This window comes from Moschus berezovskii, chromosome 15, assembly GCF_049115385.1.
Source record: "Moschus berezovskii isolate FMDL1 chromosome 15, NW_MosBer_1.0, whole genome shotgun sequence".
NCBI classification, from domain to species: domain Eukaryota; kingdom Metazoa; phylum Chordata; class Mammalia; order Artiodactyla; family Moschidae; genus Moschus; species Moschus berezovskii.
Window position 1 is genome coordinate 20,732,267 of NC_142474.1, and position 107,994 is coordinate 20,840,260.

Genomic DNA, 107,994 nt, shown 5'->3' on the forward strand with positions numbered 1-107,994 from the left:
CAGGGCCTGGGTTCAATTCCTGGTCAGGTAACTAAGATCCAACAAGCTAGGAGCACAGGCAAAAAAAGAAGAAAAGTAAAACAATAGATTTTTTAGGATTCATACATATACATTAACACGGCGTGATTATAGCAAATCATCTCTGGATGTGGGACTGTGATAAGGGAGGGAGTGCTTATCACAGGTGGTTTGATTATGTTCTATTCTTTAAACTGGGTGCTATTTACATGATTATTTTCTTATTCTTTAAATTTTTTTTTTTTAATTTTCAAAATTTTCATCGCTGTGCTTTTTTCTCTGGTTGTAATGAGCCCAGGCTACTCTCTCTAATTGTGGTGGCTTCTCTTTGCTGAGCACAGGCTTTAGGGTGTGGGAACTTCAGTAGTTGCAGCATGTGAGCTCAGAGGTTGCGGCTCTTGGGCTCTGGAGCACAGGTTCAATAGTTGTGGTGCAGGGGTTTAGTTGCTCTGCTGCATGTGGGATCTTCCTGGACCAGGGATCAAACCTGAGTCTCCTGAATCTTCCTGCATTGGCAGGTGGATTCTTTACCACTGAACCACCTGGGATGTCCTTGTTTTCTTTTTCTTTACACATTAGCTAGATGTCTCCATTATTTTAAATATTTAATTAATTTTTAGTTTATTTATTTTTAGTTTTTGGCCACACTGTCTGACTTGGGGGTTTTAATTCCCTGATCAGGGATTGAACAGCTTTTAGCAGCGAGAGAGCAGAGTCCTAACCACTGGACCACCAAGGAATTCCCCTAAATATTTTAATTTTTTAAAATGTGTATGTATATATTTTAGTTTGGGTGATGGGCTCTTTGTTGCTGCGCTCAGGGACTTCTCTTGTTGCAGAGTCCAGGCTCTAGAGTGCAGGGGCTCAGTAGTTGTAGCATGCAGGCTTAGTTGCCCTGCAGCATGTGAGATCTTAGGTCCCCCACCAGGGATCAAACCTGGGTCCTCTGCATTGGAAGGCAGATTCTTAACCACTGGACCACTAGGGAAGTCCCCCCCTAAATATTTTAAATACTTAATAAAAATAAAGGGTAACTCCATAAAGCAAACCATGTTAGTTCTCTACTAAAACCCTCCAGTGCCTGACAGCTTGGAGTAACTCTGGATGCCTTCCTTGCCTCATGGGGTCTGCATTATCTGGCTCCTGTGACCTCTCAGCACTTTCTCCCTTGGCCATTAAACTACAACCACCCAAAGAAGCCAAGGTCTTTCATATCTCAGGGCCTTTGCACAGGCTGTTTCCTCTCAGCACTATTGGCTCCTTGTTAACTTTTACATCTTAGTTTGAATATACCTCTTCCCTTGACTACTCTCCAATAGATTCTCCTTGCTGTTTTCCATCATTGTGCCCTGTTAGTTTTTTTCAGGTATGCATCAGTTTTGGGAGTTATATGACTTGTTTTCTTGCCTAATAAGGGCTTCCCAGGTGGCGCTAGTGGTAAAGAACCTGCCTGCCAATGCAGGAGACCTAAGAATGCCAGGTTTGATCGCTGGGTCTGGAAGATCCCCTGGAGGACGGCATTGCAATCCACTCCAGTATTCTTGCCTGGAGAATCCCCATGGAGAAGCTTGGTGGGCTACAGTCTATGGGGTCGCAAACAATCAGACACGACCGAAGTGACTTTGCAGCACTATGTTTGCTTAATAAAGATTCCCCCACTAGACTGTAGATTCCATTATGGCAGGGACTATATACATCTTGTTCATGGTCTATGACCAGCACCTCACTGGCTCAAAGTAGAGATTTAATAAATATTTTTTGAGTGAATAAATTAAAAAACCAGTGCCTGGCTCAGAGTAGAGACTTAATAATATTTTTGAATGAGTGAATAAATGACCTGATTAGGAGTCAGAATCTTAGCCATTGGACTACCAGGGAAGCCCCATTAAGATTTTTGGATGCTAACATTCCTTTACTTTAAATTCCACAAGCCTACAATTTGAATTCCCTAAACATTCTGAGGAGAAGGCAATGGCAAGCCACTCCAGTACTCTTGCCTGGAAAATCCCATGGACGGAGAAGCCTGGTGGGCTGCAGTCCACGGGGTCGCTAAGAGTCGGACACGACTAAGCGACTTCACTTTCACTTTTCACTTTCATACATTGGAGCAGGAAATGGCAACCCACTCCAGTGTTCTTGCCTGGAGAATCCCAGGAACGGGAGAGCCTGGTGGGCTTCCGTCTATGGGGTCGCACAGAGTTGGACATGACTGAAGCGACTTAGTAGCAGCAGTAGCAGCAGCAGCAAACATTCTGCGAGTCTGATTTTAACTTGGATCTTAGGGTAGCCTAGAAATGGCCAAAACTTTGGAATCAGAAATAACTTGGTTCATATCCAGGCTCTCTCATTTATTAGCTGTATGATCTTGGACAAATTGCTTTCTGTCTCTGAGCCTTGGCCTGTAGAATGGAGATGACAGTGCCTGCCTCACAAGGTGCAAGAAGATTAAGACGTGGTGTATAAGGGCAGCACTTGGTTTGATTTCTATCCCACAAGATACCACAGTTTTAGATTTTGGAAACCTCCCACCCTCTTTGGATCCCAGAGATCCAAATGTCTCCCTGGGTGCAGTATGGTGTCATAGCAAGCTCTGGTGCCAGACTTGCTGGGCTTAGTACTTCCTGTCGCTGAACCTCGGTTTCCTCATCTGTCTATTGGGGATAATAACAGGACCTATGATTTTCTTGAAGGTTAAATGAGATGATCCACAGAAAGCACGCTGGTCATGTAAACTCTCGTTATTACAGCCTTCACTGGGTCTGGGAGGCCAGGAGTGTAGGAATCTCTGCTATTGGCCTAGGGGCCGAAGCACAGAGGCCTCCTTGTCTGGATGAGGGCCTGAGGTTCTTGGTCCAAAAGCCTGAGCCTGTAGGACTTTCTATGGGGATTCGAGACTGGTGAACTGATCTGCTCCTCTCCTTCCTTTCCCCGTCCTTTTCTCTTATCTCTTGGGAGTGAACTGGTTTCCCTTGGGAGCTCTGCCCTGGGGTTTGGTGAGGAGCCAGTCTTGCCTGTATGTGTCTGGAAGGTCAATTTCTGAACCACAGCAGAGTGGCACCAGCTGACACAGTGGAGGGGTAGTGTATTCCTCCAGCTATAGCACTGCTGCGAGTGGACTGACGGGGGCACAGCTGATTGGCATTGCCCGTACTGCGTGATCATGGAGACACACACACACACACACACATTCTGTCTCTCTCACAGATACACAGAAAAAATACATGGACACAACTGTACACACATGCATATACATGCACACACATCACTGTTTTCTCTGTCTTTACATCCTCCTTCCTTCTCTGCTAGCCTCCTTTTATTCTACACACATCACCCCTCTCCTTTCTCCTTTCTCTTTATAACCATAGAAAACAGTCCCCCAGGGGAGGAACTCTTTCTCACCAAGTTTGTCTGGGGCTCATTAAGTCTTTTTTAAGCAGGGCAGTACGTGGGGTGACTTTTAAGGATCTGGCTTTAGGATTTGGTCCTGGGAAAGGAATCTCATCTCTCCTCTGGTTTCTTGCCTCCTGCCTGATTCCACTTCCCTCCCCGGCAACTCCCCCTCCTTCTTCAGAATGAAGCTTTCAAAAGCCGAATAAAATGCTGTTCTCTTTTATCATTGTTTAGCCTCAATTTTCTCAGGTTCCTCTACAATCTTGAAGCACAACCATATTTTAAAAATATCAATGCATATATATACATATATATAAAATATGATCCCACAGGAATGTGGGATCTTAGTTCCATGATCATAAATATGTGTGTATATAGTGTTAAATTTCTATCTTCCTCCCATTCTTCCTTCCTTTCTTTCTCACTTTGTCTCTTTCTTCTATATATTGGGTTGGCCAAAAAGTTCATTTGGGTTTTATCCAATATTTATTTATGTCAGTTCAGTTCAGTTCAGTCGCTCAGTTGTGTCCGACTCTCCGCGACCCTATGAATCACAGCACGCCAGGCCTCCCTGTCCATCACCAACTCCCGGAGTTCACTCAGACTCATGTCCACAGAGTCGGTGATGCCATCCAGCCATCTCATTCTCGGTCGTCCCCTTCTCTGACCCTAGGTTTTCTTTGTTTTACTTGTGTCTATGGTGTTTTGACGGAGAAGGCAATGGCAAGCTACTCCAGTACTCTTGCCTAGAAAATCCCATGGACGGAGGAGCCTGGTAGGCTGCAGTCCGTGGGGTCACTACGAGTCAGACATGACTGAGTGACTTCACTTTCACTTTTCACTTTCACACATTGGAGAAGGAAATGGCAACCCACTCCAGTGTTCTTGCCTGGAGAATCCCAGAGACGGGGGAGCCTGGTGGGCTTCCGTCTATGGGGTCACACAGAGTCGGACACGACTGAAGTGACTTAGCAGCAGCAGCAGCATGGTGTTTTGATACTTATCACTCTAAATTAAAGCTATTTGATTGATGCCTGTTTCCCAAGATTATTATGACTCACTTTTTTGTTTGTTTTTTGTTTTGTTTGTTGTCTGCCCCTCGAGGAATATGGGATCTTAGTTCCATGATCAAGGATTGAACCTGTGTTCCCTGCTGTGGGAGCATGGAGTCTTCACTACAGGACCACCAGGGAAGTCTGATAACTCATATTTTTGAATGCTAATTATATAGTACAGGAACTATGTTAAGTGGTTTATGAATATTATTTTATGTATTCCTCACAATAATCCCAGGTAGAGTAATTTTAATATTCCTATTTCATAGATTATGAAATGGAAGCTTATATGTTAAAAAAGTCACCCAGGACCACAGAGCTGGAAAGTGGCACAGTGTTATATGTCAATTATATCTCAATAAAAATAGGAAGAAAAGACACAATAGGGATTTGAACACGCAAAATCAGAATCCAAAGCTCCTGCTCTTAAGCACCATGAGATCCTCCCCTCCACACAGTGGACTGTATGTCCTGTGAGGTGAGGCGCTGGCTATCTTGTTTACAACTACTTACTTATACACCGACCACTGTGTCTGGCATAGATTGGATAGTTGATAGGCATTATTGATTGAACGAATGAACTGTGAAATCATCCTTTGCTGCTACGTGGGTTGCAGAAAGGAGTAGGGAGGATATGAGCTTGGAAGCCAGACAGACCCAAGGTTTGCATAGAGAACTGTTCTTACTAGTGCTGTGCCTCAATTTTCTCACCTATAAAATGGGGATAATATACAGACTGAGCAGAATTCATGTGAAGTTTAAATGACAATGTATATTAATCAGCCAGCTCATGTACCTATGTATAGCAAACTGAACAAATGACATCTATTTTTATATGTACATGCGCATATAATGCATCTGCATTATGCATGTAGCCTTAGTAGGTTTTCAGTGGTATAGAGCCACTCCCCTATTGTTGGATACTTGGGTTCATCCCTAGTTATTTACAAACAGATGTTTGATGAAGACAACTTGTATAAGTACCTGTTTTCTTTCTTTCTTTATTGGAGTAATCATACAATGTTGTGTTAGTTTCTGCTGTACAATAAAGTGAACTAGTGATGTGTGTGTGTGCATATATATATATCTCTCTCCTCTTCCTCTTGAACCTCCGTCCCCTCCCCACCCCTCTAGGTCATCACAGAGCACTGAGCTGAGCTCCCTGTGCTATACAGCTGCTTCCCACTAGCTCTCAGTTTCATACATGGTAGGAGAAGGCAATGGCACCCCACTCCAGTACTCTTGCCTGGAAAATCCCATGGACGGAGAAGCCTGGTAGGCTGCAGTCCATGGGGTCGCTAAGAGTAGGACATGACTGAGCAACTTCACTTTTACTTTTCACTTTCATGCATTGGAGAAGGAAATGGCAGCCCACTCCAGTGTTCTTGCCTGGAGAATCCCAGGGACAGGGGAGACTGGTGGGCTTCCGTCTATGGGGTCGCACAGAGTCGGACACGACTGAAGCAACTTAGCAGCAGCAGCAGTGTATATATGTCAATGCTGCTCTCCCAGTCCAGCTCACCCCCTCCTTCCTCTCATGCCTGGTGTCCTCATGTCTCTTCTCTATGTCTGGGTCTCTATTCCTGCCCTGAAAACAGGCTCCTCTGTACCACTGCACCTGTTTTCTTGTGAGCTTTTTTTCCCTTCCCCTTGATGGTATCTTATGTGGAAGATTCTACTTGCAGGGAATCTATATACTGATGAGGCCCTATTTATTGTCCAACAGCATCCCACATAGGAGTGGAAGATGGAAAAAAGGAGCAGATACGAAGGATGGTTGAGGTATGTGAGACAGTGTGTTTTTTCTGGTAATGATCACACCTCATCTGTCTAGTGCCCAGGCACTTGTGTGAGACAAGACTTGATTTGAATCCCAGCTCTGCCCTACTCACAAATGTGTGAACTGGGCCAATTAGATCTTCTGAATTAAAATTTTCCTTTCGGTATAATGGGAGTATTCTTAACTGTAGCTACTTCATGAGGCTACTGTAAAACTAAGAAAACACATGAAAATGCTCAGATCTAGGCCTGGGCAATTCAATAAATAAATAAAAGTAGATTCAGTAAAAGTAAGGATTCAATCAGTAAAAGTGATTATATTGATTGCATAAGATTCACAGAGTAAAATATTTTTTCCCACTGATTTAATCCTGACGGTCCCTGTGAGGTAGGGGTTATTAGGACCCCCATTTCACAGATGAGGTAATTGAGGCCTAGAGAACTGTAGTGCCAGGACCAAGGTCGATATGGAGCTCACAGTTTCTGAACAGGGTTAAAAACCAGGTCTCCAGAGGTTCAGACCCAGAAGCCCCACCTTCCAGCCTTCTTCCCTCACACCAGGAGTTCTGGGCTCTTCTCTGACCAGTGTGGAATTCAGGCTTTTCTGTATTCGACTGTGCAGAACAGGGCGTTAATCTCTTCAATTCCTTTCCAATTTTGACGTGGGGACTGTTACCCCTTCCCCAGTCCCTCAACAGCCAGCATCGCGCTTATCCTAGAGGGCGGGGCCTGTCAGCGTTAGACACCACACCCCACACTAAGCCATGCCCACAGACCAAAGTTCCTGCCCCACAATCGGAAACCCGCAAATGTCCTCCTGCACTAGCCGTTCGCCTGCGAAGTCCCTTGCAGCTCGATGTCAAGTGCACCTCTTACACTCAAGCCCTGTCCTTGCAGTCCGGCGCTCCGCCATACGCAGCCCCACCTCAAAGCCCAAAACCTCGCACCACGATCCATGGTTCTCTTTTTCTCGTGATCCCATGGCTGTGAGCTACGACCTCGGCCCTCGACAGCTTCGCCCGGCTGTCTCCTGCACAGGATCTTTGGGTCCAGCCCGAGACACGAAGCCGGGCCCCAAGAGCCCCGCCCACCCCACTTCACTCTCTCATTGCCTTAACTTTGGGTCCCGTTCGGTGACCCTTATGTCCCCATGCCCATGTTGTAGTCTCTCAGTCGTGTCCGACTCTTTGAGACTCCATGGACTGCAGCAGGCCAGGCTTCGCTGTCCATCACCATCTCCCAGATTTTGCTCAGACTCATGTCCATCGAGTCGGTGATGCCATCCAAGCATCTCATCTGTCGTCCCCTCTCATCCTGCCCTCAATCTTTCCCAGCATCAGTGTCTTTTCTAATGAGCCGGGTCTTCACATCGGGTGGCCAAAGTATTGGAGCTCCAGCTTCAGCATCAGTCCTTCCAATGAATATTCAGGGTTGATTTCCTTTAGGACTGACTGGTTTCATCTCCTTGCTATCCAAGGGATTGTCAAGAGTCTTTTCCAGCACCACAGTTCGAATGCATCAATTCTTCGGCGCTCAGCCTTCTTTATGGTCCAACTCTCACATCTGTACGTGATGACTGGAAAAACCATAGCTTTGACTATATGGACCTTATATGGACTTATATGGACCTTATAGCTTTTACTATATGGGCAAAGTAATGTAGTCTCACAGTACATCCTCTGGCTCTTGCAGCCCGCCACAGCCCCTTCTAGCTTGCCGGTGGCCACGCCCCTCGCTGCTAGCCACACCCACATGCAGCCCCGCCCGCCGAGGCTCCACCCCCAGCGGCCTGGGGTAGGGTGGAGGCTGGCCCAGCTGGGCCCCCGCTGCCCTCAGCTTTGGGCGCTGGGTCGGAGCGGGCCGGGCACTGCAGGGGAGGGCGAGCGCGGCGGCCCGGGGGCTCGGAGACGAAGATGGCGTCAAGCAGGCGCGCCCAGCGCACCGGGCTGCTGGAACTGCGCGCCGGGGCAGGCTCGGGGGCTGAAGGCGAGCGGTGGCAGCGGGTGCTGCTCCGTCTAGACGAGGACGCGCTGACTGTGAGCCCCGCCGACGGCGAGCCCGGACCGGAGCCCGGTGCCCAGCGGGAGCCGGAGCCCGCGCAGCTCAACGGCGCCGCCGAGCCGGGCGCCGCGTCCCCGCCGCTGCCGGAGGCGCTGCTGCTCCAGCCGCGCCGCGTGACGGTGCGCAAGGCCGACGCCGGCGGGCTGGGTATCAGCATCAAAGGTGGGCGCGGAGGCACCGAGGGCACGGGTCTTGGTGTCTGTGGGACGCTAAGGCGCAGGGATCGCGGGGGCTGGCAGCGTATTGAGGACTGGAGTTGGTGGACTTCTGTCCGGGTAACGGCGTCTGGGAGGACAGAACCGAGGGCACCAGAGCACCAAGGTCGGAGAGGGCTTTGAGGGCTCAGTCAGAAGGCACAGGTGTGGACGGCTTTGGGGGCACACCAAGGACAATTGGGTGGGGAGTTGTGTGCCGAGGCAAAGAGGTCTGAGACTGATTGCCTCTCAGGAGTTGCATGGGAATCAAGGACAAGAGGGACCCCAGGAGAGCAGAGGATAGAAGGGAGACTGAGGCCTCGGGTGCTACTAGGGAAAGGAGGAGGAAGTCTTCAAGATACAGTCAAAGTAGAAGGGAAGGAGGGGTAAGGTCTGGAGTAGGAAGCATGGTTGGGGTGGAGACTAGGTGGAAGTGCCAACTGGGCTGGGCTCACAGACAGGAGACCGGAAAGGACCTGGAAATCTGAGCACCTAGGAAACCTGTATATGTAGGTGAAGAGTCCTAATTGTCCACCATCACAGAATTGAGATGAGGTGTCAGTCCCTAGTACTGACAGCTTTCTTTAAGGTGCAACCCAGACTGAAGTCCAGAATCACCTGTGTGAACTTGTGTGGTAAGATCCCATGGACTGTAGCTTGGTAGGCTCCTCTGTCCATGGGGTTCTCCAGGCGAAGATACTGGGTTGCCATTTCCTCCTGCAGGGGATATTCCTGACTCAGGGATAAAACCCACGTCTCTCATGTCTGCTGCATTGGCAAGTGGGTTCTTTACCGCTAGTGCCACTTGGGAAGCCCTTTCCCGTCGCTGGACCTGAGTTTCTTCAACTATATAATGAAAGTAACGATAGAATTGGGATGTTTCTATGAAAATAGGAGTCCAAAATTCTCACTCTGCCAACACATAATAGGTGTCTAGATAGTTATTGCTGTTAGATGAGAGGAAAAATGAAGGTCAGGAAAGACTCCCAAAGTAACTAACCTGGTGCTGAAAAGTCTGCACACCCCAGCCTCTGAGTTCACCATTCCTTCCTGAGGGGGTGGGGATGGTGGTGACTTGGCTACCGCTGTGTGCCGAGTGCTATGCCCAGTACTCTAGGCTCAGGATCCACTTCATCCTGGCAACAAGTACTAAAAGATAGAAAGTATAATCTTCATTTAGCAGGTGAGGAAACTGAAACTTGGAAAAGTAAAATGATTTTCCTAGGATCACACAGTCAGTGAGTGACAGAGCTGGGATTTGAACCTCAGTTATCAAGCCACTAAAGAGTGTTCAAAAAAAAAAAGAGTGTTCAGAGAAGTTGATTTTTCCCCAGGGAAGGGCAAACTTCCATACAACCAACCAAAGGGATCTAAAAGGGGGTAATGAGAAAGCCGGGGAGTGGACACCTATTTTTCCCTCAGACACCAGCGTGGGATAGGGCAACAGATCAATGCAGAAATTGCACTATGTGTTAAAGCAGGAAGGAACTTAATGTTCATATAGCGTTCCATTTTGCAGATAGACTGAGTCTTGGAGAGGAAGAGGACTTTTCAAGGTCACATAAAGTTACTCCCAAGCTTCATACTCCCAGGTGGGGGTAAAGGGACTGTTAGGAGGTGTCAGAGGGAATACCAGCTCCATTCAATTCTTTATGTTTGGAGACTGGACTCCTGTTGCTGTGTTGACCTTTCCTTTAGGGTCCAGCCCAGCCCAAAGCATCAAGGAATGGCCATGGATTCAAACTGACCTGAAGTCCCTAGTTTCAGGTGGAAGAAGGCAGATAGATACTGGGTTGGTCAAAAAGTTCATTTGGGGTTTTCTGTATCATCTTATAGAAAAACTCGAATGAACATTTTGGCCAACTCAATTTAAATAGAAACTCCTTTCTTTAATAGGCTTCAAGCTCTGTGCACTGCAGTGAGCAAACTGCTGGGCCTATGTGGGGGTCCAGAGAGGCATTCCAGTCCTACTTCTGCCACCAGTCTGTTGAGTGACCTTGAAATTATGACCTTCCTTCCCACTTGTTCCTCATCTTTGAGGATGGAGCAATAGTGTGGTATCTGAGGGCCTGACTTGCAACCTACCAGAGCGTTAAGAGTGTTGGTTCTGGAGCCAGGAAACCTAGGTTCAGATATTGTCTTTGCCACTAATTAGCTGGGTGACCTTGGACAAGGGGTTTCTCTCCACACTTCAACCTTCCCAATAGGAATCTGAGCATGCTTGTGTGATTGGGTGTTGTGAAGATGCAATGAGACAAGATTGAAAGCATTTAACATGGTGCTTGGCACTTGGTATGTGGAACTAATGTGAACTGTTATCATTGTTTATTATTTTCAAAGGACATTCAAGAGTTTATAAATAAAACAATATGGTAAAATGTATTAATATTTGATTTTTTTTGTCTTTTTGCATCAGAGATGCGATTCAGATAGCCTTTTGAAATCTCTAGACTTTAAAGCCCTGGTTTCTAGCCTGAGACCTAGGTTTTGAAGCTCTTAGTTTTGTGGCCCTAGCAGTAACTGACTTCTATCTTTATTCTCGATTAGAGGTTATCAGTGGGTTCCCCCATTATGGGAAACTCACTTAAAATAAAAAACAAGAAGTTATTGAAGCATCTTGTAAGTTCTTCAAACACCGGTGACCACCCAAAGCACTTAACCAAAAGATCCTTTATAACATTATAGATTTAGAAAATGCCTTTTAGGTATCATTAGTGCCCCAAACTTCTAAGGCTCTTTTCTGAGATTCTCTTTGCCCTGCACTGCCGCTTTCCCAGTACTGGGCTGACCACGGTGGGAGACCTTCAGAAATAAATTTGCCTTGTTGTGACTCACAAGTGTTGGAGTATCTGCCTCAGTTTCTCCCTCTTTCTGTGCTTGTCCAGGGGGCCGAGAGAACAAGATGCCTATTCTCATCTCCAAGATCTTCAAGGGCCTGGCAGCTGACCAGACGGAGGCCCTCTTCGTGGGAGATGCCATCCTGTCTGTGAATGGGGAGGACCTTTCCTCTGCCACCCATGACGAGGCGGTGCAAATCCTGAAGAAGACAGGCAAAGAGGTGGTGCTGGAGGGTAAGCACTGGGGACCCCAGGGGTATTCAGTTCTTCCCTACAACCCCCCCAGGCCTCAAGCAGTGGGGTCTGGGAGGTGGGCAGGGTTGAAAACAGAAACAGAGCTTGGAGACCTGCCTTGAGACATTGGTGTGGTGGGGATAAAGTTGCTTCAGAGCCAGACAGATCTGGACTTTATTTCCTCTCTCCCACTCCCTAGCTGTTTGACCTTGGTGAGTCACTTCATTTCCCTGAGCCTTAGTTTTCTCATCTGTAGGGCAGGGATATAACTTCTGCCTTGCTGGGTTTGTGGGACTAGGATGAAAGGTCCATGGTAGGAGCTGCCACTCGGTGAGTGACACAAGGGAAGAAACGGGTGGGGACTGGGCAAGGGGAGACTTAGAATCTTGCCTGAGAAACCAGGGGAGCTCTCAACTCTGAATCCTCCTATCACCCAGGGACCCTAGAACCCTGTGACCTATCCTGCCTTGGGAGGGTACTTGGCTTTTATGTAGCAGGACATTGGCTACTTCTACTAGGATCCAAGAGGAATATGTTTTGGAGGGGAGGGAAACTTAGTGGCTCCCTGCCACTCTCCCCTCACTGTGTGGTCTTAGGTGAGACCTTTGCTTTCTCCCAGCCTCAGTTTCCCGTCACTTGTTATAGTCTCTTGCTGGGGTGGTCCTGCTTCTGCCTTTTGCCATCTCTGTCAGGAGGTTTCTGCTTTGCTCAGCCCATTTGTCAAATTCTACTCTGTCAGTTCCGGAAGCCATGGGGGCCCAAGGAATGTGTCTTTGGCTCCTGGCCCAGAACAGGCACAGGGAGGCGGCGGGGGCTGATGGAGAATGCCATGGCCAGCGAAGCTGCTGCACTGAGCCCCAGGCCCAGGTCCTGATAGGTTGCTAAAGAGGTCTCCAAGAGGCTATAGAAACCAACAGGCTCTGGATGCCTGGGTGATCTTTGGCATTCTTATGGCCCTGACCTCGATTCTCTCTCATTTTATTTTATTTTTACATTTTATCATTTATTTAAATGTACTGTGTGTCTATTCAAATGCTGCTGTTGCATTTTTAAATATACACTTAAAGCTGACTCTGCAGGATTGATCCCTGAAAGCTTAAAGATATCAATCATATTTTAACAGCAAAGTTAAATAACGAGATCACACATAAAGGAGATGGATATAGGAGACTTTCTTTCCACATGCCTCATCACTTTGATATTTATAGCCAGTAATGCAGTTTGAAATAGTTGAAATTTATCAAAATGTCATATTTTGGTTGACTTGAAAAGCTCTTTTAGTCTCTGCTGTTTGAAAATTTAGTTCATAGACGGTAAAATTTCTACCATAGACACATTTCTAATCCATACTGAGGTCCCCCTCCCCTCCTCATCTTTAGGTAGAGAATGTCTTTCTGGGTTCTTAGTGTGGATCATTCTGAGAAGGTAGTGTCTTTGAGTGTTAGACATTTGAAGCATTTCCTGGTATCGGGACGGATACCCAAGCCTCTGTCTACCTCATTCACTCCACTCCTTTGTCATTAAAGCCAAGATACCTTTCCAGAGACCTACCATGTACCCAGTGTGCAGAGCATTGGGGTAGAAGGTAAACTGGACCCAGGGCCTGCCTAAAAGAGCCCATTATTGAATGGGGGGACAAAATATGAACACTATCTAAAATTGGGACGCCAGAGGATGAGATGGTTGGATGGCATCACCGACTTGATGGACATGAATTTGAGCAAGCTCTGGGAGTTGGTGATGGACAGGGAAGCCTGGTGTGCTGCAGTCCATGGGGTCGAAAGAATCCATGGAGTTCATGGACATGACTGAGCAACGGAACTGATTCCACACAAGCCATTTTAAAATCAGCATCTACAATCCTGTCTGCTCTGTAATTAATCTGGCCTTGGGCAAGACCCTCATCTTCTTTGGGCCTCAGATCTCGAATCTGCTGGGGTTAAGCTAGATCAGAGATGTCCAATAGCTTTCATTCTGAGTGTCAGTTTCCTTGGTGGCTCCTGGGAGTTCCATATTTGGAAACATTGGGAGGTCTTATCTGAACTCAGCAGAAAGGAGCTGGAATTGATTTGCAATGTTTAGTGCAGATAGAGAAGGAAAGAGATATACTTACATACCATCCCAGGACTGAGGGTCTCCAGCACTTGTGTTCTCTAAAGCTTTTCATTGGGCAAGATCTTTCCTTAGCAAGCCCTGCTGCAGGCTGCTGGGTGGAGCCTGGCCTGCCTCTTGCCCAGCATAGGATTTGGCACATAGTAGGCTGGAGAAGGGGATGTCTACCCACTCCTGTTTTCTTGCCTGGAGAATTTCACAGACAGAGGAGCCTGGCAGGCTACAGTCCATGAGGTTGCAAAGAGTCAGACTAACATTTTCACTTTTTCTGTTAGTAACTCCTCTCCTGTCCCATCATATTTACATAGAATTGGTATTATTTCCTGCTTAAATATTTGGTAGCAGTTTCCAGGGAAGTTACCCTTATAGAAAAGTCTTTTTTTTTTTTTTTTGCCACACTTTACAACATATGAGATCTTAGTTCCCTGACCAGAGATCAAACCCAGGCCCCCTGCAGTGGAAGTGCAGAGTCCTGACCACTGGATTGCCAGGAAAGTCACGATTTTAATGTCTTTAAACAATTTAGATGATCTATGTTTTCCATGAATGTGTTTTGGTAGTTTATGTCTTACAAGGAATTTGTCCATTTCATTTAAGCTGCCAAATTTCTTGGCATAAAGTTGTTTATAATTTTCACGTATTTTTCCTTCCTTTTGGATGAAAGCGCTCTCCTGCTTTCTCTTTCTCTCCTCCTCCCTTTATACTGCTCTACTCAGTGGTTTCAAGGAGATTCTGTCTCATGGAGCAGATAGCTAAGCAAACCTACTGGATCACCATCTTGTCATGGGTGCTGAGATGGAGTCTGCCTAGAGGTCAGAGGAAGCAGTGGTCTCCTCTCTCTAAGTGGTCAGGAAAGACTTCCTGGAGGAGGGATGCTGGCACCCTATGAAAAATAAGCAGAGGTGGGAATGGGGTAGAGAGGGCATTCCAGGAATGTAAGTTGTCCGAGCAAAAGGGAAGGGTGAAATGACTTGACTTACCTGGGGAACTGCCTGGGAAGTAATTCAGCTTTATCTGAGCTTAGGTGTGAGGAAGTGGGTGGAGAAAGAGGAGGCTATTCAGATTGACAGATCCTGCAGGGCCTTGAGTGCCAGAATAAAGGAATTTGGAGGGAAATAGCTATTTCATGGGTTTTTCAGCAGGGGCTCACATTATCAGCTTTGGGCTTTACAGCATCCACCCAGTTTGGAAGGAGGCAACAATAGATGCAGAATGGCAGCAAGGAGGGACTTCCCTGGCAGTCCAGTGGTTAAAAATCCACCTTCCAATGCAGGGGATGTGGGTTCAATCCCTGGTCAGGGAATTAAGATCCCACATGCCTGGAGCAACTGAACCTGTGCGCAGCAACTACTGAGCCTGCGTGCTGCAACAACAGAGTCTGCGCACCGGAATGAAAGCTCCGTCATGATGCAGTGAAGATTCAGTGGGCCCCAACTAAGATCTGAGGCAGCCAAATAAATAAATAAATATTAAAAGAAGAAAAGAATGGCAGCAAGGAGGCTGGGGCCATGAGCAGAAGGGAGATCATGATGGTTTGACCTAAGCAGGCTTGGATAAAAGAAGAGTCTCGAGGTTGTGGGGCTTCCCAACTGGCTCAGCATTAAAGAAACCACCTGTGAATGCAGAAGCCTCAGGAGGCTGAGGCTTTGATCCTTGGGTTGGGAAGGTCCCCTGGATGAGGGCATGGCAACCCACTCCAGTATTCTTGCCTAGAGAATCCCATGGATAGAGGAGCCTGGCAGGCTGCAGTCCATAGGGTTGCAAAGAGACGGACATGACTGAGCATGCACACATGCATTTGATGTTGTAGCTTTCTTGTTGCTGCTGCTGCTGCTGCTAAGTCACTTCAGTCGTGTCCGACTCTGTGTGACCCCATAGACGGAAGCCCACCAGGCTCCCCCGTCCCTGGGATTCTCCAGGCAAGAACACTGGAGTGGGTTGCCATTTAGTTTTTTTTTTTCCCCCAGCTTTTTCTTAGTTGAAGTCTGTCTCAGCTGCTCTCCAGTAGGCTTGTAGAAGAAGATAATTCCACCCAAGGCAGCAAAGGGCTGGAGGCGAGAACTGGGGTCAAGAATCTTTGAATTGCACGGGTGATCTGAAGAGCCTGGAAGATGTTAGGAAGCTAAGATGCTGGGTTGTGGCTGGTCCTTGAGACTTGGGGGAGTTTGTGGAGAACAGGCAGCTGCCCCAGTCCAGCTGCCTAGGTTCGTCCCCAGCACCCTATCAGTGATCACACTTTTCAGAACTTCCCCACCCTCATCCCACTTCTTAAGGCCACCTCCAAGGAGCTAAGGGCTTCCCTGATAGCTCAGTTGGTAAAGAGCCTGCAATGCAGGAGACCTGGGTTCGATTCCTGGGTCGGGAAGATCTGCTGGAGAAGGGATAGGCTACCCACTCCAGTATTCTTGGGCTTCCCTTGTGGCTCAGCTGGTAAAGAATCTGCCCGCGATGTGGGAGACCTGGGTTTGACCCCTGGGTTGGGAAGATCCCCTGGAGAAGGGAAAGGCTACCCACTCCAGTATTCTGGCCTGGAGAATTCCATGGACTGTATAGTCCATGGGGTCGCAAAGAGTCAGACACAACTGAGTGACTTTCACTTTCACTTTCCAAGGAGCCATGGCTTATCCTTTGGATGTGAACTTGGCAGGGTAGCAGGGCATCTTTCCTGAGGTCTGGGGTTTGGTGGGTACAGAGCTCCCTGAGAACATCCTAGAAGGAAAGCTGTCACTGGCAAACTGCTGTTGCCAGCCAGAACCCTATATCCCCGGCCTAAGGGACTCAGCAACCCCAGCTTGCCTTCTGGACCTTTTCTTCTGTGAGGTCAGGATTTTGCACAAGTGTCTTGAGCCTATTCTCAGTTACGGGGATGTGTTTTTGACCAGAGTCTGGGCCCAAGCTGGCAGCCAGTACTCCTCTGTCTGCTTCTTAGAGAGGCCCATTGTGTGCAGGGATCTGGAGCCAGGCGCTTGGAGACTGTGCCTGGGGGAAAAGGGAGGATGGTCAAATGCCTCCACTCCCTCCATAGCCCGCCAGCAAGGCTGGCAACAGGGAGCCTTTGATGCATTAAAAAATAATGCTAAAGGACAAAAATGAATAAAGTCAATTTTAGTACTTTGTGCAAAGAAGAGAAGGTTCACCTCACATAAAGATCAGGCTTTTAAAAGATACAGGCAGAGAATAGTGTGTACATAAAAATACAAAGAATAGTAGGAATTGCTATAATCCCCATTATACAGACAAAGTCACCAAGATTTGTTAAAGATAAGTAACTTCCTTCAAGTCATACAACTAATAAATTGGCAGACTCGGAATTCAGATCTAAGGACTTCCCTGGCATCCTGGTAGTTAAGACTCTTTGCTTTCATTGCAACGGGCAGGGGTTCAATCCCTGATCAGGGAACTAAAATCCTGCATGCTATGCGGTACAACAACAACAACAAAAAAGAATTCAAACCTAGGTTTCTCTGATTGCAGAGGCCACTGTTGACCCTGCCTCATGGTAGTTTGCAAGATTAAGAAATAATCCATGTTATGTGCCGAGGCCAGTGTGCATAAGTAGGCACTCATTTATGTTTATTTTCTTTGCTGTTTATAAGGATGAGACAATGCACTTGAAGTTTATGGCACAGTGTCTTCCACACGATAAGCATTTGATCAATGTCAACCTTTGTCATCATCGTATCAGCAGCAGCAATTTTTGTTTTCTCCAGCAAACTTGAAGGTCTCTGAGGGCAGGAATCATGTGTAGTTTGTCTCAGATCCCCAGGCCTGGCGCCAAGCCTAGATGCCGGTGAGTTTGGGGGAAGTGATCCCTAGGAGGGGACATCTCTGATTCTACTTTGCCTTTAATCTCCTCAATTGCTGTTGACGTTCCTAAATGTTTAAAAGGGGGTTCCAGGCTCATGCTAGGTTGGACTGACTCCTGAGAGTTTCCGTTATGAGTCTTCAGAACTCCAAGACCAGGTCCCTGCCAGCCCGTCCTCTGACAGACGGGTACTGCCACATATCCTGCCTGAAATTTGGCTCCATATATCACCGCTGTCAAAAGTGGGATGTTGTTAACCGATGCAGCTAATCTGAGGTCACCCTGTTCAGTTTCGGTGAGTGTAGCTGTGCCTGAGAGGTGCCGGAGGGACTCTTGTCCTGGGAACAGAGGTGTGAATGGAGCCCTTGTCCAGTCCCCGCCATGACTGCAAAGACCTGTTGTTCTAATCATTGTTCTCAAGAAAACATTAATTTGGCACACATACATGGCTTAGGGCCATATGATTCCCCACAGACAAAATTTGGCTTAATCCAGCTCTGGCCTGTTCCTTGGATCTTTGATTAAAATGCTTGTGGGACTCTGGGGGCAGGTTTTGGCCTCCATTAGCAATATGAGCTGGTTGCTGATGGTAGCAGAGGGAATTCTAACAGTAATGATAAGAATGTTAATAATAGTGATGGTATGTCTGCTGTTTATTGAGCACCTACAGTGTCCTGGATACTGTGCTAAATGCCTTCTGTAAGTATCTCACTGGAGCCTCAAAACTACCCCTATGATTCAAGGTACATCATTCATCTCATTGTATAAATAAGAATATTGAAACTTGTAGAGGTGAAGCTACTTGCCCAAAGTTACACAGAGGCAGAGATGGAATTTGAAGTTAGATCTGTCAGATGTCAAAACCCATGTTCTTCTATATTTATACTGTACTGCAAGCCATGTCATCTATGTGAGACTCAGTTTATTCAATTTATTCAACTGGTAAATAGAACAGTTTAACAATGGATCAGTCTCCTTGAATTGGTGTGGTTAAGTGATGATGTGTTAGTGAGATTTGAGCTTTCATGCTTGGTATATAGTAGGTGCTCAATAAGTGCTTCTTTCTCTCACTACTAAGATCCTAGTAGGCTTCTTGAGTTGATGAGGGCCTTGTCTTTGAATCCTGGCTAAGATGGTTTGGAATGTGGTGTATTTTTGAAAAATAGAATTTTTAAAATGTCAAAAATATTATACACTTAAATTAAAAAATGGAGAAGGAAATGGCAACTCACTCCAGTATTCTTGCCTGGTGAATTCCATGGAACAAGGAGCCTGGCAGGTTACAGTAAAGAGTCGGACATGACTGAGTGACTAAGCACAAATAAAAAAACCCCAGGAAAGTGCAAAGCAATTGTCTTCTCATAGATTAATGTTACCCATGGCTAATATTTTCACACACTTCCAGAGAGAAGTTTCCATATTTGTTTTTATCATTGAGCAAGTTGAGGACCTCTTTCCAACTCAGCTCATGTAGCTCTGTTTCATTCTCTTTAATGGTTGCACAATATCCCATTATTGGGATTCAGACATTCATTTAACCAATATATACTGAGCCCCTGTTTTATGCCAAGACTCAGTGTAGGCACTGGGGATAAAGCTGTGAACAGGACTGAGTGATCTGCCAAGGAACTCACTTCTTGTATTTAGCAAGACCATATTTAAGGAATTCATGTTGTTTCTAGCTTCTTGCACCATAGACAATGGTGTCACGACCCCTTTGTGCACCTGTGAACATTTATCTGAAGAGGATTCCTGGAAAGGGTACTGCAAGTTCAAAGTGTTCGTGTGCCTTTAGGATCTTGATAGAGGTGCCCCTTATACTGCACATATAGGGCTTCCCAGGTGGTGCTAGTGGTAAAGAATCTGCCTGCCAATGCAGGAGACATAAGAGATGGGGGTTTGAGCCCTGGGTTGGGAAGATCCCCTGGGGGAGGGCATGGCAACCCAGTCCAGTATTCTTGCCTGGAGAATCCCATGGATAGAGGAGCCTAGCAGGCTACAGCCTATAGGGTCGCAAAGAGTTGGACACGACTGCACAAGGGTGTGGAGGATGAGATTTTATGCCCCAGAGTGTTGCCCCAGGCAACCCAGGCAGCTCTGCTGCAGGTCCTGCCAATGACTGGGAACTATTTATAGTCCAGCCTTGCTGGACTAACAGGACCTCAAAGGTCATCCCTTCCCAAGAGATGTCACAACATCCTGAGTGGACAGGTGGGCAGCCTGGACTAGAATCCTCAGAATGCCGTACTCAGAGAGCTGGCATATCAGTGCCAACTATATAGGCAGGCAAACTGAGGCTCAGAGAGACCTCGGGACTTGCCAAGGCCAGAATGCAAGTGACAGGATCTGGATTGAAATCCTTGTCTGTCACCTGTGTTCATCTCCTTATACTGTCATACTAAGAACAGCAGCAGAAATAATAACCAACCACCTTACGATTTGTTGAAGACCTGTTCTGTGCCAGGCAGGGCAAAGTGCTTTACAAGTGTTGGATCTCAGTATGCTAGGAGGTAGATATATTTTACTCTCATTTTAAAGATGCAGAAATAAAGGCTTACAGAAGTCAAGTCACCTCTTCAAAGTCAGAGAACCGGGAAGTTAAACACAAGCCTGCATCACTTGAGAGCCCAATTCAGTGTCTCTAGCCTGGGAAGCCTCAGGATTGTCAATATTCATTTATTTAATGTATTTCTTAATTACCTGGATATGTCAGGTACTATTCTAGGTGCTGGGGATATCCTAGTAAATAAAGAAAACAGGCCCCTGCCCTTGTGGAACCTACATTTTGTACTGAGGAGAGAGGCTGTTGACAGTAAGCAAGTAGATAGATCATGTATTTTCAGGCAGGGGCAAGTAAGTGACCACCCACTGAACAGACAAGGAACAGTCTGAGCTTAGAGGTCAGACTTGAGCCAAGACTCAAAACCAAGACATTCAGTCATACACCTTTATTGAGCACCAGGATATGCACTGGGTATGCTGTGTTGAGCAAGAAGGGATTTATCCCCTTCTCTCTGCAACACATAGGTTCCCTCCCAATTGTCCTGGGCCAGGCAAAGTGTTCTGCCTTGTCTCTGTCCCTTGTGTTTCTTTACTTTTTTTTTTTTTGGCCATGTCATGTGTCTTGCGGGATCTCAGTTCCCTGACCAGGGATTGAACCCGAGCCACAGAAGTGAAAGCCCAGAAATGGCAACCCACGCCAGTATTCTTGCCTGGAGAATCCCAGGGATGGGGGAGCTGGTAGGCTGCCGTCTATGGGGTCTCACAGAGTCGGACACGACTGAAGCTACTTAGCAGCAGCAGCAGGCTACCATGGAACTCCCAGTTCCTTGTGTTTCTTGTGGAATCTGTTCCTGGCTCCTCGGGGTCACTGCTGGCTTCTCTCCTTGGCAGAGTTGGGAATCGGGGCCTCTGGAAAGGGCAGGGTGTCCTGTGTGTGTCTGCTTCTGCTTCCCTGAGGAGGAAGGGCCCAAGTATCACTGTTTACCAGGTTCCTGGGCCAGAGGTTTGGCTGGAGAGGGTGTGGACACCAACTGGGTCTATACTTGGAGGCTCAGAGAATCCTGGCCACAGGGCCACTTTCTTGCCCTCAGCTCTCCGGGCCACTGCCTTTGGGCAGCCCCGCCCTGCTTGGTCGGGTGACTCAGGCAGAAATCAGAGGCAGGGAGGAGACCTCAGAGCTGGGCTATTTACGGCCACACTCCAGGGCCTTCAGGACCCCACCCCCACCCTGGGACAGGCCGGTTGGTTTGTGAAATGCCAGCCCTGTTTCAGACATCAGCTGGTGTGCTGTCCATTTATAGTGTGTTCCTGTGGGCAAGGAGAAGGAGGACCCAGTTCCAGGATGGCCTGAGCGAGCAAGGCTCCTAGCAGTTTCTCTGGTTTCAAAACTGACAAATGTCCATTTGCTGAGCACATAGCGTCAGAGATCCCTGCTGAATTCCAGGGATAACAGGGACCAGTCAGTCAAGGTCCCTGCCCTCCCAGTGCTCTCAGCCTGGAGAAGGACACAGATTCCCACATGGACATATAGGGAAGTGGGGTCTAGGAACCTGCAGAGGTGGTGGGTGTGCAGGATCTAGTGGGCATCTGGGAAGGTTTTCTTGAGGGGCAGTGTCTGGGCTGAGCTGGGACCTCCTGGGCAACTTCTCGTTGAATGAACTTTTTCTGTCCTGGCATTCATTTCTCCATTCACAGAACACTGACTCAGAGTTCAAATCAAACCCCATTTGTGTCTTCTTTGTGTGTGTGTGTGTGTTGCTCAGTTGTGTCTGACTCTTTGTGACCCCATGGACTGTAGCCTGCCAGACTCCTCAGTCCATGGAATTCTCCAGACAAGAATCCTGGAGTGGGTTGCCATTCCCTCCTCCAGGGAATCTTCCCGACCCAGGGATCGGATCTGGGTCTCCTGCAGGCAGATTGTTTAGCATGTGAGCCAGCAGGGAAGCCCCTTCTGTTCTCTAGGAGCTCCCAGTTTGGTGAGAAAGAAAGCCCCAGCACACAGAAGCACAGCAGAGTTCTAAGGAGTGTGGGCAGAACCTGTGTCAAGTGTTTTACATCGTATCATTTAATTCTACTGTCTCTCTAAGGTATTCATTGTTATTCAGATTGAGGGCCAGGGAGGTGAATTACCTTGTCCAGGGGCTTCCCTGGTGGCTCAGTGGTAAAGAATCCACCTGCTAATGCAGGAGACATGGGTTCAGTCCCTGGGTTGGGAAGATCCCTTGGAGGAGGAAATGGCAATTCACTCCAGTATTCTTGCCTGTGAAATCCCACGGACAGAGGAGCCTGGTGGGCTACAGTCCATGGGGTCACAGAAGAGTCAGACTCGACTTAGCGACTAAACAACAACAACAGTGGCCACACAGCTAGACAGAGCTGGAATTCAAGTCTGAGAGTACCTGTCCCCTAACCATGTACTAAGGTCATTCTGTGCAGGGGAAGCTACATTTTCAAAGGTGTTTGGAAGCTCCTACTCTGAGAGCTCTGAGCAGGTCAGTATGATTGGATTAGAGGGCTAGATGTGGCTGGAGGTGAAGCCAGCAAGGTAGGTAGGGCTCAGGTCCTGGAAAACCTTGAAGTTGGATGAAGAGTGCAGGGAGCCAGAGCATGGCTTTGAGCAGGGGAGGGGCGTAGCTAAATATATAAGGGAGATATATCAGTTGCACCCTGAGTGGGGGTGGGGGATGGGCGGGTGCTGCATTAGTTAGGATGCTTTTGTCTGCAAGTAACAGGAACCCCATTCAAAGAGGCTTAAATGTTGAAGAAAATAGGTTTTCTTCCAGAATACCTAAAGTCAGCATGGCTCCAAGGTGGATTAACTTAAGGCCTTGCATTCCTCAATGTGTGGACCCCAGTCCTGTGGTCAAAGTGACTATCATTGCTTTAGAACAAACTCCCTGCTTTCCAGCAACTTCTAAAGGCTGGAGGAGAGGAAGGGAAAGGAGTATATTTTCCCTCACAGCTCATTGGACAGAATTGTATTATCTGCCCCTTTCTCGGCCAATCACAAGAAGGGTGGAATAATCATGATTAGCTTTAACCAATTAAGATTTTCCCTCTGGCTGTGGAGAAGCCCAGCCTTTAGGGCTCAGAGTTCTGTTGCTGCTGCTGCTGCTAAGTCGCTTCAGTCGTGTCCGACTCTGTGCGACCCCATACACGGCAGCCCACCAGGCTCCGCCGTCCTTGGGATTCTCCAGGCAAGAACACTGGAGTGGGTTGCCATTTCCTTCTCCTGTTAGCAAGGAGGAAAAAAAGTAGGGTTTTTTAAAAATGGTTTTACTGACAGAGAGACTGTGATGTGTCCCACCTCTGTCGCCCCTTGAGACATACTCTTGGGTAAGTCATTGCTGTAATGGCGAGGATGAGTCACTTTTAGCCTTTAGTTCTCAGTCTTTGAACCTAGGCTTAGTTCTTTCAAAAAAACTCTGCTCTTGTTTTCAACATAACTTCTTTTCCAACACCGTCCCTCACTTTCACCCTTGTTTACCTTGGATCCTATCTGAGCAGTCTCTTGTGACAGAAATAACTACTTATCTGGTTCTTCCAGGGAGCTGGGCCAAGAACTTCTTCCCTCTACTTCCTGGTCTGTCCACTCACAACCAGAGAATACTGACTGGGCGTTGACTGCAGGCATCAGATGGCCAACAAACCAGATGGCCGTGGAGGTAGAGGTGGCTGAGAAGAGAGGAAGAGAGGCTGTCCCAGGGCCAGCAGGCATAGGCATTCTTCAGTAGGACAGCTGAGGGGACAGCCTGACTGGGAGAAGAAAGACCAGTGCTTGGGCAAGATATTAAAATATATATATATATATATCTGTACCAGTTCTTACTTGCAGCATGTGGGATCTAGTTCCCTGACCAGGATCAAACCCAGGCACCCTGCATTAGGAGTGCAGAATCTTAACCCCTGGACCACTAGGGAAGTCCCTTGGGCAAGACTTTCAACCATCTTGACATATACACTCTCCTCCTAGTAGCTCATTTCAGAGACAAGGAGACTGCTGCTCATCAGAATTGGGGACAGTCCAGATGCTGGGTCAGATGTGGTGGACATCCTGGTTGCCTGCCTTTCAACCATTTCCCCTTCTTCCATGCTACCAGAGCCTGATTTAATTGGTGGGAATATGCTCAGCCCCAGGAGGAGGCAATGGCAACCCACTCCAGAACTTTTGCCTGGAAAATCCCATGGACCGAGGAGCCTAGTGGGCTTCAGCCCATGGGGTCGCGAAGAGTCGGACATGACTGAGCGACTTAACTTTTTCACTTTTCACTTTCACGCACTGGAGAAGGAAATGGCAACCCACTCCAGTGTTCTTGCCTGGAGAATCCCGGGGACGGTGGAGCCTGGTGGGCTGCCGTCTATGGGGTTGCACAGAGTCAGACATGACTGAAGCGACTTAGCAGCAGCCTCAGCATGCTCAGGGCTTCCCTGGTGACTCAGACAGTAAAGAATCTGTCTGCAGTGTGGGAGACATGGGTTCAATCCCTGGCTTGCGAAGATCCCCTGGAGAAGGGAATGGCTACCCACTCCAGTATTCTGGCCTGGAGAATTCTGGTCACAGAGGAGCCTGGCAGGCTACAGTCCATGGGGTTGCAAACAGTCACTCATGGCTGAGTGACTTTCACTTTAATGTTCAGTCAGCCCCAGAGGCTGACTTGTGATTGGTCTAAATCAATCATGACTACTCCTTCTTACTAATGATTGTGCTAGAAGTTGGCATGCCAGTCCAGTTGGGCCAGTGAAATATAAGGTTTCATGGAAGTATTTACCTCTTTGATAAGAGAGGAGGAGATGGCTGGATGGCATCACCGACTCGATGGACATGAGTTTGAGTGTATTCCGGGGGTTGGTGATGGACAGGGAGGCCTGGCGTGCTGTGATTCATGGGGTCGCAAAGAGTCAGACACGACTGAGCGATTGAACTGAACTGAACTGAACTGATGAGTTGACAGTCCTTTTTCTGCCTATCTCCTTCCTTTCTGGTTTTGTCATGTAAGGAATCATCGGCTTGACTCTGTTGCAGCCATCCTGTGGTCATGAGGGGAAGGCCAGGAGGATGGTAGGGATGCCTGTCCGGGATCCAATGTCATTGAGTGACTGAACCAACCCTGAAATTGCTTTCCTTTAGACTTGTTGTCACATGAAATCATAAATATCTTTCTTGCTTAAGGCACTAGTATCACATATTCTATTTTTTGTAGCCAAACCCACCCAATTGATAGAGTAAGAGGGACCAAAATATTTTATTATCAATCAGCTTTAATTGATTGGTAATGGCTACCATGGACTTACCATGGCTCAGGGGTAAGGAATCCACCTGCCAGTGCCAGAGACGTAGGTTGGGTCCCTGAGTTGGAAGGATTCCCTGGAGAAGGAAATAGCAACCCACTCCAGGATTCTTGCCTGGGAAATACCATAGACAGAGGAGCCTGGCAGGCTGCAGTCCATGGGTTTGCAAAGAGTCAGACTGAAGGACTAAGTACAGGCACAAATATAATAGAAGCTCCTTGCTTTCTTAGGTAGCAGGTCAAGTCTGATATGGCATCTCCAGAGTCTCAGAATCCATTTACTTCTGTCTTATTGGTCAGCCTTTTGGAATGTGGCTCATGTTCTCCTGGTCAAGATGGTGTTCTACCAGGCTGTGTTTCAGCCAGCTCAACCCTGTGAGGGGAAAAGGCAGGGAAAGGAAGGGTGTGCCCCCTTTTTCAATGGGCAGGACTTGGTAGCCTAACACATCTCTTTTGTTCTCATCCTTTGGCCAGACTTGGTCACATGGGCACTTATAGCTGCAAGGGAACCTGGAAATTGGAGTCTTTAGTTGAAGGGTTATCACTATTTTGGAGGAAAATTGGCAGCCTCCACCACAGGACTACCTCATGCAGACCCTCCTTTTAGCAGATGAGAAGACTGAAGAGAGAGAGGCAAACAGGGGGACAGTGGCAGAGCAGTTCTGTCTCCTGACTCCTGTCTTGGTGCTTGCTCACTGCCGTGTTGCAGTTATTGCCCATTCTCTTTAAGCAGTCATTTTGAAACTCTAAACACTTAAACTTACGGGGTTAGAACTTAGTCATGTGGCCATACCTAGCTGCAAAGGAGGCTGTGAAATGTAGTCCAGCAGGTGGCCATGGGTCTATGAATAAGAAAGGTGAAAGGATGAATGTTGGCCTGCATCCAGAAGTTTCTACCATGCAGCCCTGTCAGATACTTTAGCCTAGAGTAGGATAGTGATGTGAAAGTGTGTGTGTTAGTTGCTTAGTTGTATCCGACTCTTTGTGACCCAGTGGACTGCAGCCCATCAGACTCCTCTGTCCACAGAATTCTCCAGGCAGGAATATTGGAGTTGAAAAAAAAACAAAAGAATACTGGAATTGATAGCCATTCCCTTCTCCAGAGGATCTTCTTGACCCAAGGATCCAACCTAGGTCTCCTGCATTGCAGGCTGATTCTTTATCATCTGAACCACCAGGAAAGGGAAGTGGACATAAATTAAAATTTAATGAATTAGAGACAGTTGTTACATGTGCTACATGGAAGCCCACGTCATGGTGGTAACTGCTGACCTCTCCCCTAACCAGTCAAGTACATGAAAGAGGTCTCACCATATTTCAAGAACTCTGCCAGCGGGACCTCGGTTGGCTGGGACTCGCCTCCTGCCTCACCCCTTCAGCGGCAGCCTTCCTCCCCTGCCCCCCCACCCCGGGACCTCCGTGATGCCAAACACTTGTCCTTGAAGATGGCATATGTCTCAAGGAGGTGCACCCCTACAGACCCAGAGACCAGGTAAGCCTAGCATAGGGGGCGACTCAGACAGATGTGCCCTCATGTTAGGTGGTGGGGCCAAAGGAAAGATCCCTTGTGTTGCAAGTGACAAGCACAATGCCCGAACGTAGTGAGTGCTTAAGAAATGTTTGTTGAATGGAGATAAGAGTGAAGTTATGGGGATGATGGTGTGCTTTTCTTCTTTCTTCTTCCTCTGGGTAGTTCATATCTGAGGAGGAACTTGGTCTGCAGAGGAGTCCTGGATTCCAGTCTTGGTTCTCCTTGAACTAGGCCCTTTTCCTTACTAACCTTTAGATTCTCCCTTATGAAAGAAGGATATCAGACTCAGTGATCCCCTCAAGTCTCTTCCAACTCTGCCGAGGTTACAAGATACCTGGTAACTTTCACTCAGGGCCATGAAAGGTTACCATCGCTCACATCTGAGCAGCCCTTAACATTGATGATAAGATTGATACTAGCCAGCATTATTGAGTACTTATCATGCACAATTGAATTTAACTCTCACAGCAGCCCTATGAGCAAAGTCCTGTTGTTTCACCCCGCTATTAAAGATAAGGACAGAGGGAGAAAATAACCTGCCCAAGATCACACAGCCAGGAAGGGAAATGCCTCATTCCAGGTAGCCCTATCAGCTTCAGAAGCTACCTGAGTGATGACAGTGGTGAATGCAGTCCGTGTTGATCAAATGAGGTGTGCAGTATTGGGGTGGGGTAGAAGGCCTGTGCTCTGGGTGCTAATTACAGCTGAGGTTTAATGCCCAGTCAATGCCCAAATTGGCCAGGGGGGTCTGATTAATGTTCAGCGTTCAGACCTCCTATCCCTACTTGATGCCCTAGCCCCAGCCTCCCCCGTGAGGCAAGAACTAGTGATTCACAGGTCACTTACAGGTGCTCCACTTGGGGGCCTATTGTGTTGGGTGAAGGTGAGGTGATGTCAGTCCTTCCTGCGACTCATAGAACTTTAGGTTAGTTGTGGTTCCCAGCCTGATCCCAGATGTCACCTGAAGCGTGTGTGTACCTGTGTTTCTATGTGTGTGTACGTGTGGATGGCATGTAAGTGTTTGTGTGTACATGTGAGCATTTGCACAGGCAGGGATTCAGTTCTGTGCATATGTGTTTGTGTGTATTTGTGTTACTATCCATATGTGTATATGCATGTATGTACATGTGCTTGACCTGTGCACACATGTGTAACTTGAATATAACTGGGGTTCCATATCAGCACAATATCCCAGTCAAAGGAACACCATTCGGTAACCAACGCATAATGAAAAATGTTTTGAACTTTTACTTAGTGTTAAGATTACACTGGTGTGCAAGCATCAGAAACCCCGACAAGCAATGGCTTAATAAATGAGGAGTTAATTTTCCACATGTTTAAAAAGAAGTCCAAGACTTCCCTGGTGGCACTGTGGATAAGAATACATCTGCCAAAGCAGGAGATGTGGGGACCTGGGTTCCATCCCTGGTCCAGGAGAATTCTACATGCTGTGGAGCAACTAAGCCTATGTACTGCAGCTAGTGAGTCCAGGTACTGCAACTACTGAAGCCCATGTGCCTAGAGCCTGTGCTCCGCAACAAGAAGCCACCGCTACGAGAAACCTGAGCCCCACAACAAACAGTAGCGCCTGTTTGCCGCAGTTAGAGAAAACCAGTGCAAAGCAATGAAGACCCAGTACAGCCAAAAATACATATATACACACATAAAAAAGAAATCCAGCAGTCAGCTATTTAGGCTGCTATTGATGGTCAAGAATACCCTCAAGGCATCAGGTTTCCAGGTTCTTCTGCCATCTTTTACAATTTTTATTAAAAAAAGTTTTCTTGGCTGCACTATGAAGCTTATGGTATCCTAGTTCCCAGACCAGGCATTGAACCCAGGCTCTTGGCAGTGAAAGCATGGAGTCCTAATGGCTGGTCTGGTAGGGAATTCCCCTCCTGCCGTTTTTAGTATGGATTTTCTTCTTCTTGGAAATAGCTTGGTAGCTGCACCTCTAAGCATGTGTCCATATTCTAGACAGGAAGAAGGCAAAAGACAAAGGAATTGTTCCCCTGTTATTTTGTTCTATTGCTGCATAAACAGCCATCCTAAAATTTAGTGGCTTAGAAGATAGCAGTTGAATATTTTTCACAATTCTGTAATCTGGGCTGGCTTAGCCAGGCAGTTCTTCTGTTCCTTGTGCCATCTGCAGGGGCTACAAATCCAAGACAGCTGCTTCACCTGTGTGCCTGCTTCCTCAGCAGGGGTGGTTGAACAGCTGGCGGCTGGCTAAGCATTCCTCTTTTTGTAGGGTTTTGCCACGTGAATAGCTTGTTTTCCCTCTCAGCATAGGTGACCTTGGGGTAGTTGGATTTCGTGATGGCTTAGGAATGCCAAAATGGCACTTCTGCCACATTTTGTTTGTCAAACCAAGTCAGAAGGTCAAGGAGAGGAGAAATAAGCTTTGCCTCTTGCTGAGGGAGGTACACTGTGCATATAGGGACAGATGAATTTGGTGGAGGCCATCTTTGGAAACTAACTGCCACAGCTAGGAGCGCTCCAGTTGGGAAGGGACACCCTCCCCAAAGACTTCTCATTCTATTTCATCAGTCAGAATTGGGTCGATGGCCAGTGCTAACCGCAGGGGAGATCTGTAGTGGAGGAAGGCAGAGGTGAAGGGATTGGAATGGATACGTGTGAGTCATTCTCCAGTTTCTGCCCCGCTTCACTGGTTACGGAAATGCCAAAGGGGAGTGAATCTTTAAAGCCCCACAGAACATTTGAAGGTACTTTCCCTGCCACTGACTCCTCTTGGACCTCCTTGAGACCTTCCCCTTACACTTGCCTATGTGGCTTTTTGTCTCCCCACCCTTTCCCTTCACCATACCCTGGCTTTTTCTTTTCTTTTTTAACCATACAGTGTGCCTTGTAGTGGGGCTTCCCTGGTGGCTCAGTGGTAAAGAATTGACCTGCCGATGCAGGAGACACAGGCTCGATCTCTGGGTTGGGAAGATCCCCTGGAGTAGGAAATGGCAACCCACTCCAGTATTCTTGCCTGGAAAATTCCACGGACAGAGGAGCCTGGCTGGCTACAGTCCATGGGGTCTCAAAGAGTCAGACATGACCCAGCGACTAACACTACTACTACACTTTTGAGTGTGTGTATTTGTGTGTATATGCCTGTATGTGTATGTGTGTTGGAGAGAGAGATATAGTCCCTTATCCCAAGATAAGATAAGATAGATAAACCCCATGAGGCCCAACAACTGTGGCTGAGCCCTGCAGTGAGAGTCGCTCCTGATTCTCTCATGGGCATCCCCTGTGGTTTCCTCTGGTTTTGTGGGAGATGGTCCCTTGGCTCAGGTTTCAGGGTTGGGCACCTGTCCAGTGGACGGGACTCCCTCTACCTCACTTGTGCCTGCAGGTATCTGGAGATCTGCTCGGCCGATGGCCGGGACACTCTCTTCCTGAGGGCCAAGGATGAGGCTAGCGCCAAGTCCTGGGCGGCTGCCATCCAAGCCCAGGTCAACACTCTGACGCTCCGGGTCAAGGATGAGCTGCAGGCGCTGCTGTCGGCCACCAGCACAGCCGGGAGTCAGGACATCAAACGGATCGGCTGGCTGACTGAGCAGGTTCTTGCCGGGCCCCGGGAACCCCTCCACCCCTCTCTTCCCCTCTCCCAGAGGTGACCCCAATCCCATTTCCCCTCACTGCCTCATCCTGCCCTGGCCCTCTCACCTCTCTTCTCCCCTCCCCATCCCCCCTCACTGCTGCCTTGCCTCCTGCAGCTGCCCAGCGGAGGCATGGCACCCACCTTGGCCCTGCTGACCGAAAAGGAGCTGCTCCTCTACAGCTGTCTCCCCCAGACCCGTGAGGCCTTGAGCCGGCCGGCACGTACTGCCCCCCTTATCACCACCAGGTAGGTATCAGTGGGTAGGGCAGGACTGTGTGTCCCACTCAGAGCTTGGGTAGGGGGCGCGATGCTCTAGATGGACCTCAGAAGCTGGGGACTCCAGCCCCATTCTACGCTGAGTTATTCCCCAGGTAGTCTGCTGAAGCGAGTCTCTGCCCAGTCTGGGCCTTGGTTTCCTCATCTGTAAAATGGGGACTCGAAACAGAAGGATATGAGGTCCTATCAGTCACTCACTGACACCTGCTCTGTCCAACCTGGTGCTGCCTGGTTCAGTCCCCAGAGGTCTCGGTCCTCAGGGAGGACCCAGCCTGGTGAGGAGACTGGCCTGGGAACCGCCTTGACAATGCAGAGTGTAGGAACCACTTAACTCTACCTGGCCTGCAGGTGGGGGTGGGGAAAGGCTTCAGGTAGAAGATGACATTTGAGCTGGACTTTGGCAGATGGGTGGAAATTTGCTATTTAAGGAAGGGTGGAAAAGCATCTTACACAGAAGGAACAATATAGTCAAAGGGCAAGGAGCATGAAGAGCTCTCACAGGTTCATGGAGCTCTCTGTAACCAGGGTGTAGACTCTGTCTGGGAAGTGGAGAGAAATAAGGCAGGGAGTTGGCAGGCCCTGATCTTGCAGAGCTTCTGTTGCCTGGATAAGGACTGTTAGCTTTATCTTAAGAGCTGTGGCAGCAGAGTGAGAAGAGTTTTAACCTGAGAGCAAGGTGTCTCATCGGGTCCTGTTTTGAAAAGGATCTGTGTGGCTGTCATGCGGAAAATATACTGGAGGAGGGGGATGGGAGCAGTTATGCTGGAGAGACAGTGGAGGTGGGGAGAGGCAGCAGATGGAGAAGAAAGGCCGCATTTGCATTGGAAAACACATGGTGGTAAAATTAACCAGGCTTCGTGCTTGCCAGATGGGGAGGGTGAGGGAGGTGTCCTGATGAATGGATGAACGGGAGTTTTGGAGCTGGTGTCTGGGTGGGCAGTAGGAGTGGGGGTGGGAGTGCAAAGGGAGGAGGTTGGATCAAGATGTTGAGTCCAGAGTGTCGGTGGGGGGTGGGTAGGTAGGGAGCTTGGGTAGGAAACTTGGGAACTTGTGAGTCTGTTGCTTAGGGCTGCCAAGTAGGAGACTGGGCATCAGAAACAGCTCCAAGGGGGAACTGAAGCTACAAGAGAAATCATGTGGAGTGAGGACCAAAGAGGGCGAAGGTGTAGAACTCTGGGGTCTGCTGCCCATAGAGGGGCAGGGAACTGCCCAAGGTTACACAGCACGTGGGAGTCGAGCTGAGAGGCGTGGGCCCTTGTTGCTCGTGTCTCCTCACTCTCGGCTGTGTTCCGGCACACGTGTCAGGAGGCTGCTGCCTACTAGGGATGAACAGGTCATGAACGTTCTACCTAATCAAGTGATTCACTGATTCAGGCCACAGAATCTAAGCATCTACTTTGTGCCAGGCATTGTTTTAGTTTCTGGGACTATAGCGGTGAACAAGCTAGACAAACATTTGTACCCTACATGATATTCTAGAGAAAAAGGCAATCAAAAGCCAACTGAAACAGGAAAAAGTAAGTATAATTTCTGGTACCATGAAGAAAAGTGTGGCTAGTGAGTGATAGGGGAAAGTGCTGTTTTATTTTTATTTTTTGGCTGTGTGGCATGTGGGATCTTAGTTCCCTAACCAGGGATCAAACCTTGGCCCCCTGAGGTGGAAGCGCAGAATCTTAACCACTGGACCTCCAGGGAAGTCCTGAGGTGTCATTTTAGGCAGAGAAGTCAGGGAAAGCTTCTCAGAGGAGATGGCATTTGAGCAAAGGTCTGAAGGAAGTAACGGAGAAAGCAATGCAGATAAGCAGGGAAAAGTATGCTGGGCAGAGGGAACAGAGTGAGGCAGGAGTGTGCTTGGCGTGTTTGAAGACGCTAGAGTGGCTGGAGCTGAGGGGGCCAGGAGGAGGGGGCAGGAGATGGTCTCCCTTGACTCCATCAGTGACCGTCTGGATGTCCTGTCCCCCCATTGGGTGGAAAAGGAGTCTCAGGGTCCCTTCCCTGGTCACTGCCCCCTTGGCCCAGAACTACTTCCCTGCTGCCTGAGGCCTCATGCTTAGCCCTCTGCCCCCTGCCCCCTGCCCCCAGGCTGGTGCACTCAGGCCCCTCCAAGGGCTCGGTGCCCTACGACGCAGAGCTCTCTTTTGCCCTGCGCACGGGCACGCGCCACGGTGTGGACACTCACCTGTTCAGCGTGGAGTCACCGCAGGAGCTGGCTGCCTGGACCCGCCAGCTGGTGGATGGCTGTCACCGGGCCGCTGAGGGTGTGCAGGAGGTGTCGACAGGTGGGCTGGGTGGATCTGGGAGTGCCTTTCTGGTAATGAGCCGCTTGTCCCCAGGGGCATTCAAGTTTCCTTCTTTAGGATGCTTCAGGAGGGGGATCAAGAGTGGGATTTGGGGTCTCTGAGGGCCCTCTGTTTTGGATGTACAGGTGTCCTGGAAGGTAGTGAGACTCGTTTCCAAGGGGTTTTCTTGTCCTGGCTTTGTGATTCCGCTGGTGAGGATATGACAGGTGGCACTTGGGGTAGGGTTGCCAGAAAAAATACAGGACACTCACTTGGATTTGAATTTCTGGTAAACAGCAAATAATTGTTTAATTGAAGGAGGTCCAAATTACCCATTGCTTATCTGAAATTCACATTTAACTGGGCAAGATGTCTGTAGGCACCTAAGGTCTCCAAAGGCCAGGCTTGGTGGGTCTACCTTCACAGGGAGTGGGCCTCCTGTCCAAGGCAGAGTTGAAGATTCCCCTTTCCTCCTTTGGTGCTGCTGGCTGTGGGTCTGGAAGTGGGGTATAGGTTTTCTGCCCACTCATCCTTCTGTGTTTTAGAGTGTGGGTGACTCTCTACAGGGTGGGGGTACAAATGGCATGTCAGACAGTGAGCTTCCCACCCCTGGTAGCATTCAAGCCCCACTTTTGGAGCTGCCAGTGGGGCCTGGAGGGAGGGCTTGCGGTCTCTGAGGTGTCGCTGTGCCCGTGCCCACGCCCTCCCCACAGCCTGCACGTGGAACGGCCGTGCCTGCAGCCTCTCTGTGCATATTGACAACGGCTTCACACTGTGGGCGGCGGAGCCAGGTGCGGCCCGAGCCGTGCTGCTGCGTCAGCCCTTTGAGAAGCTGCAGATGTCCTCGGACGACGGTGCCAGTCTCCTATTCCTGGACTTCGGGGGCGCTGAAGGCGAGATTGTGAGTGGAGGGGGTTGAGGGGTGATGCTCTCCTGGAGGCCAGGCTGGGTGGGCTCCTGACCCTTCTCTCTGTTCACCCTGTAGCAGCTGGACCTGCATTCGTGCCCCAAAACCATGGTGTTCATCATCCACTCCTTCCTCTCGGCCAAGGTCACCCGTCTGGGGCTCTTAGCCTAGAGGTGGTCAGATGCATTAGCCCTGAAGAGGGAGTGTCCACCGCATGGCCTGACCTGGCCTTCCGCTGATTGCCTGCTTGCTGCTGGGCTGAGGGAAGGGAGAGGAGAAGATCAAGAAGGCAGAGACCCAGCTCAGGACACAGCGGATCCCACCAGTGATGGGGGAGTGTCCCTGCAGCTCCCCCCACCCCCAACAGTGCCTTTTGTGGAGAGATATTTTGTGTACACAGAAGCCATTCCAAGCCTAGTATGTGCCCCTGTGGGGATCCTGACCCCAGCTAACAACTGCTGGCCCTCCTAGACCTAAAATGTCCCCAGAGGCCGCACCTGAAGCTGGAGCTCCCTGGGGCACACGGCAAGAGACAGAGAAGCCTTTCATTCATGTCTCCCCTCAGCTCCACCACCTTGAGGCATCAGGTTGTTCTCTAAAGCCTCTCTCTCCTCCTTACTCTTGGATAAATAAACAGCCTGTGAGCACACAGGCAGTCTGGCCCAGTGTCTGTGGTTTGTGCCTTGGCCTGTGGGTCCTGTGGTGGCTCTTGTAGTCCCAAGATGGACCAGACCGAAGACTCGAGTCCCTTTCCTTAGAGAAGAGCAGACCTTTAACCATAGGGTGAAAAAAGAGTCTATTTGTTATCTACTATTGCAGAACAGAGTACCCCCAAATTTAGCAGCTTGAAACAATGAACATTTATTATCTTTCAAGTTCGGTGAGTTAGAAATTTGAAAGGGGCTAAGCTGGATTGTTTCTGTCTCAGGATCTTTCATGAGGTTATCGTCAAGGTGTCAGGTGTACTCATCTGAAGGCTTGACTGGGGTCAGAGTGTTTGTTTTCAATATTTCTAACTCATGGGTGTTGGCAGCGAGCCCTCGTTCCTCACCATGGTCACCTCATTATGACAGTGTGGCTGGCTTCCCCCAGAGGGAGTGACGCAGAAGAGAGGACCAAGAGGACCCTACTGTGCCTCTTATCCCTAGTCTTGGGTGTCACATACTGTCATTTTTGCTCTATTCTATTCACTGGAAGTGAGTAACTAATCCCAGCCCACTCTCAAGGGGAGAGGAACTAGGCTCTACCTCTTGAAAAAAGGAATGTCAAAGAATTTGTGGACCTATTTCAAAACCATCATTGAGTGCCTCTGGCCTGTTTCCTGCAGAAGAGAGGATGCTTGGCGTGTGCTTCTTGGAATGTTTCTTTGGAAGCTGTACCAGGCAGCTGGCTGCATATGAGCCTTACTTGCTTGCATTGTCCAGAAAACCACCATGACAACAGTAATTGTGGCATACATTCAGAGAGTGCTTGCTATCTGCTCAGCACTGTGCATGCATTTCCTAATGGGGTCCTCACCACATACCTATGTGGTAAGCACAACAATCTCCATTTTACAGGTAAGAAAACAGGCTCAGAGGGGATAGACACTTGCCCAAAGTCACACAGTTATGAAATTCTGAGCTTGGATTCAAACGATGTCTTTCTGACTTCTGACCTCTTGTTCACCTTAGAAACTTTCTGGTCCTGCACTGTCCACTAGAAATATAATGCAAGCCACATATGTAATTACTAATTTTCCAGTAGCCACCTTTTAAAAAGTAAGGAAAAAATAGATGAAAATAATTTTAATAATATGTTTTATTTAACCTAATAGAGCCAAACTGTTAGAACTTCAGTACATAATGTACAGATTCATTAATGACATGTTTTATATTCTTTTTCTCATAGTAAGCCTTTGAAGTCTGTGTATTTTATACCTACATCTCTATTCAGACATCAAATTTTCATTAGAAACCTTTGATTGGTATTTTCATAAAATTTACAGTTGAAAAAATTAGATTCATATAATCAATTTATTTCCAAATATACTAAAGTTTTCCAATAACTTAATCGTGTATTGGTATTTAAAATTAATCAGAATGGAATTAAGTTCAGTTTCTCACTCACACTACCTGCATATCACATGCTCAGTAGTCATATGTGGTTAGTAGTTACTGTATTAGACTAAGTAGTTCTAACTGAGCACCCACATGAGGGAACTGAGGCCCAAATGAGGAAATTGAGGCCTACATGAATTCATGTAACAATCCAGAACCAGAGCTGGTCCTAGAAACCTGGGGAAATGCAGGTAAGCAGAGATATTCCAGCTTTGCCCACCTCAATCTGCCCACTGTCAATCCACTGTTTATTCAAGAAATATATAGTGCACACCTAGTCTGTGCTAATCCTTGGGGCCGGGAGCTGCTTTGCTGGGAGCAAGACTGATAGGTCCCCATGTGCAGGGGAAAGAAATTCAGCAGAAGCTCTCACAATCAAATGTGTGACTCTGATTGGGTAGACACATGGAAGTATCAGAGAGGCCAGCAGGGACCTGACCTGCTCTGAGGGTGAGGGCAGGTTTCTCTAAGGAGGAGTCCTGAAGCTGATGTGCATCTGAAGGAGCATGCTAAAAATCAGACAACCCCAATCTCTGTTGCCCTAGAAACAGGCATTTATTTTCATGCTTCTGGGGCTGCATTTTGACTGCAGTTTGACTATTAGAAGCTGGGCTTGGCTGGGTGGCTTTGGTCCAGGCTATGAGTTGGGCTCAGGTCTACTCTCTGTTTTCCTTTCTGGACCCCAGGATGAATGAGCGTCAACTCCCGGGGCAGTATGAGACAGTATGAAATTTGTTATGCATGCATGCATGCGTAGTCACTCTTTGCGATCCTACGGACTGTAGCCTGCCAGGCTTCTCTGTCCATGGGATTCTCCAGGCAAGAATACTGGAGTGAGTTGCCATACTCTCCTCCTGGGGATCTTCCCAACCCAGGGACTGAACCCATGTCTCCTGCATTGGCAGGTGAATTCTTTACCACTGAGCCACCTGGGAAGCCCCTGAAATTTACTGTGGTATGTTTCCAACTTCTAAAATCTGGGTTTGTTTTTTCCTCACTGCCCCCAGACACCACACTGGCCCAGGGCTCCACAATCCCTGGACACCCGCCACAGCTCCTAAATGATCTACTTATTTGTCTCCCCACACTCCTTCCCTCAGTGCAGCATATTTTCCACACAGCAGCCACTTTATATGCAAGGAAAGTGAAAGTCAGCAGGGATGACTAACTTGGCCATGGCTATCATAAGCATTGGAGCCTTAATATGAACTCAGCCAGTCTGACTTTGAACTAGTCAGTCAATAATAGGGTTTTGGATCAGACTGGCCTGTGGGTGGATTCCAGTTCTGCCATATACTAGTTGTGTGAGCTTCAGCACATGACTACCTATTTGTATTTTCAGTTTTCTCACCTTAAAAATGGACCAATAATAGCCTCATAGACTTCTAATCAGGTATCAAAGAGATTAGTTGTAACAGGTTGTCAGGGCCCCCAGATTCTTAGTAATTCAGAGTGGCTGGAGCCATTGTCTGCATCATATAGTCAGAGGGCTTTCTCCCAAACCACAGCCTCTCCATTTACATATGTAGGAGTATACTTCCACCATGGCTGCTAGTATATAACTACCCCTTTGGGTGAAATCATTCTGAGATCTGTGTTTTACTGTTTCCTAGATCTCTGCAACAGAATTAAGACCCAGATGCCCATTTCAGTAACTGGCTTGGTAACACATTCTTTATTGGATGTCTCCCCTTCTCTGTCTCATTTTCTGACTACTTTATCAATGTCTTCTGAGACCACCTGCATGCACTCAAGTCCTTTTTTCAAGGTCTGCTTCTGGGGAACTCAAACTAATACATAAAGCAGTCATTTATTCCTTCAACGAGTATTTATTAAGCCATACAGTGAGTCAGACTCTGTGCTAGATCCTGGGGATATTGCAGTGAACAAGACAAATTGTGTTCCTGCTCTCAGGGAGCTGAAGGTCTAGGAATTAGGCAGTGGTATCATGAACTCCTTATTGCGAAGTTCAGACTTAAATTGAAGAAAGTAGGGAAAACCACTAGACCATTCAGATATGACCTCAATCAAATCCCTTATGATTATACAGTGGAAGTGAGAAATAGATTTAAGGGACTAGATCTGATTGATAGAGTGCCTGATGAACTCTGGACGGAGGTTCGTGACATTGTACAGGAGACAGGGACCAAGACCATCCCCATGGAAAAGAAATGCAAAAGAGCGAAATGGCTGTCTGAGGAGGCCTTACAAATAGCTGTAAAAAGAAGAGAGGCGAAAAGCAAAGGAGAAAAGGAAAGATATAAGCATCTGAATGCAGAGTTCCAAAGAATAGCAAGGAGAGATAAGAAAGCCTTCCTCAGTGATCAATGCAAAGAAATAGAGGAAAACAACAGAATAGGAAAAACAAGAGACCTCTTCAAGAAAATTAGAGATTCCAAGGGAACTTTTCATGCAAAGATGGGCTCGATAAAGGACAGAAATGGTATGGACCTAACAGAAGCAGAAGATATTAAGAAGAGGTGGCAGGAATACACAGAAGAACTGTACAGAAAAGATCTTCACGACCAAGATAGTCACAATAACGTGATCACTGACCTAGAGCCAGACATCTTGGAATGTGAAGTCAAGTGGGCCTTAGAAAGCATCACTAGGAACAAAGCTAGTGGAGGTGATGGAATTCCAGTTGAGCTATTTCAAGTCTTGAAAGATGATGCTGTGAAAGTGCTGCACTCAATATGCCAGCAGATTTGGAAAACTCAGCAGTGGCCACAGGACTGGAAGAGGTCAGTCTTCATTCCAGTCCCAAAGAAAGGGAATGCCAAAGAATGCTCAAACTACCGCACAATTGCACTCATCTCACACGCTAGTAAAGTCATGCTCAAAATTCTCCAAGCCAGGCTTCAGCAGTATGTAAACCGTGAACTCCCAGATGTTCAAGCAGGTTTTAGAAAAGGCAGAGGCACCAGAGATCAAATTGCCAACATCCGCTGGATCATGGAGAAAGCAAGAGAGTTTCAGAAAAATATCTATTTCTGCTTCATTGACTATGCCAAAGCCTTTGACTGTGTGGATCACAATAAACTGTGGAACATTCTGAAAGAGATGGGAATCCCAGACCACCTGACCTGCCTCTTGAGAAACCTGTATGCAGGTCAGGAAGCAACAGTTAGAACCAGTCATGGAACAACAGACTGGTTCCAAATAGGAAAAGGTGTACGTCAAGGTTGTATATTGTCACCTTGCTTATTTAACTTATATGCAGAGTACATCATGAGGAACGCTGGGCTGGAAGAAGCACAAGCTGGAATCAAGATTGCTGGGAGAAATATCAATAACCTCAGATATGCAGATGACACCACCCTTATGGCAGAAAGTGAAGAGGAACTCAAAAGCCTCTTGATGAAAGTGAAAGAGGAGAGTGAAAAGGTTGGCTTGAAGCTCAACATTCAGAAAACAAAGATCATGGCATCTGGTCCCATCACTTCATGGGAAATAGATGGAAAAACAGTGGAAACAGTGTCAGACTTTGTTTTTTTGGGCTCCAAAATCACTGCAGATGCTGATTGCAGCCATGAAATTAAAAGACGCTTGCTCCTTGGAAGGAAAGTTATGACCAACCTTGATAGTATATTAAAAAGCAGAGACATTACTTTGCCGACCAAGGTCCGTCTAGTCAAGGCAATGGTTTTTCCCGTGGTCATGTATGGATGTGAGAGTTGGACTGTGAAGAAAGCTGATCGCCGAAGAATCGATGCTTTTGAACTGTGGTGTTGGAGAAGACTCTTGAGAGTCCCTTATACTGCAAGGAGATCCAACCAGTCCATTCTAAAGGAGATCAATCCTGGATGTTCATTGGAGGGACTGATGCTAAAGCTGAAACTCCAGTACTTTGGCCACCTCATGAGACGAGTTGACTCACTGGAAAAGACTCTGATGCTGGGAAAGGTTGGGGGCGGGAGGAGAAGGGGACGACGGAGAATGAGATGGCTGGATGGCATCACCGATTCTGTGGACATGAGTTTGAGTGAACTCCGGGAGTTGGTGATGGACAGGGAGGCCTGGCGTGCTGTGATTCATGGGGTCGCGGAGAGTCGGACACGACTGAGCGACTGAACTGAACTGAACTGAAGATGCTAAAGCTGAAACTGCAATACTTTGGCCACCTCATGCGACGAGTTGAGTCCCTGGAAAAGACTCTGATGCTGGGAAAGGTTGGGGGCGGGAGGAGAAGGGGACAACAGAGAATGAGATGGCTGGATGGCATCACCGACTCTGTGGACATGAGTTTGGGCGAACTCCGGGAGTTGGTGATGGACAGGGAGGCCTGGCGTGCTGTGATTCATGGGGTCGCAGAGAGTCGGACACGACTGAGTGACTGAACTGAACTGAACTGACTGAAGTAAGCAAATAATGCAATCATTATGGATAGTGACAAGTATTGTGAAGAAAATAATGTGATTAAAAAAAAAGAAAATGATGTGATAGTAATGGGAGCATTTTAAATGGGATGGTCAGAAAGGGCCTCTCTGGAGAGCCGATATTTAAACTGAGACATGAAGGATGAGAAGGCACCAGGCTTGAAACAATCCGGGGGAACATTCCAGAAAGAAGCTAGTTAAATACAAAAGCTCTGAGATAAATGGGTGTTTGGGGTATTGAAGAAGCAATATAAAATTATGTAGCTGAAGTGTATTCAACTAGAGAGATCATGCTAGGAAAAGAAATAAATAAATGGATTGGAGAAGTAAAAGAAAGCAGTAGCTAGATCATACAGGTCCTAGGACACAGTAGGAAATTTGGATTTTATTGTAAAGGCAATGACAAGCCACCAGGAATTTTCAGCAGAGGAGTGATGTGATCTGACTTTTCTTTTTTTTTCCTGCGGGGCTGGGCAGCTTTTGGGATCTTAGTTCCCTACCGGGGATCCAGATCAAACTCTATCCCATCGCAGTGGAAGGGCAGAGCCTGAATTCCTGTGACCTCAGGAAAAAAACAAATATATTCCCCTAGGCTCTGTGTGGGAGATAAGTCTGTAGGAGACTAGGTTAAAGGCAGAGGCAAGGAGACCAGTCAGGCTATTGCAGCCGTTTCTGATGAGATAATGGTTGCCTGAGATAGAGTTGCAGCAGGGGTAGAACGGGATAATAGAAAGTGACAGATTTGAGACATTTTGGAGTTAGAGCTGACAGACCTTTCTGACTGTGGAGACTGAGGGGGAAGAAACAAAAATGAGTTTCTCTTACTGCAACTGGGAGGATGCTTGGGTCTGAGATGGGCAAGACTGGGCAGACACAGGTTTTGGGTGAGGATATGTGTGTGTAGAAATGATGAATTCTGTATTAATTTAGAGGCGGTCGATAGGTACCCAAAAGGGAGGTGCCCCAGAGACAGTGGAACTCTGGGTCTTTGACTCCAGCAGGGGCGGCAAGAGGGGGTGGTCTATGCTGAAAAAGTGAATTGCGAAGTCTTTATAGCGCAGCGCTGTCCAACAGAAACAGAAAGCGAGCCACGTAAATAATTAAAAATTTCTCAGTAGCCACAGTAAAACAAACAAACAAACAAAAAAAAACCAGAAAAAAAATGGAAAAAGAAACAGTTGAAACTAACTTAATATACTTACTTAGCCCAATAGGTCCTAAATATTATCTCAGCACCCAATCAATATAAAAATTATCGATGAGACAGTTGGCCTTCTTTATTCGACATTCAGTGTGTGTTTTACACTTAGAACATAGTTAAGTCGCACTCGCTACGTTTCAAGCACTCCGTTGCCACATTCTGGTTAGGGGTTACTACTCGGTTCAGGGTAGCAGTGGAGGATTTTCAAGGCCAGAAGCTTAGGCCCACCCCGGACACTATAGACCGACGCACTTCTGCCGGACGGAATACCCTGGACCGAAATTGCAGCGGAACGGAAGTTGCGTGTATGCGCGCGCAGCCGCGGACGACGAGCCGGGAATTTGCCGGTCGAGAGGACAATCCGCGGCTGGAAGCTGGGTCGTCGGGCTGCGGAAGGTGAGCGGCGCGCGTTTAAGGTGGCCTGCGCCCTCGCCTGTGGCCCATGACTGGGGCTAGAGGGACCACGGTAAATGCACAGTGTCCAAGGGGAGAGTGGGTCGGTGGTTATGGCGGGGACCCTTGAGTCAGACTCTGGGTATTCTCACCCTAGCTCCGCTGCCTATTCGTTTGTGACCTTGGACAAGTCACCCCTCTTCCCCTTGAACCTTAGCTTTGTCACCTGTGAAAAAGTGGGGATGATAGAACCTTCCTCAGAGTTGCTGTGAAGATCAAATACGGTAATCAGTGGAAAGCGCCTAGCACCGCCTTTCACGTTGTAATCATCCAGTAAAAGGTTTGGGATGCTTTATTGTTTACTTATGTTGACAAGAGGCTACTGAAATCGTTGACATCGTTTTTCTCAACTACAGATTAATGTAGCGCCGCGCAGAGGCGCCTACATTGTGCTCTGTAAGTATTTTATTTGTATTACCACATTTCATCCTCACAACAGACATGGAGATAGGTGCTGTAATAGGTACTGTTATTCCCATTTACATGTGAGGAAATGGACGGTCCCAAAACTTTGATTCCAGGTGCCCGAAGTTACCTGGTGAAGCAGCAGTTGGGTCAGACTCTGACTCTTAAGATCTTAATCACAGTGTTCTATATTCACCATCAGGGAAGTGGCCTTGCTGCAGTCCATCGTATCTCAAAGAGTTGGACACTGAATAACAACAACATTATACACCAACAAAGGAGGTGTGGGTTGCAAAAGTGCAGTTACTGAAGACTTACTGTATGCCAAGTTAGGTTTTGATATCATTAATTCTCAGCTCTTTGAGAGGTAGGTATTACTTTTTCCTTATTTAACAGAGGTGGAATTGGTGACTCAGATAGGTATTTGACTTGCCCAGGGTCACACAAGTAAGGGGCAGAAACAGGTGACTTTAAAGCTCACACTGAAAGTCTGCTGTTCTCTGTCACTTGAAAAGAGGTTGGCATTGCTCTTAAGTGCTGGTAGCATGTACATTAGGTGATCAGATTGGAGAATTAACCAGCCCCGTCTGTCTCATTTTACATGTATAGCACCTGCTGTGTTACTAGAAAGGGAGATATACTAAGTATGTAGAAATGAATGAGATTTGTTTCCTGCTTTCAGGGACCTCCGGCTTATAAGGGATAAGCAGCAATTAACAGCAAGGTGTGATGAGTCTTGTGATAGTTAGAAGTCTTTGGGAACCCAGAGGAGGACCTCTAGACTTGGCGGTGGTGGCCTGAAAAGGCTTCCAAGAGGAAGTAAACTGAAAGTAGTGTAGGAGTTGGTTAAGTCAGTTGAGATAAGATGTACCATCCAGGGAAGACAACACATGTAAAAGCCTAGAAGCTAGTGAAGATCAGTTATAAAGATGTCTGGTATGGGTGGAGTGAGGTAGTCAGGCTGGAGATGTGGGGTCCATTAAGACTATGTGGTCCATTAAGACTAAGTCTCCATCTTTTTTATTAATACTTTGAGTCACTTAGATTCTTTCTTGGGAGGCACCCACTGTTTCTCACTCATTCTCGAGGTACTGTGTACATTTACAAATATGTACCTAAATTTTCACGCTTTCTTTCCTACACAGATCTGTGGATGGCCTACTTTATCTAGTATAGCACTTTGCTTCCCTGCTTTTGTCATTCAGCCTCACTTTCTAACAGTTGCATCTTATTCCATTGTATGGATGTGGTATGACTTATTTAACAGTCCCCTATTGATGATGTTTAGATCTTTTCCATTTCTTTGCTGTTAGAAACACTGCTGCATCAAGTATCCTTAGGTATAGGTTATTTTGTATACGCAAGGGTCTATCTGTAGGATCAATACCTAGGAATGGAACTACTTGGTCAAAAGGTTTGTGTGTGTGTTTTCTTAATTTTTATTGGAATATAATTGATTTACAATGTTGTGTTAGTTTCAGGTGTAGAGCAAAGTGAATCAGTTATACATGTACATATATCCTCTCTTTTTAAAGTTCTTTTCCCATACAGATCATTACAGAGTATTGAGTGGAGTTCCCTGTGCTAGACAGTAGGTCCTTATTAATTATCTAGGATTTGTGTGTTTGTGATTTTGATGGAAAGTGGCAAAATGGTCACTGTAAAGGTTGTGCCATTTTCTATCCCCCCCAGCCATGTTTGAGAGGGTCTGGGTGGGAAGTTTGAAGGCAGTAATGTGCAACTCTTGGAGGGTAGGAGTCACTGATCAGGCCTATGGTGCCCCCATGTTAGATACTTTCTTTTGAAGGAAGATGGAGGAAGATGCCTCAGGAAGTAGTTTTCACAGTGTGGGCAGGCAGTGTTTCAGGGTGGTTAGGGGCACAGCCTTTGTGTTAATTGTTGTCGTTGTTCAGTGGCCCATTCGTGTCAGACTCTTTGCGACCACATGGACTACAGCATGCCACGCCTCCCTATCCCTCACATCTCCCGGAGTTTGCCCAAGTTCATGTTCATTGCATTGGTGATGCCATCCAGCCATCTCATCCTCTGACACCCTTTTCTCCTTCTTCCCTCAGTCTTTCCCAGCATCAGAGACTTTTTCCAATGAGTTGTCTGTTCGCATCAGATGACCAAAGTACTGGAGCTTCAGCTTCAGCTTTATGTTAATTCAGACCTTTATTTGGATCCCCACCCTGCTGCTTACTGGCTGTGGGAGCTTAGGTAAGTCCTTCACCCTCTCTGTGTCTATTTCCTCCTCTCTGAATGGGGATAATAATAGTGTCTGTTGCCTATGTTACTCAAGATTGCTGTAAAGATTAAAGAATTAATACACTTAAAGTCCTTGGAACTGTTCCTTGCTCAAGGTGCTACTTTGTTATTTTGTCAGGGCTTCTCATTTCATCTCTGTCACTCCTCTGTTTTGAAAATAGACTGCCTGGATTTGCATCTCATCTCTAGCACTTTTTGTGATATTTGGCAAGTTGCCTCAGTTTTCCATCTTTAAAATATTATTAAGGGGACAGTATTAATAAGAGTATGTTCTTGGGTTTTTATGAAAATTAAATGTATTAATATATTTCAAATGCTTAGAGCAGCGCCCTGTGTATCATGCTCAATAAATTTTGGTGATGTCTGTCATTCTCTTGCAGACTGTGGGCTCCTTTAGTGCCATGCGTCCGTTACAGTGTGTTCTCCGAGCCCAGAGGTGTCTGAGGCGGGGGCCCTTGGCCTCTGTGTCCTGGTTGCTGCTCAGGACCTGCAGGGCACACAGCAGTGTCCCCAGCTCTGCGTGTCCCAGGCCAGAGAGGCAGCAGGAGGATGGAGTTTGGAAGGATTTCAGCTCCAGGCTGGCCACTGGGCCCACTTTTCAGGATTTTTTAAGAAGTGCTTCAGTTCCTCCAGAGAAACCATCTTCTCCAGAAGTGGAGGACCCACCCCCGTATCTCACAGTGGATGAACTTTCAGGAAGGCAGAGAAAAGGTTGGTTTAACTTGACTTCTCTTTGGGCTTCCTGCTTTACTCCCTTTTAGTGCTCATGGCCTGATTCTTAACAAATCTTTTATAGACTTGGCTTTGGAGATAACAGGGTTAACTCAGTAGAAGGTTAACCCTCAAGCCACTCCAGTACTCTTGCCTAGAAAATCCCATGGACAGAGGAGCCTGGTAGGCTGAAGTCCATGGGGTCGCTACAAGTCAGACATGACTGAGCGACTTCACTTTCACTTTTCACTTTCACACATGGAGAAGGAAATGGCAACCCACTCCAGTGTTCTTGCCTGGAGAAGCCCAGGGATGGGGGAGCCTGGTGGGCTGCCGTCTATGGGGTCGCACAGAGTCGGACACGACTGAGGTGACTTAGCAGCAGCAACAGCAGCAGCAGCAGCAGAAGGTTAACAGAGTAGAAAGGCTGCTAAGTTATGGAATCATCAGCCTCTACCAAGCAGCAATAATATGAAGAAACTTAACAGTTCTGACACACGCAACTTGCGGTTGGAAGTCCTGGGGATTCCTCTCTTTGGTTACCTTTGGAAACCCTGCAGTCTCTGTTCTGAGTTTTAGATCATCCTAAGTTACAAGGCAGGTTTCGCAGTTGGTGCTATAGAAAATCATTATGCTTAGGCAGAGGTTTTCTTAGAAACATAATGCTCTCAGTTAAAATGTGTTAAAATTTGAAAAGACATTAAGAGACAACCAGACCTCTCCCCTTTTGCACTGTTTCAAAAAAATGCTTCCATTTGTACTTCTTAATGATTTGGTCACAGTCATATGGTGCAAATTATTTGTAATATGCTATTTTCATTTAACATTCTTCCAAATACCAGTCTTCATAATTAAAAATTGTTGCAAAATATCACAGGCTGTACCATGATGTTTCCCAATTGTTGGGACATTAGGTTGTTTCAAAAATTTTTATATTATAGACAACACTATTAAAAGTGCCTTTGTGTGTATACACACGCAGATACACATATTCACACATACAGAGATAGCTGTGCTTCAGAATTTTTTTTCTAGAGTAAATATCTGTACATTGAATTGGTAAATCGAGGAGCCTGTATACCTCATGACTTCTCAGATTTTTGTAGTCCTTTAAAATTTGTTATTCCCTTCTGTCTCTCCCTGGCATAAGTTTGGTGTTTTCTCTTTTTAGACAAAGAAGGGAGCCAAGGACCGTTTAGAAAAATTCCTGATTGTTTGTTTTTTTAAAAAATTGCTGCTATTTTCTGTTGGTTTTCATGTGATTGTCCTTCAGCTCTTAACTCCATTTAGAATTTATTTGGGTTTGTGGATTAAAGTGTGTTAGTGGGATAGGGGTTGAGAGGGATTTAATTTGAAGGGGTTTGCTCGGGTGTGAAATTGATGTTCTTAAAACTTTGTGCAGATGTGTTTTATGTCATGTTAGCCATGCTTACTTTCATTTAAGATGTTTGGAGTTATTGTAGGAAGTTGCCTCATTTTTATTTTGTGGCTTTATTGACCCTCTAGCCACTGCTGTTATCTCTAGAGGCTGGAGTACCTCATTCTGTATAACTATATTTCCTGAGTCTTAAGAGCATGTTTTCCCCACTTTTAAATGATCTGACTTATAGTTGGTGTGTGTATATAGTGAAGTATTTCTTTTGTTCTGAAAGGCTTCAATATTAATAATTTGGGGGTACATCTTGGCAATTAATGGTGTCTCTGAATCGAGGCATCAGGGGACTTAAGCGACTAACCAGGTGCCTCAGGTGTTTCTGGGGCATTTGGGGAGGCAACCTTTTGAGACATGTGGTCCCTTTTTGTCTTCTTACCTGTGGAATTGCCCTCTCATTGCAGTCTACCTTGAGACCTATGGCTGCCAGATGAATGTGAATGACACAGAGATAGCCTGGTCCATCTTACAGAAGAGTGGCTACCTGCGGACCAATAACCTTCAGGAGGTATACACACTTCCCTCTTTCCATATTTCCTGGGCCTGGGTGAGATTCTGCATTTGTGCTAGTTCTTAGGTGGAGTTTCAGGAACAGGCTGTGGCCTTGTGAGAGTGAGTTCCCTTGAGGGAAGTGTGGAGTATGGGACTGAAGTGTACTTTTGTTGCAGTTATTTTTGAAACTTTTGTGGTGGTTACCTTCAGGCAAGGAACTAGGTTGAAAATGGGCTGTGAGGAGAAGGCAAATGGGGAGTTAGTGTTTAATGCCTACTGGTTTTAGTTGGGGAAGGTGAAATAGTTCTGGAGGTTGATGGTGTTGATGGTTGAACAACAGTGTGAGTGTACATAATGCTACTGAACTGTATACTTAAAAATGGTTAAAATGGTAAACTTTATGTTTTGTGTGTTTCACCACAATCTGGGGGGGACAAAGGACTGTGGGCAATGATTCTACAAGGCTGATTTCAAAGATCATGATTTTCCTCTTTTTCCTTGCTCTCTACCCAGGCTGATGTGATTCTCCTTGTCACATGTTCTATCAGGTGGGAATTTATTCTTTACCTAGAGAGTGAATGAATCTTATATAAAATGCCAGAGCCAGCAGTGCCAGGGTGACCCAACCCATGGAGATGAGTCAGCAGGTTTTCAGTTTTCCAAGTGAATATAGTGCTGATAGAATGGTCGGCATTTGCTGAGCGTATACCTTGCATCAGGTCCTGTGCTGAGCACTATGTGTGCACTGACTGATTCTCGTAACAACCCTATGAGGTAGGTGCTATTATCAAACTCATTTTATCGATGAGGAAACCGAGAGTGTGCTGAGTTGCCCGACATTTCTTGGGGTTTTTCTTGCACACATTTACGCTGTACCTCACGTCACAAGGGCTAGGTCCAGTCAGTGGCTAGGGACAGAGTTCTGACAGAGATGGGTGGCATCCATCACAAGTGAACATACCCTGTTTATTACTTTGTTTCTGTGTACATGGCATGTTAGTGTTGTTTCCTCAGCTGGCTGTGTTGTCAGTCAATCCAGCATTTTTGTTCTGAGGGTCTTTGTTGCAGGACATTGAACTAGGTGCTTTGGGAGATTCAGAAATGAACCTTTCTCCATGGAACCCGACTTTAGGGAGGTTAGTCTGATATGGGAACTAAGACAGATACACAAATAGCTCTAACATCTGGCAGAAAACACTAGGTAAAAAAATCAAACAGTAAAAAGGAGAAATTGCTGAGTACAGGGAAAAGAATAGTTAAAGTGATAGGAGAACAAACTCTCCAACCGAGAGTTTGGAAAGTCTTTGTGAAATAGGTTGTTTTTGAGTTTGGCTTAAAGGCTCATCAGGATTTGCAGATGTGTAGGGAGGACTCATTTTAGGAATGGTTTTGGCTGTACCATTTGTGAAATGTTAGTTTCTGACCAGGGATCAAACCTGTGCCCTTGGCAGTGAGAGCTTGGAGTCCTAACCCCTGGACCTCCAGGGAATTCCCATTCTTCCCATTGTCATGCTCTTTTAGGTTGCTCTGTAGATTATTTTCAGGTTCAGGTCTACCTTTTTTGATCTCTGTAGGGAGAAGGCTGAACAGACCATCTGGAATCGTTTACATCAACTCAAATCCCTGAAGTCCAAACGGCTCCGCTCCCGAGTGCCTCTGAGGATTGGGATTCTAGGTATCTGGTAATTTGCAGGTTTTTTGAGACTTGGGCACCATGTCGCTTTATATGCTAGGGTTTCTCTTAGATGCTGGATTCTCAGTTTTGTACATCCCATTCAGCCCTTGTACTTAATGTCAGAAGCTGTAGAATTAAATGAGATGAAGCTCATAAAAGGACTTTTCTTAGTGCCTTGAAAGTAACAGGTACTCAGAAAGAGATCTATCCTCCCTTGTGGCTTGTGGTAGCACAGAGTAATGGATAGGAGAGAGTTTGGAGTCTGAAGGGACAGTTTGAATTTATTAGGTAGGTATCTTTCATCTTGACTCCTAAAACATGCCCAAGTGAAGATCCAGCTATGCACTGACCAGTATGATAGCCACTAGTCACATGTGGTCATTTAAATTTAATTACAGTTAGATAATATTAAAATGCACTTCTTCAGTCCCAATAGCCACATATTGACTGCTTATTAGCCACACTTGACTAGTAGCTGCCAGTTTGAACAGTATGGATAAAGCACATTTCCTTCATCTTAGAAAGTTCTATTGGGAAGCTCTGATCTAGAGAGCTGGGAGGTATATTTCAAAAATAAATATTCTGTACCTTCATGGTCCCAGAATTTAGTCAATGTATTTAACCTTAAAAATAGATCGTGTCCATTGTGGAATAGTTAAGTCCTCTTGATGATGGATTGAAACAAAGGTTGGAGCTTATTCCTTTACACAGATTAATGTACTAAGTGATGCAGAAAGATGGACGGATTAGCTAGGATGTTTTCTTCCATTTCAATTCCTTCATTATAGAAGCCCCTATATATATATATCTGTTTGGAGTGTTAGAAATCTCCAAAATAGTTTTTGTTTTTTAAATTGTAGTAAAAGTATATGTAACATGAAGTTTACCTTTTGAAGCTCTTCCAGAGGCACAGTTAGTTCATTGGTATATAGTATATTCACATGGTTGTGCAAACATTCAGTTCAGTTCAGTTCAGTCGCTCAGTCGTGTCCGACTCTTTGCGATCCCATGAATCACAGCACTCCAGGCCTCCCTGTCCATCACCAACTCCTGGAGTTCACTCAAACTCATGTCCATCAAGTTGGTGAGGCCATCCAGCCATCTCATTCTCTATCGTCCCCTTTTCCTCCTGCCCCCAATCCCTCCCAGCATCAGAGTCTTTTCCAGTGAGTCAACTTTTTGCATGCGGTGGCCAAAGTATTGGAGCTTCAACTTTATCATCAGTCCTTCCAATGAACAACCAGGATTGATCTCCTTTAGAATGGACTGGTTGGATCTCCTTGCAGTGCAAGGGACTCTCAAGAGTCTTCTCCAGCACCACAGTTCAAAAGCATCAATTCCTTGGCGCTCAGCTTTCTTCACAGTTCAACTCTCACATCCATACACGACCACTGGAAAAACCATAGCCTTGACTAGACGGACCTTGGTTGGCAAAGTAATGTCTCTGCTTTTTAATATGCTATCTAGGTTGGTCATAACTTTCCTTCCAAGGAGTAAGTGTCTTTTAATTTCCTGGCTGCAATCAGCATCTGCAGTGATTTTGGAGCCCCAAAAAATAAAGTCTGACACTGTTTCTACTGTTTCCCCATCTATTTCCCATGAAGTGATGGGACCAGATGCCATGATCTTAGTTTTCTGAATGTTGAGCTTCAAGCCAACTTTTTCACTCTCCTCTTTCACTTTCATCAAGAGTCTTTTTAGTTCCTCTTCACTTTCTGCCATGAGGGTGGTGTCATCTGCATATCTGAGGTTATTGATATTTCTCCCGGCAATCTTGATTCCAGCTTGTGCTCCTTCCAGCCCAGCGTTCCTCATGATGTACTCTGCATATAAGTTGAATAAGCAGGGTGACAATATACAACCTTGACGTACTCCTTTTCCTATTTGGAACCAGTCTGTTGTTCCATGTACAGTTCTGACTGTTGCTTCTTGACCTGCATACAGGTTTCTCAAGAGGCAGGTCAGGTGGTCTGGTATTCCCGTCTCTTTCAGAATTTTCCACAGTTTGTTGTGATCCACACAGTCAAAGGCTTTGGCATAGTCAGTGATGCAGAAATAGATGTTTTTCTGGAACTCTCTTGCTTTTTCTATGATCCAGCGGATGTTGGCAATTTGATCTCTGGTTCCTCTGCCTTTTCTAAAACCTGCTTGAACATCTGGAAGTTCACGGTTCATGTATTGTGAAGCCTGGCTTGGAGAATTTTGAGCATGACTTTACTAATGTGTGAGATAAGTGCAATTGTGCGGTAGTTTGAGCATTCTTTGGCATTGCCTTTCTTTGGGATTGGAATGAAGATTGACCTTTTCCAGTCCTGTGGCCACTGCTGAGTTTTCCAAATTTGCTGGCATATTGAGTGCAGCACTTTCACAGCATCATCTTTCAGGATTTGAAATAGCTCAACTGGAATTCCATCACCTCCATTAGCTTTGTTCGTGGTGATGCTTCCTAAGGCCCACTCGACTTCACATTCCAAGATGTCTGGCTCTAGGTCAGTGATCACACAATCGTGATTATCTTGGTCGTGAAGATCTTTTTTGTACAGTTCTTCTGTGTATTCTTGCCACCTCTTCTTAATATCTTGTGCAAACATTACCACCATCCATTTCCAGAACTTCTGCTTCTTCCCAGGTTGAAACTCCATACCAGTTAGGTAATGACTCTCCATTCCTCCCTCAGTTCAGTCGCTGGCAACTACCATTGTACTCTCTGCCTTGATGAATTTTACTGCTGTGGGTACTTCATATGAATGGAAGCATATGGTGTTTTTGTAACTGGCTTATTTAGCACAGTGTCCTCAAGGTTCATCCAGGTGGTAGTGTGTATCAGAATTTCCTTCCTTTTTAAGGCTGAATAATATTCCATTGGATGTATGTATGACATCTGTTTACATCTTCTTTCACTCTTTGGCTATTGTGAATGATGTTGCTATAAACATGATTGTACAATCAAGTATTATTCTTAAATGTTTTTAAAGGGTATTTTTAAGAAAATGGACTTTTAAATTCTACAGTTTTACTAATAGCAATGGTTTTCTTGGTTATGGAAGATACCAGCAGAGATGGATAGCTCATTTCTTACAGGTTTTGATACGTATTATGGGCGATAGGAGGGCTTCCCAGGTGGGTAAAGCACTCGCCTACCAATGTAGGAGATGCACGAGGTACGGGTTCAATCCGTGGGTTGGGAAGATTCCCTGGAGGAGGGCATCACAACCCACTCTAGTATTCTTGCCTGGAGAATCCCATGGACAGAGGAGCTTGGTGGGCTACAGTCCATGGGGTCACAGAGTTGAACACGACTGAGTGAATGAGCACACACATGCACATGGGCAACAAGAAAGAAAAAGAGTGTACGGGCAGTTATATATAGGTACATTTTATTTAAAAAAATAAGTTTTTGACACAAAATAGTTTTTATTTGTAGTACCACGTAATTTTCAATTGAAAAAAGAGATGGTTCATTTTTAGAAATGTTTTTGGATGGTGGTTTAATTTTTGTCAGGCATGTTATTGAATCGCTGTAGAGCCCTTTTCCTGATTTTCTCATATAGAAATATGCAGGTTCCAGAGGTATAGCGTGTTGGACAAATTTAAGGGTTGATGCTAAATTCCTAGAGAAGTTTCTGTGCTTTCATCTTTGATCCGCCTGGAGAAAATGTATACTGGAAAGAGGTCGTGAGACCAGATGAATTTGGGAACGGATCTCAGCTTATTTCTTTTCCCTCCCAGGCTGCATGGCTGAGAGACTGAAGGAGGAGATCCTTAACAGGGAGAAAATGGTGGATATTTTGGCTGGCCCAGATGCCTATAGGGACCTTCCTCGATTGCTGGCTGTTGCTGAGTCAGGCCAGCAAGCTGCCAATGTGCTGCTGTCTCTGGATGAGACCTATGCTGATGTCATGCCAGTCCAGACGAGCCCCAGTGCTGCCTCTGCCTTCGTGTGAGTCACTGACCAAGAGATGTGGAGTCAGCGTCTCTTTCCTTACTTTTAAAGTAACATCTTACCTTTATTACATAAAAAAAATAATGCACATAGTAAAAAAACCTAAAGACAAAAAATGGTATAGTAAGACTCCCTCAGAACTCTCATCCTCAGTCTCCTAGCCTAACTCTGAGGCAGCCATGTTTGTAGTTCCTTATATAATCCTTTCAGAAGTATTCTTTGTACATGCATTCATATATATAATATGGACTCTTTTCTACCCTCCCTTCTCTTACTTTTTTCACTTAAGAAAATGTCTTGGGCTTATCTGATCTTTTTTTCCCTCCCTTGATCTTTTAACTTAAAAAGATCTGATGGCAAAATAGTTCATATTTGTTGAAGAATATGTGGAAAGAAAAACATAGAGAAGTGAGTAAGAATTACTTACATGTTTTACCATCTATTGATAAACACTATTATCATTTTGGTATAAATCATTCTATTCTTTCCTCTGTTTGCGTGTATATGCTTTGTATGTGTTTATTCGTAAAAATTGGCTCTTGATATACTTGGTTTTATACCTTTTCTTATTTAAAATGGTGAATATTTGTTATATCATGAAATTTTCTGTAACAGATTGGCGAATAGGCTTCTAGCCTGTTCTTGTAAAATAAAGTTTTATTGTAATACAGTCATGTTCATTTGTTTACATATTGTCTGTGACTGCTTTTGCCACTACAGTATTAGTATGGTTTATAAAACCTAAAATATTTACTATCTGGATTTTTTACAGAAAAAGCTTGTCAACCTCTCATTTTAATGGCTATCCAATACTCTGTTGTTGGAATGCTTAATAAAAAAATTAATAGCTAATATTTATTTGAGTTCTTCAGTGAGCATTTTTAATACATATTTATCCATAATTGTTTCCCTAAGGTAAATTGATGGACAGGGAGGCCTGGCGTGCTGTGATTCATGGGGTCGCAGAGAGTCGGACATGACTGAGCGACTGAACTGAACTGAACCGAAGATAAATTGAGGCTTTCATATATAGGATGCAAATGAAAGAGAGTGATGTAGCTTAGATACTTAGCATTTGGATTAGGAATGAGTGAGAGATGCAGAACCTTACATTTTAAATCCAGGGTCTCTACTCGTTATGTACTCTTTGATAATATTTATTTTTTTCTGGTCTGGAATTAAAGAATTCAAAAATATGTAAATATGAACAGTAGAAAGTCAAAATGTGCAAGATCTCTACCCCATTCCTTCACTTCTGTGGTTCCTTGGGGTTGCCACCAGTTACAGTTTGGTTTACATACTGTGATTACCAGATAATAATTTTTTTTTGGCCATGTTGTGTGGCTTGTGGGATCTCAGTTCCCTGAGCAGGGATTGAACCCAGGCCATGGCAATGAAAGCCTGTCATCCTAACCACTAGGCCACCATGGAACTCCCAATTAATAGTTTCTAAAGATAAAAATGTCTGCTTTATTGCTTCTTAGATCTCAGATTGGTCCCGTGTGAGCATTTTGCCAAGAGAATTCAGAGCTAAAGTATAAATGCCAAGGGAGCTGTGCCCTTCTTGGGTTGGACCAGATCGTCCTGCTCCTTTACTGAGTTCTGGTGCTTTCCTCCCCAGGTCTATCATGCGAGGCTGTGACAACATGTGCAGCTACTGCATTGTTCCTTTCACACGTGGCCGGGAGAGGAGTCGGCCTATTGCCTCCATTCTGGAGGAAGTGAGGAAGCTTTCCGAGCAGGTGAGAGAGTCTCTGGCCCTTCTGACTGTGTTTGTTGGAAGATGAGGACACCTTTTCTGTAGTTTTACAGTCTGGGCTGTCTCTCAGCTGTACATATTTAGAACCGTACCTGGCCAGAAAGAAATTCCTGGGTATATATTTTGGGTATACACACAAAGTATAGGCAGATCCACAGAGAGGTTTCTTAGGAGGGAGTACAGTAGAATGGAGAGAGCATGAATGAGGTGATGATGAATTACTGAATCTGGGCAAATAGTTTATGGGAGTTTTTTATACCATCTCAGTTTTTCTTTAAGGTTGAAATTATGTCAAAATAAGATAATAAAAAATAGTCTTTATAGCAACCGTTTTGCTTTTACTTTCTGAAATTTTACAGTGCAGATTTTCAAACACAGACAAGTTGAAAGATTAATAAACATGATTATTGACATTTTGTCATATGTTCTTTATCTATCTGTGTAGATGTATAAATATATTTTTTTCTGAACCATTTGAGAGTAAGTGGTAGTCATTAGGCCATTTTGCCTTGCATCTGTCAGTATGCATCTTCTCAGAAAGAAGAATTTTCCCTTCATAACCATAATACTGTTACCATAAGTAGGAAACAATTAACTAATATTTTCTAATATGTAGCCCATGTTCAAAATATCTTAATTATCCAAAAATGTCTTATTACTATTCTATTTTTAAGCCAAGATCCCTTTAAGATTTGTATAGTTTCATTTGATTGTATGTAATATTTCTTCAGTCTCTCTTAACCTAAAATAGTCCTTTCACTTTTTTGTTTTTTGTCTTAAATGATGCATGAGACATATCTCCATTTGTGTGATTGCTTTCTCATGTTGTTATTTAAAATATTCCCCTGAATTGTGATAAACTGAAAGTTAGGTGTAAAAGCTTGATTGGATTTAGACTAAATATTTTTGGCAAGAATACTGCATAGATAATGACTATATAACATTCAAAGGACAGGATGGTATCATAATTTGATTTTTGGTGTTATAAATTAGCTGTTATTTTTGAATATTGAGTTTGCATCCAGCTTTTTTGCTATTTTTAAAAATGTTTTGAAGATTTTTACATACGGTTTTATCCTGAAGTTCAGTTCTTTGGACATGATGCCCATGATGAAATTATTGAGTTAAAGAGGGAGTATATTTATGGATGACTCTTGGCACGTTTAACTAATTTTAGTTGGAGATTTGGCATAACGCTGCCAAACAAGTTTTAAAATTGCTTCCAATATATTTATTTTTCCTTTTTCAGGGGCTGAAAGAAGTGACACTCCTTGGTCAGAATGTTAATAGTTTTCGGGACAATTCAGAGGTCCAGTTCAACAATGCAGTGTCCACCAACCTCAGCCGTGGCTTTTCCACCAACTATAAAGCCAAGCAAGGAGGCCTTCGTTTTGCTCACCTTCTGGATCAGGTGTCCAGAATAGATCCTGAAATGAGGATTCGTTTCACCTCTCCCCACCCCAAGGACTTTCCTGATGAGGTGAGTATTGACAGTTTACTGTGCCAGATTGACACCAGTATCCTTAAGCATGCCAAAGGCTGGAGCCAGTAGGGTGTGGCAGTGGCATCTGTCCTCAGAGGGTCAGGGGATCCTGAGATGTGTTACTGTATTGCCCTCTGAATCTACCCCTTATGGAAAGATTTGAAGTCTACTAAGGTGGAGGAAGGTGGAGGATTGATACTGAGACCATCAGTGGACCATGAGGGCTGTGCAGAGAGAGATTTTATTACAAGATGGTGTGGGAAGGACAGCTAGGGAGGCAATGTGATGCAGCAGAAAACAGTTTAGACTTTGGCCTCAGGCAGAGCTGAGTTCAGTCCATTGTTCTTCCACTGCTTTACCAGTTCAGTTCAGTTGCTCAGTCTTGTCTGACTCTTTGCAACCCTATGGACGCCAGCACGCCGGGCTTTCCTGCCTGTCACCAACTCTTTACCAGTAGAGGTGACGTTTTCAACTTGTCATCTTCATTTGTAAAATGGTTAATAATCACAGCCTGCTTTGGGTTGTTGGGAAAGTTTTTTGTTTTGGTGAAATGTCTGTCTTTTGGCCCCATCCTTACTTTTTCTCCCTCTGAAATATTTGTCTTATTGCGTTGTGAACGTTTTTTATGTACTCTTGGTATAAATCATGTGTCAGTAAATTTTTTCAAGTATTTTCTCCTAGTTTTAGTTTCTTGATGGTATCTTTTAAAGTGGCTAATTAGTTTATAAGCTAGGTGAGACAAATGCTGTTTTTCCTTTCTGGACTGTTGGCACTGTCCCTGTATAGCCTCATGACCTGAATCTGACCTCTGCTTGCTTTCTTCACTCTTTTTTTTTTTTTCCTCTTCACTCTTTAAAAGTAGAGAGATACCATCAGGTGAAATGTCTGGGACAGACAGAACATGGCTTGAGCAAAAGTAAAGAATTTGGGTGGTTTATGTAGTTGGTTTTGTCAGCCTGTTAATTTTTAAAAATTAATCTTGGTGGAGAAACAGTGGGAGTAGTATTCCTTTCTGCAAGATTCTTTGGTGAGACTTTGATGACCTTTAATGTGTTCTATTTGACCAGGTTCTGCAACTGATTCATGAGAGGGACAACATCTGTAAACAGATCCACCTGCCAGCCCAGAGTGGAAGCAGCCGTGTATTGGAGGCCATGCGGAGGGGGTCAGATTTGCTTGGGCAGGGGCGTTCCATACCAGTCCATGTTTAAGGACCAAGCAGTGTCTAAGAACCTAGGATAGTGTGTGGCACATAGTAGCTTCTCAATAAAGATTTATTACATGAGTAAGCTGATGGACTTTATAACTTGCTTTGTTCATTCTATAAGTATAGACTGAGGATTGGATCACTCATTTGTTTAGCATGTGTCTTATTAAGCACGTACTGTGTGTCACACTGAGATTTTTAATCTTTATAGCTTTTATGTGTTTACTTACTTTGGAAATAGTATAGCAAAGATAAGACTGAAAGGAGAAAGTGACAGATGACACACTGTGTAGAACTAGTGATTTACCTTATATTCCACATTGGCAAAGAATCTTAGAGATATTAAGTATTAATTTGTTTTCTTTTCTTAGTTAAATAAAAATGGCTATTTAAAATTACGTTCTTGAATTAAAATTTTATAGGCTCTGGATTAGGTTACAGTACAGGATTTGGATCTGAAGGGCTCTTTAGGATATTTTAACTTACTCTTGTACTGTCCTGTGTGAATGTAAAGTGATTATGTCAGGTAATTCATAGTGTTATCTTCTTACAACATTCATTTAAAGAAGATTGGTTCATTTGAGCTTTTTCTTTTTGTTTTTTTATTGCAGGTATTCAAGAGAAGCTTATGTGGAATTAATTCAGCATATCAGAGAGTCTATCCCAGGTACATTTAAGAAACATATTTTGCTGGGCATGTTACTTTACCAGTGACCCCAGTCTTTTTGGTTAGATACAGGCAACACTTGAGGTAGTACATGGTGTCACCTTCAGCACTCTTTTACTGTTCTTCATTTCTTTCTTTCTCTTCTTTCTGACCAAATACCTTGGTCTTGCTAGAAATACTGAGAGTTGTGGATTAGCTTGTGGCCTCAAACTGAAGAGATTCCTTTTCTAGAGTCTTTATGTTTCTGAACATATGAGAGAGACCCTGTTTCTGCTCATTAGCAGCAACGTTATGGTCTCAATTAGTTCTGATTTGGGAGCAATTGATCTTTTTTTTTTTAACTTCTGTTTTGTATTGGGGTATAGCCAGTTAACAGTGTTGTGGTAGTTTCTGGTGAACAGCGAAGGATTCAGCCGTATGTGTATATATATCCATTCTCCCTCGAACCCAGTCCATCCAGGTTGCCAATAACATTAAGCAGAGTTCTATGTGCTATACAGTAGGTCCTTGTTGGATATCCATTTTACTCTGTAGTTTTTTAGATTTGTTGACAGTGTCTACATTGTTTTACAAATTTCTAATTAATGTTCTGCACCAAAACTTCCATTTGGATGGGTCAGGATAGTGTGGAGGTTCTCTGGGCTGCAGTTTCCCTTTTCTGTAATGTGGAACTAATAGTACTCGCCTTATTGGATCGTTGGGATAATTAAAGTGTGTTAGAATGTTGTGTTTAATTTCAAAAGTATATGTTTGTATGAGGTACTCAGACATTCTGCATGATAGATCACATGCTGGGCCACAAAGCAAACCTCAGTAAATTTAAGAAAATTGAAATCATATCAAGCATCTTTTTCAGTCACAACTCTATGAAATTAGAAATCAGCTATAAGAAAAAAATTAAAAAACCCAAACATGTGGAGGCTAAACAATATGTTACTAAACAACCAGTAGATCGCCAAAGAAATCAAAGAGGAAGTCAGAAAATTCCTAGAGACAAATGAAAATGAAAACATGATGATCCAAAATCTGTGGGATGCAGCAAAAGCAATTCTAAGAGGGAAGTTTGTAGCAATACAGTCTTACCTCAAGAAATAAGAAAAACCTCAACGAAATAACCTAACCTTATACCAAAAACAGCTAGAGGAAGAAGAACAAACAAAACCCAAAGTTAGGAGGAAAGAACTCAAAGATCAGAGCAGAAATAAATGAAATAGAGACAAAACAATAGAAAGGACCAATGAAACTAAAAGCTGGTTCTTTGAAAAGATAAACAAAATTGATAAACCTTTAACTAGACTTATCAAGGAAAAAAGGGAAAGAGCTCATTAAAAAAAAATTAGAAATGAAAACGGAGAAGTTAAGCTGACACCACAGAGATAGAAAGGATCATAAGAAATTTCTTTAAGCAACTGTATACCAATAAAATGGACAGCCTAGAAGAAATGGACACATTCTTAGAAAGGTAAAATCTTCCAAGACTGAACCAGAAAGAAATAAAATGTGAACAGACCATTCATAAATAGTGAAATTGAACTGAAATTAAAAAACTTCCAACAACGTCCAGGACCAGATGGCTTCACAGATGAATTTTATCACACATTTAAGAGAAGAATTAACACCTATCCTTCTGAAGCTAGTGCAAAAATTGCAGAGGAAGGAATGTGCCCAAACTCATTCTATGAGGCTGCCATCACCCTGATATCAAAACCAGAGAAGATTAGACACCACCAGAAAAGAAAGTTATAGGCCAGTATCACTGACAAACACAGATGCAGAAGTCATCAATAAAATAAGAGCAAACTGAATCCAGTAATACACTGAAAGGATCATATACCATGATCAAATGGGATTTATCCCAGGGATGCAAGGATTTTTCAGTATCTGCAAATCAGTGTGAAACACCACACAAATTGAAGAGTAAAAACCGTATTATGTCAATAGATGTGAAAAAAAGCTTTTGGCAAAATTGAAACAACTATTATGATAAAAACTCTCCAGAAAGTGGGCATAGAGAACCTACCTCAACATAACAAAGGCCATATATGACAAACCCAGAACTAACATCATACTCAAGAGTGAAAAGCTGAAAGCATTTCCTCTAAGATCAGGAACAAAACACTTTTATTCGACATAGTTTTGAAAGTCCTAGCCATGGCAATCAGAGATGGAAAGAAAATAAATCCAAATTGGAAAAGAAGTGAAACTGTCACTGTTTGCAGTTGACATGATACTATATATGAAAATCCTAAAGATGGTGCCAGAAAACTACTAAAGCTCATCAGTGAATTTGGTGAAGTTGCAGGATACAGAGTTAATATACAGAAATCTCTTGCATTTCTGTCCACTAAGAACAAAAAGATCAGAAAGAGAAATTAAAGAAACAGTTTCATTTACCACTGTATCAAAAAGAGGATAATACCTCGGAATAATCCTGTGTAAGGAGGCGAAAGATCTGTACTCTGAAAACTACAAAACATTGATGAAATAAATTGAAGTGATACCAACAGTTGGAAAGATACACCATGTTCTTAGAGTGGAAGAATAGTATTGTCAAAACAACTGTACTACAGATTCAGTGCAATCCTTATCAAAAGTGCAATCTCTATCAAATTACCAATGACATTTTTCACAGAACTAGAACAAATAGTTTTAAAATTTATCTGGACAAAGAAAGACCCCGAATAGCCAAAGCAATCCTGAGAAAGAAAAACAGAGCTGGAAGAATCAGGCTTCCTGGCTTTAGACTATACTACACAGCTACAGGCATCAAAACAGTATGGTACTGGCACAAAAACAAATAATAGATCAGTGGAACAGAACAGAAAACTCCAAAATAGACCCACATATACCTTTCATCAGTTAATGTATGACAAAGAAGGCAAGAATATACAGTGGAGAAAAGACAACTTCTTCAATAAATGGTTCTGGGAATACTGGACAACTATATGTTCAGTCACTCAGTTGTGTCCGACTCTTTGCGACCCCATGAATCACAGCACGCCAGGCCTCCCTGTCCATAACCAACTCCCGGAGTTCACTCAAACTCATGTCCATCGAGTTGGTGATGCCATCCAGTCATCTCATTCTCTGTCATCCCCTTCTCCTCCCACCCCCAATCCCTCCTAGCATCAGACTCTTTCCCAGTGAGTCAGCTCTTCGCATGAGGTGGCCAGAGTATTGAAGTTTCAGCTTTAGCATCAGTCCTTCCAATGAACACCCAGGATTGATCTCCTTTAGAATGGACTGGTTGGATCTCCTTGCAGTGCAAGGGACTCTCAAGAGTCTTCTCCAGCACCACAGTTCAAAAGCATCAATTCTTCGGCGATCAGCTTTCTTCACAGTCCAACTCTCATATCCATACATGACCACGGGAAAAACCATAGCCTTGACTAGACGGACCTTGGTTGGCAAAGTTATGTCTCTGCTTTTTAATATGCTATCTAGGTTGGTCATAACTTTCCTTCCAAAGAGTAAGTGTCTTTTAATTTCCTGGGTGCAATCAGCATCTGCAGTGATTTTGGAGCCCAAAAAAATAAAGTCTGACACTGTTTCCCCATCTATTTCCCATGAAGTGATGGGACCAGATGCCATGATCTTCGTTTTCTGAATGTTGAGCTTCAAGCCAAACTTTTCACTCTCCTCTTTCACTTTCCTCAAGAGGCTTTTTAGTTCCTCTTCACTTTCTGCCATAGGGTGGTGTCATCTGCATATCTGAGGTTATTGATATTTCTCCTGGCAATCTTGATTCCAGCTTGTGCTTCTTCCAGCGCATTAGGTTAGTATAAACGTGAATTTTAAATGATAACTAGGCTCAGACATATCTTTATTAGGAACCATTACAGTCAACACATTCTTGCCAGCAAGATGTTTCTTTATTCCTATAACATAAAAATCCAGGCTTTAGGATTCGATGAACTCTTGGAAAGCATTTTCTGCCTCCTGTTGGTTTTGGAAATGTTTTCTCTGCAAAAAGTTGTCAAGATGCTTGAAGAAGTGGTAGTTGGTTGGCAAAAGGTCACATGAATATGGCAGATTAGGCAAAACTTTGTAGCACAGCTTTTGAAGTGTTAGTTGTCTCACATGCAGTTAGGTTTTCTTGTGGAGAATTGGGCCCATTCTGTTGACCAACACTGGCTGTAGGCATTGCAGTTTTTGGTGCATCTCATCGATTTGCTGAGCATACTTCTCAGATGTAATGATTTTGCTGGGGTTCAGAAAGCTGTAGTGAATCAGACTGGCTTCAGACCACCAGTGACCATGACTTATTGGTGCAAGTTTGGCTTTCGGAAGTGCTTTGGAGCTTCCCTTTGATCCAGCCACTGATCATCTCTTGTTGTATATGATCCACTTTTTGTCACACATCACAATCTGATCAAGAAATGGTTCATCATTGTTGTGTAGAATAAGAGAAGACAACACTTCAGAACAATGTTTTTTTAATTTCAGGTCAGCTCATGAAGCACCCACCTATCAAACTTTTTTATCTTTCCAATTTGCTTCAAATGCCGAATAACCGTAGATTGGTCAGTGTTGAGTTCCTCAACAGCTTCTCATGAAGTTGTAAGAGGATCAACTTCAATGATTACTCTCAGTTGTTGTTGTCAACTTCTGATAGCCGGCCACTATGCTCCTCATCTTCAAGGCTCTAATATCCTCCGCAAAACTCCGTAAACCACCACTCCTTTGTACATTTGTTGGCAGTCCCTGGGCCAGATGTGCTGTTGATGTTGTGTTTTCTCTGCTGCTTTATGAGCTGTTTTGAACTCAAATAAGAAAATTGCTCGAATTTTTTTGTCTAACATCATTTCCATAGCCTAAAATAAATATAAAATAAACAGCAAGTAATAAGTCATTAGCCCAAAAAACATAAAGCAAGAAATGCACATTAGAATTATATGTAACATCCACATTTATATAGAATGTATTCATGTCAGATGACAAATTCAAAAACTGCAGTTGCTTTTGCACCAACCTAATATAAAAGAATGAAATTAGAACATTCTCTGACACCATACACAAAAAAATAAACTAAAAATGGATTAAAGATCTAAATGTAGGACCAGATACTATAAAACTCTTAGAGGAAAACATAGGCAGAACACTCTGTGATATAAATCGCAACAATATCTTTTTTTTTTTTGCATACTGCTTGGCTTGTGTGATCTTAGTTTCCCAATCAGGGGTTGAACTTGGGCTATGGCAGTGAAAGCACTAAGTTCTAACCACTGCACTACCACGGAAGTCCCACAGCACTACCTTTTTGGCTCTTACCTCCTAGAGTAATGAAAATAAAAAATAAATGAGATCTAGTTAAACTTAAAAGCCTTTGCACAGCAAAGGAAACCGTTAACAAAACAAAAAGGCAACCCACAGGATGGAAGAAAATATTTGCAAATGAAGTGGCCAAGAGGGGATTGATCTCCAAAATGGACAAACAGCTTGTGCAGCTCAGTATCAAAAAAGAAACAACCTAGTCAGAAAATGGGCAGAACACATAAATAGACATTTCTCCAAAGAAGATATACAAATGGCCAGAAAGCACATAAAAAGATGCTCAGACATCACTAATTATTAGAGAAATTCAGAGGGAAACTACAATGAAGTATCACCTTATACCAGTCAGAATGGCCATCATCAAAAAGTCTTCAAACAGTAAATGTTGGAGACTGTGGAGAAGAGGGAACCTTCCTAGACTGTGGATGGGAATGGAAATTGGTGTAGCTACTACGGAGAACAGTATGGAGGCTCCTTAAAAAACTAGGTATAGAACTATCATATGATCCAGCAATCCCACTTGTGAGCATATATCTGGAAGAAAACAATTCGAAAAGATAAGTGCATCCCAGTGTTCATTGCAGCACTATTTTACAATAGTCATGATATGGAAGCATCCTAAATGTCTCATTCCTCAGAAGAGGAATGGGTGAAGATGTGGTGTATATGTGTGTGTGTGTGTGTGTGCATATATATGTGTATATATATATATCACATATGCATATATATGTGCACACACACTGCGGAATATTACTCAGCCATAAAAAGAATGAAATAATGCCATTTGCAGCAACATGGATAGTCTGAGAGATTACCATACTCAAGTAAGTCAGACAAAGACAAATATATGATATCGCTTATATGTGGAATCTAAAAAGGTGATACAAATGAACTCATGAAACAGAAACAGACTCACAGACTTTGAAAACAAACTTACGTTTACCAAAGAGGAAAAGTGGTGGGGAGGGTTAAACTAGGAGTTTAGGATTAACATATACACACTGCTATATATAAAACAGACATGAATAAGGAACCACTGTATAGCACAGTGATCTCAATATTCTATAAATAACCTATATCAAAAACAATCTGAACAAGAGTAGATATATATGTGTGTATAATTGAATCACTTTGCTGTACACCTAAAACTAACAACATTGTAAATCAGCTAGACCCCAATGTAAAATAAAAGATTAAAAAAAAGGTAAAAGCAGGACAGATTTGAAAATATGGACTTCTATCCTACTGTGTCCCTGTCCCTCAGTCCAATGTTTGAAGTGAAAAATACCTTTTCTAGTATGAAGCTGAGGGGAATGTAGACTGAGAAGCCAGGCTTTGGCATGGGAATCTTGTCAGTGAGCAGGCGTGTCCCTCCTTGCTCTGTATTGATTGTTCTGTTTCACTTGCACATGGATTAAATAGCTCCTGGGAAGGCTGTGGTGGCTCAGAGGTTAAAGCGTCTGCCTCCAATGCGGGAGACCCGGGTTCGATCCCTGGGTCGGGAAGATCCCCTGGGGAAGGAAACGGTAACCCACTCCAGTATTCTTGCCTGGAGAATCCCATGGACGGAAAAGCCTGGTAGGCTACAATCCACGGGGTCGCAAAGAGTCGGACACGACTGAGCGACGGAACAGAACAGAACAGGGAAGGCTGTGTAGTTACTAGCCCTCCCTCTGAAATCTCCAAGTGCCAACAGCCTCTCTTGAAGGTAAGCAGCAGTGACATGCTGTCATTTGTTGTGTGTCACAGGTGTGAGCCTCAGCAGTGATTTCATTGCTGGCTTTTGTGGTGAGACGGAGGAAGATCACCTTCAGACAGTGTCTTTGCTTCGGGAAGTTCAGTACAACATAGGCTTCCTCTTTGCCTATAGCATGAGACAGGTGAGTCCTGGCCTGGGGGGAAGAGCTCCTTCTAATTAATTCTGAGACATCATTCCTGACCAGTTTCTGATTGATTGTGAACAGCTGGAGGAAAAGAAAGTGACAGCAAGGCTTTTCTTGAGAAACCACAGGGATCTTAACCATTCATTATTTTTTTCTAATAAATCTATGTACTGTTTTTACACAGTTCAGCAATTTGAGATGAAAAACAACTTCTTCTGCTAGTATTGCTCTTTAGTAGACTATTTTAAAAAATTAATTGGTTAATTCATTTTTGGTTGTGCTGGGTCTTTGTTGCTGCATGGGCTTTTCTGTAGTTGTGGCGAGCAGGGTCTACCCTCTAGTTGCTGTGCACGGGCTTCTTGCTGTATAGCATGGACTCTAGAGTGTTTGGGCTTCAGTAGTTGCAGCTCCTGGGTTCCAGAGCACAGGCTCAGTAGTTGTGACACATGAGCCTAGTTGTCTCGTGTCATGTGGGATCTTTTGGATCAGTGATTGAACCTGTGTCTCTTGTATTGGCAGGCAGATTCTTTATCATTGAGTCCACCCTTTATTAGAATATTTAAAGTTATTGTTTAGAACTTGAAAGTGCAAGGAGGGACACCGTTCTCTTTAAAAGAAACTGCAGATCCTTTACTAACATGCAGAAATACTTTTTTGGCCTACAGATGTGATTTGTTTTATAGAAGCTCCTCGTTGCCCTCCCAGCCATCAAAAAAATATTTGTTAGTATTTATGTATTTGGTTGTGTTAGGTCTTGGTTGGGGCACATGGGATCTTTGTTGTGAAACATGAACTTTCTAGTTGTGGCTCACATGCTCAGTAGTTGTGGCACTCAAGCTTAGTTGCTCTGCGGTGTGTGGCATCTTAGTTCTCTGACCAGGGATTGAACCCATGCATTGCAGGGAGGATTCTTAACCACTGGACCACCAGGGAAGTCTCATCCTCAGCCATTTTTAATTTCCATTTTTCTAGGCCAAGTGAACCCACTGATGTGTGCTTTAGAGTTTCTCTTATAACACCATCACCAGGAAAGCAAAGCAGAAGGAGATGAGAAAGAAAAGGGCGAGTAATGCATATTTCTTGCAGAGAGGAATAGTCTTGGTTGCCTGCTATTTTCTTGATATCAGGAATGAATTGCTTGGGTCACTTACCATCTTTCCAGTCACCTCAGGGGTCACTTGCTTTGTGTTTGGACTGGAGACTGAGGGATTTCCATGGCCAGGGAAAAGCTGTCTGATGAATGATTGATCCAAGAATGTCACTCAACTGTCTCTCATCAACCAAGCTAATTCACATCTTTTAAAGCCCACTGCCTAGCGTTCTGTAGACAGTGTAAGTGAGTGAGTGTGTATTGATGTCACTGACAGAATTGTTTTAGGGATAAAGCATTGGAGGAGCTGTTGGCTTCCGATTTGCTTCATTTCTGTGGAAGCCACAAATATGCAAGAGAAATTTCTCTTTCATTCTAGAGCTGGAAATGAGTTTTCAGTGTGTGGTAGAAGCATGTCCTACAGGCATTGCTTATGAATGTTGATTTAGGAATCTATTTAGTAATTCCTATTTTAGAGTGAAAGTCATAGAGACTTCATCAAGTAGCATAGTGGGTAAGAACAAGCAGTCAAATTGTGTCTCTCCCATTTAATAGCTATGTGACCTTGGGAAAAGTCTTTGCTTTCTTCATCTGTGAAAGGGAATAACATTAATACCAATCTTATCAGATGATTTTGAAGTAATATATTAGCTAAATTATATATAAAGCACTTAAAATAGCGCTATATAGTAGTTGAGTGCACAATAGAGGTAGATTATTATTGTTAATAATAAGACAGAATAGCGTAAGCCCTGTGAAAGAATTCTGTTTTAGAATTCTCTACCCGTTCTTCATTTCCCTCTGGATTTAGTAGTTCTCTTAGAGGATTAGAGTTAGGCAGATTGGTTTGAACGTCCAGACTCTGGTGTATAGACTTTCCTCTTTTGTTTAGTTACTTGGCTCTCCAACTCTATTACGAGCTTGTGTTAAAGATATGTATAAACGTGTGTGTGTATATATTTAAAGATGTATGTACACTATGATTTTGGATGATTTAAAAGTTTTTCAAGGATAAATTTTATTTTTTGACTAGGTAATACATGTGCATGGTATAGAATTCAAAAGATCAAAATAGTGTGCAGTGCAAAGTAGTTGTTTTTTCTTCCTAGATTGCCTGGTTTTTCAGTTCCTTCCCTGAAGGCAACTGCTCTTAGCAACTTATTATTCCAGGGATATTTCATGTATTTATAAGTATATTTATATGTATTCTTTCTGTGTCAAACTTGCTATACATGATGATCTGTACCTTTGCATATTTCTGTTCAGAGTATATTTTGGAGAGTAATCATATCTATATATACAGAGCTGTCTCATACTTTTTCACAGCTGTGTAATATTCCATTGTGTAGATAAACCATAATTTATTTCACAGGTTACTTATTGATAAACATTTACTTGCTTTGCGTCTTGTGTCTTTATAAAACTGCTGCTCAGAAACCTGGTACGTGAATTTTTAATATATGTGTGCTATAGAAGTATCAATAACAATTTCGAGTCTATGATTTTCATGTGCTAAATTTAGAGTTTAACCCTTATGAAAATGTAACTCTGTTGCACAGTTACCTTTTTCTCTTAGAAGGCCTCTGAACTAGAGAACTGTTGTGGTGTGGCTTGAGTTTCGTACATGTGTCTGTAAATTGCAGATTGGATGAACATGTCTGCCTTAAAAATGGATTCTACAAGTCCTTGGTGACCTCCATCTCTCTTTTTTCAAATAGAAGACACGAGCATATCACAGGCTGAAGGATGATATTCCAGAAGAGGTAAAATTAAGGCGTTTGGAGGAACTTATCACTGTCTTCCGAGAAGAAGCAACAAAAGCCAACAAATCCTTTGTGGGTTGTACCCAACTGGTGCTGGTGGAGGGGGTGAGGCTGTGTGTATATGTGTATTTTTTGTTTGTTTGTCTTTTTGTTTTTTAGAGCACAGTATATCTCCCTTTATTTAGATCTTTTATTTTAGCAGTTTTTGAAGTTTTCAGCATGTAGGTCCTGTACATGTTTTGTTAGGTTTATACCTTTTTTTTTTTTTTTTTAGCTATTGTAATTGCTATTGTATTTTTCATTTTGGGTGTCCATGTGTTCACTGTTAGTATGTAGAAATAATTTATTTTAAAAAAATTGATTTTTATATCGTAGCCCATGATCTTGCTGAACTCAGTAGTCCTAGGAGTTTTCTGGGTAGGTTCCTTGGGATTTTCTTAGCAAGTTATCATATTATTGGTTTTTTGTTTCTTCCTGTTGTTCCAGGTTCTTTCTTTTATTGTTTGCTTTTTGCTTAGAGAACTTCCTTTAGACAGACGTTCTGGTAGTAGATTCTCTTTGTTTTCCTTCATCTTAGAATGTTGATTTCTTCTTCATTCCTGAAGGATATTTTTGTATTTAGTGGAAGGATTGGGGAAAATTTTTTCTGTTGCATCTGTCTGGAAGCAGTGTTGTGTGTATTTTGAGAACCAATTTTATTGTCTGTTTTCAGTCCTTTAAAAAAAATCACACTATCTTAGAAATATATTGCGTTTCAGAAAGTTTGGGCTTCTGTAGTCTTCCATGGTCAAGCTTGGGAATCTAGCCATCATTTCGAGCACTAAATAGTTAGGATAAGGGGTGTTCGGAAACCTGACCTTCTGTGAAGCTGCATGTTTTAGCTCTTGAAGAGAAGGGGAAGGAGAGAGGCAGCACCCTTTCTGTGGCTCCTCACAAATCCTGAGTTGAGAAAGTCCTGCTCCATGCCTTAGGATATGGCAGCTTCAGAGTCACTGATTGCTTAGTATTTGTGTTTGTTAGGACTCTCCAGTAATGAGTAACTGTAGAAAAATTTTTCAAGCCAAAAGTAATTCTGCTTTGTGTAAGACTTCAGGAGTAGATTGTGGAGCTCAAGGGTAAGAATACTGCCAGGTGTCTGGAGGGGACCGTACCTGATCTGGGAAGCTCTTGAGGCTCAGACTTTCTTCTCTCCTCCTCAGGTCAGCTTTTCCTGATTTTCATCTGTGTGGCAGAACAGCAGCCCTATAGTTCCTGTGTTTCATGGTATATAGTTCCAGCTATTCACAGACCAATGTTGTGTTTTTCAACTCTAATTCAAATTTCCAGAAGAGGAAGTCTGATCCGCTCAGCTTGGGCTAGGAATCTTCCTATGGTCTGGTCCAGCAATTGCTGTTGGTTGATGATACTGAGCTGGTGAAATATCCCCAAAGTGTTTGCCTTGATAAGTGCTTTGCTATTTAGGGTATCAGCTATGATTCTGAAGATCTCCATACATGAATGCATCTATTAGCAGTCTTCATTTTGTCCAGTAGGAATTAGATCTTACTGTATCCCCAGCTCTCCTCATATAAGATCTGGTGCAGAATAGTGTACTTGCCTTTTGATTGAATGAATAAGTACTCAGAGGTTACTGATCTTTGTCCATGACTTCATTGGCCCCACAGAGAACACATGGTAATTATTTCAACCAAAACAAGTTTTTGTGTTTTTTTGTCTTTATTTATAATTAAATGAAATTTAATTTTATTTAATTAATTAATTTGGCTGTGTGGGGACTCAGTTAGGATCTTCAGTCTTTGTTCTGGCATGCAGGGTCTTTTTTTGTGGCATGCGAGATTTTTAGTTGCAGCACAAGGAATCTTTGATCTTTGTTGTGACATGTGAACTCTTAGTTGCAGCATATGGGATCTAGTTCCCTGACCAGGGATCGAAGCTGGATCCCCTGCATTGGAAGTGCAGAGTCTTAGCTACTGGACCACCAGGAAAGTCCCAACAGTAGTTTCTTATTATTTTCAAATATCTAGCCAATGTTCAAGTTTCCCTCTTTGTCTTATAAATATTCGTAGTTGGTTTGTTCAAATCATGGAACATGAATGCTGTCTCTTTTAAAAAATTTATTGTAAAGCCATCACAAACCTTGCAGAAAAGTAGCAGTATAGTACAAAGAACTTTTTTCTTTGAGGCATTTGAGAATAAGTTGCTCTGATGCCCCCAACTCCCCAAACATTAAAGTGTTTATTTTGTGCAAACGGGAGCATTCTTCTAAATAACTATAGTACAACTATCAGAGTCAGAAAATTAAGCTTGTTAGATTGTTACCATCCAGTCCTTCAGTTCAGTTCAGTTCAGTCGCTCAGTCGTGTCCGACTCTTTGCGACCCCATGAATCACAGCACGCCAGGCCTCCCTGTCCTTCACTGTCCTTTGAGTCGGTGATGCCATCCAGCCATCTCATTCTCTGTCGTCCCCTTCTCCTCCCACCCCCAATCCTTCCCCTTCCAGTGAGTCAACTCTTTGCATGAGGTGGCCAAAGTATTGGAGTTTCAGCTTTAGCATCTGTCCTTCCAATGAACACCCAGGACTGATCTCCTTTAGAATGGACCGGTTGGATCTCTTTGCAGTCCAAGGGACTCTCAAGAGTCTTCTCCAGTACCACAGTTCAAAAGCATCAATTCTTCTGTGATCAGTTTTCTTCACAGTCCAACTCTCGACCCCACTTAAGTTTCTCCACTTATCTAAGAACTGTCGTTTATAAGAAAAAGATTCAGTTCAATATCACATGTTGTGTTGTCATTTTATCACTTTTTAGAAATTTAATGTGTTTTGGCATGGCTTTGTGTTTTGTTTAGGATATATTGAGATTACATAATTTGTGGGTTTATACTTTTCATCAGATTTGAAAAATTTTCATTTATTACTCTTCAGATATTTTTCTGTACCCCTCTTGTTTTCTGCCATTCCCTCCCCTTTCTTCTCTCCTCCAGTCACCCATATGTCCAACCACTTGATATTGTATTATAGGTCACTAAGGCTGTTCAGGCTTTTTTTTCCTGCCTTTTTTTTTTTTTTAGTATCTATTCTTCACTTTGAATAATTCAGTTTCTATTATTCTGTTTTCAGTTTTATTATTCTTTGACAATGTGTCATTTGCTATTATGTATTGAATTAAAACATTCAGATGTTGTATATTTAATCTGTATGAGTTACATTTGGTTTTTTTAAAAACATCTAGTATTTCTCTCCTGTGTTCTTGTTTTCTTTTGAAACTTAGTATTTGAACTTAATTATAATAGCTGGTTTAATATCTTTGTGATAATCCCATCATTGCCATCATTTCTAGGTCTGCTTCATTGACTTTTCTTGATTATGAGTCACATTTTTCTGCTTCTGGGCATATCTAGTGATATTTGATTGGATATTGGACATTGTATTGTTGGACATTATTTTTGAATGTCTGGGATTTGTGTTGGGCTTTGTTTTAATAAGCAGTTTCATTACTTGTGATTTTGTTTGATCCTTTTAAGGTTTGTTTTTAATCTTTGCTAGAAAAGTTTTTTTATTCTAGGAAAAGTTTGGCCTTAGTGTTAGGTGTGGCTGTAGATTCTAGAGTTGCTGCTCTGTGTCCCAAGGAATCAATGAGGACTATTTGTTGGTAGATGAAATGATTCCCAGCCCAGTGTGAGATCTGGGAGCTAAACAGTTCTCAGCTAACCAGTTCTTTGTCTGACTTCATGGAATTTCATCCCCTCTTCTCTAGAACTTTCTTTACAATTTCTAGCTATTGCAGGTTCCCTGGACTTTGATCCATTTTTCCTCGGTTCAGAGAGAACCACCATGTTCTGCCGGAGGTCGCCCTCCCAGCTTTGTGTTTTCTGGTCTGGCCCGTGTCTTCTGGTGGAATGCAGGGGTGATTCTCTCCATTTGTTTTCCTTCTCTTGGGGACCGTAGTTTTGCACAGTCTGTTGTCCAATATCAGAAAATAGGTTTTCCATATATTTTGTCCAATTTCTTGGTTATTTAAGGCCTGAGGATGAATTTTGTTCTTGTCACTTCCTCATGACTTGGAAGAGAAAGGCTTGTGTATGTTCTGGGAATTAATACCCAGAACTGTGTACTGCATACTGATTTTATTATTCTCCTGGCCCAGTTGTTTACATGTTATAATGGAGGCTCTGAGTTCCAGTCTCCTATTCATTGAGACATGTAACCTAGGCCAGACAACCCGAGAACATTCCCGAGTGATTGCTATGAGACTCTGTGAAGTGAGAGTCATTTTACCAAATAGATCACCCATATGCCGTTGGCATCAAGCCTGTTGGAGGTTCACTCCTGTGAAAGGTAATTCTGTAAGCAAAGACTCATTGATTGAGTCATTTATTATATTGACATATTGTCAGCAAAACTTTATTGAGTTTCTGTCATGTGCCATTTGCTGACCTTGTTGGTAAAGCAGCAGTGAAGCACTTAGTCTCAGGTGATTCGTTGGTTAAGTGCTCTGTGGCTCAGATCCTTGGGGATCTGAGACAGACCAAGAACTGATGACTGACAAATTCGTTACCTCTCTCTCCTCTGTTCTTTTGCAGCCCAGTAAACGCTCTGCTGCAGACCTGTGTGGCCGGAATGATGGAAACCTTAAGGTGATCTTTCCTGACGTAGAGATGGAGGATGTCACTGACTCTGGGCTCAGGGTGCGAGCTCAGCCTGGGGACTATGTGCTGGTGAAGGTAAGGAGTTCTTTTTGTGCTTTTGACTTGCCCTCTGAAATGGGAGTTGGATTGGATAATTTGAGGGAATGAAGTTTTTTTTCCTGGAGAAATTCTTTCCGTTCTGTTCCATTGCTCAGTCGTGTCCGACTCTATGCGACCCCGTGGACTGTAGCCTACCAGGCTTCTCCGTCCATGGGATTCTCCAGGCAAGAATACTGGAGTGGGTTACCGTTTCCTTCTCCAGGGGATCTTCCCGACCCAGGGATCGAACCCGGGTCTCCAGCATTGGAGGCAGACGCTTTAACCTCTGAGCCACCAGGGAAGCCCCAGTGCAAGGGCACTTGAATTAAATTTTAGACTACTCCTAACTAGGCCTTCTGTTTTTATTCTCTTCTCTCCTGCCCTGAAAGGATTATTTCTGGGAATTTAGTGAGGTTGCAATAACAGTAACAAGTAGTTTTCTGCTGGAGAGAGGCCAGGAAGAGTAAGTTCTTATGTGAGTTGATAGTTCTCTGTGGCAGAGATAAGCATTCCCTCGAGGTCTCTGATGCCCCAGACATTCCTAACTTACAGGTTTCCTGCATCCCTTCCCTGGACTATAGGTCTAGTTGAATGGCTGTGGGATTTTTTCCTTTTTTCCTCTCATTTCACTGAAGATATCCCCCCTTCCTGAGTTTCTTCTCTCTTCTTTTCCTTCTCATACTGCCACAGGTCTGCCACTGCCATCTTCCCTTTTTTTCCTCATGTCCACTTTGCCCCAGTGCCAGGGGCTGGCAGGACATGTACTGGTGAGGCGGGCAGGGGCACGAGTACTTTTCCAACACTGATCTCTGAAGCATCTGCAAAAGGGAGAGGTGGCAAGAGGGTGACTCTCCTACTGGTGTTGCTCAGAGTTACATTCTCTGCCCTGTTCCTTGGTGCCGCTCCCTCTACTCTTCCGTCCTTGTTACTCCACCTCCCACTTGAATCATAGGAGCCGTGGTTCATGGTATGCGGCAGACGGAGTCTCATTTCCTTGGTGTGTAACTTTTGTGGATTGGCCTTGAACTTTTACCAGCATTCAGAACTTTTCTGTTCTGTCCATCTGACAAAAGCAGTGATTTGGCAGGTTGGGGACTCTGATCTCATTCCTTTCTGGCCTTGTTCGGACAGGGGATTGTCTTACTTTCAGCATTGCCTAGAGGTTTCCTCAGTGGAGGAATTCCTACTAGGTAGCAACCTGATTGATGTGGAAACAGTCTCTCATAGGCTTTTCCGTTCTTTCTTTTTGACACTGTCTTATTTTCTTCTTCGTCTTGTGAATTTTTGCTTCTTTGATTTTCAGTTGCTTTTTCATACCTCTTCCTATTCTCTTACTACTATAGATAAAGGTTACTTGATAAAAGGGATGAGGTTAGTGGGTTGGGTTATAATGTTAGTAGATATTCTTCTGTAAAGTGGAAAAATTCCATTTGTCAAGAAAGAAAGGTGATACTTGGGACTCTTTTGTTGTTGTTCCAAAGTGATATAATAAACCCGACAAGTAAGATTTAGTGGAGGGAGCAAAATAAAGGAGAAACTGTGGAACCAGGGATCTGTTGGCTGTTTCTGTCACTCGTATCTGCTGATCTTATCTTTCTCCGCTTAGAGTCTCTGGGCTTTACTAGAACCATTTCCTCATAAATTCTGTTTTCTTGTTGCCCTTTCCTCTGTGGTGCTTATTTGGCTAGACTCCAAGCTTGGTGAAAATGATTATCTATCTGCCTACTTTGTGCCTGCGTGAAAACAGCTGAATATTGTTGGGGAAAAGCGCCCAGTTAATCTGTATGACATAGATTAGGTCCGATGATGGTGACTGAAAACTCAGAATACACTGGCTTAAATAAGCAGAAGTTCTCTTTCTCATGAAAGTCTAGATATATGGAAGGTCCAGGACTGGTGCTTGTGATGGCTCCATGATCACCAAGGGTCTTGACTGCTTCTGTCTTTTGCTCTTCTCTGTGTGACCTCCATTCTCAAGGTCATCTTATGATTCAAGATGGCTGTTGCAGCAGTGTTGCAGCAACCATGTCCATATCCTAGCTTGTAGGAAGCAGGAAGAAGAGAGGTGTCCTTTTAAGACACTTTGCAGAAGATTCGCACAAAGGCTGCAAAGAAGTTGAGAAGTATGGTCTTCGTTCTGAATGACCACGTGCCCAGTTAAAAATTGGGAATTCTGTTACCGAGGAGGAAGAGAACTGTTGGGGGACAAGAAACAGTCTCTTCACAGAAACCAGCTGCACTCAGTTCATATTTATGCCATAAAGTTCAAACTGAATGCTCAGCGTGGTCCTGAAATCCTAATTTTACAGTATTTTCCCAATAAATTGGCTTTTCCACTCTTTGTTCTCCCTAAATCTTCACTCATGTCTTTAAATCCTAGTCTCAGCTGATGTCTTGGTCTCATCTGGTATAGAGAAAATAGATGCAGCCGCGTGACATCTCGCCGTCTCGTCGTTTGCACGCGCTCACGCGCACCTCCGCCTGTCCCTGCTGTCTGCTCACGTGGGCTGTGTAGGAGGTGTCCGCATCTTCTGTCACACTGCTGCTTGTGCTTTTTGCGTCCATCCCTTCACATCCTCTCCAGATTTGCATTTTTCTTCCTTCTCTCTTGCGTCCTCAACCTAATGTGGCCAAAATAGAATGAATTCTTCCCACTTTTCCTGCAGTTTTCTTCTTTTGAAGTCTCTTCCGTCTCAGCAAATAGCACCACTCAGTTGCTGAAACCAAATATACAGGAATCACCCTAGATATTTATTTTCTTGTACTCCCCATCAGTAGTTCATCTGTTTCAGCTCTACCTGTGCAATGTATCTTGGATCTCTTTCTTTCTCTAAGCCATCCTCCTGGTTAGCTTAGATTAGAGCAGCCTTTTCACAGGTTTTCTGTTTTTGTATTTGGAAAGTGAATTATTTTATTGAAGCTTATCATAAATGTAGAAAATTGCTCAAAAGTGTACTTACTACTTGATTAATCATCACAAGTGACCCTACCCGTGTGACTGCCGCCTGAATCAAAAACAGTATTTTCAGAACCTCCAAAACCCCCCTCATGTTCCTACCATACTCTTCTTCCCTCCATCCTAATTTTTAATACCATAGTTCAGCTTTGCTTGTTTTTGATATAAAATTGAATCATACAGTGTAGATTTTTGATAACATAGATATTGTGCATTTCATCTATGATAATATTTATCCATATAATATGAATATACCACAATTTATATATTGTACTTTTGATGGCCATTTTGGTTGTTTCCAGTTTGGAGCTATTACGAATAGAGCTGCTATGTGTGCATTTCTATAGGGTATATGGTTTGAAATTGCTGGGAAACTGGGTATATATAATAGAAAGAGCAAAAATGATGATGCTGTTCTGCACTCCCACCAACAGTACCTGAGTATTTCAGAGGCTTCGTATTCCTGCTTTCATTCTTGCCCTCCTCTGGTCTTCCTGCCCCATAACAGTCAGTTTGATCTTTCTAAATCAGATCACTCACTCATTTGCTTAAGCCCTCCAGTGGTTTCTCATTGGAGCTGCAGGGTGTCCAAGGCCTTTCCAACCTCATGTCCTCTGTCCTCTTTTTATTCTCTTTCCTCTAGTCTTAGTGGCCTCTTTTTTTTTTGCCTCTCAGACTTTGTTCTGGTGTTAGGGACTTTGAAAATGCTGTGTCACTTAGGAGGGTCTTGATTTTTGCCTGGCTGCCTTCTTTTAAACCTTCCAAGTTCCCTTAAATGTCACCTCCTTGAAAAGCTCACTGATGCTGAAAGCAACTTCCCTCTGCCTTGCTCTTGTCACTGTTTACACTAGCCCATTTTACCTTCATCAGTTTAGTTCAGTCACTCAGTTGTATCTGACTCTTTGTGACCCCATAGACTGCATTTCGTGAGGCATCCCTGTCCATCACTAACCCCCGGAGTTTACTCAGGCTCATGTCCATTGAGTCAGTGACGGCATCCAACCATCTCATCCTCTGTCTTCCCCTTCTCCTCCCACCTTCAGTCTTTCCCAGCATCAGGGTCTTTTCAATTGAGTCAGCTCTTCGCATGAGGTGGCCAAAATATTGGAGTTTTAGCTTCAGCATCCGTCCTTCCAGTGAACACCCAGGACTGATCTCCTTTAGGATGGACTGGTTGGATCTCCTTGAAGTCTAAGACTCTCAAGAGTCTTCTCCAACACCACAGTTCAAAAGCATCAGTTCTTCGGCGTTCAGCTTTCTTTATAGTCCAACACTCACATCCATACATGACCACTGGAAAAACCGTAACCTTGACTAGATGGACCTTTGTTGGCAAAGTAACGTCTCTGCTTTTTAATATGCTATCTAGGTTGGTCATAACTTTTCTCCCAAGGAGTAAGTGTCTTTTAATTTCACGGCTGCAGTCACCATCTGCAGTGATTTTGGAGCCCCCCAAAATAAAAGTCTGCTACTCTTTCCACTGTTTCTTCATCTATTTGCCATAAAGTGATGGGACCGGAAGCCATGATCTTTGTTTTCTGAATGTTGAGTGTTAAGCCAACTTTTTCACTCTCCTCTTTCACTTTCATCAAGAGGCTCTTTAGCTCTTCTTCGCTTTCTGCCATATAGGTGGTGTCATCTGGATATCTGAGGTTATTGATATTTTTCCTGGCAATCTTGATTCCAGCTTGTACTTCATCCAGCCCAGCATTTCTCATGATGTACTCTGCATATAAGTCAAATAAGCAGGGTGACAGTATACAGCCTTGACTACTCCTTTTCCTATTTGGAACCAGTCTTTTGTTCCATGTCCAGTTCTAACTGTTGCTTCCTGACCTGCATACAGATTTCTCAAGAGGTAGGTCAGGTGGTCTGGTATTCCCATCTCTCAGAATTTTCCACAGTTTATTGTGATCCACACAGTCATAAAGGCTTTGGCATAGTCAGTAAAGCAGAAATAGATGTTTTTCTGGAACTCCCTTGTGTTTTCAGTGATCCAGCGGATGTTGGCAATTTGATCTCTGGTTCCTCTTCCTCTGGTTCCTTTTCTAAATCCAACTTGAACATCTGAAAGTTCATGGTTCATATGCTGCTGAAGCCTAGCTTGAAGGATTTTGAGCATTACCTTGCTAGCATGTGAAATGAGTGCAATTGTACAGTAGTTTGAACATTCCTTGGCATTGCGTGTCTTTCGGATTGGAATGAAAACTGACCTTTTCCAGTTCTGTGGCCATTACTGAGTTTTCCAAATTTGCTGGCATTTGAGTGCAGCACTTTTTAACAGCATCATTTTTTAGGATTTGAAATAGCTCAACTGGAATTCTATCACGTACACTAGCTTTGTTCGTAGTAATATATCTTGACACATTAAATGTCTTAGGAAGGTATTTGACTGGTACAACCTGGATCACAGCTACCTCTGGGGTTGGGAGGGCAGCGTCTGTGGTCGGCTTCCCAGGTGGCACTAATGGTAAAGAACCCGCCTGCCAATGCAGGAGATGCAAGAGACTCAGGTTTGATCCCTGGGTCTGGAAGATCCCCTGGAGGAGGACATCACAACCCACTCCAGTATTCTTGCCTGGAGAAGTCCAAGGATAGAGGACCCTGGCAGTCCATAGGGTCACAGAGTCAGACACGACTGAAGTGACTTAGCACGCACGCATGTCTGTTAGGCAGCTTGTACATGAACGTTATGGTTGCCTCTGGGGAAGACCATCTCGCAAGAGAAAAGGGAGTAGTGGCTGTTTGGGCCTGACCTAGTTTGGACTTCTTAAATTATATACATTAGTATTGTATCAGACATCTCTGGGGGCATAGAGGAACCGTGCAGTCTCCAGATGCTGACCTGTCATCTCCCATTAGATTCCATTTGGTGGCCTCTCCTTTGGACCATTCACATTAAGTCCCTGTAGTTCAGTCCCAGTTACCTTGCCTTCTTCTGATTGGTTTTCTTTCAGATCACCTCAGCCAGTTCTCAGACACTTAAAGGACATGTACTTCGCAAGACCACTCTGAAGGACTCCACAGCACATTGCTGACCTGAGTGGTTGGTGTCAGTCCTTTCTGGCAGGAAGAGAAATATGACTGGTCACTAATGAAAGACGAAGCATTGGAGCCAAGCTTTAAGTGGTGAAGCAACTTTCTATGAAACGGAAAATGCATTTCTTTGCTGCTTTGTGAACAGCTTTTACAGTCATTAAATTTACCTAAAGTAGTTCATTTTTGTCTACTTTTACTTCATTTTTGCATTGGTGAGTGTCTCTGAGATTTTCCCTAGTTTCCCAACCCAGTTTCTATTGTGGACTGTAAGACTTCTCTGGTTTTCTCTCATGTACCCTAGGAATAGGAGACTATAGGGGCAGGGAAGGTGGAGAGAACCATTTGCTTAGGAAAAATTGCTCTAGATCTTTCTAACATTTTGGTTTGATAACATTGACTCAGCTACCTATCTCCTCACTTTATTTTACCTGAGAAATTCCCTCATGCACCCTTTTTTTTTTTAAGCTTGTCAGATTATTCTTTGCCTTCAGGGGTTTCCCTGGTGGCTCAGAGGATAAAGCATCTGCCTGCAATGTGGGAGACCTGGGTTCAATCCCTGAGTCGGGAAGATCCCCTGGAGAAGGAAATGGCAACCCACTCCAGTATTTTTGCCTGGAGATTTCCATGGACGGAGGAGCCTGGTAGGCTGCAGTCCACAGGGTCGCAAAGAGTCAGACATGACTGAGCGACTTTACTTTCACTGACAGCGTTTGGAGTTTAGAAAACATCATTACCTTCTGGTAGACTCTGAGGAGTCATTCTTGGCTCCTTAATCGCCAAGATTATGTCATTCTGTGGGGATCATGTGAAAAAATCCAAAAGATTGTGGTATAGAATATTTGGAATCAGAAGGACTTTGGTTTAAGTTCCCACTCCATTGCTTCAGAGTTGTGTGAACTTGAGTAGTTATTTTATTATTTATCTGTGCCTTGATTTTCTCATGTGACATGGGATAATAACACAATGCTTATCTCATCTGGAGTTCAGTGAGATTGTACTTGTGAGGAACTTAGCACTGTCTGTGGAACACAGTAAAATCTTAACAGATGAAGAGTGATCATTGAAAAATTTTGCTTCTAAAACACACTGTGTATATTAGGATATGCCGAGGCTTTTATTGTGTGTATGGCTATGATCTCCTTTTTACCCCTTCCCACTGACCTGCGTGGCAACCTTTGGGAATCCCAGGCTGGGAACCTCTTCCACACCAGTTGGCATGGCTTGAGAGGGTTAATTTCTGTCCTCAAGATCCATCTTCTGGGACTTCCCTGGTGGTCCAGTGGCTAAGACTCCGAGCTCCCATTGCAGGGGGCCCAGGTTCGATCCCTGGTCTGGGAACTAGATCCCACATGCCACAATGAAGGTTGAAGATCCTGCACGCTGCAACTAAGACTTGTCACAGACAAATAAAAATAAATAAATATTTTTAAAAAACCCATCTTCTATTCAAGAAATATTTGTTATGGCTCTTCACCTCAGTTCTTTATTCAGAAGACATGAATTGGAAATTTTATTTTACTTTTTATGAAAAAGTAAATCATACGTGTGGTAAATAATTCGAACAATGCAACAGGTGTCTGTAATTGGTCAGTTTCCTGCCTTTTACTTTTTTCCTGGATCAGAAAAGGCCAGCATTTGGGACTTCTCTGGTCCAGTGGGTAATACTCTGCAGTCACAATGCAGAAGGCCTGTATTTGGTCTCTGGTTGGGGAACTAGATCGTGCATGCATGCTGTAACTAAGAAGTCTCACATGGCACAACTAAGACTCAGTACAGCCAAAATAAAAAATAAACAGACAAATAATCATTAAAGAATGGTGCCTAATGTATAGTAGGTGAAAGTGAGAAGTGAAAGTGTTAGTTGCTCAATCGTGTCCACCTCTTTGCGACCCCATGGACTATAGCCCACCAGGCTCCTCTGTCCATGCAGTTTTGCAGGCAAGAATACTGGAGTGGGTTGCCTTTTCCTGCTTCAGGGTATCTTCCTTACCCAAGGATTGCACCTGTGTCTCTTGCATCTCCTGAGGTGAATTCTTTACCACTATGTCACCTGGGAAGCCCTTAATGGTTGCTTTGAGAATTATAATATCTTAATTTATTAACAGCCCAATTAATATTAATTTAGTTTCAATAGGATTCAAAAACATTGAAGGGTACCATTCCATCCCTTTTTGTTGTTATTGTTCTAAAATACATCTTAATGCATGGTGTACCGCTTAACATAGATTTATAATTCTTGTTTTACTTAATTCAATTCTGAATCATACAGGGTAAAGAAAGAGGAGTTACTGTTGATTTTTCAGACACTCGCATTTGCACTCAGATTTAAATAAAGAAAAATTAGGTTCCTCCTCTTAATGGGAAGTGGCTGGGTTCCTAGAGTATGTGGGATATCACGTCTTGGTGCCGTCTTTGGAATATAGTCTGCCATAGATCTCAAGGCAAGAGAAAGAGTTTGGTGATGAGCTGGGAAAGTTGAAAAAAACTGGGAGCTTAGTGTAGATGAAATATTGTCAGGGAGGGACAGACTGGTCTAATATGAGATGGGAATGGTTGGCTTTAGGTGCATTGTCCAGAACCTTTGAGGCCCGATGGGTTTTATTTAAGTACAGTGGGGAGGCGTTGGATGGTTTTTAATTTTCTAAATTTTTAAATATTTTTGACTTTCAGAGAAGCTTCAAAGTGAGTTCATAGAGCATTCTCCTAAGTCATCACACAGCATAGTGTTCATTTGTCCAAGAGCTAGGAAATTAATACTGGCACACTGCTATTCACTAAAAGCAAAACTTCATTCAGATTTCATCAGCTTCTCCGCTAATGAATGTACCTTTCTGTTCCAGTATCCAGGATGCCACATTGCAGTTAGTCGTCCTGTCTCCTTAGTCTCTTGTGACTTGTGAAACTTACTCAGTCTCCCCTTGTTTTTCGTGACTGACGCTTCTGAAGAGTTCAGTTCAGTTCAGTCGTCAGTCGTGTCCGACTCTCCGCAACCCCATGAATCACAGCACGCCAGGCCTCCCCGTCCATCACCAACTCCCGGAGAGTATGAGTCACAAATTCTGTTTGGATTTTTCTGCTATTTTCTTATGATTAGTACCTTTATTATCAAATCATACCAGAGTGTACATGATATAAACATCGTTGTTGAAGTTAATCTTTTATCACCTACTAGATGGTGGGGATTAAGCCTAAACTCCAAAGCAGGGGGTTATTTACATGTGTTATTTGGAATTCTATAGGGAAAATGCCTCTTACCCCCAATTTATGTATTTATTCCATCATTTATGTCAGAATGGACTCATGGGTGTTTATATTTTGGTTTATACTCTGATTTTTATTTAATTTTGCTCAAATGGATCCCAGTTTGGGCATTGGGAGCTCTTTCAGGTTGACTCTTGTGCCCTTTTATTTTTCTTGGTTTTTGTTAATGCTTTGTTTCATGTTTTTAAATAAACTTTAAATTTTAAAATAGTTTTACAGAATTACTGCAAAAATGGTGCAGAGAGTTTCTCTATACACTGTACCCAGTTTTCCCTATTCGAATATTTTATTATGGTTCATTTGTTACAATTAATAAATCAGTCCGTTCCGTTCCGTCGCTCTGTCGTGTCCGACTCTTTGCGACCCTGTGGACTGTAGCCTACCAGGCTTCTCCGTCCATGGGATTCTCCAGGCAAGAATACTGGAGTGGGTTACCGTTTCCTTCTCCAGGGGATCTTCCCGACCCAGGGAACGAACCCGGGTCTCCAGCATTGGAGGCAGACGCTTTAACCTCGGAGCCACCAGGGAAGCCCAATAAATCAGTAGTGATGCATTATTTACTGAAGGCCATACTTTATTCAGATAGCTTCAATTTTTCCCTAATCTCTTTTTATTTTTCCAGAATCCCATCTTGGAGGCCACATTACAATCATGTCTCTTTAGGCTCCTCTTGACCCAGACTTGTAATTTTGATGACATTGATAGTTTTGAGGGGAACTGGTCAGATATTTTGCAGTGTTCCTGTGTTGGGATTTGTTACATTTTTCTCATGTTTAGATTGGAATTACATGTTTTGGGAAGGAAGATTGTGAAGGTAAAACACCATTCTCATTCCATCATAAGGGTACAGACTATTAATGTGATTTATCACTGTTTATACTAACCTTGATCATTTGGCTTCAGGTCGTGTTTGTCAGATTTTTTCATTGTACAGTTGCTGTTTTTTCCCCTTTCCATACTGTGCTCTTTGGAGAAAAGTCACTATGCGCAGCTGAACCTTAGTGAATGGAAGTTATGGCCTACCTCCTCAAGGGTGCAGCAGCTGTGGAAATCATTTTGGCTTCTTCTACACAGGAGATTTGCCTGTTTGCACCTGTATATTTACTGAATCATTTATTTATATTAGTGTAGGCTGCTCGATATTTATTTTATTCTATGGGTTATAATCCAGTTGTTCAGTCACTAGGTCATGTCTGACTCTGTGACCCCATGGACTGCAGCAGGCCAGGCTCCTCTGTCCTCCACTATCTCTCAGAGTTTGCTCAGATTCATGTCCATTGAGTTGGTGATGCTCTCTAACCATCTTATCCTCTGCTTCCCCCTTCTCCTTTTGCCTTCAGTCTTTCCTAGCCTCAGGGTCTTTTCCAGTGAGTTGGCTCTTCACATCAGGTGGCCAAAGTATCAGAGCTTCAGCCTCAGCACCCCTTCTAATGAATATTCAGGATTGATAATCCAATACTCCTTTATATATTTCATTGGCCAAATTGTTTCAGCTCTGGAAGCTCTTTCTCTTGGCCCTCTATCCCCTTGACACACTTCCGCCTTTGTACGAGTACCTTCTTCCTTGCATCTGAGCTGTTCTGGGTCATTTTTTATGTTTCGTTTCTAGTCCTAGAATTAACCATTTCTCCAAGGGGATTGATTAGGTTCCTTTGATAAAGAATGGTATAGAAATCAACATTTGGGTACTAGATATACTTGTTGCTAATGTGATTTGGAAGGTTTCTTTTATATTTATTAAAATTTTTTTCATGTGTACCTTTTTTTTAAGTCTTTATTGAATTCGTTACAATATTGCTTCTGTTTTATGTTTTGGTTTTTTGGCTGTGTGGCATGTGGGAGCTTAGCTCTTCGACCAGGGATCAAACCCTCACCTTCTGCATTGGGAGGTGAAGTCTTAACCATTGGATCACAAGGGAAGTCCCATTTTTTGTTTTTTGAATGGAAGTGGAATTCACATAACATAAAATTAACGAAGTTAAAGGAGACTGTTTAGTGGCACAATGTTGTTCAACTACAACCTCTCTCTGGTTCCAAACCATTACTCCAGAATAGAACCCCATACCCATTTTGAGTGTGATTGGGTCTTTGTCTTGTGCGGTGCTGTCTCTTGCTGTAAGGCGCGCCCAGCCTCTGGCCTTGCTTCCCTTTCTGATGTTTTGTGTCTACAACCTGAGCTGTTTTGGTTCCAGAGCACATAGTTGTGCAAGACACTGGCATAGGGCAGAGTCTCTGCCTGGTATAGAGCTCATAGTTGTGTTTCTCATTATCCCTGTTGTGTGTTTTTCTGGGTTTCTCTGCATTTACTGACCTAACATTGATTGGCTTTCCTCTCACAGCCACTTGGCCTGGCCTGTAGTCCCTGAGCTGGGATCTAGATTCTTTGCTGCCCTGTTTATGGTATTATCGGACTCTTATCTGCTCTGTTCCATCCAGCTTTTAGCATTTGGACTGTACCCTTCAGTTTTTAACATGTGATGATGGGGAATTTGGATCCTAGCCCCTGTGTGATTTTCATGTTGGGCCAATGGGCAGAAGAGAATGTTTGGCGTTTGGGGAGGGGAGCCCTGAGCTATGGGAAGAAGAGTCTTAATCATTGTCAGGATTGTTCCCTAGAGCACTCTGTAAAGTAATCCTGAGTTTTGTGGCCTCATCACTCATATTACTAATTTTATGTCCCCAGTAAGAAGTGCTTTTACTAGTCATAAACACACATTGGAACTCCTATTTGTAAGAATTAAAGACATGTCATTTTTTTTTTTTTTTCTGCATGAAAACAGGTTATTTATTGGTGAGATAATTAGAAAAGTCTCCCCTGTCCCTGGATTCCTGCCTTTCTTACACTTGTTAATTCAGGGTATTGTTGGTGAAATTCCAAAGCATAGCTGGACATGTTGAGAACACTAATTCTACTTAATTCCTTAGTCAAAACGATCTTTTCCACAGTGTTTCATAGAGAGGGATTACAGAGTGTCTTTGCTTTCATTCTGAAACATTCCCTTGCTTCCGGTGCTGGGTTTAGTTTGTGGCTTGAAAATCATTCTGTGGGGAGACAAAAGACAGCTAGTTATACTCTTCAATACATAAGCTGGTGCAGGCATAGGCTGAGCCAGCCAGTGTACTCCATCCCCCTGACCACAGCACTAGCTTTAAGGATGGGGATGTAGAACAGTTCAGGCCAATGGGAGCCCCAGATGTTACTTCTGGATGACTTTTGTTTGTTATTCCAGAAACGGAGTGAAGTTCCTGGTAGTGAGGGACCCCCGAGTGCAGAGCCAAAATAGAGCCCACCCCAAAGCATTTAGAGTCAAGAGGTGGATTCTGGTGTCACATTTGAGCCACTGCTGAAGTTAGCAGCATCCTTGGATGTGCAGGACCAATAATTCTGTGTTGTTGTTTGAACCAGTTTTGGTTGAGCTTCCTGTCACTTGCAGCTGAAACACAATTGGCGTTCATCTGATCCAGTCCCTTAACTCGGGCAGAAAGGGGGAGGCTGAGTGATATGTCCAGACCCCTTATAGTTACAGAGCATAAGAGTAGGGGGTTGAAAGCTAACATTGAGGCAAGTGCTGATTTTATCAGACTCTACACCCTAGTAATTGATTTGGTCCCAGATTCATGGACTTTGGGGGATTAAGTAAAAATTGGAATGTGAGACTTCTGAAATTTGAGCCAACATGGAAGAAATTAATGTTTTCCCAGTCAGATGGCATACTCATTAAACATGTTTATCAAGAATGCAACATTGTAAGGGTGATGGAGATTCTAAACTTCTTTACTGTCTCATATATCTTCTCTAGTTCCACCCCTCTTTCACTGTTTTCCCGGTGGCAAATTTACATAAAAGTTCCATCCTTTTACTGTTTTTCAGAAAGCAAGTTCTCTTTTCAGTTTTCTCTAAGTGTGAGGTCAGATAGATGGGAAGAAGGGGAATCTGAGTCAGGGTGGTAAAGAACGAGAGGCTTCACAGTCATAGGGCGACAGTGTGGATGAATCAGGCGTACGTAGTGGGGATGCGGGGCTCCCCGGTGGCCCAGGGGTAAAGTGCCTGCCTGCCAGTGCAGAAGACATGGGTTCGAACCCTGGCTTGGAAAGATCTGTTGGAGGAGGAAATGGCAACACATTCCAGTATTCTTGCCTGGAAAACCCCATGGACGGAGGAGCTTGGTGGGCTGCAGTCCATGGGGTTGCAAAGAGTTGGACATGACTTGGCGTGCATGCATGCTTTTCCAGTCTCAGGGTTAGAACTCACATGGTAACTAAAGGGACAGTAGGCAATGAATCTGCTTAGGAAAGACTAGGGAGACTGGATGGAGCTGGCGAGGCAGCCCAGACAGACTTTGATGCCAGGGCCCACTGGCCTTATTCGTTACTCTGAAGACTGAAGAGCAGAGTGGACTTCAATGTGTAAGGAAAATGTTGATATTCCTTTCTCTTACCGATTTAAGCACTTGAAGCTTGGCACTGTTTAGAGAATTTGGGATTGCTCCTAGTGGAATATTCCATTGATTTACATTTCCTGAAAAAAAGAAGGCACATCTTATGATGTGAGTTGACAGAATCAATGGCTAGGCTGGGTTGTTTTAGCCACAGTCAACTGGAGAATGTCTCTGAGCAGAGTGTGGCTCTAGGAGAAATCTCTCCCCCGTCCCTTCAACAGAGGGATCTGAGTTAAGACACAGTTTCTCCCAGTCTTTTGTGTGTGTGAGGGTGAGTTCTCAAGGATCCTAGAGCTAACTGGAAATCTGATGAGTATAATTGATACCAAGAGATACGCTGGTATGTCTGCCCTCTTTCTCTTAAGAAACCAGAAAAATTAAGCCTCACTCTTTTGATTTCATTTGCAGTACATCAACCCCTCTAGAGTTCATCATTAATATGCATAGATGGCATTTTGTGTCCTTTCTCTTGATGATCATCAGGGTTATGAACTCATACTCCTAAATTTCTCAAACTCTATTATCTATATGACTAGGCGACGTGGTCCATGTTTCTTTCCTCTAAGTGGCGTAATGCTGTTGTGAAGACACCTAGTGGGCTGGATTTCATTTGGACCGGGAGAAGAGACAGTTTGATTTGGTTTTCATGTTTTGCCATCTCAAAATGCTGCAGTCCTTATCTGATAATAAAAATGTGCTCTTCAGTCCCACAGTGACCAGATGATACTCTGCTTGCTGCTGCCGCACAGGCTGCAGTGTGCTGTCCCGTCCCTACCTATCAGTGACACTAACTTCTCTGGTGTTCATGTTACTAGTTCCACATACCGATGACAGCAGGTAGAAGCCTCTTCAGAACTCCAAGTAGCACGTCTCTTCCTTCATCCTCCTGAAAGAGTTGGGTGGAGTGTTTCTGTTAGTACACCTGCTAGCCTCCCAGCTAGTCCTCACATGGCGGAAAGTGGTCTTGGGTTCCTCTGGACATGTGGACTTTTTTTTTTTCTGGTACTTGACAAGGCTATGTGGGGAGGTGGATCTCAATCTATCCCTCAGGCCTCTAATTCTTTGAGGATTTTCAAAGGCCCTTCAAGTAGGTTTTTGATGCCTTGGGTGGTTCCTTGGCCAGTGTTTATTGGCCTCCTGTCATGTTCCAGACATTGCTGTAGGTACTGAGATACATCTGTGTGCCCTCAGGTCAAATGCTATTTCAGTATTTTGGGAGGATGGACGGTATTTTTTTGGATCTGTTCTGAGTCCTTCCTGGATCTGGTGCTTTCCCTTCTTTTGCATTCCCCTCAAAGGCCTATGATTCCATGCCGCCTACCCTTTGCACAGTCTATTTCCTCTAATTTTGCTCTCCGGTAAACTCCTGCTCCTTCTTCAGGGCTGAGTTCAGGCATCATTTTCTCAGTGAACCCATGGTCTGCCTACCAGTTCATGCTTTCTGCCCTCTGTCTTTTTCATGGTCAGTTGATAGCTATTGCACCAGTGTCTATTCCCTGTCAGGTGGGTAGTTACATGAGGTCAGGGTTCACGCCATCTGTGATCCTTCCCTTGCACAGAGCTTGGCCTAACACATAGCTGCCCAGTACAGATAAGATGAAGCAGCCCGGGCTTACACTGATTCCCAGAGTCTTCCTCTCAGCTGACATCCCCCTGTCTCAGGGCTGACACCTTGGACATAGACATAAGGCTGTTTGCCTCTGGGTTGTGTGCCTCCAGCCAGTGTGTGGTTACTAGACTCTTAATGAGGGGGCTTAATTTATATATGGTTTTAATCTGTCCCTATCCTCCTGCTTAAACTAGAGAGTCACTCCTGGAATCTGGGACCTCACCATTGTTTCATGTTACAGATTTAGGGTCAGTCATGTAGTGATGCTCACTAAATGTTTGTTGAATGAAAGTATAATTATGTGTGTGTGTAAGACCAAATGTCATAAAGGCGGGGATAGTGAGATGCCCTGGTGAGCCAAGGCGTAATTAGAATCCACATCATCTTTTCTTCCTTTCTGTGGACCCCCAAGACTTCCTGGTATATCAGAATCACCCGACACTAAAAGAGCACAGATTCTAGGCCTCCTTTAGGTCACTGACTGAGGTCATTGAATGAGCTTGGGAAGCTGGGTGTTAAGAGCTTCCCAGAGAGAGACTAGGTTTGGAACCTGCAGTCCTGCTCCACGTTGCGTCTGTGATCCAATCTGCATGACTTTTTTTTTTTTTTTTTTCCAGAGTCCTGTTTTACTGAGTGCCTGGCTTGAAAATAATTTCTCACCTCTCATAGATAAATATTTTGAAAAATCAAATTGACTTACAGCCTCAGGGGGTGTCACGCTGTGTATAGCCCTGTCAGGAAAGAAAATAGAAGGAAAAATTATTTTCAAATAACAATTATTAACCAGTTCTAAAGTAGAGTTTAGGTGTTAGCTCAGTTGCTTCTTGAAGTCACTTATAAAATGTTATAATAAATACAGAGGAGAAAGAGCAGATTTAAGGTGCATAACAGCATGTGAGTAAAACTTCCTTCTGATTTCCCTGTAATGATCCAAGTATTTCTCAAAGGCCTTGTCCATTATTCTTTGCATGTGATTTGAATTGGGTTCTTTTTTTTTTTCTTAATTGGACGATAATTGCTTTACAATATTGTGTTGGCTTCTGCCATACAAGAGCATGAATCAGTCATAAGTGTACATACGTCCCCTCCCTCTTGAGCCACACCCACCCTCGCCCCGTCCCACCCCTCTAGGCTGTCACAGAGCACCGGGCTGAGCTCCCTGTGCCTGTGCAGTAGTTTCTGAATTGGTTTCTTGATACCGCCTCCTGTGCTGATGCACGGCAAGAGGAGTTTGCAGTTATAGACCATACCTCTCAATCCTGATGGTTGTTTTGATATTGCTGTTTGAAATCTCACTTGCATGGGAGATGATGACATTCTGCATGAATATAAAACAAACGTAAGTTGAAAAATACCTTCATCAGGCTACTCAGCAAACGTGTCATGTGATATGACCAACAAGGTGACAGGTGAGGCCTGGAGTGGAGACGACCAGGTCTTCGGAGACAACCTATCAGCCTGGTTGGTCTCCTCCTCCTAGGGACACCCAGACACTCTGACCCCCAGAGTTTTGCTACTAGTTCCCCCTGCAGAGCACGCTCCTTTCCACGGGACCTCTGCTGCTGCTCGTTCCTCCCCACAGCTCGTTCCCGACTTGTTACTCAGCACTCACCGTCTGCCCCGTGGCTATCTTCTCACCATTGTTTGCCACAGCGACCCAGTAGGTGGCGTTGATTTTGTTGTTTGGCAGGTGGTTGTAAATGATTTTGGTGATCGCCCCGTCCAGGTTGTTTATCTGTGGTAAAGAAGTCATCGTTTATAGAGTGTGGAGAAGGAAGAAGGGCTGCAGGATGTTGCATGGTGAGATAGCCATGCATTGATCGATTCCATTATTCAGATATGTATGGATCCTGTGGTATGCATTGGTCACCTTGCTGGGTGCTGCCACAGCTGATATGACCACACAGACACCATCTCATTCCAGACATCTCCCTTTATCTCATTTCCTTTCTCGAAAAGACAGTGGGGCCCATGACACAGAAACACGTTTCTATTACTCCTCATCCAGTTTAGAGCCCATTTCTTTCTGTGCTCTTGTAGCAGATAGCTCTGCACTTGATGGTTTTGGGGAGACTCTGTTAAGGAAGCATTGAAATAGAGCCTGGCTTAGAGAGTACTGAAGATTATGATTTTGTTGTAACTACCTGCCTTCTACCACTTTCTGGGCACGAAGCAAGTGAATACCTCCTATGTAGATAAACCCACTCCCTTGCACATGCTGTGAGTGTTGGTTAAGTTGCTTTCCTCACTTTGGTCACCTCTAAAATGGGGAGAAGCAGCTCTGCCTCCCAGAGCTCCGGCTCCCCCTGTGCCCCTGCTGTCTCTTTTCCCCTAGTGCATTATATACAAGACCCAATTAGACGACCATTAATGGAAAATGTGTATCCCATAGCATTTCCTCATCTTTATCTCTGGAAGAACATTCCAGAACCCACTTGGGATTTCTACCTTCTCACACTTAGAGGTTGATAGGCTAGACTTAAGTAAAGAGGAGGGTGGAAGGGCCATGTGGATGAGGCTCACCTTGACAGAGCTCTCCTTGGCACTTTTAGTGACGATCTCCCTGAGCATCATTCGGGACAAAATCACGGCAGTGTTGACATTTTTAGGGTCTGGAGGAAGGCGCCTTCCAGGCACAGGGGATTTATTTTGATTAAAGTAGGCCTAGAGAGAGAACAAGAGAAACATCCCTGTTATCATGTGAGACTGCCATCAATTTCAGGGTCTTCGAAGGCCCGTCTGTGATGCTGAGGAGTGAGGTGGCCCCATGTGAGGCCCACAGTGGACGAGCATGAAGACAAAGCACAATTGACCTCCCTGCCCCCTTGTTGCGGGACTGTAGGGGAGTCGTGCAAGAGAGGAGCCCCTTAGGGAGGAGGAAGCACTGCCGTCTCCAGCTGATTAGCCCTGAAACAGTGCTCCTCGGTCCCCCAGACCTCCGATTTTCCAAGAGAAGCTACATGTCTTCATTTCCCAGTGAATTCCTCCATTTAAATGTTGCCTCAGGTAATATGTGTGTGTGTATGCATGTTTGTGGAGACGGCAATGGCACCCCACTCCAGTACTCTTGCCTGGAAAATCCCATGGACGGAGGAGCCTGGTAGGCTGCAGTCCATGGGGTCGCTACGAGTCGGACATGACTGAGCGACTTCACTTTCACTTTTCACTTTCATGCATTAGAGAAGGAAATGGCAACCCACTCCAGTGTTCTTGCCTGGAGGATCCCAGGAATGGCGGAGCCTGGTGGACTGCCATCTATGGGGTTGCTCAGAGTCGGACATGACTGAAGCGACTTAGCAGCAGCAGCAGCATGCATGTTTGTACCTAACTCACAGTTCCCCCCATCTTACAATGACTATCTTGTCAAGTACACTCAAGGCTCATCTTATCTATGGGATTCTGGCCTCCTTTGAATGATTCCTCTTCCTCTCACATATATTGTGTCCTCTGTTTATAAAATGCAAACTGCACATGGCAGGAAATTTGACAAGTCCAGAGAAGTATGAAGAAGGGAAAAGAGATTTTGAGTGGATATCACTAATATTTCACCTTATTTTCTTTCTTTGCCTGTACATAATATCACTTGTACTTTGCTTTAAAAAATTAACCGTACTTTCATACTTTGTAAACATTTCTAATAATCTCATAGTTAGCTTAGTTATTTCCTTCTAGTTCATTTCCAGTTTTTTTTTCCCTCTTGTCATTAATACTTGTATTTCTTTGTGCTTAAATATATCTGCACCTGGGATGTCTATACAGATGGATTCCCACGAGTAAAGTGGGCCCCAAACCTTGCTTTTCTTCAGTACTCCTCATGGCCTGGTTTTCCATTTCCTGGGTGGTTGAGAGGGTAGGTGGGAGAGTCTACACTTTTTCTTTCCTTAAATATACTCTGTTGAATGTCTAACTGCTGCTGGGTACATCCTACTGGTCAAGAAAAAGTTGTCATCATTGGGTATGCATCTCAGGCTCTGTGCATTAGAAGTACGTGGTAGGGAAAACATGGCTGGCCCCTGTAGCAGGCACTCAGCTGTTATGGTCGAAGCCTGGAGATCGCCCCAGGGTGAAGATCTGGGGATCAGAGGAGGGAGTCATGATTTGGAGTTTATTTGGTGAGTTCAGGGATGTCTCCAGCCCGCTTACAGAACCCATCATAAGCACAAAGAACACTTACACAGTAGAGGATTGAAAGACCTTCTGCAGAAATCCTGGAACTTTTAACTTGGTACTTGAACAAGCCAGTAGCTGCAGGTGAGAGCAAAAGAGAGCTTGTAGAGACACTTGCAGTCCCCTGGAAGTTGTGCCCTGGACGTCTCCCTCTCCCTAGGTCCTAGGCAGAAACCTGCTGCCTCACTAGCTTTTCCATGTGTGTCTAGGAGGAGACTATAGAGGGGAAGGTGATGTGACAACACAACTAAAAGAGTCTTGCTGCCCAGGCCCCGTATTTCGTCTGCTCTGGGTCATGGGAAATGTCAACAGGCTCCTGCTTGGACTGTCTTGGCAACTGCCATCCTACTGCGTCCTGTTATCTTGGTCTCCTGGATGTCAGGAGACGTGAGAGGGATTTTCCGCTTCCCAGCCTCCTTGGTGTGAGGGTGCTCCTTGCTCAGACTCACACCCCTGGGACTGGGGAGCTTCCAGAGACTCCAGAGGGGCTTTGTGTCCTGCTGTGTCCTGGAGAATGGGTCACTGTGGTTCAGCGAAGCTGCTGCTGAGTTGCCACATCTTCAGGCTGGGTGCTTGGGGATGCAGCTTACAGCTCCATCCTCTCCTATCACCTATAGGATCCCAAAGGAGCCTGGGCCACCTCCCCGCATTGACCTGGTCAGCCCTCGGGGGAGGGTGGGGGTCTGGTGTTTGTACTCACAGTTCTTGCATTCGTTGACATCACTGAGCTCAATGCCACATGATTTTGATCCTTCAATCTGTTAAAGGGCCCATCTGTTAGCTTTGCCAAGGGAGTGCAGCAGTCCTGTCCTCCTGTCCCCTTCCCTCAGTCCTCCTCTTCTCCCTGTCCTGTTTCCTGCTTTCCTTTTTGCCAGAACTCATCCTCCCCTACCCCTGCCCCAACCTGGAACATTATCCTATCCAATTACTGGGGTATTTTGGGCTGGGGGTGGGGGAGGGGATGCTTCCGTAGAAACGGGACCCTTGAGGCCTGATGTCCCTCCAGCACCACACTGTATCTGAGGTAAGGGCCTCTTCCTGTGTCCCCCAGCAACATAGAACTCTGAGGCAGTGCCCTCCCCTGTCCCATGACTTACTTTCTCGTTCATAGTTACTGTCAGCAATTGAGAAATGGTATCATCCAAGGGCAGAGGCAGAGGCAGAGGCAAAACACCTGTGACCCTGGGGAAGATACATGTGGAGAACATGTATCACACGTGTATACCTGTGTGATCCTTAACATTTCTGGTTTTGCCCAAACATCCATTGATGAATCAATGGCAGTGATGTCCTGCTATTTAATTTGTTCCCTAAGCCCTTTTATCTTCAGCTTTAGTCACTCAGGAAAATGGAAGGATACCTGAGAAAACTACCAAAACCAGAGAGCTGACCCATCAATCTCACATGGAGGAATTTATCCTTCAGATACCACAACCCTGGTAAACAGACTTGTCTGGGACCTTATTCACCAGTTGAGTACAAAAGTTAGTAGCTGGGAAGAAGGCAACTATTCCTTGATAAGGATCTGTTAAGTAAGTGATAGTGTATCTTCATAATGGAGTACTAGGCAGCCATAAAATATGAAGAAGCGATTTATCTTCTGATGTGACCAATTCGAAGCAATTTTTAAAAATATCAACAGAGACCAGAAAAGTGTATATAATAAACCAGCCCGTTTCTCTGTGTGTATACATACACACGTTGCATATGCAAATAATATCTCTGAAAGCCAGTGAAAAGATTGGGTCCATTGGTTGCTTCCAGGAAGGATAATTAGCTGGTGTATATGGGTGGGAGGGAGAATTGCACTGTATGGCTTTTTGAATCATTTGAATTTTCATCTAGGTGAATGGATTGCTTATGCAGGAAAACAGAACTGAGTACGAAAGTATGCTTAGCAAAGAGAACACAGGCAGAGAGAAGGCTGTGCTCAGACCCAGTGGGCCATTTGCAAGCAGAGGCCCTTCTGTGGGCCTCCTCTATGGATGGTTCAAACCACTGGGTTGGCTGAGCTGGTCTGTAAGCATGGTACCAGCAAGGATATTCTGACATAATAGGCTGCTTGATCCAGAAAATGAGAAAAAATGGTCTCACGTACACGTCAGCTATCTGCAGGTTGACTTTCTTGACTTCGATGTTCTTTCCCTGGACTAGGAGGCTGACACATTGCGTGTTGTTGGTGGAAATTCCGATTTGCAGAGTTACATCTGCATGCACTTGAAATCCCAGTATGCTGACTACAGGTCCTGCTAGGCTGTGGAGAACAAGATGCAAGTGAACCCAGGTCCCATTGCAAGATGTCACTCAGCCAAAGCAATAGGCATTTTGGGAATCACCAGGTTATTTGAGTGAGGGTAAGTTTGGTGCTTTCCAATAAGTATGCCCCGTGGTTGGCCAGTCTCCTGTACATAGAATTCAGAGCTTGGCTCAAAGGAGGTATTCAATAAACATTGTCAAAATCACCCTCCTAACCAGTCTTCAAGGGTCTTTTCTTGTTGGGTGGCACCAGTCTGGCTTGTAACAAGATGCCCATTACAAGTTCACTTTTGTGCCAGCACTCCAAGCTGTCCATTGTGTGGGTGATCACATAGGAAAAGCCCACCATTTACCAGAGCCTGGTCTTCTTTGAGTCATATATTTTGGAGAAGATAGATGGTTCTCCCTGACACTAACTAGTGGTCACAGATACGGACTCTGGAAACAGAACACCTGGGCTCAAATCCAGTCACTGCCATCGTTTGGTTGAGGGACTTTGAGCAAGGTTTATAACTGGTTTTGCTAGTTTAAACTGGTTTTCTAATCTAGAAACAGGACTGCTTTCCTGATGAGGTTGTCACGAGGCCTCATGACTTCAGAGTGCCTCAGTTAAGGGCCTGGCTGGAGCTCAATCAGTGATAGGTATCAGGCATATGAATGTATTAGTTCAAGAAGTCTCCTCCCCAGCGTGGATTCCCTTTCCACTCTCTCACATCTTCCTGGGTGCCCTGGGCCTCCTCTGTTAACCTGTCCCTCCCCTAAGTGAGTTGACATCCACTGAAGACAGGGACCGCCTGCCTTTAGTCTTCCCTCTGCCCAGCACAGCATCTGGTACAGAGTAGCAGTTATTAACTACTCATTAGGTGGATGAGTGAATATGTGTATGCATGCGTGTTTAAATCTCTCGTTTCCTGAGGACATTTTAATCATCTCTGTTTCCCCTCAACTTCCTATCACAGTGTTTGTAGAGTGAGCTGACTCTCCTTGGGGAGTCAAGATTATTTGGAAGGCATATTTCCCCTAAGACCAGTGTACATGTTGATATGAAATGAGTTCTCCATGGTTTCTCTCTTCATTGCTCATCTATCAAATTATGCAGATTTCACATGGAGATCTGGATTTCTGGCTTTTTTTTTAGTACTGTTTGAGAGTGGGGCTCCATGGTGTTTTGTTGCCACCTTGCTTCTCGGGGCTGGAGGAGAGAGGCAGCTGGGCCTGGTGCCCCTTTTGCTCCATCCTCAACCATCCTGCCTTATTCTTTGTTGTCTCTGCTTGGCTCTTGGACACTAGATCTTAAGTCACTAGTCCAGGCTGTTCCCAGTTGACTGATTTGGAAATAGGCTCACCCTTTTCCACCTATGAAGGCAGTAGTCACGGCGTGGACAAGGATCTCGTTGCCTGTCATGGTTGACGTCATGTTCTCCACAGTCACTTTTTCAACCTCTAATCTGTAAAGTGACAGCATCAAGTAGAAGTTTCAGTCCTGGCTCAAGGAATCAGTCTGGGTAACAAGAGAAACACCTTTGAAGCAGGCAGTTAACAACCTGCCCACCCATCTATCTCTGGGACTCTCCAGCCCCCTTATCCACTTGGTTCTTTCTTTCCTCCTTCCTTTTTTTTTTTAAACAATACAATAGCTCTGGCTCTTGGGGGCAGTTCCACAGATACCACTGCCACTCTCAAAAAAAAGGTGGCCCAGTTCTTTAAGGGCAAGAAATCTTGATCATATTTCCCCCTGAAAGGATAGCCTTTCAGCACTGAGTTAAAATATTGCTTCATGAAAATGTGGTTGCCCTTTTCCATGGGCTCATTGGGAGCTGAACATCAGTATCTCCAAACAGTAGCTTTCGTCTGTGCCAGACATTAGGGTCAAGGAAGCACTTACCCTAACAAGAGATCTGCCAAGTCGATATCTCCCAGCGGGCCTGTGAGCTCACTGTGGACGTCTTTTGGCACCACACTGTTCAGTATGCCCTCAGTGGTTTCTTTGAGTTTGTCGCCAGTCAAGAGACCAGTGCTGTCGACGAGATCTTTGACAGCATTCTCTCCACCAAGGAGTGGCAGGCTGCCCAGAGCCTCCTGGCCAAGGCCACTGACAGCACCAGTGGCTTCTGAGGGCAATGACTGGGGTTGCTTTGGGGACTCGTTGCTGCTCCCCTTTCCCAGAATATCACCAAGGCCACCACCTCCAAGGATGTTGAGGGCTGCGGTCCCCTTGCCAAGGATACCACCAAGGCCGCCACCGAGGCCACCACCTCCAAGGATATCGAGGGATGAAGTAAGATCTAACACAGACAGCAGGTCAGAGTTGGACACTGTGGATATCACTTCTCCCAACACACCGGCCAGATTTATCTCCTCGCACTTCAGCATGTTCTCTATCTTCGGGGTCAGGGTGGCATTCAGATCTGAAAAAGGTTGAGAGACATGATCCTGCTGCTAGCGGCCCAGCCGGTTCAGCCAGAGGAAGCTTTCCAGCTGGAGAGCCAGCACCATTGAGTTGTGGGACCTATAGGCACTGAATATCATGCCTCCCTAAAATACCAATCCCTGCCACTGCCCCCCACAAGGACAGCCTGGTGTTCCAGAAACATACCTGTGCCCTCTTAGGAGTTAGCTTCTACTAGCACCTACCTGAGACCAACCTGGTTTTGAGTATGTTACTCTAAAGCACTTTGAGCCTGGCATGAAAGGACCTAGTTTAGCTTTTGAGCCTAAACTATAACCCAGAGTATATACATATAGTCTAGGTTCTGCTCCTTGAAGGTCAAGTGGCCTGGGGCAGGCTCTTCTCTTTTCTGAGGCCCAGTTTTGCCTCAGGGGTGTCTTGTCCAGGGGTATATGATGGAACCTGCAGCATGAATCACTGGGGGCAGGCCAAGTGAGTGATCACTGATTTTTAAGTGCTGTGTAGGGCAGGATGTGGCTAGGGAGGTGATGGAGCTGACTGATCTAGATCTCCTGTTCTCCTTCTTGTGGTTCTGTACCTCATGCCAATCAGAATGGCCATCATCAAAAAGTCTACATTTATAAATGTAGACTTTTACATTTAATAGTAAATGCTGGAGAGGGTGTAGAGAAAAAGGAATCCTACTCCACTGTTGGTGGGAATGTAAATTGATGCAGCCATTGTGGAGAGCAGTATCGAGTTTCTTTAAGAATCTAAAAATAGAGTTACCATTTCACCCATCAGTTCTACTCCTGGGCATATATCCAGAAAAGACAGAAACACTAATTTAAAAAGATACATGCTGGGACTTCGCTTGTGGTCCAGTGGCTAAGACTCCCCACTCCCAATGCAGGGGCCCCAGGTTTGATCCTTGGTTGGGGAACTAAATCCCACATGCTGCAACTAAGAGGTCACATGCAACAACTAAGAGGTCACATGCTGCAACTAAAGATTCTGCATGGTGCAATGAAGATGGAAGATCCTGTGTACCACAGCTAGGACCTGGCACAAGCAAATAAATAAGCAATAGAAATTAAAACAAGCAAGCAAACGAAAAACCAGAAAGACACATGCACCCCAATGTTCACAGCAGCAATATTTATAATAGTTAAGACATGGAAGTAACCCTAATGTCCATTGACAGATGAATAGATAAAGAAGATGTGGTACACACACACACACACACACACACACAATGGAATCTTAGCCATAAAAAAGAATGAAATAATGCCACTTGCAGCAACAGAGATGGACCTAGAGATTATCAAGCTACCTGAAGTAAGACAAAAACAAATGCATGGTATCACTTATATGTGGAATCTAAAAAAATGATGCAAGTGAACATATTTAATATTTACAAAAAAGAACTGGACTCACAGACTTAGAAAACAAACTTATGGTTATCAAGTGGGTGGGGGAAAGGATAAACAACAAGGAGTTGTATACAACAGGGAACTATGTTCAATATCTTATGAAAGTGAAAGTCTCTCAGTCATGTCCGACTCTTTGCAACCGCATGGACTATACAGTCCAGGGAATTCTTCAGGCCAGAATACTGGAGTGGGTAGCTGTTTCTTTCTCCAGGGGATCTTTCCAACCCAGAGATTGAACCCAGGTCTCCTGCATTGTGGGCAGATTCTTTACCATCTGAGCCACCAGGGAAGCCAATATCTTATGATAAACCATAATAGAAAAAATATGAAAAAAATATATAAGAAACGGAATCATTTTTCTGTATACCTGAAACATTGTATCAACTATACTGCAATTTTTTTAAAAAAGGAAATCAACTGCATGAATCATGGAGGATTCATTGGGTACAATACTGCAGCGAAAATGAACAGACCAGAATTTGTCATTACAGCACAGATGAACTATCTCAGAAACGTAAGTTTGAGAGACAGTGCAAGCAGGTCACCTTTAGAAAACTTTATAGCATTTAGTGCAAATTTTTATCTTGAGAAGGAATATCCACATGTCATAAAATATAAAGAAATGGCAGGAGGAAAATAATCAGGCCAGAGGCCTCCTCAGGAGAGGAGATAGAGGGAGGGTGGAGCAGTGCACCCCCAGTAGCAGCCTGGGGGTCTTCAGTCCTATGGCCCGTTTTATTCCTCAGTCTCAGTGGTGGGTACAAGGGTGTTGCTGTTGTTTGGTCACTGTCTTGTCTGACTCTTTTGAGGCCCCATAGAATGTAACCATGGCAGACTTCTCTGTCCATGGGATTTCCAACTCAAGAATACTAGAGTGAGTTGCTGTTTCCTTCTCCAGGGGATCTTCCTGACCCAGGGATCAAACCCAAATCTCCTGGATTGGCTGGTGGATTCTTTACCACTAAGCTACCAGGGAAGCCCCCACAAGGGTGTTAATTCTATATTCATATCTTTTAAGTTTTTTTTTTTTTAATGTATGACAGTGAAATTAACAGCCTCTACCACCAAGTCACTGTTTGATGGGTTACAACTGTCACGTGTACCACTGTCTGAACTTCCCTCTGGCCCACGGCGGTACTGCTGCACCAGAATGTCTGTGAGTGGGGTCCAGGCAGCTGTTTTGGTAATAAGCTCCAGAGGTGATGCTGCTATCACCTCTTCTTTCAGAACCACCTGTCCAGAAGGTGTAACTTGCCTTTGGGTTTGGAGATGAAAAACATGTGTGGAGGGTTAGAAAGTCAAACTTGTGCAGGTAAAACGAATCTTACTTACAGTCACTGAGTTTGCTGCTAGACACAAGGTATTTGGCCACGGGTGAACATCTGGCTCCTGAGGTCCCAGTTGCACGTCTTAGAGGTGGAGAGCCTTTTCTGATTGAGGAAATTCTGGGGACTTGTGGGTCAGGCACACTGATCGGGAAATGAACGGGGAGCCCTGGGGTTATTTTGTCAGGAAGAGCTTCCAGCTGTGAAGGTGCGGTTGATAGGTCAAGCGCTCCTGCCTGGATGGCTAGCATGATGGTCAAGGTCCACAGGATCAGCATCTTGTGGCCGATATCTGCAAAGGAGGGCTTCGTCAGACACCACATTCCCAGTGGACCACAGGGCTGCCAGTATATTTGTATTGGTTGTGGACATGCCAGGTTCCTAGCTCTTGTAGGAAGGTGCCACTCACGTAGTCAATATTCTAATCAGTATACCATATTCCAGGGACAGCGTTTCAGCCCATGACAGTCAATATCTTGAGGAAAGGCCCCTTTTTCTACAGCTTCTTTAACTTTGCGCAGAGGTGTCTAGGGGCTGGTGGCACCCTTTGAGTGCAGGCCATGCCCTGCCCAGATCTTAACTGTACGGTCCCACATTCTCCTGCCAGTCTTCTGTATTCAAATAGCCTTGCAACTGGGGAACTCAAGTGTTTGGAATGATCGAGCTGCAAGTGTTGTCCCTCCTGTGGTAGTCAAGGTCCCTCCTTGTGTTCAGGCAGCTAATGTATAGCAGTGTCCTTGTTGATGTGAGGTTATCATGTGCCAGTCCCTTTGTGGAGTATGAATGGACATCAGTTGCTCTGAACTCTGCACAGTGCTGAGATGGAAGGCCTGTGTTCTCATTTTTCACTTGGTGAAACTTGTGTTTACAGAGTGGTCAGTATGCTCACCTTTACCCACTGTCTACCCCCAGCTGCTAGTTTTGCCTGGCCAGGACTAAATCACCCGAGGAATCAGCCCCAGGCTTGGCACCTTCCACTCATTTGGTCATTGGGCTATCCTAGCATGTTAGCTCAGTGCCTTGAGGCCAGAGTCATCTCCCTTTGAGTGAGATCATCTCAGGGCTTCTCTGTCTTTTTAAAGCCCATTACCTTGTTCTGGGAGAGCCATTGGCTTGGTCCGATGGTGGCACTGGTCAGTCCACACTATGATATTGGTGGCAGCCATAATGTTGGAAGCTCACCTGTGTGTGTATTGAATGACTGAGTGAACCTATTCATCCACTTCTTGGGGCCCTCCTGTGGGCAGGGCACTGGATGCTCTTGCTGACCATTGGGTGTGGGGTGTCTTCTTCTTGGCTGGGGTCAAACAGCTATAGTGACTGTGAATGTGTAAGCTATGCAAATCTCCACTCTACTTCTTGGGATGTGTCCATAGGTATTTGCTTAATGAGTATTGGTTCACGTACATACTGGTCGGTTGTCTTAAGCCCTTTATCTGCAACAATTCTCCCAGCGAATCCAGCACTAGACAATGTTATTATCATCCTCTGCAGCGGAGGAGCCTCAGTGCTAATGAGAAGGCAGGGTCTAGACCCAGGCAGGAGAGCCCTGTTTGACTCTGAGCTCAGCTGTGTGACCCAGTGGAGATTACTTCCCTCCCCTCCTGGTCAGATTCCCCTGTTCCCATGATTCTCTGTCTTTCCCTTTGCTCATCTTTTGGGTAACATGGAGGTTTGTGTCTTGGGGCATTTCCCCTCAGTGAAGCAAGTAGACTCTGAGCTCCTTTCTGTTTGGATTTCCGAATTAGTCAAGTTTTGTAAAATTGGGCTTGTCGACTTTCGCCACGTGCTAGCATTGCCCAAGTCAAGCTGCCTGTTCTTTACCGACACCATGGGAAGAACTGCTATTGCAGAAATGTTGGGAAGGACATATGGGAATCCACTGACAATCCTTCACATTGAATAAGTTTGGTTTTTGAAAAAACTCACCTCTTCATTATTTTTTCATTTTATCCTTGTCAGTGAGGAATTAGAATTAGTGTCTCAGGAAACATGTGTCTTGTGAGGGAAAAATAATAAAATTCTGTGCCTGTGAGTGAGTTGATGGCAGTATTGTTAGACATTGTCTTGAGAGGAGCCTGTGGATAATTCTAGTAATAAATCTCCCACTTTTTAAAAGCAGTTGCCTGAAAGGCCCCTGTTAACACCTTCTGTGCTAGGCAGAGTGCTGTACATTTTAGCAGGGAAGTGGTATGGCTAAAGAGATTCAAAACGCAGAACCCAAGTTATCTATCCTGTGACGAGCTGTCCTGTGCTTGTTTCTATCCCGGAGTTTCAACCTTTTCTCTTGCATAGTGTTTATTGAGAGTTCTTACCTTGTCCGGTGCTGATCGGTCGGTGTTGGTGGGCACAAGTTTTCAGGAGGTGCCTAACTCCTGCTTCTGCCTCCGAACTGTCAGAGGAAAAGCTCCATCCCATTTTTATAGACTAGTGTCTCTCAGAAAAGTCTTTGGACATGTAGGGACACCATCCAAGCCTACTGATAAGGGTGATGTGATACAGGCTGACTTCCAAGATCAGCACCTACTAATGGTTTTGATATCCGTCAGTGTCTTTCTGAGATGTTCAGGGTTCTTGGAATTCTTTTGGAGAGGACTGGCAGGTCAAGTAACTGTTTCCTTCTTTTTAATCTTCACGGGCCTATTATCTTTGAAAAATTTTTTTCATTTAATTATCTTTTTTTGTCTGGGCTTTTCTCTAGTTGCAGCAAGTGGGAGCTACTCTCTAGTTGCAGCATGGGATTCTCATTGCTGTGGCGTCTCCTGCTGCGGAGCAGGGGCTCTAGGGCGCTTCGGTTTGAGCCCTGGTCCTGGAACGTATCACATGCCTTGACACAGTCCTGCCCATGGGCCACAGCTATTGAGCCTCTACTCTAAAGCCTGTGCTCCTCAACAAGAGAAGCCCCCGCAATGAGAAGGCTGTGTGCCGCAACTAGAGAGCAGCCCCTGCTCATTACAACTAGAGAAAGCCCACATGCAGCAATAAGACCCAGCACAACCAATAAATAAATAAATAATTAAAATTTAAGAATTCAGTTCAAAGGGATTAGACGGTCCCTCTCTCTTGGGTTTAAGCAGCTCTCCAGCCACATGAAATTCCCCTGCACTCATCTAGTATTGGCTGCCTCTTACGTGCCCCGCACTGGGCCGTCTTTGTCCCCTGTAACATGCTTGTTATCTGCTACTTCATGATAAAGGGGTCTGAGTCCAGCTGAGCTGGATAGTAGCATCATGGTGAGCCCTCTCCTGGAGATTCTCTGAGTATATTCGCTTCTTTAAGCCTCTCAGCTGTCTAGCATAAAGGACCTGTGTGCTCATTCATTCCTATATTGCCACAAATATATATTGTACCAGGCACTGTTCCTACGGGGCTTCCCTGGTGGCTCAGACAGTAGAGTCTGCCTGCAATGTGGGAGACCTGGGTTCGATCCCTGGGTCAGGAAGATCCCCTGGAGAAGGGAATGGCTACCCATTCCAGTATTCTTGCCTGGAGAATTCCATGGACAGAGGAGCCTGGAAGACTGCTACAGTCCATGGGGTCGCAAAGAATCAAACACGACTGAGCAACTAACACATACACAGTGTTCCTGGAGGCGGTAGAAGGGTGTACAACTCACAGGGTCCCAGCCCTAATGGAGCAGATGGTCCAAGTGAGAGAGACTTGACACTCGCCAACCTACCCACAGATGAGTGGATGATCATGGATCAGGGTCTGAGGCAAATGAAGCTGGTTCTGGAAGCTTCACTAGTTGGGATTGCATTGGGTGGAGCATCTGGAAGGTTCTCTGGGAGTCTTCAGGGCAGGTGTGGGCCTGGCCCTGCCCTCTTGGGGTCATTGTTAAAAGTTTTAATTCTTGGATCCTCCCTTCCCTAACTCTTAAATACTTTAATAAGTCAGGGTTGAGGTGAAGAAATTTGTTTAAAAAGCCTCCACAAATGGTCCAGGCGAGTGGCCCAGGTTTGAGAACCACTGGTCTAGCCCATTCCATGCCCTTGTTTTTTTTTTTTTTTTGCAGATGAGAACACTGAGTTCTAGAGAGGAGGTTATGTATGTGCCTCAGGCCACTAAGAAGTCCAGCTGATTTAGGATCTGAACGCAAATCTTGCTATTAATAGATATCAAATCTCCCCCCAAACCCACTGTTACTTTCTGCTGTGAGCCAGGGAGATGGATCGTCAGTGAGTTCTTTCCTGTCCCTGAAGTAAAGTGTGAAGCTTTCAGTGACCCTTGGCATGTGTGCATGCATGCATTCATTCAGTGGATATCACTGAGTACTTTCTCTTTGCCATGTACTGCGGTAGACTGTGGGGACTAGGTAGTGGGCCAGACACACGAGGTTCTCCTTCACCGAGCTCACACCTTAGTGGCGGACACTGTTAACAGGTCGGCTTCTGATAGTGATATTAAAAAAAAAAAAGATGGAGAGAAGGAGTGGGTTCTCTTTGGACGGGGTGTCAGGTGATGAGTGACATTTTATCCCTGATGGGGGAAATATGAGGGATCCAGGCATGCAGAGGTCTGGGACTTGGAAAAGTACAAAGAACCTGACATGGGCAAGAACTTGACTAGTTCAAGAGGCGGGAGGAAAGATTCTTGGCTGAAGGTAGAGAAAACTTCCCCGGGAGACAAGTATAGGTTTTACTCCTGCTCTGGACACCAATGAAGGGAAACAAATATGAGCCTAGGCCCAGAGGCATCCTCAGTGCTGCCCTGAGCTAGGAACTTCGTTTTCAAGGGGACTTCAAGCAGGGTTGTTACAGGATTTGCTCAGCTCCCTCTCCTTTCCCTAGTTACCCCAGGGATGAGGCCTGAAGGGTGTCAGGAGCCTGCTGTAGTGCTCATCTGTATTCAGGATTTTCCAATCTTTAGCCCAGACTTCTTCTCACTTATTATCTCATTTAATGGCTCCCTCAATTCTAAAGCCTATCCCGTGGGTCTCAGGCTTTTTCTATATTTTAGAGAAGCCCCAGTCATCTGTTAGGTTCCTAGCACTCCATATTCTGTGATGGGGTGCATCCTGGCATGATCATGCCGTGGTGTTCCCACAGCTTTACAATGTAAGAGCGGGGGAGAGGGGGTGATTTGGACTCATGGGATGGTTAATGCCTGAAATGGAGAGTGGGGGCTGGGGTGGGGATTGGGCTGGGTCCCTGCCTTCAGGCAGGCTCAGCATTTTGCGGCAGGGCCCCTCCAACCTCTCCGTTCTCATACTGTGAACCTCAGCTCCAGTTCTAGTTGCCAAAGGTCCCATCTCGTCTTCGCTGAAATGTCAGGTGCCTAAAACAAGTGACAGCTGACCTTTTCTCAGAGGGCAGAATGTGTACCTGATGATAGCAGAAGACAAAACCGACTGTCCTGGCTCTTATTTTTCTTGGACCTTTGAGGGAAATGGAACCACCTTTTACGTGAAAATCTGTGACACCTGTTGGTGGGTGTGAACTTTGATTTCAGTGTTTCCAGTGATTCTTTGGAGCCAAAGAATGAACCCAACTCCATGGTCTGGAAGGGGCATATCCGGAATGCGACCTCTGTTGGGGCCTTCTGATCTTTGTCTCTCTCTCCTTGAACTTTAGGAGATGTGGCAGTCTTTGAATTCTGCTAATCCAGGATCCATGGGAGGTGTTTCACTCAGATGTGGTTTATCAGGTGGGACACAAGGATGTGGCTGTTCTCAAGCTCTCAGTGATTTGACCTGCTGACTCTTGAATGGTAGGGCCCTTTCAAGTCTGGCCGAGACTTAGCCCAACAGGAGGCTGGGTAAGTGCCAGCCCTTGATGGCTTCTATATGAAGATGTCACAATGAACCAGGTCAAGTTGGGGGCATCCTGTTCCCAATTGTCTCTCTCTCTCTCAACTCATTTTTTTATGGGTTACTTTTTCTGGGGTTTTCACTTATGACACTGGATTTAATGTTTTTTAGACCCCAGTTCTGATGTGAATGCTGCAACCCCCCTCTGTTTTCTCTACGGGATCCTAGAAGTCAGGTACTAGAGGAGAGAAGGGGGTAGAATGACTGTAAGGGGGGACTATATTGGCAAATGTTACCTTTGATTTTTAGTATGTTGTCTTTTCATTACTACTTTGTTATAAACATTTCCAGGGATTTCCCTGGTGGTTCAGTGTTAAGAATCCACCTTCCAGTGGTCAGAAAACTGAGATCCCACATGCCTCAGGGCAACTAAGCCTGTGTGCTGCAACTACTGAGTCTGTGCATTGCAACAAGAGAAGCCCGTGGATGCCACAACAAAAACCCAGTGCAGCCAAAAATAATTAATAAAACAATTAAAAAATTAAAAATTTCCAATTTTCCTTTTGCTTTCATTGTCCCTTGAGTTACTTAGAGGTTTGTAATCTAATTTAGAATCATCCTCATGTCTCCTAATGTATTGATCTGTTATTGATTTTTAATTAATGATATTGTGGTTATTTATTTAAACTTTTTGCATTCGTTGAGTATTGTTTTATGTCACAGCATGTGGTCTATCTTGACGAAGAACTCATGAGCTCTTTGGCTATGTGTGAGCGAAGATGATGTAAGCCAGCCACCTGCTATGTTGCCCACTAATCACAATTTAAAACTCTGAACAGAATATAAAAGGAAAATGCCTAAAAGCTCTGAGAGTAAATAATAATAGGTAAGGGAAGGAGGTAAAAATTTTCAGGCATAAACTTCCTTTTTTCCCTTAGGTTTTCTTCTTTGATTCCTGGGGAGCCCCTGTGTTGGAAGTATGCAGCACATTGGACTACAAAATCTCCATAAGATTTCCTCTATATTCTGGCTGAAAGTTAAAGTGTTAGTTGCTCAGTCGTGTTTGACTCTTTGTGACCCCATGGACTGTACTGTCCATAGAATTCTCCAGGCAAGAATACTAGAGTGGATTGCCATTTCCTTCTCTAGGGGATCTTCCAAACCCAGGGATCAAACCTGGTCTCCCACATTGCAGGCAGATTCTTTACTGTCTGAGCCACCATGAAAGCCAAGTCATATGAAAGTGAAAGGGTTAGTCACTCAGTCGTGTCCGACTCTTTGTGACCCCATGGATTGTAGCCCATCAGGCTCCTCAGTCCATGGGATTCTCCGGGCAAGAATACTGAAGTGGGTGGCCATTCCCTTCTCCATTATTCTGGCTAGAGGACTGGATAAATGGGCTTCATTTGAGCTCATGAGATAATAGAAAATAGGTATTTTGGTCTCTGCCTCCAGTTCCTGGCACAGAGCTCCTGAAATCCTTGTAAATTCCTCAGTGATAAGTGTACTAAGAGCATCTTTTGTTCTAATGAAGTGACTCTGGATGGTGGCTCCTGAATGGTTTCTGGATAGGAGCTGGCCTCCAGAAAGACCAAGCCATGATTAGAAGGTTGGAAATTTCTGCCTCACCTTCCATCCTCTAGAGAAGGGAGATGGACTGGAAATGGAGTTAATGATTGATCATGCCAAATTGAGGAAACTCCTGTACAATCCCAGAAGTACAGGTGTTGGGGAGCTTCTACGTTGGTGAACAGATTTACATCAGGAGGGTGATGCACCCCAAATCCACAGGAACAGAAGCTCCTGGGCTGGGGACCATCCCAGACTTTGCCCTACATCTCTTCATCTGGCTGCTCATCTGTATCCTTTATCATATCTTTTTGTAAAGTGAGTTTACAAACTGAGTTTCTTTAAATTCTGTGAGCTGTGTTAGCAGGTTAATCAAATCTAAGGAAGGAGGTCATGGGAACCTTCAGTTTGTAGCTGGTTGGTCAGAAGCACAGGTAACAGCTTGGGGATGCAACCAGTGTCTGAAGGACATTAGACTGTGGGCATGTGTAAGTGTGATTAAAAAGAAAAAATTGAAAGATTAGAAAATATATATGTATGGCTATAGGGGCTATCTTAATATCAAACCAATGTAAATTTTAGAACAAGATATTGTATCAGGGATCAAGAGAGACATTATATAATAATAGAAGAATCAGTTTACCTAGAAGCCATAGTAATCCTAAACATGTCTACATCTAACAACAGATCTTCAAAATACATGATGGAAATGAAAAGAGAAATAGAGAAACCCACAATTACATTTGGAGATTTCTTTGATTAACCAACAGGTTAACCAATGATTAACCAACATTCTTCTTTCAGTTGATAGAAAAAGTACACAGAAAATCAAACACATAGAGAAGCTGAACACTACTTCCAACTAATTTGAACCAATTGATATGTACAGGACAATCTACCCAGCAACAGTAGAGTGCAGTGTTTTCAAGACTGTATGAAACATTCACCAACAGACTATATTCTGGTCCATAAAACAAACTTTAAAAAATTCAAAGTATATTCTTTGATTAC

General features: G+C 44.4%; 3 protein-coding genes across 7 annotated transcripts; 2 read left to right on the forward strand and 1 right to left on the reverse strand.

Annotated features, from left to right (window-relative positions):
• The first annotated feature begins 8,014 nt into the window (after window positions 1-8,014).
• On the forward strand, window positions 8,015-34,541 carry SNTA1 (syntrophin alpha 1). Its single transcript, XM_055435570.2, has 8 exons — window positions 8,015-8,465; window positions 11,383-11,568; window positions 26,563-26,767; window positions 30,171-30,378; window positions 30,535-30,665; window positions 32,778-32,974; window positions 33,688-33,875; window positions 33,960-34,541. The coding sequence occupies exons 1-8, from the start codon at window positions 8,156-8,158 to the stop codon at window positions 34,050-34,052; spliced, it is 1,518 nt and encodes a 505-aa protein (XP_055291545.2). The 5' UTR covers window positions 8,015-8,155; the 3' UTR covers window positions 34,053-34,541.
• Window positions 34,542-41,850: 7,309 nt separating this feature from the next.
• Window positions 41,851-80,227, forward strand: CDK5RAP1 (CDK5RAP1 mitochondrial tRNA methylthiotransferase). 5 transcript variants are annotated; one of them, XM_088843846.1, is made up of 16 exons: window positions 41,869-41,956; window positions 42,171-42,409; window positions 44,494-44,638; window positions 45,067-45,397; window positions 47,234-47,337; window positions 47,835-47,869; window positions 48,896-48,996; window positions 52,726-52,936; window positions 54,561-54,681; window positions 55,948-56,178; window positions 57,249-57,346; window positions 58,000-58,055; window positions 65,079-65,209; window positions 68,021-68,170; window positions 72,648-72,788; window positions 78,705-80,224. In XM_088843846.1, the coding sequence occupies exons 4-16, from the start codon at window positions 45,088-45,090 to the stop codon at window positions 78,783-78,785; spliced, it is 1,770 nt and encodes a 589-aa protein (XP_088699972.1). In that variant the 5' UTR covers window positions 41,869-41,956; window positions 42,171-42,409; window positions 44,494-44,638; window positions 45,067-45,087; the 3' UTR covers window positions 78,786-80,224. The 5 variants fall into 5 exon arrangements, with proteins under 5 accessions (XP_055291494.2, XP_055291535.2, XP_055291501.2 ...); XM_055435519.2 differs by lacking the exon at window positions 42,171-42,409 and having other exon boundaries at window positions 41,851-41,956; XM_055435526.2 differs by lacking the exon at window positions 42,171-42,409 and having other exon boundaries at window positions 41,868-42,026.
• A 5,814-nt stretch (window positions 80,228-86,041) lies between these two features.
• LOC129554859 (vomeromodulin-like) lies at window positions 86,042-99,943 on the reverse strand. The gene is made up of 12 exons (XM_088843628.1): window positions 99,673-99,943; window positions 96,404-96,926; window positions 95,865-95,966; window positions 94,361-94,516; window positions 93,360-93,444; window positions 92,963-93,020; window positions 92,270-92,340; window positions 90,619-90,759; window positions 89,708-89,830; window positions 87,312-87,372; window positions 86,487-86,566; window positions 86,042-86,095 (listed from the first exon to the last, which is right to left on the reverse strand). Exons 1-12 carry the CDS (start codon window positions 99,941-99,943, stop codon window positions 86,042-86,044), a joined length of 1,725 nt encoding a protein of 574 aa, XP_088699754.1.
• Window positions 99,944-107,994: the final 8,051 nt, after the last annotated feature.

What these genes read in the sequence shown, in the direction of transcription:
- SNTA1 (XM_055435570.2), top strand. Translation starts at nt 8,156, where the DNA reads ATGGCGTCAAGCAGGCGCGCCCAGCGCACCGGGCTGCTGGAACTGCGC. An exon ending in TCGGCTGGCTGACTGAGCAG is followed by an intron (nt 30,379 to 30,534) that starts GTTCTTGCCGGG and finishes TGCCTCCTGCAG; the next exon opens with CTGCCCAGCGGAGGCATGGC. An exon ending in GGGGCGCTGAAGGCGAGATT is followed by an intron (nt 33,876 to 33,959) that starts GTGAGTGGAGGG and finishes TTCACCCTGTAG; the next exon opens with CAGCTGGACCTGCATTCGTG.
- LOC129554859 (XM_088843628.1), bottom strand. Translation starts at nt 99,943, where the DNA reads ATGCTGATCCTGTGGACCTTGACCATCATGCTAGCCATCCAGGCAGGA. An exon ending in CAGTAACTATGAACGAGAAA is followed by an intron (nt 93,021 to 93,359) that starts GTAAGTCATGGG and finishes GCCCTTTAACAG; the next exon opens with ATTGAAGGATCAAAATCATG. An exon ending in GCTTCTACCTGCTGTCATCG is followed by an intron (nt 86,567 to 87,311) that starts GTATGTGGAACT and finishes TCTTTTTTTCAG; the next exon opens with GAAATGTAAATCAATGGAAT.
- CDK5RAP1 (XM_055435519.2), top strand. Translation starts at nt 45,088, where the DNA reads ATGCGTCCGTTACAGTGTGTTCTCCGAGCCCAGAGGTGTCTGAGGCGG. An exon ending in TCTGAGGATTGGGATTCTAG is followed by an intron (nt 48,997 to 52,725) that starts GTATCTGGTAAT and finishes TTTCCCTCCCAG; the next exon opens with GCTGCATGGCTGAGAGACTG. An exon ending in TTGGAGGCCATGCGGAGGGG is followed by an intron (nt 57,347 to 57,999) that starts GTCAGATTTGCT and finishes TTTTTATTGCAG; the next exon opens with GTATTCAAGAGAAGCTTATG.